At 42.3% G+C, this 121,896-nt stretch overlaps 1 protein-coding gene across 2 annotated transcripts; it reads left to right on the top strand.

Annotated features, from left to right (window-relative positions):
- Positions 1-22,284: 22,284 nt before the first annotated feature.
- Positions 22,285-110,980, top strand: RERG (RAS like estrogen regulated growth inhibitor; the record flags this gene model as incomplete). 2 transcript variants are annotated; one of them, XM_084205668.1, is made up of 4 exons in its annotated part: positions 22,285-22,345; positions 96,278-96,334; positions 109,897-109,970; positions 110,573-110,980. In XM_084205668.1, the coding sequence occupies 4 exons, from the start codon at positions 22,285-22,287 to the stop codon at positions 110,978-110,980; spliced, it is 600 nt and encodes a 199-aa protein (XP_084061794.1). The 2 variants fall into 2 exon arrangements, with proteins under 2 accessions (XP_084061794.1, XP_084061795.1); XM_084205669.1 differs by lacking the exon at positions 96,278-96,334.
- Positions 110,981-121,896: the final 10,916 nt, after the last annotated feature.

Genomic DNA, 121,896 nt, shown 5'->3' with positions numbered 1-121,896 from the left:
CCTTTTGCCCTCTCCAGCTTTCCTGCAGGTCCTTTATAAATATATAAATTTCCTATTTCCAACAGGAAGGTGCTGTAAACTTGTAGCCATGATATTTTCCGAAAAATCCTTTCCTTTGGATTTTTCCTCCTGAGAAGCTGAGAGGCTTCAGGAACAAAATGCAAACAATGATTGTCTGCTGCTGTGGGATGCAACAGGTGGGTCTGGGATTGGTCTCATGTGGTTGTTTCTAATTAATGGCCAATCACAGTCCAGCTGTCCAGACTGTTTCAGTCAGAGACAAACCTTTGTTATTCATTCTTTTTCTATTCTTAGCCAGCCTTCTGATGAAATCCTTTCTTCTATTCTTTTAGTATAGTTTTTAATATAATATATATCATAAAATAATAAATCAGCCTTCTAAAACATGGAGTCAAGATTCTCATCTCTTCCCTCATCCTGGGACCCCTGCAATCAAACAAACTCTCCCCAGAACCTTCTCTTCTCAGGAAAAAACTCCAACTCTCTCAGCCCATCTCCACAGAATGCACAGATCCAGCGAAATCAGCACATTATTAATTTCTCTGCACTCCCTATAGAGGGAAGGGAATCTTCTGGAAAGCAGCAGGGCACACCAGATGGCATCATCTAGTGCCTCTCTCTCTAACCCAGCACCTGCATAAGCAGAACCCTGAACAAGCTGATTCAATTATTCCTTGGAGAATTTAAATGCATCATTACCCTCTGACTTTGGCCTTTTTGTAGGCATGAACAAATACAAAATATGTCTTTGACCTATATATAGGTCATAGCTATATATATAGCTATATGTGCCAGTGGTGCTCCAGCCTATTTCTGTTCCCTCTTTCCCTTGCAGCCTCCCCAAGAACAGCCCCTCCAGCTCCTCTCCACAGCGACCCGCAGGTGGCAATGTTGGATCTGTTTTTAAGGATGCTGTTCCTCGGAGTGACCCGAGGATGCAGCACAGCTCCCTTCTCCTCGCTCCTCTGTTCCATTTCCTGCCCCATCACTTCTCCTTGATTTTCATCCTACCCTGGGCACTCAGCATTCCAGCGCTGAATTCACTTCTGGTTTGTTGGTACTCCTGCTGAATCTCCCACCGTTTACAGGTCTCCTTGGTGGGTTTTGTGGAGTGATGGGATTTGGGAAGAATTAGATTTTGTTGAGTTCTCTACCTGATGCTTTCTGCAGCCAATACTTGGCCGACCTTGACAGGCTCCAAGGAGGTGTAAATTACCACTCCATGGTACATTTAAGACTCCTTTGGGCCAAGGATTTATTCCAGGAGCCTCAACACTTTAAGTACTGCTACAAGGAAGAGAGAGTGTAATTTATCTTCCTTTTCTCTTCTCTCCACAGACACAAAGCTGGCAGATGCAAAGTTCCCCTAGTACCTCATTATCAAGGACTCTGAGGACAGCAGCAAGGGAAGGTGATAACAGTGGGAACTCCAGCATGAATTTTGGCAGCCTATTGTAAGGAGGACTACACAGCCAGGAGGGGGAAAGGAGCTTTTTTGCTCAGCTGTAGCATCTCCTCTGGAAGCCACAAGGATCTCAGACCCCAGCTCTCTTACTCAGCTAGATGAGAGAGAGAAATTCTCACCTTCTTCAGCAGAAGCACTAGAGAGAAACCAGGGCTCACAGATGGTGATTAACCACTGCAGGGAGCAAAAGATTATTTTAAATTCTTAGTCCCTTTTATAATCCCCTTAAACCTAATATTGCATCTGTAGTGAAGGTCATATATTGCTCAATTATCCTGCATGTGTTGTGGGGCTGGTAAAAGGCTGCAACTCCTGTATTTTGGTTAATTTGAATCTATTTTAAACTCTTTGAAACATGCTCTTTGTTGATAGTCTCCCAGTTTACCACAAGAGTAAGGTCCATGTCCTTCAAAACAGGGTGAGAAAGAAAAAGAAACTAATTATATTTGTATCACAGATTTTAAAGCTCTTGGGGAAGAGAAGCAAGCCCCAGAAGGTGCCAGCAGTTGTGAGGGGAATAACTAAACCCATCCAAATTTAAGTATTGAATTTAAGAACCTAGGCACAGGAGTATTCTTCTTTTGTCATTGGATAGAATCAGCATTTCTGGAGGAAATTCAGCTGTTAAACTTTCTACAAAGACTGTATCAGAGCTGAAAAATTACTATGCTTCTAATTCAGGCATCTGAGGAGGTGGGAATTCCTGATTTCTCAATTCTTGATAATCCATTTTTACAGAAAAACAATCACAGAGCTACTATGATTTTTTTTTTTCTTTTGCATTAATTTGCACGAGCATGGGAAAAGGAGTACAGAAGCATTAATAACTAGACTAGAAATCACTGCTTATGCTTCAGCTGGGTGCAGCAGCTGAAATAAAATATGATTGTGTAGCTTATTTCAGATCTGGAAATTATCTACCGTGAGTGTGGCTATCCCACAGGAGAACATGCCAACATTTGAACTTTTGTTTCACACGCTTTACTACCAGCAGGACTGTGATCAAGAAAAAAAAACCAACTTAATCCCACCCTCAGAAACCCTCTGGAGAACTTGCTGCTGAGAAACCCTGTCCTGGAGGCTGCCAGAAGCTCTAATCAGCTCATATATCAAAGCTGGAGTGCAGCCTGTCTGCTCCCCCATCCCAGCAAGAGTTAAAATAATTCTCATGGGTCGAGCTACAAATCTAAGAATAAGCAAGGAAATATGCATTACTGCACCCTGCAAGATTGTGAATGGATGATAGTGATCAAGACAATGCTTTGATGCTGCATCCAGTACATTCCTAGACATATTCCAAATCCTGCATTTCTGTGGATTTAGCGAGCCAGGGGTGAACAGAGGCATGTGCTTTACTTCCACGCTCTCTGCCAGGCAGGCACGCTCACATTTTTTGCCTTTGTTGGCATTCAAACAGGGTGAGCTGTCACTTTACCAGAGCAGTTCATTTATCACAGGCTGGAAGGGTAAAGCAGGCTTTTAGAGTCAGGAGACATTTCTTCCTCTTTCCATGACCAGCCTTGGCAAGGTCACACGGTCCCAGCCAAGGAGCCACTGTCAGCACCAGACTCCAGGAGCACATGTGACTCCACAGCTCCTTCTCCCTGGTTTCACACAGCTTCTCAGACCTGGGCATGGATTAAACCCCTCACTGCACTTTCATCTTCATAAGTCCATCCATTCTGAGTTAATTTCTCAAAACATTAAGTCATTCAGCTAACATCAGAAAGGAACAAAAAAACCCAACCTGCCAGCCAAGCTGATTGCTCCCTGAGAGACCACCTCACTTTTTTGTGACTTGTGCAGAATGAGCAGGACTTTCAAACCCAAGAGCCAACCCCTTTTCCCCTGACTGCAGTGGTTGATTAACCCCAGTTTGCCCAAAGCCACCAGAGCACTGAGAGGCAGGCACCCCTCCAGCACAGCAAGCACTGCACCCCAGGGTGTGCTCGAGGAGCCTCCCCCATCCTGAAAAACAGGGAAATGTTGTAGGATCATCCATGTGCATCCTGCAGTCATCTTAAGCCCTATAAAGCTCTCAGATTTTCAGATAAGTGCAGATTTCTTTTTTTTTAGGAATGCTGTTAATGATACTGGCTCTAATGGGGGAGTTTATTATTTTATTTTATTTTTGACCAGCTGTTGAGCATCTTTATCAAGGAGGCAGCATTATCAGAAATTCAGCTTTGCTACTTTCACACAGCAAAAATTACTTTCCTAAACAAGTAGCCAGCCCTACGAGTTTCACTGGGACTACTTTTAGTAAATATTTTTGCTCAATTGAGCTAAAGCAACCCTGGAATATCCTGTGTGAGCAAAGTGGGACTAGAGGTCAATAACCTTGCATGTATTTTATTCAACAGATCAAATAGCTGTAAATTATCCCTGAGGTGGGCAAGATTAAGTCAGATAAGAGCTAAACTCTCGTGGTCATGCAGAGTTTTAAGACTGTTCCAAGTCCAGGCTTTTTGGAAGACAGTGATTAAATGCTGGGAACAAAAAAAAAAAACAAAAAAAAAAAACCCCCAAAAAATTATTTCATATAATTAGAACCATTTACTCAGTGGGAAAGGACTTGAACTGCATTTTCTTAAGGACAAGAAAATGTAGAAGGATCACTACCAGCTTGGTTGAACTCCAAAAGCATGTCTTCCATGTTAAGATGATTCCCAGGTGGGGTGGCAGGCAAAAGAACTCGTGTTGAATTTTTGCTATCTTTATTTACCACATGCAATGAAGTGTGGCATAAAGGAAAGTGAGGCAGGATATGTAGAAATATTCTTCATAGGCATTTGGGTGGTCAAAGCCTTGGTGGGGGGCTCGCAGTAAAAGTGAATTCTGGGGCAAGCCTTGCTTTGCATAATGAGAATTTAAGCAGCTGGAGGCCTCTGGGAGATCTGGCTGTGGCACTCCAGCAGCTTGGGGACCATCTGCAGTCACTTTCATTCCTGTCTTCCTCTTAACCACCTAAATTATTAGCCAGTAAATCATCCAGTGGAAATGGCAAAATACCATAAGCCAGAGATTCTCAATCAGGAACTCCTGCATCACATCAGTAATTTATAATTGGTTTGTAGCAGCACTTAAAAAAAAAATCTGTCTAGAAAGAGGTCTAGTTTAAATTAAGACAAAGGAGATGGTCTGTTTCAATAATTTGAAAATTATTTCAAATCTCTGTCCAAATACAAGTGAAACTGAACATGAACACTGAGAAATTTAGTGAGTTTCTTTGTGTTTGTAACTACAGACAGCTCAGATTAAATCTACATTTAAACTAAGTCTGGATGCAAATATCCTCTCTCAAATGGTACAAACCACAGTCCCAGATTCAAACATCCAAGAAAATAAAAAGAAAAATAAAACCAACAAACCAGCATTGGCTGCTAATGGAAATCTTGGGAAGAGTGGGGTGTTCTAAACCAGCGTGAGCTCAAAACTGAAGCTGAACTCTGACTCCCCCCCACAGCCAAAATCCTGCTCTTTTGTCTGCCTGAAAAGAGAGGGAACCATGGAGCAAACATTATTTTAAGTGGTTCAATAAAGATTTTGGTTTAAAGAGCAGCAATCTGCAAAGAAATGGGTAATGGTATAGACTGCACCAGTATGCTGATAGCAAATAATAGGAATATATTAAATATGCCATTTATACATGTGTACCACTGAACTGCACCACAAGAGTGGTACCAAAAAACCAGATGAACAGCAGAAGTATATATGGGAGAAGAAATCCAAGCAACAACCTCTACATCCAGAGAACAAAGGCATTCTAACAAGCCTGATTGCTGATTCTCTGTTCTGACCTAACAAATGGACAAAAAAAAAAAAAAAAAAGAAAAAAAAATTGCCACAATAAATCAGTTCTCAAAAACATTGCATTATTTCAAAACCTACTTTGCAATTATTTTATGGAGAAAAGAAAGAAAAGGTTGGAAGTGTTTGAATAACAGTAAAGCTGTTTCTTTCAGTAGGTTCAGCTCCAACTTCTGTACTGATCCTCACTCAACTTTACAACCCAGTGATGTGCCCACAGCCTTCCAACCCTCACAAGTTCAGCTCCTTATCACTTGACCAAGATCATTTCTTTGAGGGCTTAGTCTTGCAAATTACTGAAATTCTGCCCCCAGTCTCCAAAGCACTTGGACAGACATTATTCTTCAGGGAAACTGCTGATGGAGTTAGAGTTAAGACTTGCTTTGGATCAGGGCCAGAGCAGGTTTTTCTTCCCAGGATTAAGTCCTAAATCTCCCTGCAGAAATGGTTCAGTTCCAGTATTTTTACCCATTGTTTTGTTCTACAAAATTCTTCATTTGCTTTCATCTTTTGGAGGAAAATCAAGGCCTAAGGCCTGGCTCACTCAAATTCTGTTGCTCTTTTACATGAGCATAACAACTTCAATGAAGTGTCTTAAATCAAATCTGGGAAAATGATTATCTGGGTGGATGGATGTGTTTATGCTGCTTTCAGACAGCTGGTCACCAGGAAAAAACTCTTCCCCACTGTACACTTGAATAAAACTGTAGCAAAGGATGATTTTTCTCCTCTTTGTGATAAGAATGAAATAAGCACAGGGTCTTTGCCAATGAGATAATCACAAGCTCTTCCTGATAACAAAGAGGGTCTGAACAAGGAAGAGAGCAAGGGAATTAAAATCCATTTTTCCAATGAGGTTTGGAAGCCTGCATGTTTAAGGGTGATGATTAATTTTTAGATGCAGCCAGTTTAAAAAACAAATTAACAGCATTTCCGGCAAAAATCACTGAGGCAGAAATCTGTGGCATGCCAGAGAATAAATTCTCATTTTTGTGGGTGAGGCTTTGGAAAATTTTGGTTTCCTTTGTTCTAATTGATTTCAAAACATATCAGAGAGAGCCCTTTCACATTGCATGGGAGTGGAAGTCTAGAGCAATTTCACTGTGGGTTTTTTTTTTTTTCAGTTTAAAATTACTTGACAGAATTTTCTGAGTAATATCATTGACAGCATTTTATTGCACGTTGATGGGCAAAATCTGCTCTGTCCCTGCCTTGCCAAAAGGAAGCAGAATGAGTGATGACTTCCATGGAGTTTCTCTCCATAGCTCTGATGAAAGCTCAGTCCAAACTCCAAGTGGATTTTCAGCTCACAGCAATTTTTGCAGTTAAACAGAGCAGTAGAAAGTAATCACATCTCGTGGCAGAGCTGGTCAAAGCTCATCTCAGACAGGCTGTGTGACAGAAAAACCACACAAGAAGCCAAGCAAATCTTTTCAAAGTCAATCATGATTTAGGGAAAATGAATCATCTGGCAAAAGCTCCATTCTTCATTTATCAGCTGAAATGCATCTTGTCTAATCTAGTAAACAACAATACCAGCTCAAGTTCACTTTAAGGCAAATCATTCTAAGCAGATTGCTTAAAATCATCTCAATAAAAGTGCTAGAATATTCAATATTTGGTGTTTTTATTAAAGATGCAAACTGCTTTGAATGTAGTAAAAGAAAATTAATGAATCCTGATTTTTCTTCAATATTTTGAGCTCTTTTTCAGAGTTATTATTTGACCATCCCAACAAAAGCTCAGGTAGCTACTGAGCAAGTGTATCTAGGCACACATTTCTGTGAGGAAAGAATGCTTCTGGCTAAATCTAATATAATTAAGGGCTGCTACACATGATCCCTCAAACAAAATCTGCTTTGCTAGAAATCAATGCCAGGATGCATGCTAATTCTTTAATGTCAATATTAATGCAATCTTGTGGGAGCTGTTCCTTCAGGGTGTGCTTTAACTGAGACATGCAGAGAGGCAGCTTTCAGCAAGAACAGCAAGCAGGGCTGCTCAGGGAATAGATGTGTCTTGAGAGCATCTCACTGCAGATCAGTACAATAATAATATATCCTGAATATATAACAATTATCATCCTGAAAAATTGGATCAGTCCCACTGCCAGCACAAGTTCCTGCTAGAGGCAGGGCCCAGATAAGCTACATTTATATTCCTGTGGGGAGATAGGGGGAGATACCCTTGGTGCTGCTGCCAGATGGCTCCCAGGTGACTTTTGGGGGAAAGCAAGGTAGACTTTGACTCCTGGTGCTTTGACACTGGGCTCTCCCCTTGGCTTGTATCAAAATAAATCTAGAGCTAAAGATTATTCCCAGGTTCTGGAGTCTGGGTGTAGCCTAATTTAAGCAGAAAGAATGGAGTTTAAAAAAAAAAAAAAGAGAAATATTAAATACTATTCATGTCTTTTTTAAGTAGTGTAATTAAAAATCTTTGTCTTTATGCCCCTTCCTATAGGTGAATGTTGCAGAAGATTGTTGTGGCACCTTCACTGCATGCAATTCCCACAAGGCAAGCTGCTGCCTTTCACAGCAGCTGCAGCACCCAAACCTACTTGAATTATCTCTCTGTTAATAAGGCATTGCAATATTAGTCTCTTCTGCACAGTTTCAGATCAAATATCCATCTTGTGAGCTGTTTAAGTACATTACATTAAAAAAAAAAAAAGAGACAACTCAAGAAGAGCACACACAATACGAAATTCCAGGTTTAATCTACCCAAAAGCCTCCATAATTCACTTTCAGTGACACATTCCTTAATTATATGATGCAAATGATTATTTTCCCCCTGGAACTCAGCCTTTTCCACCGAGCCTCACCTTGAAGGATAATGTTTCAGGTAATCCAGCTAAGGAGCACCTTCCTCCCAACAGCTGGCTCCTGAAGCCTTGAGGACTAATTAAGGCTATAAGTAACCAGCAGAACTTGCCTATTGGCAAAGAGCACAGCTCCAGGACTGCATCTCATATTCCTTGCCAAAGTGAGCTCTAGCTGAAGCTCTGAGGAGCAGCACAACTGTAAAATACCTGAATCCAGGTCAAAATTCAGTCTGTCTTCAAACCCAACCTCTGTGTGTGCCCACACCCCCTTCCCTTGGCCAAATCCAGGCCAAAATTCATCACATCTGACTTCCAGCCTTGCCCAGCAAGCTGCTTTGCCCAAGACCTGCAGCTTGTGCAGGGAAAATCTCCATGCAGCAAGAACTCCCAGGCCCACCCGAGATAAAATACCGTGTGCTCATGCTCGACAAGATGAGGTAAAGAAAAGCCAGAAATCCCATGGGTTGTGAAGTCATAGAACTAAAAATACTGCAGGCCTTTGACACTTCAGAGCAGCCATTTTCAGCACATTTCTGCAGTCTGACTGAGCCTGGTTATGTGAGGAAAAGTGTTTTGTGCTGTTTCATTGAAGGTGGAAGTGAGCATGAGTTTACAGCAAAGAAGGGAAATCACCCATGGCCTGCCACAAAACTGCTGGCCCTAAGGAACACAGAACTCCTCAGACAGTCCTTCCTTGGTCAACCTTAAACAATTTCCTTTAAAAGTTGAGATTTTTCACAGAGGAAAAAACACAGTTCACTCATTTTTGTCACTGACATTGATTCTACTTAGCGAAAGTCAAAGCAAGAAATATTGGAGAGAGAAATTCCAGCACTGAATAAAACTGCCTTCCATCTTTTCCCTTTGCCATGATTCACCTGTAATCCCAACCAATGCATTAACTCAACCTTCAAATATAAAATCTATTTTTGCAGTAATATTACAAAAACTTAAATATTCACTCATATTCAGTCACTGAAAGTCTCCCTGTTAGTTCTGTTGTTGAAGAATTTCAAAACTGCAACAATCCTGTCTGCAATGTAAAAAAGTATATCTTTCTAATCTTTCAAAAAAACCCCACACTGGACTCTCCACATTTTCAAAGCCTTCAATTCTGCCATTCAGGTCTTCAGAACAGCCACAGGAACAATGAATTAGTTATTTTTCAACAATGGGGAAATGGACAACTTGGAATACATTTGAGTAATTACCTGTTTTGAGGGATCACTGGCCAAAACTGAATATAGCAGGAATTGATATTCCATCTGAAAGAAAAATGAAAATATTGTAACATAAACAAGAAGCTTTAAGCTCAACATGACTTGACAAGTGGGTGAATGTTGGAAAGCAAAACTTTTATGTGATATCTGAATTTTGTAGTTTCTACTCCAGCCCACTCTTCTTCTGTAACAAATACACCCCTGGTTTTAGACATTTCTACTTCTTAAAGAGAAGAATCTTTAAAAAGCCTTTTATTCTAAGTAACTCAGCTGCAATTATTTAAATGATTTTTTATGATTTAATTTTTTACTCCATTTGTAGGCCATTATCTTAGTCTGTCATTAGCAATTGGTGGAAAAATTTTCCTATGCATAAACAAAGTAGCCCTTATGGCAATAAGTGCTGTCTTTGGTGATCTATAAAAAATGGTTTTGCCTATTCCTGCCAGAAAGCATGACAAATAAGCCACTAATGGTCTGTTTTGGGGTGGCTTTTTGTCTTTTTTTCTTCTTTTTTTTTGGGGGGGGAGGGGGTTGTTGTTGTTCTGTTTCTCCTATGCATTAAATAAAAATATTCCTAGACTTTTGGTAAGATCCCTTTCTAGAAGTTTCCTCCCTGTGCCAGAAACTGCCTGGCTATCACATTTCAGAGCCCTACACCACACAGAGCACACAATGAACCTTTCCCCATGAACTCAGAGCTCGTGTGTAACAACAATTTGTGGCTGATGTAGCTATTAATAAACATTTCTACAAGTCAGAATCCCTGCATTCCATCTCCTTACCTGGCACAGGACTGGGAAGACACCTAAGGGAGCTATGAGTCTTAACAGGCAAAGGCATTAATTCCAAATTACATAGAGAGGCTAACCATCTTTGCTCCCTTTATGAGCAGAGATGAGGATTTGCTGCTGTCAAACCAGGACTCAGGCTCTGCAGGTGTCCTGAGTTACCTGCAGGACTCCTCCTCTTTCTGCACTGACAACACAGCAGCACTCAGATGAGTCTCCTTTCCTTAAATAAAAGCCCTCCCAAATTATGCATAACCACATCCCCAGTTTTTGGTTGTTTACAGGGTAGTTAAAATGTGTATTTTCAAGCTGGGATGCACAAAAAGCAGGATTTAATGAACAGTCCTGCTGCTAGCACTAGTTCATCTCTGCAGACTTTTGATTTCTTAACACACCCTTCCAATTAGTCATGTGAAAAATGAACAAAATCAGGAAAATACTTCAAAATATAGGATAAATGTTCAACACTTGGTACAAGTGAAAGATAAATTTGCACTCCATTAGGGAAATTTCAATGCATAAACAGTCTAATCTTAAGAGCTATGTTTCTTCCATAGACATTAATCTAACAGCATTTTAGTGGCTCAAAGCAGCACCTACACCAGGTTTCTCTAATTATCATTCAGAAGAAGCTTGCAAGTAAACAGTAGTTTTAAATTTCTTGGTGCCATCTGTAACCAGTAACTTAATCAGAGTTTTAACACAGTAGAGGGGTCGTAAAGAATAAATGCTTTCCCTCTTGAAGGCAAACATTTTTCCACTGGATTATTTTCAGAGGTTATTTTTAGTTTGGCTGGATAGTTAGCAGAGTTTTGGTGCTTGTAAGATTTCTATAAATCATGGAAGAAGGTGGCTTAATGATGCAGATGGCACAGGGTCACAGAATGCACACGCTGCCTGCCTTAAAAAAAAGACATAAAACACGTTCCTCTCCCCATGGCATGCCTTGAAAACCTAAAAGGGTTTTTTTATCTTTGTTTCACTTGAAAGTCAGCCTAGTCATTCAAATTTCTAAATGCAGCTTGTGCCTTTTAAGAGGTGCCACCCTGAGCCCCACGTTAAATAGCTGTGTGCCTCTGGGGATGGTCATTTCAGGGAAAGGGTTGTGGTTGTCAGGGGGACAAGGGTGGACCAAGCTGTCTGCCCCATTCAGGCTCGAGAGAAAGTGCAATCAAGCCCTTTATTTAGCTGCAGGTGATGATGGTGATTGCCTCAGATCTTATAATAAAGCCAGACAGACCATAGTTCACAATTAAAGTGGCTGTAAAAGGTCTTGGTTGTAAAAGTGGGAGGAAGACAAAGCCAGGAGTTGAGACAAAGTTTGTTGAGTGAAAGGCTCTCAGGAGTGACACGTAGGAAGCTTTTCAGAATGCTTCTGTTGTGGTCTGGAGAGCAAAAAATTATCTGTGCAGCAAAAGTAAATACAAGATTGCACCATAATATATGTAATTTTAATAGATTTCTCATCTTCTGTAAAAACAAGGATGAAAGCACAAACTGTCCTGGTAGTTTGCATCACAGAGAACAGGGATGCCAAATTTTGAACTCCTTGAGGGGAGTCCCCACACCTCCAGCTGCAGGACAGTCACTTCTTGGGAAACAGGGATGGACCTTGAGAATGAAACCTTCAACACTTCAGCTGGAAATAGGACTCATTTGACCAATAGTAAATGGCTCCATCTAAGCTCCTTAACTAATAAAATCACTTCACAGCCAATGGGGAAAAAAAAAGAATAAAAAAAAAGGAGAAGTGTGCTAAACTGAATGCATCTCACCAAAATAGGTGACTTTGGCTCTGAGCAGAGGCAGGATGCCTGTGACCAATCTCCAGCTGGGTGAGAAGGATGGCTGGAAGTAGATTATATCAGCAGGAAACTGTTAGGTTTGACTGAAACACTGGAGCCTCCAAGATGCCTTCAGAGGCAGGAAAGATGGAGCTAGAGGGGGACCAGAACTCCATGGACTGCAGAAAATGAGGCCAGCAGCTTGGAGTGGATGTGCATTAAAAGGCTTTGAAAGGCAAATGAGATAACCCAGCCAGCCCTGGCTGTTTTGAGCAGGACACTGTGAGCAGTCACACCCAGCACGGTGTGTGTAACACCAGTTCCAAACATCCTCCACAGGATGACCTCCTTGTACTCAGGCTGGGCTCTCAGCCTGTTTGCTGACTGAATCAGGAGAGGAACAACAGAAAGCAGCCTGGACACAGAGCCACATCCACCCCCAGGCAGGATGGATGGGATGGGGGCCCCCAGTTTGGCTGCCTGCTGGAAACCTCTAACACAGAACCAGTATTTACAAAATACTGAATCCGAACATCAGCCTCCTAGGAGAGATGTCAGGTTCCACATCCACTCATTAAACCACTCACTAGATGAATACTGATCCAATTAACAGCACTTTTAGGCAAGAGTTGGTGCTCTCAAAAGCAACAGAGGACTCAGAAAATGTGCTTAAGAATTCTTCATTAATATCGTGACCTCTTAAAGACTTCCTAAACATAAATTAAAAAAATTTGAAATGCAAATACTTTTCAACACTTTTTGGCCAAGATTTTTGTGCCAGCAATGGATGAACTTTAATAGTAATACCTGAAACCATTTCTGCTCTATTCACCAGTGTTACATACCCCTTGTGCATCGCCTTGTTTTGGGTCAAGGTCAGCAGTGAGCTGTTTTGGTGTTTCAGTCTGGAAAACAAAAGAAAAGTCTCAAGCTTTCATCCTTTTCTACAAGGGTATTCTTCAGATAAACTCTGTCCTTTACCAGATGGAAATAGAATATATAAACAGAAATCATCTTGACTGTGGGAAAGGTACTGGTCTTTTTTGTTTAAGATTTCACAGTTTGGAATAAATTTCATCCACACCAGCCAAAATATTATAAAATTCTTATAACTGAGCTATTTCATTTGATATATTCTTTCCCAGTGCCCATTTGCTCTGCACCTGTATGCATTAAAAGGCTGAACTGCAATCTTGTGTGACTGGAAAAAAAAATACTATTTCAGTCCTGAGACAGAACATTCAAATAACAAATGAAAAAAACAATGTACCATTGGACAGCATGTTCTTTAACCATACAAGAATATGGCAGCTATATTCATTGTTCTAAATTATAAGTTTTCTGTAGAATTTATATTTCTAACTGAAGCCAAAGCAGAAAATAAATTCAACCCATTTTAAATATTGCCTCTAAGTATTTCAAAATGGAACATTTATTCTTTTAATCTTTTTTTCTGACTACATCTCAAAATATTTAATAAATTTTAAAAATACATTTTATTGTGGATGATACCATACTAATTAAGGGTATAGCACAGGCATTAGAGAATAGTGTTTCTTAAGGAGTGCACTTCATTGTGCTCCTGCAATCTTACCATCAGTGGATACTGAGCTAATGAACAGTTTAAATAAACTAGTGACTGCTTATTTAGTTAATCTCCACAAAAAGCTTGCACTGTTTTCCATGGGTTTTGTGTTTATATAAAGATGGGAACCCTGGGTAAAGAACTAGGGGTGTTCTTTCCTGCAGTTTTAATTACTGCTTTTTATTGAATCCTTCAAGTGCCATCAGCTGAGCATGGAGTCCATAGAAATTTAACTTGTGCTTAAAAGATTCTGAAAATCTGGCATTACTAGTTGCTTTTTAAAGTAGGTCCTTCCAGAGCTATCTACAGGATACCATGCTGGGAAATTCGGGCTTGTAACGTCAATTTTTTAACAATTTCTTCCTTTTCATTGGAGGGAGCTCTGACTGCTCCTCTCATTCTGTCCTAAGAAACTTTTGTGTGCTTTATTAATCCTTCATTTACAAATGGTGCCTAAAGGTCTTTGTTGATGCCTGAAACTTCCAGTGCACACGCAAAGTCTCAGAAACCAGTTCCCAAAAACTTTGACAGGGAATAGGAGAGCAGTAATTAGTACCCAAAAGCTGGGCTAATCAGCAATAATGATTTCCAGGTGAGGATGGGTCACCAGCAGCACCATCCCCTCCTGTCCTACAGTCACAGAGCAGCACAGAAATGCTCAGCATTCATTACCAGCTACAGCCCTTTGCTGATGCTGGAAGAGCTGATTACCTTCACCAGCTGTGCCCTGGACAGAGAGGAGTCTGAGGCTCCTAAATTCCACATAATGAACTCAGGGATAGTTCTAAGAAAGTATCTGGATGGCATTAACATATCAAATATTCCAATAGTTGGTTGGGTTTTTTCTTTTAGAAAATATTGTGGAGGAAAGTGCAATATAAATCCCATTCTCTAAAACAGCACCAAAGAGAAGGAATGTACTTTAAGGCAAAATTACATAGTCCAAGCACACAGGGAAGGAGAGGAGAAATAATTTAGCCCCCAACAGTGAATTAGATTGTTTGCAGGATTCATGGAAAGCAGATCATCCAGTCCTTGACTAAAAAGTGTACTTACTACTCTTCCTTCAGGGTGTTTAGAAGAAGTGTCACCATCCCAGGGACATGAATTGCACAGAGGCCATTCCAGCTTGGCTGCACAAAGGTTGGCTCCCCACCACAACACACCCCCAGCCCTGCAAGACAAGTGGTGGAACTGGATAGATGGAGAAGGGCAAAGATTGTAAAATATTCCTCAGCACAACAGGCAGTGGTCATGATATATTTGCAGACAAGCATTTCTCAATGTTGATGTTAGGTATTATGGCAAGGAGGAATTTTAAAGGCTAGACTCGAAGGAGGATGGTGAATTATCTTTTTGAAGGATATTATGATGTGAGCACCTCCCAAGCACAGCAGACAGGACAGGGAAAGCACATCTCTGGAGAATTTATAAACATCAAAGTGTCTGTTGGGCCAAGGTCACCCTCCCACAAAGCAGTGTGTCATCACACCCTGTAAGGACAAGCAGACACACTCTAAGCCCCACACTCAAGATTTACCTGGCAGTGCATTCCTGATCTCATTTAAACCCTGGCCCTGAGAATGGACTTCTGTCTGAAGGATTTGGGTAGGAAAGAAAGGATCTGCTCAGGCACAGATAAAGATTCCTATTTAAAATCCATGCCCACCTATGTCTCCCCTTGAAACAAGTACAGAGCAGGTTTACAGAACATGAAATGAGCCTGGTGAAGGAAACAGGGGGTATGCTTGCCAAGACACTCTTGTGTGAAAGGGCATCCCCTGTCAAAGCCCCTGCTTGGATTCGGAATGGAAGATGGAAAAGCACTCTCCTGCCTCTCCAGGCCTGCAGTGAGCTGTAAGCAGCTGCTCCTCAGTGTCACCTCCTTGGACAGGGCTGTGTCCCCTCCCTCCCAGGTGTACCCATGCTCCAAACTCCCAGCAATCACTCAGGGTCTTGAAGACATTAACAGCAGCAGCAATTTCCCCTTCCCATTCTCTTGATTAAACAGAAGGAAGGAGGTAGGAAAAAGATGAGAGACATAAAACTCCAGATGTTGTCGACACCAATATCTGGTTCCACCAGAGAATTTGAATGCTGAAGCAATGATGGATTACAGTGAGGTCCCTACAGCAATCCAGATTGCAATCATAATACCACTGAGGAAGAATAAGGGCTAGCATTCATTAATGTGAACAGCAAATGAATTTATGACAATTTCCACTGGTACTTTCAAAGAACATGAATACATCTGTAAGAAATTAAGATGACACACCAGTGTAACTCATTCATTAACAAAGTCTGGGATTGCACATTTGTTGCAAAATCTGTTGCGCTTGTTACCAGTGGGTTTTAATTCTAGAAGTGTACTTTATTAAAACCATAACACAAATCTCTCTAGGAGGAGAGTTCTAGCCCCACTGCAAACTATTCTGTAGGTGATTTAGTTTTTAGTTTAAATTTACTTTGATGCAGGAACTGAACTTGCTCAGTAAGTAGATATTTACAGTAGATACAGTAGATATTTACAGTAAGCACATCTTTAGTTATTACAAGATATGTGGAAGGCAGTTACAGTCACCCTGCTTTCTTTTTGATAATACAGCAATTACATTTACATTAACAAAAACCTATTTAACAATCTCTCTGTGATCTAAGTGTGGAGAGAGAAATAACAATGCCAGAAGAGCAAACCCTAAACAAAGAGCAAACCCAATGACAGCATTCCAAGCTGTGATGGGATTGGGGCTGTGTGGCCACGAGTGTGGACTCTCAGCTTGCCCATTTTTAAGGACAGACTCTCAGCACACAACCTGTTCAATGGTGAGAAGAAACAAAGGTTAGGGGAATTTTAACTCAGTCAATATGTATCTGCTGGCCATGTGTTATAAAACACGAGCTGATACCTCTCTCCTCTACTTGGCAGGAGCTGCTACTGGGCTCTGCCTCTCAGCTTTGCTCATGCATCACTGTTAAACATACCTGATAAAAATCTTGCTACTGCAAGAAACCCGAGCTGTGTATTTCTTTCCCTGCAGAAATGTGCCAAATGCCTGCTGGGACAGAAGGTCTGCATTAGGACAGAGGCATTTGCACGTGTGAGATCCACGCTGTGCTGTCAAGAGCACCCCGTGTTCATCTCCTGTGCCCTGTTTGGGCACCTCACAGAGCCAAAAGGGACAAAATGTTGAAGCCTGGGTTCTGCAGGCAGCCCCACAGAGCACCTTCAAGTGGCACTGATGGAGGAGCTGTACCTCCTCTGGCCACTGCATGAAGTTTGTCCAAATACTCACAGGATTGTGGTTTATTTATTCCAATAGAAATAAACACCCCTAAAGAATGAAGCCTGCGTTGCATACTTGATTTTTCTTCTATATATTGTAAATGGAGAGGAAAAGAAGTGATAAATGCTTAGCTTACACTCAAGAAAACCCATTACTATAAAATCAGCATTTCATAAGCTACCAGGGAAAATATGAGAAAATGCAATATTAATTTAAACCAGCAATATTTCACACTGACTACAAGCCAAACTAACAGCAAAGTTTATCCATAATTTAATGACAAAGTTGCAATATTTTTCACCGTGCTAGATCGCTGTAACTGAGCAGATTTATGTACATTGCCGAGAGCCAACACAAAAACATTTGGAAGATATTCTCTGAAAATTAAGAAAACAATCTGAATCCTTCCCTGTGAACCTTTAGTAGTAGCTGCAAACATAGTGTTAGCATGCCATTTCTTTGGCAGTTTTTCTACCAGTTATCAAGTATCATCTCAGCTCCCAGCAGAAGGAAGGGTGACAAATAAACCACGCCACTGATTTGCTGTTTAATGCAAAAATGACCAGATGTGCTCTGTTCTAGACCAATCCTAATGGCAGATCTGGGCTGCTCTCTGCAACAGCAGCCCTGAGTCCAACAGCCCCTTCCTTACTGCAGGACCTGTCCCAGAGGAGTCTGCTCTCTCATCCATGCCACCTGAGCCATGGTCTGCTCGACAGTCTGGAGACACTTGGGCTCAGTTGCACAGAGGTGCTCAGAAGATGAAATTCCACTCAGTTCCACAGGACTCCTAAATTACCTTCTGAAATCTGGGTCTTGCTTTTAATCTCTCATGAGGCTCAACAAACCCCGTGCCCAAATCTCATTTTGGAAGTTGTTGAAATCTACAAAATTGCCATCTGCAATGGGATTTCCAGCTTCAAAAGGAAAAAAAAAAAGGAAAGAAAAAACAACAACCAAAAAAAAAAAAAAAAAAAACCACCAAAAAAACCAAGTACCCACAATTTCAGCTCCTTTCTTGCTCACATCTTCTTCATGTGTTAGCTGTCAGACCTTCCATGTCCCACCAGTCCTGTCTCCCACCTTTCAGGAATCAAATCCCATTGGCTTTCACAAAAAAAGACACCTTCAGAAAACACACCAGAAGCATCCAGGATGAAAAAATAAACCAGTGGAAATGCTTGACATTAAAAAAGTAGCACCTCCAGACCAGGGAGAGAGAACTCTCTGGGCTTTGGCAGCACCTGGATACATTTTTTTAAGCCTGTAAAGTTTTGTTTAGTGGTACTTGGAACTGTGAGTCTTTCTAAAATGCTTCTGTCAGCTGTAACTGCTTGGATGGACCTGTGTTAATCAATCCTGAAACAGCATTCTGTTTTGACTTAAGGACATGTGGCTTCATTGGCATTTCAAGCTGTTCACACTCCTATTTCATTATCTGCTCCTCAGCCATCACAGTTTCTGGTGAAGAAGGGCAGCCCAAAGCTCAGACTGCAGTCCAAAGCTCTGACTACAGGCTAGACAGTGAATGAACCAAAATTCTTGTTGTGGACCACTGCTGTTATCTTCCTAAGTAAAAAGGGGTGCAGTCAGGTCTGGATAGCAGGGAGCTAAACTAGGTATATCCCTCACAAGAGGAGTGAGCTTCCCTCAGCTTCATTCCAGCCAGTAATTCCCATTAGACAGCTATCTTCTTGTGCTGGGATTACTCCTCCTCCTGGTGGAACAAGAATAATATTTTTAATATACCAAAATTTCAAAAATTAATTAGGCTGTGAAACACCACGTGAAACTCGCCAAGAGGCAGAAGGGGGAAATCTGAGACACTTGGCTGTGATGGATGGGAAAGAGTATTCTCCAGATTTTCTGCTGGATGAGGCTGAATTCAGACTGGCAGCACACAGACCACCAGGGATCAGACCCCAGCACTGCTTCCCTCCTCTCAAATTTTTATAAAATGGAGAGGCAGAGAAGAAACCTCCCCCATCCTTCAGCCACGTGATGGACTTCACTCATTGGTCTCAGTACCAGTGCCAGGGTAACATTTTTTGATCAGCACAGATGGCAAAACCATGGAGAAAATACATTATGTCAGCCACAACAACCAAAAAAACATTGCTTATGACAAAGCAAGGTGGCCCTTGATCTACAGGATGAAAGACTAAAGCTTTCAAAATCCATTTTGGGTAGGAAAAAAAACCCCAAAGCCTCATCAGCATTATGAAACACAGTGAGTACACAGAAAACAAACAGCAACTGGAGCACTCCTGGGCCAGTCTTGGGTCTCAACCCTCTGAAACCTTCTCCTGTGTCCATGATTAGTGTTTACTGAATTCTTCACCAATAAGAGACTTCAGCACAAGCTGACTGCACAGCCACTGGATTTTAATGCCCAATAAATTATCTGCTGTTTTGGAAAAGCCAGTTATGGTATTTAATTTGACAGCCCCATGCAGGGTGAATTCCGTAGACACAAAACAAATGTCAGGCCTCGAGACCAGCACACATTTCCCCAGATGCAAAATACACATCAGTTCCTCTCTTAGGAGGATGGAAAAAACTAATCCCTCTAAATTATGCAAACCAAGCAGTGAGAGCAGGCTTAAAGCCCTTGATTTCAAGAAGTAAAGCATAAACCACACTACTGCTTTATTTCTGCCTTCTAATTTTTTTTGCTTTTCCATGATCTGCAATGCAACTATTTTAAGATCTGCTCCTGAGTGCCTCCAACAGGCATTTCTTAGAGGGAATTAGGTTCTCATTTCTCCTCAGGACTGCCACCCTGCCCCCTAAACATTTATCTTGCTCCTGTAGAAACTCTTGGACCATGGAAGATCTTTTCCAATCCAACTTTCATTTAATTTTGCATGAAGGAAGACAGTGAGGGGAGAGCTTTTTCTTTTACTCATCTGGTATCTCGTTCAGATCTGAGCTGGAACAGAAACAGAGGAGGAACATCCACTGAACTCTAAGCGCTTTCCAGCCCTGGTTCACATCTGTTACTAATGCATCTTTATATTACTGGATAGTTTAATAAACAAGGAAGTAAGAGCTGTCGGCCCTATCATTTCAGAACTTGATCCCTGGCTCTGACACGAGTCTTACAGAGCCTGATGCATTTACAGGATTCGTTCTGCCCGTTTGCAAATTGAAATAACAACACTTTCTTTTGCCATCAGCCAGGCGTGGAAGTCGGGAGGAAAAGCTGAGCAGAAAGTTGGTGCTGCTGGAAAGCAGCCTGACGGGGCAGCAGCCCTGCTGGCACTTTGCCGTCACACTTTGTGAGACAGGGTGGCACAGTGCGAGCAGCACTGAGGGAGCCAGAGAGGAAGGAGAGAGAGCACCAGATGTTAAAATAAACTGCGGGGCAGTCCTGGCCGGACCCGCTGGCAAGCGCTTACCCAGAATCCACGCAAGCGAACAGCAGCTGCCCCACATAATTAAAGGCTGCGGCACCGCCGAATTACAGGGCTGCCTCCCTTCCTCTCGGGCACCGCGCTGGGCACGGGTTACGCTGAGGAGCGATACTGCGAGGGGACGGAGCAGCCCTCTGTGTCCTTTACTCCCGCTCCGCATCCCTCCGGCTCTGCATCCCGCTCCTCTCCGCATCCCTCCCGCTCCTCTCGCATCGCTCCGTGCCCCGCTGGGCTCCGGCTGCTCCCGCCGGCCCGCAGGTGGCGCGGCAGGTCCGCGGGCGCTGCGGAGCCGCGGCCGGGCCGAGGGGCGGAGGGGCGGGCGGACCCTCCGCATTGTGCGGCCGCGCCGCTGCCGGCGGGAGCGCCCGGGGCCGCGCCGGGCCGGGCCGGGCCGGGCCGCCGAGCTGCGCGCAAAGAGGCGAGCGCCGGACGGGGCACACGGGAGGGTGAGGATCGGGGCTGCTCCGCGGTGAGGGCACACGGCAGGATGCGGAGCGGGGATCTTTCCGCGGGTGCGGGCACACGGCAGGATGCGGAGCGGGGATTTTTCCGCGGGTGCGGGCACACGGCAGGATGCGGAGCGGGGATTTTTCCGCGGGTGCGGGCACACGGCGGGATGCGGAGTGCGGGGCCGGGCAGCGCCGGTGGCCGCAGCCGCGGAGCCGCCCCGCGCACCTGCCCGGAGCGGTGGGGAGCGAAGCGCGGCCGGAGGGACGGAGCCGGCGAGGAATGGATAGGTGCCTGCAGGGAAAGGGGAAGCAGAGCTGCGGAGCGGGGCAGCAGCGCTGCTGCGGGAGGCAGAGCCGGTGTTCCAGTCCGAGTACCCCATCCAGACACATCTGAAACAGTTCGTGCTGTCCGTGCGCACTGAGAGTGGTCTGACACTCAAGCAAAAGGAATCATTTAGACGTTAGAGATTAATCGGGGCCGTTCTCCATGTAAGGTGTCTTTACTTTTTCTTTTTACAAGCTTTTTTTGTATAGAAGAAAGTCTTCGGTTTTTTTTTTCTTTTTTCCAAACAACACGTTAGAAATGCATTTTGCTGTAAGTGAGGAGTACTGACAAGGGAAGCATCCTACACCGCTGTTAGAATTCATGGCTACAGTGGTTACTTCAGCTCAGCAGCAAACAGAGCACTGGTTGCATTCAGACATAAAGTTCTACCGTGCTTTAAGGGGATACCGAGTTTTTGACGTTTTAGTCAGGGCTGAGGATCACCGTCATCACGATTGCCATGTTTTCACTGAAGATCTAAAAACATTCTGCAATGACAGGTATGGTTATAGATTTCACTGTCCAGGTTAGCAAAATCAAGGTCATGCAGCAAAACTGTGAGCACAGATAATTCCCGTGCTCCAAGTGCAGTACCAGAAACTCTGGCATCCTCCTGCTGACGCCGTGCTTCGCTGAATGTTTATGTATGAGCTGAGGCAGCTTAAAAAGGAGCGCTAGAGAACTTTCTGGGTATGGATTTGTTTAGGGCAGTGAGCAAGGTACAAGTGCTTGGAAGGTTTAAGGCAACTGCTGCTGAGTAATTGAAAGCCTTTTGGAGCTGCAGGGCTGAAGGAAAGAGTAGCTATCTGCAGGCACTGCTAGTGAGAGCTCACAGCTATGAAACACATCCTACAAAAAATTATTCCCTTCATACGATTCAAATACAGCAAGTAGATGCAATTTCAGCTGAAAGAGAAAGGAAGAAATAAATAATTAGGAGCCTTGCAAGGTGCTTGGGGTTGTTAAGTACCTTTTGCAGTCTTACAGTGCCAGTGTGAAGCGAAGCAATAGCCAGAAAGCTGAAGGTAGGTTCTGCACAAAGAGTGCCAAACGTGTCAGTGGTGTTACTGCAATGCTTAAAGCAGGAACACAGCATCAATTATTGTGATTATTTAAAAAGGAGGAAAAGGAGGGGGTGGGCAGGGGAAGGGGAGAGCCTGGCTCCTTGCAGTTCCATCCCTGTGCTGTTCTTCCCCAGGCTCTGCATTGACGTCACAATGACACGGTGAAGCTGAAGGCAGGAGCTGGGAACAGTTCTTCTGCTTCACTTTTGGCAATTGAGGGAGTTTGCCACCGCTGCCTTCCTTCCAGCATGGCCAAGAGTGCAGAAGTGAAGCTGGCCATCTTCGGTCGGGCTGGCGTCGGCAAGTCAGGTACGTTTCACTTCTGATTTTTCTCCTGCTTGTCTCTGGGTAACTTTTTGCTCCCTCTGTGCTGATAAACTCTTCATATAAAAAAGGGCATCTCTGACCTTCTTGTCAGGGAGGTTGGGATCAGGCCAGGAATTCTCCCTTCTTTGGCTTTTCATGCTGTTTTCTTTAGGTTCTACCAAATAAAAGTATTTTTATCACTTTTTAAGAAAAAAGCCCAACAATAAACAGCACCAAAACAAACTTCATAAATCAAACCCACTTCTCATGGAGTAAGTGGAAGCATTATTCTTCTCCAGAAGAAATGAATTAGTAATCTCCAATATGTCTCTTCTTAGCTTGTGCTCAGTGAAGGCATGGAATATTATTCTCCCCATCCTCTGTTAAATATTAGATGACTTCTGTAACAGTTGTAATTCTGGCTGATTTCCACTGGAGATTTTAGACTCAGCAACTCAAAGAAGTTTTGTTCTCAATGCTCTCCTGGATTTACATGTTTACCAGCCATCTAAGGCAGCACCATGTGTAAAGTTTGCATTTGCAGAGATCCTTTGAGAAGTAAACAGAGTCTGTTGATTTCATATGGTAGAGACACAAGGGGGAGGCATAAATGTTAAAAACCCATTTCTGCAGACAGCCTTTCCTCTGGTGAGATGAGGAGCAGAGCGTGAGGCTTGCAGTCACTCTCAGGTACTTCAGGGGTGTTGCATTAACTTGACAGCTCCACGACCACTCTAACAAGTCCTTGCACCACAGGGATGAGGAAATGAGGAGACTTGAGCCTAATCATGCTCCTGTGGCACTTTGGGAACTGTAAGATTCTGTTTCTTTTAGGAAAAAAAAAGAAAAATCTGCACAAGAGAAGGCAGGAGATAGGATGTCCTGGTAAGAGCATTAAGCCAGACTCAGCTGCCATCAACCAGCTCCAGTTCCCCAAAGTGACTTTTATGTTACACATGCCAAGGTTCTGTCCTATAAAAGCATTACAGTTTCAGTAACTTGGGAATGGGTTGTTTATAAAAGCACATTTACCCTGAAGGTATTTTAGCAGAACGCTATCAGTGGAGTAGTTCTGTCAGCTATCAGGACAAAAGGCACATGTGAGGCAGAAGTTCTTAGAGATTATACTGCTTATTCAAAGGCAATGCAGATTAAATTCCACCTTTTTGAATAGAATGCCCCAGGGAATGCTGATAATATACTGGGATAAGTTTAAACTCTTCCTTCTTCCCTGCTGCCCTTACCCCATCCCCTCTCTTGTATTCATATTTCATTGTCCTACCTAAGTTTTGCAACTTCAGTGGTTCCCCTTTTGGTTTATCTTACATTCACTTGATGGTTTCTGTGGCTTTCCAGTCTTTTGGCTGGATTCAAAATAATGCAAGAGAACATTGAAATATTGCCAGGACAACAGAAACAGTAAAAGAGTCCCCCCTCCCTGATATTCTTAATAGTTTGAGAGCTTATCTTTAAAAAACACAAAACTACCTTTGAAGTGCTCCGTTAAAATGCTACACCAGCACAGGATCAACAAAAGCTTTTTTTATCTATTGTATCCTTTTTGTAGACTTTAATATATGCTAGGATAGTATAAATAAGTGTTACTGTAATCCTGCAATTGGGTGAGAGAAGAAACAGAAAGCAAATAAAAACATCCTAGTTCTTTTAAGTCTTACTCTCTCTTTTTTTTTTCTCTTGGAGATAGAAGGAAATATTACATAAAATATGAATGAGATCCCTTTTGACTGACCATATTTACCAATCAGTGTGGAAGTGAAGGCACAAATAAGCAGGCAGCACAACAGGGTGAATTTAGTGGGGCAGAAGGGCCACAGAGCACCATCAGCTACCTGAACAGAGCCTGAACTGTGCCTTCCAGAATCTCCAGCTTGCTTATGAAAACCCCTCTTGTACATTCCCATAAAAGGATCCAGTTTCAACAGCTTGGCCAACTAGAGAAATAAGTGTGTGTGTGTGTGTGTGTGTGTGTGTGTGTGTGTGTGTGTGTGTGTGTGTGTGTGTGAGAGGGGGGTGGTGTCTGAAAATACCTATTTGCCTGTAGCCAACAGCAACAACAGTGGGAGCTGTGCGAGTGCTGTTTGTTACACCTTCGCTAGAAGCAGAGCTGGGCACAAAGCAGCCTCCAGACAGCTGGGCCAGGGGGGCAGCACCCTGCTGGAATAGTGTTGGTGATGTGTTTTCTGGTGTTTCCCCATCATGCCCTGTCCCTGTGACCAGTCTGTCATGTGCTCTGGGGACAGGATCCCGTGGTCAGAGCTGACTGGGGCAGACTTGGCCAGACAGCGGGAAGATAAGCCAGACTCCAGGAGCAAGAGCACAAGGCAGAATGCTGGAGCACACATGCAATGAAAAGGAGACTTTGGGTGATAAATAGGGCCACTGCAATTGCCAGAAAGTCATGCCAAAATATGGTCACTGGCTTGCTTTCCTGGCTCATCTTCATTGCTGAGGAAGAGCCAGGCATTAGGTTCTTAATCTGTGAGTGGCTGAAGCACCTGACAGGGTCTGTGGAGTTCCAGACACGCTCTGCAGCATCCTGGAGAGGCTCCTCTCCCACTGCCTGACCAGAGCCTGGGTCAGTGAGTCCCAGCAGCTGTGCAGAAAGAAGTGCTGGGCTCCAGGACAGCCAGAGCTGTCCCTCAGAAGTTGATGTTACCATTACTGAGAGCTGAGGAACATCCCAGTCCCACTGTTAATGCCAGGCATCTGTTTTAAGGGTGAAAGACTCCCTGTTGTACAAAGCAGTCCCTCCCAAGACTCTCCAAAATGTGAGGTGGGAAACCAGAATGTTCCTCATAAATCTGAATAGTGATAGCATCTCTATCAAGAGATATCTCAAAATGTACTCACTGAATAGTGATAGCATCTCTATCAAATAAATATCATAAAATATACACTGAATAGTGATAGCATCTCTATCAAGAGATATCTCAAAATATACACTGAATAGGGATAGCATCTCTATCAAGATATATCTCAAAATGTACTCACTGAATAGTGATAGCATCTCTATCAAGAAATATCTCAAAATATACACTGAATAGTGATAGCATCTCTATCAAGAGATCTCAAAATATACACTGAATAGTGATAGCATCTCTATCAAAAGAAATATCACAAAATATACATTTAATAGTGATAGTATCTCTATCAAGGTATACCTCAAAATATACACTGAATAGTGATAGCATCTCTATCAAATAAATATTACAAAATATACACTGAATAGTGATAGCATCTCTATCAAGATATATCTCAAAATATACACTGAATAGTGATAGCATCTCTATCAAAAGAAATATCTCAAAATTTGAGATATCTCAGAGGAGATTTAACAAAAGAGTTAAATCCAGGGAAAACAAAACTTTTCCTTCTTTCTGCTTTCTTGCTGCTTATCAAGTTTCCAGGGTTCAAAGGTTTAAAAAACAAACAGAAGGCAATAGCTAATGTGAGTGTCAGCTTTTCCCTGTTCTCCTTCCTTGCCTTGTCTCCTCCTTCCTGCTGAAGACCAGCAGAATGCCTAATCAACTCACCTGTCCTGTTTTGCCTTTTTACTTAATGCAGACCTAAACCTTTCAAATAGAAAAAGAAGAGCAAACCAGCTCAGGAGGAGGCACAAAGGAGCTCCCCCAGACCAGAGTTACCCTGAGTAATGGCCACACTCACCAGGTACAACCTGCTGTCACACAGTGCACTAGGTGCTCCTCCATTCACCCTGTTCTTGCTGTATAAAAGCTGCATAAACATTGTTTTAAAGCAGCTGAAAAAAGCCAGATGAGGAGCTCTGCCTGAGCCAAGGAGCAGTTTGCAGCTGCTTCACTGGGGAAGAGGAGGAAGCGCTCTGTGGGTGGGAAGGGACATGGCTAAGACCTGCTAAAGATAACAGGGCTGTACCTCCTAATTTGGGCTGGAGTCAAGCAGCACTGAGGAGGGGAGAGAGCTTTTAGAGTCTTTTTCTTTAGGGCCAAGAGGAGCTTGGATGGAGCAGAGAATTAAAGTTGAAGTGAATCACTTAAACACTGCTGTTTAAATTGTTCTTTCACTGAATCCTACAGCTTCATTCCTATGGTAACAAAACTGAGGGATTCCTAAATAGCTCCTTTTAAAACCACAGTGGTAGCAATTAATAAAGACTCAAAGGCCTTGTTCTTCCTTGTCATCACAAGACACAGTATTTGCCCAGAAATCTAAAGAGGAGTGAAAATGTATGAAGCAGGAGGAGAAAACAAGGGCATGCACTGGGTAACACTGCATGGCTGATGCTCTTCCAAATCACAACTCAGTTGACTATGAATGCTCAAAATACCTCTGTTTAGGATCCTTTATATTTTGGCCAAAAAAGAGACAGTGTCCAGCTGCAGCATGTGCCATCCAAGGTGCCTTTTGACCGTGTGTGTGCGCCAGGCTGAGCACTCCAAGTTTCTGGGGCAGCAGGGCTGGTTTGCCCAGCCCTTGGCAGATGCAGCTCTCATCTGTCTGGATGGGCTGTGCAGCTGCAGCTGAGGAATGGGACATGGAAATGTGTGTGGCTTCAGCCAAGGGGAAGAAACTGAAGATTTCCCCCAATAAATGTATCAGCTCCTAAGCAAATCAGTGCCTGTGCAATCAGGTATGTGGGGCAGAGGGCTGTTCCCACCTTTTGATCCAGCAACAGCTTGGGTGCTTCCATTTGGGCAAAAGGGTCACCTCACAAAGAGCCTGTGCCATCCCAGAAACAAAGATCTCAGCACTCCAGTCATTTTAGAGTCACAGTTGGGAAAGTCCTGAGCAGATATATATTGATATCTGTTGGTTTATGGTATTCTCCCATCTAAGCCAGCATGGGGGTACATAGCTGGGAGAAAGATACCTGGTTTTGAAAGTTCCTACAGAAAAATTCAAGTAGCAGCCAAACCAGAGAGTCCTTCAACAAATCTGTGTTTTGTTTTCATTATTTGGGGATATGTCTGAAACACACTGCCAGGGATCACTTCCTAATTGCAAGGTCTGGGCATGTGGGAAACAGAACTGCATTCATGTCACCCCACCCCCCATTCAGAAAACCCTGTGGGTTACTGGGAAAGAAGCCCAAAGTGATTTTTCTACTTCACAAATCCCTGCTCATATATTTCCCCCCACCAGTTGCATTTCAGGGACTTTAGCAGAGGAAGCATGAGTTATTAAGGAGTGATTAGTTATCAAGCTCACAGCTCTGCTAGTAAGGCAGGGAAAGCTGCCACAAGATCTTCAAAGTCCTTGCTGTACCAAGTGATGCATGGATAACTGTAATAAGGTGCCTCTGAAATGCAGAAATGTGGGTGGAAAGAGACTGGATTTTCTGTTGTGGGTTTTGTTTGGTTTGTTTTGATTTTTGTTTTTTAACTTACACTAGTGTAGTAGGTCAGTTGCCTTTTTTCCCCCTTTGTTCTTAGGGGAATGGCAATGACAACCAGATGCTTATTCAGTGATCATGTTTAACACCCATTATATTAATTTTGTAATTTTGCAAAATTAAAAAAACCATATTTGCTATTTTGTACTATTTTGCTGGTAAAGTACTCATAAAACACTCCAGATTTTTACTTTCTCTGGTTTTACACTTTTCAACCAGCTCCACCTTCTCTGAAGGGACTGTGCATGTATGTGTGTAAGTCATAACAGTAATCAGGCCACTAACTTTAAGATTATTTCCCCACCAAGAATACAAATGTGTCCCCTTGGAGCAAGTAATATTGCAAGCAAACAGCTGCATTGAAATAATCCCCAGCTCCTGTTCAGTGGATGATGCTGATGCCCATTCAGAGGGAGAGCCCCAGGTTCATGCATTGGTGAAATAAGTTGCATTGTAGCTTTAGCACACAGATAGGCTGTTGGCTAAAGAGACTCTTTCTCAAAACTGCATTTGTTGATCTTGTCATGCTAGAACTAAAGAGAAGAACACAGGAACCTGGGCTAGACGTGCAAACATTTGCTCTGCCTGTGTCTGTTACCTCCTCCCTTTCCTCTGCTTGTTTGCCTATCCATGGTTCACCATAGCCTCGCCCTTGCTGAAGTGGAAACCATTCATGTTCTGCTCAACATTTGATCCTCCTTCTGGCTAACCATGCAATCATAGCATGCAGAATTTGTCTCTAACCAAATGCCAGTGCTGTTCATTCAAGCATAGCTGCCTCCCCTGTTCCATCCCATTTAACCACATCTGACACCAGCTCTACCTGTATCCCCTCTGAGCAGCTGGTGGCAGCTGTTGGAGCTAAGACTAGTCCTGCTGTTCTTCTTTTTTTTTTTGTTGTTTAGGTTGGGCTAAATATAGCCTGCTGTTTGATTACTGAGGAAGGAATGCTAGGATTCAAGATTTATGCGTGCAGCACAAATTTTTCCCTAGTCCTGTGCCTGGCCACCCCCTGCAGCCTTGATAAGATAGCTGCCCTGCCCCCTTGTCTCCTGCAGCTTTGCCAAAGGCAACTGCAAAGCTTCCTGCTGGAGTTCCAGGAATGGTTTGTCTGGTTTTGGGAAAGGTTTGTGCTGTTTGGGTCAGTCTGCTGCTCCCCAGCAGGGCACAGAACGCAGGTCCTTTCAGAAACAGCAAGATTTTTTAATCTTCCACAAACTTTGTTGCTACCTCCCTGATATCTGTAGTCCTTTTGTATTCTTTTCTTGCCTTGCTTCTTCTCAGCTGTCACCCTCCCCCTTCCAATTCCCTGGAACTGTGTGTATTCCCTACAGACTGCATATGGTGAAATGGCTTTGTTCTTTACAGGAAGACTTGGTATGTACAGCTCCTTTCTCATCCTCCTCACTCTGGGCTTCCTCCCATCTCTGTTTCTCATCCCCAGCTCTGTCTTTGCCCACACTGTCAGTGCACTGTGCATCATCAAATGCTCGGGCATGGGACCCAGCTGAGCTAATCCTGGCAGCAGTGGTGTGATGCAGCAAAGAACAGTCATTCTGAAGTGATTCCCACTGGAGCTGGTCCTGGAAACCACTCCTTGGTGGGGATTTGGAGGATGCTGGCTGCTCCAGGCAGTCATTGCCTGAAGCCAGCTTTGCCCAGGTTAAAAAGGAAAGCAGTCTGTATCTGTACATAGCTAGTCTTGGTCACAGAACTGGGTAAATTTACCTATTTTGGCTTTGTGGCAGAGCAGGAGAAACAAGTTATGTCTGTATTTCTCAAAGAAACTCTCTTTTTGCATTTACTTTTGTGCCACCCTTGAGCCTTTTACCTTTACAGCACCCAAAAATAAATATGTTAGGTGTATGAAAAACTAACACCGCCCTAAAGCAGGAGGATCAGTGAAATGCTTTAGGCTCTAGCTGAGGGCTGTGATTATCTGCTGCTGACTGGAGGTGTTTGTACCCTCTCACCACACTCCTGGCAGGCACTCCCAACACTCTGGTGAGCAGGAGAGACACAGAATTGCTCTAAGGTGGCAAAGGAACTGTGGCATCCTCATCCATTTGCTGCTTCCATTCCAAGTCTGTGTTGGCTCAGTATTTCTGGCAGCCTTTTGTACACCCCAAGCTCTGGGCAGGGACACCCCTCAGCTTCCCTTCCCTCTGCACAGGCAGTTTGAGGGGTGCTGCTGGGGCTCCCCACTCCCAGCTCACAGATCCCCACCTGGCCTGCTGCTGGAGCCCTCATTCCCTTCCCTTCAGCTCAGATCAAACCAGCCCCTCCTGTTTTCATTGACTCCTACCTTTTCCTGGAGACAGGCAAACAGCTGAGGGAGGTGCCTCTGTTTCTATGGCCTTTCCATAATTCTGAATGGGAAAAGTTCCTTTTTCTGGCTGTTTCCCACCAGATAGAGCATTCACACTGCTGGAGTCAGCCTGCAGCTGTTACAGCTCCTGATGGATTTGCCATGTAGGTGTTGGGAAGTGCCATATGTTATGGCAGTGATGCTGTAGATAACTCATATTCTCTGCATCCAGCATGAAAAGATGAATGGCAAGAGAAGCACAAAGCCCTGGGGAAGGAAGTAGTAGATATATTAAACATATGTGCAGCTTTAAAATGTCATAGAAATTGGCTGGGGCCTCCAGCTGCCTTTCCAGAAATGTTAGACAGTAGTCTGCTTGCAGGAAAATGAGGGAATATGTTGAAAACATCCAGCCTGGGTTTGAAAGCACACAGAGCTGCTGACATTCCCAGGTTGTTCTGCTGCCTCTGGGGTCAGAGCAGAGTGCTGGGGCAGTGCTGTGTTACCACAGGGGAACTGTTTGGATAAGTGGCTTGGGAAGTTTTCAGGGTGGAAGGATGCAAGTGGGCAGGATATATTCTCCCAGGGAGGGAATTTCTTCTGTGGCTTTCCCAAAGGCTGTGGGAACCATGGCCACCAGCACATCCTCCTTCCTGCAAGGCAGGTCCCTGGGACTGGCCTCAAGGGCCAGAATGGGAACTGAGGTGAAGGGAAGGGGAGCCTGAGGGTCCCAAGTCACCCAGGGAATTGGGCATTGCCAGAGCTCCTTTCCATGACTTCTCCTCAGGGCCAGGGCTGCTGAGATCCAGCCAACCCCTGTCAGCCCCCTGGGATCCTTCTGGCCCTTTATGGCCCTGCCACTGACACTTCTTATTGACAGCAAAATAAAGCACAGAAGCAGCACTTATTTTCATTAAAAACATATTTGGCAATCCTGTCTTTCACTGCTTTTCCAATAGGGCTTAATTTCATTTTGACCCACAGGACCACAAGCACAAAAGGAGCTTGTCTTTACTTCCTTTCCCCCCTTCATGTGGCTGTATTTTCCATCCAAGTCTCAGCCTGACTATAATATAGACTATCAGAGATTTGCACAACCTTACTCTGGAGAGCTGCTTTTGTCAGCAGCTCATCTCTGTGCCTGCCCTGGAAAACAAAAATCCCACTCCCCAGAGCAGTGGAAGGCAGTTAGAGCTGTCTGCCATGATCTCTGCCTGACCTACCCAGCAACTGACCCAGAGGAGCTTCACAAGTGAGAACTTCAAAAGTGTCATTCAAAGCAGGAAGGTGTAAGAAGATCAGAGTCAGCTATTTTTTTCTTTTCACTGCAGAATAAATTGGAAATTATTGAAGAGTCACCACAGAAGAATGCGGTATTAGACCCATGGGTGGCAGAGAAAACACACAAACAAAAAATCCCCACCAAACCCCAGACTCTCCCAAGTGCTGGACATGGGAGCACGAGTGCCAAAACAAACACCTTGTTAGGCAGCCCCAGTGGCAGAGTCTGTGATGCACTGCTGCTAAACCCTACTGGATTCCTTTGGTTATGTGCACTGCAGTTGGTTCTCCTCCAGGCTGACTTCCAGCATGAAATAATTTAATAGCCATCCACAATATGTCTTGGCAAAAGTTTCAAAAAATTTATCTCCAATTAAAGAAAATTTGACCTTTATCTACGTGGGCCATGATAGGTCTCAAGATATTACAGCAAACTGTGTCCTGGACAATCAAACATTCATACATTAATCTTCAGTCTCCCATGGTAATCTCAAATAATAACATCTCATGCAAGAATACTCTTTTGTTAGTATTCAGTGTAATTAAACCAGTCTTGTTCTCACCACCCACCACTGTGTATCCTCAGCATCACTTTGGTAATTTCTTGGCAAATTTTGTTTGCAGTTTCTGACCCAGCCTGTGAAATAACCAAGCCTCTCTCATGAAAACAAACTACCTCTATTTTAAACATACTCAGTAGGACTGGTTTCTTCATTAATTGCTATTTGGGATCTTGCATGAAAGAGGCCCCTGAGATTTAACTCAGTACCACTGTGCTGGAAATTCACATAGTGTTCAGAGCAGACTGGGAGGAGTTTGGGAGCCTGTACTCTAAGAAATACTTCCATAGTTTGGACAGGCCTTATGCATCATTCTGCAGACTTCTAGGACCCCCCAGAAAAGGCACACTCTATTTCCACTCTTTCCTGCTTGATAAGACAGATATATTGGATTCTCAGTTAAGAAAGGAGCTTTTCCTCTTCTGTTTTCCTAGTCTCCCTCTTCGGAATAAAGCACCAAAATTTTCTTTATTTTATTTTTATGAGGAAGCCTCATTAAATTTGCCTCTTTCCTAAGCAGCTATGATGTATATTTATCTGTAAAGTCACATGCAGCTACTGATGTTCATGGTACAATCACTATCAGCTCTGGAGCAGGATAGTTTGGTATCCTGGCAAAGATGAGGCAAGAGACAGACCATGGAAAATGCAGAAGAACCTTTGAGCAGTTTCTTAAATTCTGACATTTCACAGGTATGAAAAGTCTCATGATCTGCCTGCAGGCCTTCACACCCTGCAGGTGGACAAACTTTCAGTATTATTATGACTCCATGCTCAGTATCATATATCTCACATTAGGTCTGTACCTCAAAGACTTTTTATTCACCTAAAATAATTTAGCACTGCTCATTTTGTAGCATTTCCAAAACAGTGCCCTTCTAGTAAGCTGTGAAAATATGAATATCATCCAGGCTGAAGAACTTTGTTTGCACATCAGAGCCCTGGAAATATTATTTTCTGTTCCCAGTGCCACAGCACAGACTGGGACTGGCTGCAAATAGAAGTAAGGGATTCAACAGAAGGGAATGACATTCACAGCTGAGTTAGAACAGGACATTGCCACCTTGATCCTACCTCTAGTTCTGCACAAGAGGTGGCTGGCAGGCATGTTCAAAAAGGCAAGGAAAATATGATGGACAACAGCAGGAGTTGGAGCAGGGCTTAGGGAAACAAGCTTATGAGTAAAGTGCCTTGGAGCTTGGTTGTGCACTGTTATTTCTGCTCCTTCCCATTAACACCGCTGCTCTTGGTGAAGGTTCAGATGCTTTTGTCATGGATAACGCAGCAGAGGATGGAAAAAGGGCTTTGGTTCTAAGCATGAGCAGCCTGACATCACTTGTTAGAGGTCACTGTGCAATCCCAGGAGTTCTCTGTTCCCTTCAGCAGGGGACTCTTCAGAAGTCAGGACTCTGCAGCCCTGTGACATTCCAAAGGTATATTCAGAACACTTTGCACCTGCTGGTTGTAAAAATGCTCTCAGGTCTCAGACTGGTCTCAGGAAAAGGTTTGCAGGCCAGTCACAAATAGAGAATGCTCAGGGTGACTCCCAGAGTGCTACACCAGGGAGAATGGTTCTGCACCTGGGTCACTGGGTAAGGGCTAATCCAGCTGCACCTCTACAATTTCTGAGAAGTCTTAAGGATGCTTTTAATTGAAGAACAAAATGAATAGGGTGTGCTTGGTTTGGGTTCTTTCCAGTATGAGTATTGAACTGTAGAAAAACCTATGTTCCTGAAGCTTGGAGCACAGAGTGGCTTCCTCTAGCTCCCAGATGGGATGCAGGCTTTCTGAGGAGCAAGGGGTGCCCCAGTGAAACCCACAAAATAGCCCAGAAAAGTGCAGGAATGCCTGGAGGTGCTGGCTCATATGGGAATGGGGACTGTCTGCCTAATGACTGCTCCACCTCCAGTTTATCCCTGTACCTCTCATCACAGCACCACAGCCACTGCTTCCAAAAAAATAAAAATTGTACCATTGAAACAAGTGCTGTGCACCACCGTGCTGTAGGAGGACTTGCTGTGTCTCCAGAAGGTAAATCACAGCAGCTCCCTCAGCCCATGCATCTGAAAGGAAACCTAAATATTGTCACACACAGGTGTGTCACCACTTGGTGCCACACTTCAGTATTAGACAAGCCTGGAGCCTGGACTGCCCATACAGGGTTTTCTGCCCTGCTGCTCTCAGCAGTGCAGAACCTGTCCAGTTCCAGGTGCCTCATGAACACCCAAGGGTTTTACTCCTCATTAAAGAATTTCCCCAGTGACAAGCATTTTGTGTCCTTCATTGCAAGGGGAAGAGAAGAGGACTGCAATAACCATTCCTGGCTGAAAAAATATCTTGTTGACCATGAGTATATTAAATTAAGAATCTTTCCGTGGTGCTTAGTGGATTTTTAACTCCTCTTGAGCTAAATCCCTGTTATACAGTCATGATCCTCTCCTCTGGGCCACTTCCCTTTTTTTTCAGTAGTGTTTGTATTCTATATATCTGTTTATTCCTACATAATAACCACATGAAGCCCTCTCTTCATGTGATGAGGCAGATCCTCATAACACTGCTATGAAATCTTTTTTAAGATTTAATATTAAATATCTAAGGAAAAAAACCTATAACTTTCTGTATTGGTTTTATTTAACTTACAACTTTATGGCACTAGGCTGAAAGCATTCACCAAGTCAATGTTTAGACTGCACTGCAGGGATGTTAATGAGAACATCCAAATTTTATGCTTTTGAACTCATTAAAATGAACAGCACAATTTGTGCAGCAGTGACTTATTTGCAAGAACAGAGATTAACAGGAGCACATAGAAGAGCAGAATACAGATGCAATTTTTTTCTCATGGAGATCAGAACAAAAATGCAGAGCTTTCCATACTAACAGGAATATTTTTACCTCTGAACAAGGTGCAAGGTTTGAAAACACACTGGCAAATAAAGAGCTTGCACAGAGGAGATCTGCAAGTATCAAAAAGGAAATGAAGAAGCAGTCAGATTTAGAAAGACAAACCTCAAGCTAACACTGTTGGAAGATGAAAAAGCAAAGTCACAGAAGGTGAGCTTTAGTTACAACTCCTCAAAACTAGATGGAAATTTCAAGGGATTATTTGCCAAGCTAATACAGAACATTAGTTATGGAAAATTAAAGATTAATTCAAGGCTCCACAAAGTGCTAGACTAAATAACCTTGTGCCATGTCCTGAAAAAACGCTGTGGCCCTCAAAGATAGGAGGAGGTTGATATATGAAAATAAATTAAAAAGAAACAGCCTGTGTTTATTTCTGTGGGCTTGGGGAAGCCACCAGGAGCAGGATCAATCATGCCATGGACCACGCTCACTCTGCCTCCTCCCAGAGGGGAAAGAGGGTGTCTGGGGTGACCCCAACCCAATGCTAGCAGACTGCCAGAAAGCAATATGATGAACTGAAGGACCAAACACAGTTTGAAAGCAAGCACTGTAAGGGCAAAACCACAGAGCCAGGAAAAGCGTGGGGGCTGTTTCCTCAGTCGTAGGTGCCGCATCATTTTCCATTCAAAATTTGGAGAAATTCCTACAAATTCTCCAAAAACACATCATCTGAACAGATCATAGCTCACATATTTTTCCCAGCCCTGCCTTGCAGCAGCACCAGAGTTTCTGTAGCACAGCACTAACACAGCCTTGCAGCAGCACGGATTTCACAAACTGAGGACACACTGAATAAAACCACCAAGGAACTGGCCAAGGTGATCCAACCCAGACCATCCCAGCTCAGTCTAGATGCTGACTCCTTGGACCAAGGACTGTCTGAATGACTCAGACTGCCCCTATCTGCATGCTCTATTTTTCAGTCACATCAACACAGGCTTACCACAACCTTGTGCCTTCATCTCCTAGATACAAGCACTTAGTAGAAGGCTTCTTATCACAGGACAGCAAGAAAATGCCCAAAGTCAGGAGATTTTCTGTTCAATAGCAATGTGGTACTTCTACATGAGCCTGGCTTGCACTGCTCAGAGCAGCAAAGAAACAAAAAAAAAAAGGGTGGCTTGCTAAGAGCTTTGCTAATTAAAATAACGAGGAGACAATAGTGATGACTAGCACAGGACGTGTCAGGATCATGGGTGCAATAAGAGGATCTCTTTAGCTGTGCTGCCTCTAAATGCTGACCTAACTGAAGTCAGTGGGCTCCTGCATTTCTTTCTCTGACAGGGATGAGTGTCATCTGTCAGGATGAGCCTCAGTTTTCACTCGAGGCTTCACTGAAAGGAAAACCTCTTAATGTAGCCTTAAATAATGTTAGGGTAGCACCAGCACCCTCCTGAGTTTCTGAGGACATTGTTTAGGTTTAACCATTCAGACTTGACATTTCCATGCTGGGTGTCTGCTCCAGGCTACCTTTTTTTTTTTTTTTTTTATTTTACTGGAAGGTGTCTGCAGAAGCAATACAGACATTTCTGAGAACAAGGTTAGGAAAACAAAAAATAGCTGTGTGCCTGTGTTAAAAAATATTCTTGTAGCAGCTTTGCCCAGGTGTTCCTATTATCAGTCCCCAAAGCAGGAACACAAAATATGACAAGAGTGGGGTCAGGATGTCAGCAAGGGTATCCTTTTTCTTTGCCTCTGAAAGTGTACCTCTGTTTGATAGCAAACCAGTGCCTCTGGAAGTTCCAAGCTGTCTGTCACATGCTGGAGGAAAAAGTTAAATTTTCCTCATGAAGACATTCCAGCCCTAGACATAGGACACTTTCTTTTCAAGAAGCTGTGTAGGGAGAAAAAAAATGAGCCCAGACTCTCTGAAGAGGTAATGAAGTACATGGAAGACAAAAGCTCCAAGAAATGAAGAGCAAATAGCAATTTAGGATTAAGTTTGCCTTTCCATTAGCTTATCTGAAACAGATTTGTCTTGGCAAGCAGCTCTGGAAGCTAAAAAATGCAGCTCCCAGCATCAGAGATCAGTGGCAAAATCCTAGCTGCTTTACCTCATCTCTGCACATCACTGTGAAATTTTCTCCTCCCAAAGCTTGGGCTTTGATGGAGCTTTTACACTCTGCATCTTTTCTCCACCAGGGTATCATTTTTTTTTTCCTATTATATCTACTGTCCAAACAGAGGCTATTCCAGAAGAATTATTTTTCCATGCACTTCGATTGAAGGTTACTTGCTTGCTGCATCTTGATTTTAATGGTATTTTTTGGGCTTTTTAGTGCCAGGCTGGAATACCACATTCAAGTCAGAACAGTGAGCAGCTTGGGAAGCAATGGCAATACTCAGAGTATATTTTATATATATATATAATATACAGTGTATACCATGCAGCAGTAGCCCCAGAAACCATTGTCAGTGCATCACATTAATTTGGGGTGCTCACCTTACTTCTAGATGTTTGTCTTAGCTAAATCCTTTAAGGATTAAATGCCTTCCCAAAGTTCAGCACTTGCAGAGCAGTGGGGAGGCCTTGGTTTATAAACAAAAATCCCTTTGGGACAGCCTAAAACCCAGTTTAGGCTGCCCCAAACGATGAGCACAGGGCATCCATGCACTGGCATTTACATCAGCCCAGCAGGACTCTGCTGTTCAGCTCTGCTGGAACTTTATAGCCTGTTTTACTGCAGCAAGGCCAGCAGTGGGATGAATCTTTAAATAAATCACCTGTGATGGGTTTGCTGGTGCCTCACTCAGATTAGGGGTGGGAAGTATCTCCCTGTCAAAGCTCAACACATTTACCACCAACACAGGCCCCATTTACCAGCATTAGTGCAGCTTTCACCAGGAAATTTATATTTAAAAATGCATTTACTCTGTGGGGATACAGCACAGAGGGTTATGTGCATGCAGTAATGACACAAAGCTGACATGAGCTTTTAAAAGTCAGAGCCTTATACACAACTTGAAAATTGTCTCTTTTCCCCACAAAGCAACAAGTGAATAAATGTGTTCTGCAGTTTGTCTGCTGCTGAAACAAGCTGTGGGGGAAATAATTCAGTTAAGGGCAGCTTCAATTTCATTTTCTCTCAGAAAGCGAGCTTGATGCAATTTTTCTTTATAAAGTAACTTCCTCTGCCCTTCCCTCCACTTTCTGCTTCAGTGCTGCAATACTGAGGCAAACTGTTTGAATGGCAAATTTTTCATTTAGTCCAGAATTGCCATGATGAAAAATTTGTTATCCCAATGAGAACAAGGCCAATTTCAATTTTGCAGAATCCCAGACCCTGGGAGTATTTCCACATTTGGACTTTGGTTTGTGCATTACTAAGAGAAAGGGAGGGGAAAAAAAAAAGGCAAAAAGGTCTGGGTTGGTAAGTAGTTCTTGGTTTTATATGTTGTGATACTCTCATTAAACTGTACCTTGTTTGCTTTAAGCCCTAAGTCTGTGGAACTCAAAACTTTTAAAGCCTGTTTATAGGGCAGCATCAGCAGCCTGTGCAAGTGTGAAGTTAATCATTCTGACTGTTGCCTGGTGAAACCAAACACCCCTTCAGCATTTGTCCCTGTGCACAGGAAGGAGTTGGGGGCTGAAATTCCCTGGTCCTTCCTGGGCTCTCTGTGTGCTGCTCCAAAGGAGGTTTGTGATGGATTGCCACTGCCTCCCCCTAGCATCCCTTTATTCCCTGGTCCCTTCAAGGTATTCCTTTGCTGAAGGACAGTGGGAAGGGGATCTTGCAGCTCTCTGCCATTCCTGGGGACACATCCTTCCACACTGGATGGCTTTGTGTTGGACTTTTCCTGCTGAAACCTCTGCTTTGCTCCCACCAAAAGCTGCATTGATTCATCATTTCCCCTGTGGCTTGCAGGAGCATGAAATTAGCACTTTTATTAATCTGAGGCACATTAATAATATTAATAAAACTCTGATCTTTAGCAAATATACAGGAGATGTCTACAGATTTAGAATGTCACATTATTTTTCTCTTTCCTTATGGAAGCTTTCCCTCAACATATTTCCATATTTTTGTGTATGAAAAAGATACAGGTGATTTTGGGAAGAGCTTGAGCCTTTTTGAGCAGTGGGCTTAAAATCTGTTTAGAAAGGAAAAAAGTTAACTGCTTTACTAGTTTGATACAGAGTATTTAGTAATTTTCATCCTATGATAAAGGCAGAGAGCACCTCTCTGAATTTTTGAATCTCCCAGGGAATCATACTCAGATTTGTCGTGTCATTCATACCAATTCTCCTGAGTGTTCCAAGCTACTCCCAGTGAATTTTAACTGCTACAGAGAGGAGTTTCAATATGAATACAAGTGCAAGGATCATGTTTATGTGCACAGAGCAAATGAATGACAGTTCTGAAGTCCACGTGTGTCTACACCAACAGCTAATTAGCAGCCAGGAAAAAACCCATACATTTCAATATTTAACCTTGAAGTCAGGCTGGTGTAAAAGCCTGAAGTAACATTACAATGTTCTCCAGTAATTGTTTCTCAAAATGAACCACAGGGAGCTGTTGTTGACAGCCAGAGACTTTGGTCCTGGTTTTTCAGGATCTATTCTTAATTCTGCTGGTATTTATTATATAAACTTGAAAAAGCTTTGATCAGTTTGGAGTTATTTACCATCTTATGCTGAGACTCAAGGAGGAGGTTTTCTTAAGCTCAGAGAAATGCTTGAAGTCATTGTTCTGGGGCAGCTATACAGGTGCAAAGTGTGGCTGACAGAAAATCTCCTGGGAACAGAGTAAAAGAAGGGGAAGGTGGAAAGGAATTCCTGCACTTCTGTTTCAGCTATTGAGTTTCTTCTATTTGTGTGTTAGGTTTCAGAACACACCTGCACAACGTCTTCAAACTTCTGTGCACAGTCACTGTGGCTGAACACATCTCCATGGGCTTTCAAGCAAAGCTGAGATTCTCACAGTGTCTGCTGCCATCAGTCAGGGGTGCAGAAAAGGCAGCAAATGTCAAAAAAGCATTGCAGTTAAGTCATGAGGAATGACAATACTTTTGTGACTGAAGAAGACTGCATCTGGCTCTCAGCCATCTGGATGATTTTATATGCACTCAGCTCCACAAACCAAAAAGCTCCTTGATTTAACCTATTTCAAAGGTCTCCATCAAAGAAAACCAGCACTTTAAGTCTCAGCACAGGTATTAAAACCAAACAAAACTGGCATAAATTGTTTTTCTCATATAGGACTCCTTTCACCACAGCCACAGCCCCATGGGGTAGTTCTTCTCAAGGCTAAACAGATAAATTGTCTCAAATCTAGAAAGCACACAGAGCAATGCCAGTGAAATGGAGAGCAAAATCTGGGCAGTTGCATTTCATTTTACTGTGATTCTTAAGCTACTGGCTCATATTTCATTCTGCTGTCTTTGGCAAGGGCACTTTATCTGAAAGCACAGTTCTGTGCTGGCTGGGCCATCCCTAAGGTGTTCTTTCCTTTTGCAAGCAAGGGTATTCAGCCCTCATAAAAGAGGATGACACACAAACATGCTTATTCAGAAGTCTAATAATATTTCAAGCTAGAGCCATCCAAAGTGTTGCAGGTTTTTGGTTTGGATTTTTTTTTTTTTTTGTTAATTTTGGAGTTTTTTGGGGTTTTATTTCTATTTTTTTTAACAGTCACCCAGATTCCTAGGTAAAAAAAACCTTATCTGTCTGTAGCCAAGAAGCAGAAAGATTTGTCTCACTGTAAATAAACATTTCAGCTACACCACTGCTATAAAACACCCGTATCAAAACCCCTGCAGGACCACAGTGTTCTTCAAAGGAGCTCTGCCAACCTGAGCACTCAGAATTGATAATTTTGAGTCAGTTAAAAGGGAAGTCACTGAAGAAGGTGGTGTGCAGCCACTTGTGCCCAAGCCCAGGGTGGTTTACTCTGAGGACATCCTTTGCCATGGTCCCTGTGTGCCAAAGTGGCACAGGTGGCCAGGAGATGACCCAGACCAAGAGTCCAACAATCCACTTCCCAAATTTCATGATGCTTTTCAGGAGCAAACCTTGTTTCAATGCAGAAGTCCCACATCTCCCAACATGGGCTGCAAACTGGGAAATAATCTGAGGGTTCTCCCACTCCCTGCGTGGTCACAATCGTTCTCTACCTCAATTTATCCCTGAGGAACACAGCACCTTTTAATTTCCTGCTTCCTCTCTAATTATGGCAGGGCCCAGCAAGCCCCAGCAGAGATTAGAGGGAAGGCAGACAAGGGATGTGCAGAAATCAGGGATGTTTGTGTAGCAGCGAGCGCCTTGTTTGCGGTGCGCCATATGGAGGCAAAGTTTTACGTCTGGCATAATCCTACAAGCAGATGCCTGAAGAAGGAACTGCTCATCTGAAAGTTTTCCTGGAGGAATCTCCCATTTCCTTTGTGCCACAACCTCCTCCTCTGACTGTGGCATTCACATTTCTCTCAACATGATTGCTTCACCCAGGGTTTTTCTCCTGGGAAGCCTCAGGGAAAAGGGAAACAATTCTTCTCTCATTTGCTTCTCCTGTGTTGTGCTCACATGGGGAATGTGTTTGGAGATTGTTCACCCACAGGTGATTGTTCCATTGCATTCTGCTGGGAGTTGTTTTCACTCTTTGGCCAATCAGGCCCAAGCTGTGTCAAGGCTCTGGAAAGAGTCACGAATTTTCATTATTATCTTTTGAGCCTTCTGTAAGTATCCTTTCTGTATTCTTTAGTATAGTATTCTTTACTATAATATAGTATAATAAAATAATAAATTAGCCTTCTGAGAACATGGAATCAGATACATCATTCTTCCCTGCCACAGAGCTCACTGTCAATTTACAATTTCCAACATATGGAAGTTAAATGTAGTTATGACTCAGGGGAAGTGTTTCTCCTAAAATGTAAAGAGCTTTCCCTGAATGTCCTTTCTGTGAGGAGTTTTCTTTGTCATGTTTCTTAGAAACCACTTGCAGAGTTTCCATGCTTCTACAGATGTAGCAGAAAGCCATTTGCTTGTACTAATGTTATAATTTTAGGGACAGGTGTGCTGATCATCAGGTTTCAAATGAAATCTTTAATAGCCCAGTAGAACATTTTTGTTCTCCTTCTTTTCTATCTGTGAGAAACACTGTGGAAGATTCAAGGCAGCCCTCATGGGAGGCAAACTTCTTTCTTTATTTGGGAAAGACTACCCAAACAGCAGCTAGGACAAAGCAAATGATGTAGTGCCTACCTGAATTAGTTTGAGGTACCCCTGTCTGCCCTATGAAGTAGTTGTCATTAAGGAGTAGATGTCTTTGAAAACCAACAGCTTGAATTCAAATTTTGTATCTACCAGAGATTTCTTGTACAACCTTAGGTCTTGTACAACCCTAGTGTAATTACTAGACTAGAAGCTTACTTCAAAAAAGCCTGGGGGTAATAAATCCTTATTTTGTATTCAATTTTTAAAAAATTGAATACCACCTCAGTGGGAAGCTCCACACATGTCAGTTTGTGTTGTAATTGTGTAAAAATTGTTGGGAGTAGATCAGATTTCTTTTGTGGCTATCTCCTTGGCCTCCACATTATTTTTATCTTAACCTATTTTAATGTAAAAATAAACTTCTTGTAAAAGAAAAAGGCCATAAAGATCACGTCTGAGAAAAACATTTGGGGGTGTGAATATGTGAAATGCCCATTCCCCAGGAGAGGAAAAGCCATCAATCAGAATATTTTTAGCTAAGGAGCCACCTGTACCTTCCCCATTTTGTCCTAACATCTCCAGCAGTACCCTCAAGGTCCAGTGCCTTGTCCATCCACTGGGCATCCAGCAGAACCTGTTCTCTGGGTGCAATCTCAAGGACATGAGGATCCAAGGAGCCTTCAGCTCTGGGTGCTCCTGCTTGGATCAACCAGAGTCCATGACTTAAGTGCCTCCACTCTGTCCTACAGAACACATCCCAGTGCTCCTGCACTTCCTCTCATCTCACTGGTGAGGCATTTAAACACCACCCCAAACTCCCCAAACCTTTGGTACCTGACCCAGGGACACCCCAGGGCCCTCCTGAAAAGCAAAAGGCACCTTGTCTTCCAACAGAATTAGAAGAAAATTCTGCTCTTTATGGGCTGAGGGGCAGGCTCATACTCTTGCTTTTAAAAGACTGGAGTTTATCAAATGTTTCTCAGTGGAATGTAGGATACTCTGCAAGTTGGTTCAAAGAAAATGTTTTTCCTCTCAGTCCATTTTAAACCCTCTCCCTACGTTTTTCCCATTGGCACTGAAGCACTCATCTGAAATAGCTCTCCCCCATAGAAACTCCCATCCCAGAGAACATCTTCATGCAACATCCCAGTGGAATTTATTTGTCCTTAAATGTGTACCTGATGCCCTTTTCCTGTGGAAACCAGGAGGGCTGAGACACTAAACCTGCCTGAAAGCAGGTGCAGAAAGAATTAAGGATGCAGTAAGAATTAAGGATGCTTCCCCTCAAGAACCAATACCATAGACAGACACCTAGTCAGAAGCCAATCCAAAAAAATAAATAAAAAGCATCCTACTCTTCCTGCAAGTGTGAAAATTTACTGTTAATAAATACAGACACCCCGCTCCCCACAGTTTAGTTAGGACAGCTTAAGCCAAATGAGAAATTTAAATATGCTGCCCATGCCAAAGAGCCTGCCTGTAGTATTTCTGCCTGCATACAAAGGGGCTTTGCAGCTGTAGGTGTGTCTGAGAAGATGTGTAGAATTTGGTCTGTTGAGGGCAAAGACGAGCAAGCAGAGCCTTAGAAGTACATTGAACCTAATTCACCTTCAGCACATTGCAGTGACAGGCAGCTCTGAGGTGAGCACATCCTGCAAGGAGCTGTCCTGCAAAGAACATTCCCAGAGGACAAGGAAGTTGCTCTGAAATAAGAAGAGTGCTAGTTTGAAGCATAGTGACTATCCTAGAATACTCTGCATAGCTGTCCTGACTTGAAGCTTAGAATTTTATAATTTAGTTGAATTCCTTTTCAGGTGTCTGTCCTTGCTCAAAAGTGCATCTCCAAGAGCTCAAACTGTCTATCTTTAATTTCCCACACCAGGGATTCAGAAATAAAGCACAAGCTTACAATGTTGCCTGTGTGGTATCGAATGGCTTTTGGAACTCTCTGTTTGAAGTTTCACATCCTGCTTTATAAGCCACCATGATCACATCCCCTGTCTGCAGGGGCTTCAGTGCCTTGCACAACTTCTCCTACAGGTTCTGCAGTAAGATTTGCAGAGCCAAGACAACGAGGCAAAGTTTTTGGTAGCCAGAGCTCAGGCCTATAGAATTACACCCTAAGTGTCTCATTGGGACAGGCTTTGCGTCCCCAGGGAGTTCATTTGCTGCTGAACCCTAAAGGTTGTCTGTATTTTCTAGGTAGCACCTGGTGTTTATGTGCAAGGGTCAGAACACAGCACCAGCAGCTAGCAGAGAGTCACCAGATCCCATGGTGCACACACAGGCATACAAGGAAAGCAGGATTATCAGATCCTGGAAAAACTTGGGCTTGTTGTGTATCCCATGGAAACAGCATAACATTTTTCTTGGAGAAGGGCCACTCACAAATGAGTCAGGCCAAAAATCTAGGAAAACAGCAAAGAAATCAGTGACTAGTTCAGGCCCAAACACTGAACCTTCAGGGCAGAACATTTTCTGCCTAGGAAGGTTTCTTGGTGCTTTCCACTGACTGCAGCCAAGCACCACCTTTCTTTTCATGGCTTCAGGTCAGTCACATCCCTTGAAAACACAGTTTTTCCTAAGATCTGCATGTTTTTTAGGTCAGACAAGCCAAGACCAGTCTCTGGTAAGGGCTGCATCTCTTCACCTGGGAGCCTTCTTGCCTTCCTTCACTTGCTGAGTTCCTAAACTCAGTTCTGCCATGAGCAGGGTTACCACTGACACTGCAGTGAAAGTCACACCAAGCCAGGCACAGATTGCACAAAGACATGTAGGACATAACTGGTTTTTTTTTTCCCCCTGCATATTTCCCTTTCTGCTCATCATTTTCTGGTCTTGCTTCCCTCTGCACTGCTTGGAATCTCCTTTTCATCCACCCTCACCTCTCACTTTCTAATTTGCCCAGCTCTGTCCCCATTTCTCTGCCTGCCATTTCCCTGGGCCCTGTCCAGCAGGCAGAACAGATGGCACAGCCTGGTTAGCCCCAGAGAGGAAGACAAAAAAGCATTGCCTTGCTAAATCAGTGCTGCAGCTCTGACACCTGGTGAAGTGTAGGCTAAAAATCTCATTGCCTGCACTGTGGCTCCTAGGAGGAAGCTGATAATTTAGGTGTTCCTTTCAACACAGCTCACAATTTCTGGACAAGTCCTTTCTCAAAGCAAGGAGCCCTATAGGGGAAGCATTCTCACAAAGCACTTGGAGCTTGCAGGTGATCCATAGCATGGGAATGCACCCATGATCTCCATATAGGAATAAAGTGACCTCTTCCATCAGCTGAACCAAACTAAGTTAAAAAAAAAAATAATCAAGGTGACAAAAGAGAAGCTGCTGAAGGCCCACATGCTCATGAAAACACACCATAATGAATTAGGAAAATTTAGGTCATCCCAAGGGTTATTTGACTGCCATATACAGGTCAGGTTCTATTTTCTATCTGTGGTTGAAACTGAAGATAAGTTAGATCACATCAGATATTTCCCATCCTTTGCAGAGCCCAGAGTTGGACCAATGGTCCTTGGTGTCCCTCCTGTGAGAGTAAACCTTGTCATAAATTGGATTCTCAGATTATTCTCCAAAGCATGCAGGAAGGGCACTGTGAAACAAATCATAAAAGGCTCTTTGTAGCTTTGGGTACAAATAAAATAAGTTAGGAGCAGAGCTAGATAAATGACAGAAAATGCCTGACTCACATGGTGGGAGGAGCCTTTGAAGTGGGGAAGAACCCCCAAAGATCTGCTCCCAGTCTGTTCAGACAGGCATTCACATCAGCCCGGCCTGCTGCCGTGTGAAAGGAGGGCTGTGAGTGGGGGTCTGACTGCCAGCTTCAACACATGGCCCTGACAGGGGGCTCTGAGCTGCTCTCCCATCTCCAGACAAGAAGCATGTGCTGAATTTAACACTTCTCCCCCCAACATGGGCACAGTTTGCATGTAGGAAGCAGTCAGTGGATAGCTCTGTTACAGAAGTGACACTTTCTGAATAAAAGCCATATTTCAAGAGCAGGTTTCTTATTCAGCTGAGTTCAGATGGGCTCCTTTGCTTCATTTAGACTAAATACAGAAAAAGAAATGCTTCTAGCCCAGAAGCTGACCATGAATCTCTAAATTTTACAAAAGCCCTTTATTCTCTACAAGTCTTTCATGTTCACATGCATTTAGAGCTTCAGGACAAGCACATCTTCTAAAACTTACCACAAGTGTAAAAACCAAAATGCAACCCCTGTCACCCCACTCACTCCTGCTCCACAATAAAAAACAAAAACCCAAAGCCCTCCAAGAAATCAAAAGGATTGTCCTAAAAAAAGGAAAAAGCAAGGAGCAGGCAGAGAACCTGAACTTAGTTGTGTTCTTGAGCAGAGACCACTAATTAAAAACAGAATTGGTGATATTTTATATCTTACCACATCAGAAGGATGAACACAGGACTGCTGACAGAAATGGGCTGGGAGCCTCACTGGCCCCAGGTAAGGATTTATTAGAGCCACACTCCCACAAGATAAAATGGGACACTCAAGGAATCCAGAGTTACTATTTGAAAGAGGATAGGTGTGAATTAAAGCTTGAGAGCCGATTTTCCAGACAAAGCATCTAATCCCAAGGCTTGTATGACACAGCTGAGTGAAAGGCATTAGAATGAGCTGCAGTTCCATGCCTGGGGATACACAGTGACCTCCCTGAAACTCACTATTACCACCAATATCTTGATTCCTCAAGTGGGCACCAAGCAGTGGGTGCTCACAGCTCTACCCTCTCCCATCTCAAGCTCCTTAACCCAGGATAAAACTCCCTAGTGAGACCAACAGCAGTTCATTTTGGAGTTTCACAAAAGGCCTGTTATTTTCTGCACACCCTGTTTCCAGCTCCACAAGTTAACTGTAAGCTAATTTTCTTACTTAAATAAGTCATGGTTCATTTTTGCCTCTGTTTAAAATTTTATGCAGGATGAAATGTTAAAGCTGACAAGCTTGAAATGAAATATCAGAACATTCCTTGACCTTGTCATCACCATTTGCTTTTTGCTCTTCTGAGCAATGAAAATATTTTATTTTAAAAACCAGCATATTCCCATGAAACTTGTTGATTTTCATGAATTGGAATTTTCCAGAAGGGAAAAAAAACATAAAAAGAAAATAGTTAGCTGGAAATTTTTCAAGTAGCTCTCTACACAAGAAATGCAAAGCAGAAAAATTGCCCCAGCCAGCCCAGTCTGAATTCCACAAGAACTTCTGATTTGCTCTTTTGACTGACAGAGCCTTCCCTGAATTCCCTGCTGCAAGATTGTATAATGTGAAAGAGTTCTCACTGCTTTTTGGGTTGGTTTGCACGCTCAAAAATTCACACACGTGTTACATTAATGGGACTGATGTAAGCAGTGGGCAGACAAGAAAATCCCTATTTGGTATCCAGGCACAAAAATCACAAAATTTGCTCCAGGAATATCCACAAACAGCTGCTGGTTTCTGTGCAGGACTCTTACCTTTGTTGTGTGGCTCCTTCCCATCCCTCTGACCGAGCATCCCACTCACCAAAGAGCATCCTGCATCCTTGCCAAGCTCTGGCTGCCCTAAGGGGGTTGCAGTTCAAGGGGAGTGCTGCAATCCACTGATCTCCATCACCTGGCCCCCAGTTAGCCACAGACTGCTGCCAGCTTTGGGCTCCCTTTTCCTACCTCTGTTGGATTGAAGGCACTTGAGAGGATAGCTCACATTCAGGCTCAGGTGTTTATTGTTTCTTATCAATGTCACAGTCTCACAGCACAGAGTTCTGCAGCCTTTCATTAGCAAGGCACAAAATGGCCAACTCTCTCTTGTTACAAGGTCATTAAAGGCCAAGCAGTCCAATTAAGACCTGACACCTAAATTATTTTCACTTTTAACCCAATAACCAATCCCTCAAAGTCTGCACTGTGGATTTTTCTGTCCAACTACACAATACCACCCAAACCTAAGAGAAGAAGAAGGTGAAGAAGAGCAACCTGTCTCCACCCTAAAACCTCCATCTTTCTACATACATTGCTATATTGTAAAACCTTAAACTCTAAGTTTTTTCCCACCCTGTGATATTACACACTCCTATTCAAACTCCATAATAGTCCATAGTGTTATAAATCCCATAGTGTTATAAATCCCATAGTCCCAGTGTTATAAATCAATTTTAGAAGGTTCAGCACAAAAAGTTTAAAATTTTCAGCACCCAGGGTTCCAGCATCTCCCCCTCTTGTCTGGACGACGAGCACTGCATTGGAAACTTCGTCAACCAACTGCTGGACATGCATTTGACTGACCCCATATTTCACTTAAACTATCATCTGAAAAATCATCTACACCACCACTGATCCCCCTCATCCATAAAGAAACCCAAAGCCCACAATCTTCTGTGGGAAAAGCACAAGGGTTGGAGGCTCTGTGCAAATAATTCTGACATGTTTCCAGCTACTGAAACGGAGAATATTATACCTGAGTGGCCAGAGAGTACATTCCTACATCCCAAGAAAATCAGCAAGCCCTGAAGTTACTGTGGTGCCAAAATACCAGTTTTTAAAGCTGTGGCTTAATTATTCAGTCTGGATGAGTAAAATTGTCTGTCTGAGCATAAATATTCAAAATTGCAAGCAATGATCTATAAGTAAAAGCTTTATTTTCATGATTTACAGCTACATCTGATACTGGCCTTGCTAATGATGTGATGTTTATGTCTGAGTAACTTATGAGTTATCCAGCAAAAGCACAATATTTCAGATCTTAATAGCTGAAGGAGAGTTTATTGGGAGAGTTTATCAATCTGTGCACTTCATCAGAGTAAAGAGAATCCTTTCTTTATAACACTACACAAGTCACATCAGGACATGGGCACTACCAGCCTATCACACAGAATCCCCAGGGGGGGATGCAGATTTGAGAAGTATATAGTGAAAACTTGCCAGTATTCAGCTTCAATTTTTCATAAATCTTCATGGTTTCATTCCTGTTTTCCCTTTGTGCAGATGGGAATGGTGGAACATTTCCCAGTTGGAGATGATGTAGTCTTCCTATCACTATGGCTTTTTTTTTTTTAATTAGATTTGTATCTCAGTGTACAGCCTTGTACAAAGGGTCAGCAAATGTTTTTGTTGTGCAATGTTTTTGTCCTGTATCATTACACCAGGAATTGTGCTGAACCAAGGCCACAATGCTGCTCCACTTATACAAGCATATTTCACCTTTTGAAATGCTGAGGAAGAGATCACTTATAAATCTCAGATTTTTTCTTCAAAACCAAAGAAATAAAAAGGAACTGTTTTGCAACCATCTTATTATAAAACTCTCCTCTTGTGTAAGAGGTCTTGCTGTTAGAATGGTATGTCAAACTTTCACATAACTTGGTTAGGAAGGAACACAAAAAAATCTGTTTTGATTGTATTTCTCTAAGGTTTCAGAACCTCTTAAAATAGTTTGGAAGCCTTGCAGGAATACATTTCATAATGAGATTTGTGGAATTGCTTCTGCTTGAACTGGACTGTAGAGGGAAAAAACCCCTCCAACAATGTTTCAGCAGAGTTTGCTAAGACTGAAATACGTCTGATTTGAGATGGGAATATTCACCTGGTATATTTTAGTGAGAAAGTATCTTAAATGTGATTTGTGTTTACTCTTCTAACCTCACATTAACTTCCTGTAGTCCACTATGTTTTACATTATAATTCTATTTCTGAGAAATTGGGAGGTTCAGATTTAATTACACAAGAAGCACAAGTCTAATCAGCAAGGTAAAAGCAATAAGGGGAGGTACTTCTGGAAAAGTGTCAACAAAAAAAAAAAAGGAATGAGAAAATATGTGAATGCAAAAGTTCCATTTCACTGTTGTCTTTGTGGTCCTGGTTTCCTAAGGAAACTTCATTTTTTCCCCCCCATCATTCCATCTTGCTCTATTTAGCCATCTGTCTCTTATTTTTTAATTATTTGCTGACCAAGCTGCATCCAAATGTGACAAATAGATCTAGCTACCTGAAGCACATTGTGTCCAGACAGTGCATGCAAAGCCCTGGCTGTAGAAATTGGTCATTGTGAGTTCTCCTCTTTAGACATCTGAGCTTAATCTTGGGATCCACATCTGGAAAAACACCTGGACTCCCTCGGTGTTTCTCCTCCCAGACTGAGTTCCTTCCATGGTTGTAGCACTTCAGGTTGTGTTAGGTGCTGTGCAAACACAGACCAAGAGCAAAGATGATCATGAATGGCCTCCCAGGGCAGATTAATGCCTAGAAAATCGCTCCAGAGTAAAATACATCCAAACAAACCGGTGTTGCTTGACATTCCCACACTGATTCATATTTGTAATGCAAGAAGCAGCAAAGGATGAGTCTAGGTGCAGTTCTTCACCACTTGTCATATTCCCAAAGTGAACCAAAGAGAGAGTTGGAGGACTTCACTAGAAATGATTCTCAGGTGCTGAATTCAGCTGCAGCCCCAGCCCTGAATTTCTGTGCCAAGGCAGATGCCTCTGTGGCAGAGCTGTAGTTAATTATTCATGGCCTGTGAACTGAAATGAAAACCTGGAGATGCCGGAGTAATTTTGGGCTTGTGAGTCAAATTCACTGAGTGAGCAGGTGCAGCCTCAGCAGTTTGAGAGAAAGTTCTCCAGTGAAACTGGGCCACTCTTTAGGGTGCAGGTGGCAGGAGGTTGTGGAAGAAATGGATGTGGCTGGTTTGCTTTCTGTAGCACTTCCAAGGTAGTGTGCAGCTACATGCTGTGTGTTTACTACAGCTTTTATTTACTACAGCTGCTCTTCTCTCTGGAAATGAGTGCTTGCAGGCCATGGTGACAGATGTGATGCAGACAGTGTGTTCACTGGCTCTCAAAGTGCTGCAAGTGCTAACAGCCTAGGATGCTGAAGTTCTCTGTACCCTCTGAGATGAATGCCATCGCACAATATCAAGCTCCTGAGGAAACACTAGAGTCCTTTCTGCAGGAGAAATTAAAAATTTAGTCCCTAAATCGCTGTGGGGCACAGCAGCAGCACAAAGGGACGTGGAGCTCTGCTCTCAGCACAGCTCTGCACTGGCTCCTGGCATTTCACACTTGCCACTCAGAGCAAGTTGTTTCACTTTCTCCTGAAATGTATCCGGCCTAGGGGGAAAGCATGGGTTCTTTTTCACAGCACAGAGTAGCTGTGACTTTTCTGGACAGAAAATGACAGGCTCCTGTAGCCATCCCAGCTTTTGGAGTGGAGGCTGGCAGGATGGAGGCGCCTGAGTGTGCCAGGAATAACACAGCTCCTCTCTCCTGCAAGGGTGGCCATCTGTCCTGCTCTCCTGGCTCTGCTCTGTGATCTTTGGCAGCCTCCTGCTTCCAGCCTTCTCATTTATGGAACAGGGCCTTGCAGTGTTTCCTCCACCTCCCAGGCCTGCCACAAAGCCCTAAGACACAAGATGCTGGAGAGGTCTAAAAATATCATGGCTGCTAAAATGTGGAGAGCATTTGGATCAGAAAAGCCATGAGAAGCATCTGGAATCTGTCCCAGATCCAGCAAGGTGCATTCATTTCCAGTCAGGCTTTGTCATCTGGGTGGCAATGATTAAACAAGAGGAGAACTTCTGTTCCTCTAGCAAGACACTGCATTATTGTTTGTAATACAAGTAGGTGCTGGAAAATATTCCAAACAGCACTGCTTTGTACTTTTGTGCCTCTGGCAATGGTGTTAAGTGCATAAATATTGCAGTTCTGCATTGAAAGGTGGTTCTGCTTAAGAGAAAATTTAGATGGTTTGAATTTTGGTAATATTCTGACTAGAGACATGTTTTTAAATCCTCTATAAAAAGAAAAGGACATGGGCTCTGAAGCAGACATCTTGGCTCTCTTCCCCACAGCAGTGCAATGCCAAGAGCCCTAAGAAACCCAGCCTTTGTGCTGACTGATCCCAAAACTTCCTGGGTTATGAAGAAAAACTGTCAAAACCAAACCATCTCTTCAAAACCTTTCAACTTTGACAAATAAACAAATGCTGATGGAGAAAAAAAAATAGTAAAAAACCCCAAACCAAACCCTCCTGGATTTTTTTTCTCAACCATGCTAGTAAATATTGAAGTGCAATGGCTCCAGCTAAGCAAACAGGAAAGCATGCCCTGCTGTCTAACTGTGCCATCTGGCAGTGGCAAAATAAAGACCAGATTAAAGGTGTGTTGGACCACAGCAACCAAAAGAGGTCTGGGTCTCTACATAACACTGTGCAATGAAACACATGAAGATAACTATCTCTTCATGAGCTAGTTATCATAAAGACAACTATCCTCTTCATGAGCTAAACCCTGTTGTGCCATGCAGGTAATCCAGGCTGATGTGGTGGTGAAGCCATCCAAGAGAGCAAATGGAACCTGCTGTTGGCCAAAGCACAGAAATAATGACTTCAGGAAAAACACACATCTGTTCCCTCCTTTTGATTGGCAAAAACATCCCTGGTATTCCAGCGCCTCCCTGACTGACAAAGGGATGATTGTGGCTGTGTGAGTGCTGCACAGGTACCACTCATCCATGAGGTGTTGTTCCAGTTGCTGGGATACCATCACATTTTGGGAGGGCTCATGGTACTGATGCTGCCAGGAGGGCGTGTGGGCAAAACTGGAAACACCTTCCCCAGCCACCCTTCCTGTTCTGTGTGATGGCAATCACTGTTCCCTCTTTCTAGGCTGGGTAATTAATAACTGTTCCCTCTTTCTAGGCTGGGTAATTAATTACTGTTCCCTCTTTCTAGGCTGGGTAATTAATTACAGATTGCTCTTTCTAGGCTGGGTAATTAGTTACTGTTCCCTCTTTCTAGGCTGGGTAATTAATTACTGTTCCCTCTTTCTAGGCTGGGTAATTAATCATCGTTCTAGGCTGGGAAATTAATCATCGTTCCCTCTTTCTAAGCTGGGTAATTAATTGCTGTTCCCTCTTTCTAATCTGGGTAATTAATTATTGTTCCCTCTTTCTAAGCTGGGTAATCACTGTTCCCTCTTTCTAAGCTGGGTAATTACTGGTCCCTCTTTCTAGGCTGGGTAATCACTGTTCCCTCTTTCTAGGCTGGGTAATCACTCTTCCTCTTTCTAATCTGGGTAATTAATTAATGTTCCCTCTTTCTAATCTAGGTAATTACTTGCTGTTCCCTCTTTCTAGGCTGGGTAAACATCCCAGCTGGCTGTGGAGACGGCAGCTCCCCCAGGCACTGCACACCCTCCATCCCTCCCTCCCTGCAGGACTGGGGACACAAACTGTGGCCCCTTGGCCATCCTGCAGCCCATCACTACAGCTCCACTCATGTCTGAAGTCACCTGCAAGGATTTACCTTCCCCTGTAGCTAAAACACCCATGTGTGGCACCTCAGGCCATTCCTTGGGCATTTTGCAAGCAAATTGCCACCCAGGTCTGCAGGGATGAACAGCACTGTTTGCTCTGTCTGCCTGATCTATGTTTCTCCTCTTTCTGTTTTATTATTTGCTTTGGGATTCATCTTTGAAGAGCTGTGACTCACTCTACTCATGCTCCTACTGCTTAAAATTAAAATAGGAAAGCTTTTCCCTCTACACCCTCCACCTCCCAGTTTTCTAATATGTTGCCTTCTGAAGCCATACAACCCCTTATAAATGTTTCACCAGAAGGGAGCTGACAGAGAATTCCCATCTGTCACATTAACACAGCCTGGTTGGAAATATTTTTTAAAAATTAAGATATTGTATGGAAGGAGGGAGTGGACAAGGAGCTGCCTACGTGACAGGGAAAAGGAGAGAGAATAGGAACCTGTGAAGTACCTTGGGCTTGAGAATCCAGGCCCACCTTGAAATTTCCTCCAGCTGCTTTCACAGAGGATGAGCAACCACCACTGTCTACCTGCACTGCTGGTGATCAGCACATCTGTGCCTATGGGCTTTGCTCCTGACCCTTAAAAACTGAGTTTTTGTTAGCAAAAGTAAAAAATGTGTGCCTAACAGTCACCAGAGCTTAAATAAGAATATTTGAAAATTAGCTCTGCCTACGTTCTTGAGGTGGGGGAGGATTCTGTACCTTAACAGTAAGTTTTTTGTACAGTGAGTTTTTGTTTTGCTCCTTTGAGCCAAACTCCAGCACCACCAAAACCACTGCTTTGGGCATGGCTGTGGTGGGTTTGCAGCCTTTGGTGTGGCTGCTCCCTGTGAAAGAGTGAGCTCAGATCTCACTGAGTGAGCCCTGAAAATGGCCACGCAGGAAGGAGTGGAGCAGCTGAGAGGTGTGCTGAGATGTAATTAAACTTTTCTGCAGTGGCTCTGCCTCTGCTGCCACACAAAATTGACTTTAAAGACTGGTTCTTAGCCCTGAGTTCTCCTCAGAGCCTAATTGGTCTCAGAAGGAGCTACTTAGCACAGTCCAAAACAAAGATGGGCCCACCTGATGAGTGGACAGTGTCAATGATTGGGGCTGTTTCCCACTCTTGCTCTCTTCCCCTGTGTCATCCAGCAGTGTATGTTTGTGCCTGCCTCTTCAGACTGACCTGTGGGCTTCTCTCTTCCTGAACAGGAGCCTTTGGTGACCTGCAATCGCTTCATGGGCTCACAAAGTTGCACTAGCTGTAAGCCAGACACAATAAAATACAGTAATTTGTGCAGGGGAAAAAAAAGAAGAAAACAAAACAAAAAAAGAAAACAACAACCAAACAAAAAAATAACCTAGAAACCACATTTTTCCTCTGTAGACTGCTTTAATTCTGAGATGTAAGCGCAGATAGTACGTCTGTATTTCTCAGTTCCACCGAGTAGGAGGAGTGCAGAGCGTTATCTTGTGGCTTTCCAGGAACTTGCCTCGCTCTGCCTCCTTGCCTGTGCCTCGTGCAGCAGCTCTGTCATCACCAGGATGCTGCTGAGCTCGTGTTTGAGCCCGTGCCCACGTCACAGCCCGTGACACACGGCTCTCCCTGGAGCTGAACACTTTGTCACAAGGCAGCCCCACTGCAGCCCAGCTCTGGGTGGTTTCACAGCCTGGATCCTGATCTCATTTCCACCCGTTTCACAAATGTTCCATCGCTCCTCGCTGTCACTTTGCCTCCTGCAAAGCAGTGATAACCTGACAATAGAGCTCCAGGCTTTCAAAGGAGCTCAGCCTCCCACTCTGACAGCCAGACTTCACGAGGAAATCACCTCCCCTTCAGGCACCAAAATGTTCATACTGGAGAAGGAGTTTAGCACACCGAGTCCTCAGCTTCTCACACAATCTGGGCAGCAAGCACTGCTGCTAGGCTTGGTGGAAACTTTGAAAAATTTGCACCTTCTTTAAGAAACCAAAAGAGAACTCAGTTTTTCGGAAAATCTGGCTCCAATTTGGGTGTTGAGCGCTCAAAAATTTGAGTCTCGGCTCTCTGAAAAATCTGGCATCTAACAAAGGAGTACTGTGAGGATAAATTAATTAATGTGAGATCCTGGGGTAACGGTGTTGACAGGCCTGCTAAAGTTTGTAAAGAAGTGGGGAAGAGTTGCATGTGTTGAAATTTCAGGGAAAATACCTAGTATGTGAGAAATTATGACCTACTGTGGATCTGCCACAACACGAGGAAAGCCACAGTAAGTTCTCCATAGCTGAATTCTGCCACTGGCAGAGTGAATGCTGTTGCCAGTGACAGATATGATACTATTGGCACACAATTTTAGAAGCTTTAAAATATTGAAGTACAGGCTTTTAGTGAAGTGGAGAAACACAGTGTGTCTTTAATCCTGGCTTCCTCACCATGCAGTGCAAAGAATGTTTGAAAGCTGTTGCTCTGTTGCTATTAGTTTCAACCAGAAAATTTGCTGTCAGGTGGACTTGAATTTTCCAGATGACAATAATGTCCCTGCAGGAAATGAGAAGGAGATGAAGCAATGTCTTTGAAACTGCTGAGGGTTTTGTACAGGAATTATGCAAATGTGATAATTGTGTGTTTTCTTTTCTGACTGTATGAAAGGAAAACAAATGCACCTCGGAGACGCCTGTTGTTCTGCCTGCTCACTGGTGTAACACCTGCTTTGTGAAAAGTGTTTGTGGCAGTCAAGGGACTTCACTGTTCCTCTCAGGGACAGCCAGATGACTCTGGTTTGGAGGAGAAATAGAAAGGGTTCTGCTTCTCCTGGGGTTCTTTCATTTCTGATGGCTTCTCAAGCACAGCTGGAGAGCAAGGCTGCATCTGGCACAGCCCCACTGCTGGGGCAGCCCCACCTCAGCAGGTTGGCAACCCTGGTCCCACAGCCTCCAGTTCCAAGGACCTTCTATCTCAGTTTTGGAGTGGGCTCAGCAGCCACAAAGACAGAATTCTGATGAGTTCAACAGAGCTACTCCATGTCCAATCAGCAGAGAGAGGAGTCCAATAAATAATCTTTGTGCAGATGCACTAATTATTTGTTCACACATGCATACACGGACAGCACAGTATTCCAAGGGCAGTGGAAACAAGCAGGTTTGGCACTTTTGCCTTTTGTTAGCTATTTTGCCTCTCTTCTCAACATTTCTTTCATAAGATTTCTCTTTTGCCCTTGGGATACTTAAATCTCTTGCCCTGCTTCTGCCAGTTTAAAATAAATAAATAATAAAAAAAAAGGTGGGAAAATTAAATGATTTCTGGAATGTGTCAGCAATAAGTAGAATCCCCTGGGAGAACCTTTGACACACAGGAACAATAAGTTTGAGAGAGGAAATTGGTTTCCCCATGGCTGATGGCTTTCCTGGATTGGTTTACCCCACTCCCACAGTGTTGAACTATTGAATGCTCAATTAGTATTCCCCAGAGTGTCAAATGAATTGAGCCAACTCCAGAAATTCTTCACTGCAGTTGATGTATCATTTTTCAGGCTCTGAGAAAAGGACTCACTGTTTCACTCAGTGCAGCAAACAAGTTCTCTCCTTCTCAACCCTGTGCTGTTTTTGCCTTTATTAAACGTGGTTCAAGGACACCTGCAAAAATAAACAGGAGTGGCAAGTTATTGCCTCCAGAATGTGTGCAGTACCTCAGCAAACTGGTTTATAAATAGATGGGCAGGTGGTTATAATGACTGTAGTATCGTGAAGTATTTTGGTTTGGTTTTGTTTTGCTTTGGGCAGTTGCTATAATACCCTGTGTGACTGTGACAGCAGTAATGGATGCCCAAAGTGCAGGTGGCCAGCTCCATTTTGAGCTACAGGCCAAAAATCATGCTGCCAAGCCCAAGGACTCAGAAATCACGACCTGTATTTCATCTCAAATGAAGGGATTTCTTCACAAGCTGATGGAACTTGCCTTGTAATTTAAAAAAAAAAAAAAAAAAAAAAAAATTAGAATTGCTTGCATTTCGTATTTATATTTTTGAGTCTTTGTAATGGGTTTGGTTACATTTTCATCTCATCCTTATATCCAAGAGTCATAAATGTCTTGCTTAATAAAAACAGGATCATAGTGTGACTCCAAGTTTCAAAGCAAAAGCTTTCAGTGGAATAGAAAAAATAACAGAAGTTAGAAATTAACTTTTCAGGCTCAAGGGGGGTCCAAGGATAACTGGTTCTGGCTTAGCCCAGTGCACATTCCCAGAAAGTTTCATCTCAGCTTGGATCATTCATTAAGGTACTCAGTGTAACACACTCTGCAAATCTTATTTGCATTAACTTTGTTAGGTTTGCTTATTATAGTCAACTTGACCCAGCCTTTGCTGGGGATGTTGGCCTGGCTTGTTTTTGTGGTCAGAAGAAGCAGATAAATAAAAATAAGATATAGCTATGCTGGGTGCTGGACACAAATGAGTGCATTGTGCACCAAGATGCCCAGAAGAATGAAAAAGCAGAAGTTGTCTAAACTTTAAACCTCAAATCACAGCTGGATTTTAACCTGAAGTACCAAAGAAATTTGCAACAATTTCTCCATTTATTCTGAAGCAGTTTCAGTATGTTGGTGCTTTGCAGTGAGATCAAGGATTGTTTTTTTGAGACTTGAAGCACTCAGCCTTGAGTGAATAATAAAGAGCCAGTCTCCCCAGTTCAGTCAGGAATTATTTATGGGAAAACTGCTTGCTCAGGAAAGTATCAAAGAGGATTTACTTGGAAAATGATTCAGGAGAAGAACAGGGCAGAGAAGAGAGACAGGGGCAGAGAGACAACGGCTCAAGATGTCTTTTGTTAATCCCTGAGCTCTGACAGACACAGGGCAGCATAATAATTGATAATTTTCATGATGAGTTGGAAAATACAGTTATAGTATTATGCTGAGATGGACAAGAAGCATTCAGAGAGCAATGTAAGAACTCAAAGTGATCCTGGTGATTTGGAGATGTGGTGTAAGATGTCTGTTCTTTGAAGAAAAAGATTCTTTCACTTCTATTTAGAAGTATTCTTTGACTTCTCTTTAGAGAAAGGTTGTGACACAACATTGACTGGTGGAAATTGTGGCAATCAGACAGAAGATATTAATGGCACGAGCACCGCCTGGGGGTTGTCTGGCTGACAATCACTGTGTCCAGCAAGGACTTGAGGGCTGTAATGAACCAGAAGCAGTGACCATGAGTCAAATCAGCCTGTGGCAAACAAGGAAATTGTCATACTGGGGTGTTTAAACCAAGTATCATCTGTAGTAATCACTCTGCTCTGCTTGGAGCTCCTTAAGACTGAGGCAGCAATAAGAAGCGTTCTCCAATGGTTAAAATGTAGTTGTAATTACAACAGAAGCAAAGCAAGGGGCTTAAAATTGCAGTGAGGAGCATTCAGTTGGACCTTAAGGCAAAACACCCAACAGGAAGGATGACAGAGCCCTGGGACAGGCTGCTGTGGGAAGGAGGGGGAACCACAGGAGCCTCAGCCCCACGAAATGAACATCTGTCAAGAGCAGCTATAGCTGAACTGTCACAGGGTGACCACAGGGTCCTTATTGCCAACGATTCACTGCTAAAACCTATAGAAAAAATACTGCCAGCATTCCTTTCAGGCTGTGGGCAAAGTGCCTCCCTGTGAGTGATCCTGAGGGCCATGGCAGCTGCTCAGGGCAGGGGCAGCTCTCACCAGCAGTGCCAGGGTGAGTGCTGGGGCTGCTGACCCAGCCTGCTCCAGGGGCTGTGCTCCAGAGCCTCCTGCTGTCACAGGATGCTCAGGAGAGAGGGGCAGGGGTGGTGTTGCCATCTCATTGCAGGGTTCCATACTGTTGCAAAAGTTTCATCACCTTCCTGGTGTTGCTCGTGGGCAGCTCCTCAGAGCACTGCCTCTTTCTTCTTCCAGCCACCCCACTCTAATTTTATAGCACTCTTCTTCTCAGGCCAGTTCCTAAACTTTGATAATTGGCCCAGCTTAGGGATGAGATTACTTCCTACTCTATTTTCTTATATTCTATCCCCCTACAGGGTGGCATCCCTGCCCAGCACTTGCTTCCAGCAGGGATGGGGGTGCAGCCTGGGCTGTGTGAGCAGAAGGATTCAGAGCTCAGCTCCTCTGGGTTTTGCAGCTCCCTGGCCCAGAGAAAAGCCCCAAGTGCCTCCCCTCTATTTACCCCAGGATGGTGTAAAGGGCTGCTGCAGGACACCTTGCCCATGTTTGGCCTTCCAGCAGGGTTCCTGTTCGACATCTGGAGAGAAATCCAATGTCCCAGCTGCCTCACCTCCTCCTGGAGCACCTGGCAGAAGCCAGCATGGTTACCTGGAGCTTCAGCCCTTACAGACCTTATTCTAACTTGGCTCCTTATAGAATGTTTTGTGTGGAAGAAAACACTAAAAATACTCTTGAACAAGCCAAAAAAAAAAAAAAAGAGAGATAATGGGAGTCAAAAATAGAGCATTTTCAGGCACATAGTGTGTACAACCCCTACCTTTATTTTAGTTTTCAGCTTTCTAAGAGTGCAAGAAAGTTCTGGGGGAGTGCTTTGACAAGCACACAAAGATTTGTTCCTTGGCAGAAAAAGTGTTGCTGGATTTGCTACTATACCCAGGGCTTTACTACCCTGACCTCAGCTCATACACAGTGTTTCCTAAAGTTTTAGCTCTCTTCTGATTTCCCTCCTTTCTTATTTTCATTTGGAAACTATGTAGTCAATAAATAAAACATTAGATAGGCTCCTAAACAGAAATAGGCATCAAATCAAAGAAGAGGAGTGGGTGAACAAAGAGGTGGCAAAAAAAAAGGGAAAAGTCAGCTTAAGGCTGCACAGAAATTTCTTCTATTTGAAATAATGTTCATGGCATTTTCTCAGCCTATGTTGAGTTTAGCTATGCAGCTAGAAGAAAGGTCATGTAAACCAGAGCATCTGAAACAATCAGGCATACAATAGATCATTTGTAGTCTCACAGCAATGAGAGGAAGTTTCCATAAATAAGTCCCTAACGAGCCTGAATTGCCATTAGGGCACGACAACAATCTAACTAAATATGGAGTGTAAATCCAGGGACTTTAATTGAAGGGATCACCCAAAATATTTATGAATTATGCTGCATTAATGAAAGAATCAATTACCATCTCTGTTTTCTCATGCTGCACCATCATTCTTGCAGAGTTTAAACAATGTTGAGGGTGCTGTTTAAGCTGAATTTGTCCTGAGCAGCCTAGGCTATCGCTACCCATAAGGGGAAAAAACTTGAAATGAAGATTTCAGCCTGTTTCTAATGTGTCCATGGAACTTGCCCTGCAGAAGCCACCAAGAAGCAGCCAGACAGTGGAGACTCATGTTTTCCACACACTGTGGAGCTGCAGGGATTAAAGCCCTCTGCTGAAAAGCTTTGTGTCCCATTAGTAGCACCTCAGCTTTTGTGTGCTGGTGACTGAAGGACTGCCTGATGTGAGGAATTGCATTCCCACACCAAATTTTAAACCTGGAATCTTAATTTTATTTTATTTTGCCTTTAGGACTTCTTTATTGTTTCAGGACCTTTGGTGTAATTTATGCCCTGTTATTTGACTTTATTACACAAGATGCCAAGATTTATGTTAATAGAGGAAAATGCATTTAAAATGTCTCCTAATATATTTCCCTTGAAACACAGGAAGATTACAGCTGCTGCAATAAACTCATAATCTCTGAATGCTAGAATGGAAATGTTTGACATTAACAGGCTGCTTTTAGAAATGAAATATCTGCAGCAAGGACATGGAGAACTTACAACTGACGTCTGGTTGCGACTGCATTTGAACTCTGTGCTCTGTTTGAGATTCAGAGGGGGGAAATGTTCACTTTTTACACACACCTCAACACTTCTTCATGCCAACCAGAGCCAGGGGCAGCAGAATTCCTCAGCAGAGATTGCTCCCATGTCATTTTGGGGTTGGCAGGAGCCAAGGAGAATGTGAAGCCTGGTGAGAAAGTCTGATTCTTCCTATTTCCCAGTCTCAATGACTTCCATGGAAAATGAATGCTAGGGAATGCATGCAAAGATTTATATCTCAACTGCAGCACAATGTTTAAAAATCTGGAATGGTCTGGGACAACTTTGGGAATATCTGGGTTTGAGTCAGCCCTGAGTTTGGTACGTACCCTGGTTAAAAACGTGGCTGGGAGACCTTGGAGGTGGTAAAGCACTCTGCCAGCCCTTATTGCACTAAATTTCATCAATTTCAGAGGCTGGCTGCTCGTGCTACTGTGGAGTAGCTAAGGACAGTGAGATGGGAAGAGGTGGCCTCTGACCAGGTTCTCTACTCTGCCACAGCTCTTTTGTGCCAACTAAGATTTTACCAGCTTAGTAAAGCTTATCCCACTGTAAATCTGATGCAGCAGAGACTAAATCTAGGTTTAGAAAATCTGGGCAGACTTGAAATTAAATTATCAGAGTGGAACTGTAGTTCTTACTACTGCTAGCAATCCTTTGGGCTTAAATAAGATGAAGCCCATTTTTGTACCCATGAAACTCCTGCTGAACTCTGCTGGCATTGACAGGGCAGTGACTAATGGCTCAAAATAAATGACCATTGCCTGCTTTGAATTCCTTTTGCTAAGGATCTAGATCCTTTTGATACACATAGGGTTATTTAAATCATCTTTTGAAATATGAACGTCAGAGGGTGGGTCTGAGCATGACCTCCACTTTTGGACTTGTCATAACAGATATTTAATTTACATCCCAGGCATTAACTGCACAATAAAAATGGTACCTTTCCCTTGTCCTGGAGTACTCCACCAGGAGGAAATCGACCTCAGAGTGGTTGTATAGCCTGAAGGAACACAATGGATTTTGGGCAGGAAAATCACAGATACAGTCCTGCCTATGTCAAGAGAAACAAACAAAATCAAAACCCAAAACAACCCCCAAGCTGCTTTAACAACATCAATAATTTGCTATTTTTTAACAAAGGAATCATTTTAGTGCAGATCTTATGAATATGCTCCATGGCAGAAACACAAATATCAAAACTGGAACACACAACAAACCAGCCCAATTAAAAGAAAAATCTTGCATTCTTATTATCTCTTCACATTTCCATCCAGTTAGAACAACAATATTAGGCCAGCCTCTAGTGGAAACAAGGTCAAAGTGGTTTCAAAGAAATCAATAAAATTCATGTGCAGGCTTCTGTGTAACTGAAAGCAGAATTTCATCCATTAGGTATTAAATGAGCACACTTAAAATATGAAATATCAGACTCCAAGCACATGCATCATCATTCATATCATATTTTACCTCTTGGAGCCTCCCAGCACAGTGAAGAAACAAACAGGTGTGGAAAGAAATTTCACAGTCAGTGAGGAGAACAGCATCTCTTCTACTCTTTATTATTTGTTATTATTGCCTTTCCTGTATAGAAGCACAGAATGCCTTCTTGTGTTCATCAGGAATCATTTCTTCATGGTTTTAATGTAAATTCTTTTTTGTGTTCGTTTTGGGCATTTTGTGTGTCTTACTCTATAAAATCTACAGTGATTCTTTCTCCCTTTCTAATCATTATGCATTGTCACCTTTATTTTGTTTATGTTATAAAGGGCTCAGAACTGGTTCTTTGCTATATACAAATAGGAAAGAAATCCCAGTCCCATCCCTCAAAAGTTCAGGAGGAAAATATTAACATCTTTGGGTTCATCCCTTTTATGGAAACTAAATTTAGCCTTTAATATCTTTTAAAGAGAAATCACAAATGTTTGGTAAATTATTTATTGAAGCCAGTAGAATCTTAGTTGGGGGTTTTATCTGACTTGCTAAGACTTCTGAAAATGTCTTGTTTTCCACTTTGAAGGGATAAACTGAAAAACATTTTGCTATTCTAGTGCTGGGAATTATAATTCTTTGGTCTTGAGTTTAAAAAAATGCCCAGAGTAAAGCATCTTTTAGTACAGTTTATCCAGTACTGCTTGAAGGCAAATCCCAATGTTAATCAGGTCTGCAAAATTGCAACATTATTAACTCACCAAAGGCCTTCATAATAATAGTAAAACCAAACAAGGAGTATGCACATAACATGATATTCGGATGAGTTTTGTAATTACACTCTCTTTTTTGGGGCACTGTGTTTAATTTGGGGTTTTTTTAAAGAAGTGGGAATATTCAATTTGCGAATTGATTAAGGGAGTTTTTTTTTTTGATCTCTGCTGGGTTCTCAAAATGACCACAGCAATACAACCCTCACTAGCATCCCTCAGCTAGAGGCTGCAGCACAGGATGCTCCCAGTGCACTGCATCTGCATCTGCATCTGCATCTGCATCTGCATCTGCACTGCCCAGGGGACACACACACAGATGATTTCTGTGCCCTGAGCTGCTCACCAGTGCCTGCACATCTGCAATGTCCAGAAAACACACAGAGCTGATTTCTGTGCCCTGATTTCTATACCCTGGGCTGAAGAGGGTTCCACTGCCAGCCTGCACAGAGCATGAGGATGCACAGTGAGCTCTCATCTTCCTCTGAGGCAGGCCAGCAGCTGGCCATGGGGAATGCTAGGGTGGATCTCCAGACACTCCTGGCCCTGCTGAGGGCACATCCAGCATGGTCTCTCACGGCTTGGAATGAGAAGAACTCAGGGAGGGAATGCCCAAGGCAAAGCAAGCCCTGCAGCTCCAGGGCAGCAGCCATGTCCCAGGACGTTCCTCACTCCAGGCTGCTCCTGGAGGCAAAATGTGAGCAAGATCTGTGGGTCCCAACGAAACTGATGAGGGGAGTAAAGATAAAAAGGGAAACAAAATATTTGCAGCTGTTTGAATAGGAAATTTCTGTGTTGCTCAGACCTCGAAATCAGATTTTGTTCAGGCATCAGCAGATGTAGCTGCACTGGTTTTTACAAGACACCAGATGCTGATCTGATTTGCCTCACAGAAGCCATTAACAATCCAGGAGATTTAGGAGGCTGCTGATAAGAGAAGGAACAGCAGCTCTGTAAAATTGTCTCATTAAACGTCAATAAGGTTGAAGTGGGAGCTTTCATCTGCATTTGATCTCTGCCTAAATATGTGGAGTGGTTGAACCTGCCCATTTTCGTTAATAACAAAACTATTACATTAAACCTTTCAGAAAGTACTAGATTAATTCACCATCCTTCACTGAAGAGGCAGTTGTAGAGATTTTTTTTAAACTGCATTTTTTTTTTTTAATGTTAAAGCTTTGGAGGCTACTGCTGACATTTACTTAGGTGGTTTTAATTAAGTAATATTTTCAATGCACCTGAAGCTGTTGTCAAAGGATTTTTTTTATGTATGCTGCATCAGCAGACCTAAGCAATAATTCCACCTGAAGCTGATAAGGTATAAAAGTAAGTTTAGAGAGCACTTATAGGCAAGTGTAAATATTTTCCACTTGATCTTTAAATTTTTTAGTTCTAACAGATCCTAAGTTTAGTTCTAACAGATCCTAAGTTGTGTTCTAACAGATCCTAAGTTTAGTTCTAACAGATCCTAAGTTTAGTTCTAACAGATCCTTCTCCCTTCTCTCCTTGGATGGAACTGCTCCAGGCTCCCTTTAAATGGAAACCCTGGAGTACTCCACAGCAAGCTTGCTGTCATTCAGTGGGAACAGCAGAATTCAGATTAGAAATACTCTTAAAATGAGATATTCCAATTAAGAATTACTTTTTCCAAGGAAAGGATCTCACATTTCCTGCCCCTGTGGTCAAAATCTGTAGTTGGCTGAAATTTTGGATGTTACTAAAGTTCTGGTGGGTTCAGGTATTTGCCACAAGGCTTTTAAGTGACATTGTCAGCACGATGGCAAAGTAACACCCACAGCTTGCAAAAGCTGAAATGTTTCAGTATCTTCAACTGATTTAAGTGCTTTGGGGGTTTCTACCCTAATTCTTTGAGAGCAGAATTTAAAATGTCACTTACAGCAGAAGAAAGTGCAGCAAGTACACATAAGAATAACATCATTTACAATTAAAGGATAACTAAACATTCCTAGGGATGGATATAAACCAGAACAATTGGATCCAAACAGAAGCAGCTTTTCAGACAGACTCAGATCTGGTTCCAGTCTCTGTAGCTGAGGCATCTCTCTAAATATCCCTGAAAGGAATGTACAACAGCTTGCACTGTAATATCTGAGGAGGTAGAGGTGCTGGAGACAGCACTGAATATTTGAATGTTAAGGGCACCTTAGGAGCTGTAGAATAAATAACCAGTTTTGGGATAAGTAAGGGAAAAAGTCAATAAAAAGCTCAAAATTCATCTTGGTTCTGAAGATACAAAGCTGTTGAATTGTGAACAAGTAAAATGAAGCATTTACCTAGCACAACTGGAAGAAGAGATGAGAATTCACATCATATTTGTATATACATAAGGTCCAAAAAAAACCCCAAAACTGTTCAGAGTATATCCACCCTGTCAAATAACTTCATCTGCATGCTTTGCTCCCAGATCTGGTCCTTTAGCTGTCTGCATGGGATGGAATTAAACTGAATTCTTGCCCTCCCCTCCAAGTTGGATTCAGGGAGCAGCTTCCTCTGGACAGTCCTGGTAGCATGGGACTGACTGCTGGTAAAAATAAACAACTCTTTTTTTGGGGCTGATTGATACCATGAGGGGTCCAGAAAGTATCAGTCCAAGTGTTCAAGCAAGGAAATTGCAGCAGAATTTTAAGGAATCAGTTTTTCTACTGATAAACTGGAAGATGCAGACATTTTATACACACTGAGAGGCTTGCTGGGCAGATTGGATAAAGCTTATGATTACAGATACCAAAGATGATCTGACATGCTGGCTTTTGTACAAGGACAGGCAGACCTGTCTAGGGCAGAGATGAGATAATTACATTTAGCTATTTTAATGAGCTATTTCTCATCATGCATAAATATAGCCTGATCAGTAATTAAACTGAATTACACTATCTGAATTATACTAACTGAATTAAACTAAATTATACTGTGAATTTGTGCAGTTTTTCTTTAAACAGGCTCAACTCTATTTTGCTGCCTGTTCATTTCGGTATCTTTTCATGTCACTGTGCCAAGGATAATAAAATTACCTTTTTGGGAGACCAAGTGTGGACACACACACTGATCACATACAGCAATAAAGCATTGGTTCAGTGGTTTCAGGTCACCAGGGGTCACTTCAGAAACCTTTTGTCTCCATCAGTGGTGCACACATTGAAGAGACAAGCTGCACCTTGTGGCTGTGCACAGAACAAAGACCACACAGGGCTCTCAAAAATAAAACTGTTAGTTTGTAATGACAATTTATGTAATCATCAGTGTTTATTAACAACAATAAAATGCACAAATGATCACACACATCAGGGGAAGACAAGGATCTTAATTGCAATTTGATCCTAATTTGGCTGAGCATGAAAGGATGAATCAGTGAGATTTTAGGACAGGATGATGTGCATTATATGAGTGCTCGTGTGAAAGACATAGGAAATAATATTGCCAAAAGCAGTAGCTTATGCTGTTGAAACTGGAGGGTTTCAAGAGATCTTAGAGGGTATTATTAATAGAGGGTGTTGAAGAAAATAATAATTTAGTCTTGGGAAAAATGTCAGAAAATAAAAAAAAAAGAAAATAATATTTTTGCTGGTTTTTAAAATTAATTTTTGGTGGTTAGTAATGGAAAATGAAAATATTTCACTTTCTAATGGAAAAGGAATATGCTCCTGTTAGGAAAAAGTTTAGACTATTCTGCCAGCTAGTTAACACTGTCAGTGAAAGAGCAGCAACAGAAACCCAACAGGCCTGCAGCTTTGCTCTGTGCTGGTACAGAAACAGACAGAAACCATCAGATCATTTCAGCTGGAAAGACCTCTAAGCTCATTACAACCATTAACCCAGCCCAGCCCCAAACCAGGTCCCCAAGTGCCACAGCTCCACATCCCCAAACACCTCCAGGGCTGGTGGCTCTGCCACCACCCTGGGCTGTCCCTTGCAGTCATCAGCCACCCTTTCTGGGACAGCATTTTTTTATTTTATCCAACTTTTTGTGGTGCAACTCGAAGCCATTTCCTCTTTTTGTCTCTCAGCTTGAACAGAGCATTGGACTGGCTCAGAAACTCACCTTTTTCCCACTGTATTGGTAGTAAAAGCAGCATTTCTCATTTCTTTCTGAACTCGCTTTCATTCTTGTGGAGGTTCTGCGCAGCTTCCAAGTCCATTCTTTTTCTTACATGAAAAGCTTGTAATAATATATGGCATTAAAAGATAGGGGGAAAATCAATTCTATGGACCAGAGTCTGTCATGACCTAAAAAAAAAAAAAAATTTAAAAAATGGGCACAGAGTCCATCTTCTCTGAGTTTGGAAGGTTTTTTCCTAAAAAAATGGAGCCATGGAAGACAAATGACCCACTGACTGTAAGGAAGAGTAATTATATTATAATAAATATTGCAGAAGACAGAGTCAGCTCTTCCCTGAACATTTCAGAAGTTTCAAGATATATCACCCCTGCCATGACATTGAGCTGGGGCAGGAGAACCCACTCCCACTTGATGGTCTGGGAAACCTCATTAAAGCAAATTCTGCTCCTTGACACATTCCCAGGAGCTGTTCAAGGACCATATGGAGCCCTGCATGCAGCTCTCGAGGTCTAAAGTTTTGCAAATGCTTCACCACAGTAGAATAAAGATCTTGGAACATTTTGTATTTTGCAAGTAAGGAAATGGAGACACAGACAGAGACACCATGGTTCTCTCCCACACTGTTTTGAGGGATAAAAGATAAAATGTGCTTCATGCCAGAGGCCACTCGTTCCATCTTTAGATTGTGCTGTTGTTATTTGTAAATATTTATCTATTTCCTACTCCAAATTGATCCATTTCCTGTTCCTGATAGTGAAGGCTGTAGTAACACAAAACACATATGGTTTTAGTTTTATTTTACTACACATCAGTGATGGCAAAACCTTTGCACTGAAGAGGAAACTTCAAGAGTAATGATCACCCTGGCATGGAGAAACCATTTAAAATATGTAAGAATGGAGTGTGTTTAAACCTGCACACGCTGTCTGAGTGCTCACTTCCACGCTGTGAGGAATTCCTCTATATGGAAAACATTCCTCCCTTGCCATGAAACAAATGGTTTCATAATCTGACACAAAATAGAGCAGAACAATGAATTGACTGGGCTGAAATGAATTGAGTTTGTGAGGGAAGTTTGGTGAATGCTAGCAAACACCATAAGCCTGATTCCATCCTCATTTTGTATAATAAATGTTTGGTAAAAAAGCAGAATAAAAGTGAAGCATATCTTCATGCTTGTAGGATTGGAGGTAAGAAAGAGGTCCACTAGAAAAAAAAAGGAAAAAAAAGTACATTTAGGGGAGAACAAGTATGGAAGGAAAAAATAAATTATCAAAGTAGGGACACACAATTGTAAAACTAAGGGAGCCTAAAGATAAAGCAGCTTCATGAAACCTGAAAAATACAGAAAATAATTTTTCATAAAATCCATCTCTACTATTTCATTATGCCCTTGGGAGTTGCTTATGTATTTTGTCTGCATAGAACAGCGTGAAATTCATCTTTGGAGTATTTTGCTGCTGGCTGGGAAATCAAGAAGATGCTCATAAAGAGAAGCTACTAAGTGCATTTGTAACTCCCTGGGCTCAGCATTCTGAGTGGGAATGACTAGCTTTTAGCTAAAAGTGAACTGGAAATGTCATGCTAGGAGCTAAGAAATGGTGTGTGGGAAAGCAGCAACGGGATTATTCTAGTTTTCATCCTTGGTTCAGACCTATCCCACATGGCTGTTGGTCAAAAGCATTTTCCCATCCAAATGCTCCTGGAGATAAGCCAGGACACTGGGGAGTCATTGCAGCTTGTGGCTGCCTGCAGCACATCCTAACTGGGTCTAGCTGGGGTTTGTGCTGTTCCTTTGAGCAGTCTCACATTCTCTCCAGTGTGCTCAGTGCAGGCAAATTCAGGCAAGCACATCTCCAGTGGGAGCAGCCAGACTGAGCAGTGGGACTGTCACTGACACCACACCAGCAGAGCTGCCTCTGTGTCCTAGCCCCAGCCCCAGCCCTGTCACCAACATGTTTTATGAAAAATCCTTTCCTTAGGATTTTTCCTCCTGAGAAGCTGAGAGGCCTCAGGAACAAAATGCAATCAATGATTGTCTGCTGCTGTGGGATGCAACAGGTGGGACTGGGATTGGTCTCATGGGGTTGTTTCTAATTAATGGCCAATCCCAGTCCAGCTGTCCAGACTGTCTGGGTCAGAGACAAACCTTTGTTATCCATTCCTTTTCTATTCTTAGCCAGCCTTCTGATGAAATCCTTCCTTCTATTCTTTTAGTATAGTTTTTAATATAATATATATCATAAAATAATAAATCAAGCCTTCTGAAACATGGAGTCAACATTCTCATCTCTTCCCTCGTCCTGGGACCCCTGTGATCACTGTCACACAGCCCCAGCCCAGCAGAAAGCCATTATTTTCCAGCCTGAAGCCTCAGTTTTCTTGAAAAGCTTCTGGTGGTGTGTGGTGGTGATCACAGGGTCCCCAGGACGAGGGGAGAGATGAGAATCTTGACTCCATGTTTCAGAAGGCTGATTTATTATTTTAAGGTATATATTATATTAGAACTAAAACTACACTAAAAGAATTATTATAACTATAACTATGTAATACTAAAACTACACTAAAAGAATTATTATAACTATAACTATATTATACTAAAACTACAATAAAAGAATAGAAAAGATTTCATCAGAAGGCTAGAAAGGAATGATAAAAAAATCTTGTGACTGACCAGAGTCCCAACAGAGCTGGACCTGTGATTGGTCATCAAGTAGAAACAATCACATGGACCAATCAAAGATGCACCTGCCACATTCCCCAGCAGCAGATAACCATTGTTTGCATTTTGTTCCTGAGGCCTCTCAGCTTCTCAGGAGAAAAAATCCTGGCAAAAGGATTTTTAAGAAATTATTTCTGTGACAGTGGTGGTGATCAGGTTGTGAATCTGGGACAGTGGCCCTGGCTCTGCTGTCCCTGCCACCCCAGCTCCTTGGGAACACGTCTGTGCCAGCACCTTCAGGCAGGGAAAGGTCCCTTGCTGGTTTGTGAGAGAGAAGATGCTGCACACAGTGATTTTAACTGTTTGTGTTCACTGTGTTATAACAAACTCTGAGGCAATAATTACTTCCCTGAGGTAATATAACTGCACTAACAGCATGAGAAATTTGATCTGCCCATGTCCTGGTTTTGGCTACAGCTCATGAAATCACAACTATCAAATGCAGGGCCTGGATAAAAGGGCCATTCTCCTCTACCTACACAGCTATTTTTGGTTCTTCACGGCTTATAAATAAAATAATCTCTCACGGCTTACAAATAAAATAATCTCTGAGAGTGAAATTGATCAGGAGTTCTTTTCCAACCACATGGCAAGCTCTTGGGGTGACAAGTCAAAATAATTTTTGAATCCTAATTCTGGGTTTGAAGTATTCAAAAATGAAAGCATGTTCCTACAAAAACAGATACACAAACACTCTGAGTTTGATCCTGTCCCTGGAGAAGCATTCATAGCCTCAGTGATTTCCACGGAGTTATGCCAAATCACACAAGCTGGATGTTTGCTCTGGGCCATTTTGCTATCACAACCAGCAGCTCCATGATAAGGATCACAACATATTTCTGAAAGGAGGGCAAGTGTCACTGATGGACTGGTTGCAAAAACGTCATTCATTAATAAAAAGGACACGAGTGACCGCAAGGGATACAAACAAAATACTTCACTTTTTTGGAGCATCTTTTTGGAATCCTGGTCCTTGTACCTACCAAACATTTTCCTAACCTTGCCCAAGGTCTATCTTCCTGCAGTTTAAGGTGTGTGTTTGGGAACCCAGGTTAAAAAGAGCCTCCCCTTTCAGCCTGAGTACATGCTGGGAAGGTGAGGACTGAAGCTGCAAGGTGAGAGGGAATTGGAAGGTGCTTCAGACCAAAGAGTGTGTGCAAAACACAGGTCTGAGTACAGCAGCAGCAGTGATGCTCTACAAGGTAGGGAATTACCTGCTCAGGGAATTACAGACTGCATTTTGAAGCAGCACACACTTCGCAGTGTGAGCCTGTAGAGACTAAAAACACAAAGTGTTTCCCAATCCAGGGCACAGTAGCATCCTTAGAAAAAAGAGCTCCAAAGAAAATTAAGTCAAAAGAGATGCAATCTCACAGCATCAAGCATGAAATGACTGAATACTTGACTTCCTCAGTCACTCCTACCTTAGGCAATGAAAGCAAGCTGACACTACAGGGTGAGAAGGAAAATTTATGAGAATTGTGGAAATAAATCACAGTGTTTTACTTGTCCATGGTGTGCAGGTTTTCCTCAGAATCCAGAAGATTTTATTTGTTCTTGTTCCAAACACAAATCGGGAATGTGTCCTGAATAAGTGCAAAGTTGTAAGTCTGTTTTTCCAAGATAAAGAGCTGTAACACAATTAAGAACACTCTAAAGTCCTACTTTAGGGGTCACCAAAACTGTCTAACTCCTTGATTTGGACAGCACCAGAAGCGAAGGTCTCCAATTCTTACACAACACACAATCCAAAATGAACTCATATTATAAATCTATTCCAAAACACTGAAGATTTTATAGCATGTAACAACTCTGCCCCCTCTCCCACCCCACTGATCCTAATGAGCAAATATGAATGGGCAGTACCAGAACCCACTCATGGCAGGGATAACCCCAAAGCATTTGCACAGTTTTTCCTGTTCCCTGCCTGACCTGCTCTGCTTTATGTCAGTGTCTAGCTGGAGGGGGAGGATTTGTCTTTCTGTGCCGTGGTTTATGTCGTGTCACAAATGCTGATATTGATCCCTTGCAGCCAAGGTTTCTGTTTGATCTCTCCAGTGTAAGAGCATGTGTGTTATTTTCATCAGGGCCTTTCCAGTCACTTGATTCATTTGTTTTGCACAAAGCAGGATTGTAACTGGGCAGTGGAAAGGGGGAAGTTGTATGTGCAGGGCAAGATTTAGCAATTCCTATATTTCCTGTAACACAGAGGCTATTTTGAGTTTGGCTTTTTATGATTTCTTTGGGGGGAAAAAAGGTATCTTGCCAAAGCAGAGGGCAACGGCATCTAATTTTCCTACTTTTAAAATATTTATTAAATAAAATTTTACCTTCTCCCTTCTTCATTCTCAGATAATTCTGGGACAGAGTAATCTTGTTCTGAGCGTAAATGTCACTCCTCTCCCAATCAGAGAAAACAACTGCCTTTAAAAAACAGCACATCTCCATTTTTCACCACAGCATTGCTTTCCCACTGGTTGTTTAAAAGACAAAACAAATGTTTGGCCTGTGGGAGCAATTTAAGATGAGATAAACTGTGTGTTTTGGCCTCTCAAAGGTCATCCCAAGCTGATGTTATGTCCCTGTCCTGGTGGTGTGTGAACTTTCCTGTAGCAATATCCATAGAAATGGTTTAGCTATGGATCATCCAGCAGGATTAGGAACCTGTACCACTCTCACAGGTGGGTATTCTCCTAAGTGGGCTCTGACTCACTTGCCATTTGCATTCTTGGATGGAGGAAAATCCTTAGAGATGCAAATCAAAGGTACTAGTAGGAAACAACTCATACTCATCTGCAAGAAGCAGGGAAAAAAGTAGAAATCCCAATATTTTGAGATTACACCATCATCCTCATAGGCTCAGCTGAGCATTATCACAGGGCCACAGTTACTCCAAGGCTGTGGGATGCAAATTTAGGTGCCAAGTCCCATTAAAAGTCTCTTTGGAGGAGATATTGAGGGAGGCTAAGAGTGGGGATCTGTTCAAGACCCAACTCCAACATGCCTGCATGTTCACATTTACATGGGAATGAGGGGTGCACAGGGGTGAAGCTGCTTGAACAGAATCACCTGGGACGGCTGCAGGAGGCTGCTGGTGTGGGACAGGACCTGCCAGGACCTGCCAGTGCTTTTCTAGGTGGCTGCTGGAGCCACCTAAGGCACTACAGGGAATTTCTCTGAACCAAACCTCTCCAGTGCCCCTCGTGCAGTTCAGCCCAGCAGCAAGCACAGCCCAGGAGGCAAAAGGCTCTGGATTCCAAAGAACTGAGCCAACAGCCCAGTTCTCTCAATCAAAACCTTCTCCAAAGCAGAAATTTGCCTGGCAGAAAAGAATTTCCTCCCTGCAATTGACCTAAAGTAGAGTGGGAACAGGGCATCTCTGTGCCCTTCTCTTTTCCAGTCTTCTTAAACTTTTCAGCCTTCTCTGACACCAGGAAAATTTTGAAGGTCTCTGTGGGGAGAGTGAGTCCCCCTCAAGGTCTAGAAAACAGCTTGATAACCTGAAATGTTGGGCTGTGACAACCAGCCCAACTTGCCTGTCAATTCCTGTCCCTGGCTCCCTTTATCTTCCTCAGATATTCTCCTAGATACCATTGGAGGCCGTATTTGAATAGCAAAGACATTTCTGACATTGCTCAGGAAGAACAGCATCATTATCCTGGTGCTTTACAGCCCCCAAAGGCTTCAGAACCCCCAGGCGTGGTGGTTTGCTGTGCTGCAGGTCCCTGGTGCCTAATCCTGCAAGTAAATATGTGACTCATTCATCCTACAGCCCTGTGGCACCATAAATATCAGGCATTTCTGACAGGCCACGTTCATGGGGAGCTGACAAACACAGGTCTCTGGGTGGTAAACACTCAAACCTGAAACAAGCCCAGCCTGAAAGCAGAATTAAAAGCTTTGCTGTTCTGTAGAACCCACAGTTCCAAGGTGGATTTTGTAGTCAGTGCATCAAGAGCAGTCCCTGATGAGAATTATGCTGTCTTGATTTCGTAACAAGAGTATATTGCTCAGCTGAGCCTATGAGGATGATGGTGTAATCTCAAAATATTGGGATTTCTACTTTTTTCCCTGCTTCTTGCAGATGAGTATGAGTTGTTTCCTACTACTACCTTTGATTTGCATCTCTAAGGATTTTCCTCCATCCAAGAATGCAAACCTGAAACAACCCCAGCCTGAAAGCAGAATTAAAAGCTTTGCTGTTCTGTAGAACCCACAGTTCCAAGGTGGATTTTGTAGTCAGTGCATCAAGAGTGGTCCCTGATGAGAATTATGCTGTCTGGTTTCGTAACAAGAGTATATTGCAAGTATTCAATGGGCTTTGTTGTTCTTCATGTCTTTGTATCCTTTTAAGGCCAAAAATCATGTTCACTGTGTCATGAACTGCTTCCAGCCAAAATAGGCTTGACAGATCCTAATTAGTACTTTCAAAGGGGCAGTTTTAGCACAGTTTCCCACACACACACTTCTACAACAACTGTGTTCCAAGGGGGCCATAAAACCAAAGGAGATTTTGCACTGAAAGAACATTTGGCTGTTTATCTGTGCTCAAGGTTACCTGGGTGTTACGTGTTCTCTCCTGGCAGAGAAGAATTAATTTAAATAGGAAAAATACCAGGAATTTTTCAGGTAGAGGGCTGCATCATCCTAGAGATTTTTTTTCCTTAGCAAATCAAATTCAGTGATATTAGCCCTAGCAGAGCAAGAAAGAGCTCAAGAACCCATGAATGCTTCTTTGCACTCCTTTAATCTCCACCTAAACTCTTCACTATTGTGATGGAAGTCTAATACAGCCTTGAGATAGCACTACAGAAGCACCACCAGAGACTCCAGCATTACAGGTACATTGACAACTGCAGCACAGAAATCCTGCTAGCTCACAAATTAATGGTAGCTTTGGAAACCAAATTCTAACAGAATAGCTCTTCAGGGGACAGTCTGGAGGAGGAAAAGCATTTTAATTTGGTTTTGACAAGCTCATTTGTTTCCTCAGCCCCCTTTTTGCTAGCATCCACTTCGAGCCTTGCACTTTGAGAGTGCTCTCACTCTAGTGCAGATCTGAGGATGCATGGCACATTTCAAACCTTTAATCACAGCATTCTTCATTACCAAATTTAGTTCTTGCAATTAAAATGTCAAGCTTCATGGGTTGCACTGATTTTCTAGAACAGCCTCACAGCTCTGACAGGTCTGTCTCCTTACAGTGTTAGCTCTTTCCTTGCCACATCCTAGGATCAATAATCAATGTTCAGAAGCAAAAGCTCTTAGCCTGAAAGACTTGATCAGTTGTGTGCAAGCCCTGGTGACATCCAGAGGCTGCAATAGGTGCGACTTTCCAGCAAAGCCTCAAGCTCTGCTGCTCAGGAAAGCACAACTCTCTATTATGGGAGCTGCCAGTCTCCCACTCCCCCAGGTCAGCAGCACAGCAGCTTCTCCCTGTGATGAGTTTCCTGCAGTGCAGCAACTCTTCAAGCTTCAGTTTCTAACTAGAGTATAGAATTGAATGAGAGCTGAAGCCCAAAGGAGGAGAAGCAACATCGAGCAGGATGGACAAAGAGTTCATCCTCCTCAAACCTTCCTGTACTGGCAGAGAAATAGGCACTTATGCCACAGAGTTTTGGTTCCAGGGTAAATGTTGTCCAATGGGTACATTAGACAGGTTTAGGGTCTAACATCAAAACTACCATAATAAAATTGTACTGCACAATAATTCACTCTCATCATAATTCCTACTGAACTCAGATTTAAAAAAATCCGAGCGGGGCACTACAGAAAATTATTCACACCAGACTCTAGAGTGCAGGATAAATATTCATTATGAAAGGGAAGTAAGAGAACATGTAATTGTGAAGGGAAAGGTGAAATCTAGTCACTTCTTCATGTTTCTCTAAAGTTACAGTCTGAGAACTTCACTCTCTGAAAAGATGAATAACTAGTAGTATGTAGTTCATGCCAGCCAGGGTTCACTGACCATTCTCCCCTCTGCTCAGAGATCTTGACCCGCTCCTCCCAGGGCTTTCAAAACCCAGGCATGAAGCAGCCAGAGTGGCCAGTCCCTCCTTGAAACCTCTTTGTAGACAACTGGAGAGCACAGAGAGGCACCCAGAGTGCTCTCAAGTTCTGTCACTGCTCTTCTGGGACTCATCTCTGAGAGCAATCCCACGAAATGTGGATTTTCTCTGGCATCCAAGAGATGTTTCGTGCAACTCATAGCTTAAAGAGGCAGGAGTCAGTGTGGGACTCTGTGACCATTTAATTGTGTGTGGTCCCTTTTTCTGTGTCACCCATGTGCACAGATATCAACCATGCACACGACTCCAATTTTGCTACAAATACATAAATCCAGCCAAACTTATATCAGAAATACATAAGCAGATTTTAAGGAAAGGAACAACTACAGAAAAAGATTCTTGCAACACCTGGACACATCACTGCAGGCAAACCATTTTGAGCCAATATTTTCACCCCATCTGCCCCCTGAGTTTTTGGCATGCCCTCGCTGTCCTGCACCTTGTACTGTTGCTGAAAGAGAATGATCTGATGGCAAATTGAAGGAGCATTTAATCTAATCAATTCTTGCTTTGAATTCCTGCCTGTCAGATTGCAGTGCTTACACAGTGCAGCTGCTCCTCCTGAGCCTGCACCTTGAGCTTTACCCTGGGCTGCTCCAAGGTGCCAGGAGAGCTCAGGCTGGGGCTGCCAGATGTGCAGAAACATCTGGGGGCTTTGCTGCAGCTCATCTCTGCTCATCTCTACCAGAATCTTAAAAGAACCTGTCAGGAAAGTTCAGTGTTTTTCTCCTGGTCTCACTCAAAGCCAGCCAGAGCAGAAGAAAGTGGAAGAATTAAGGGAAAAGTAAGCAAGCAGAACTTTCCAACTCCAAAAGGAGTGCTAAGCAATTTCAGCCCACAGAGAAGCTTCAGGTAACAGAAACAAATAGATTGGTTAGTTTGAATGAAACCAGAATGGCATTCAAAGTAGTTCTAGGTGCTCTTTTTCCTCATAGAACTACAATTAGTGAATGCAATATACTTCATATTTTATGAAACAAAAAATGCAGGCAATAAAATCTTAACTTAACTAAAAAAAATTTAGCCCATGCAGTAAAATGTCACAAAGCAGCATTACCTGATGGAGTCCAGAACTGGGGATTTCTTTTTATGTCACCTCTGCAGGATGGCTTTCAGCAAATTATGTCACATCCATATAACCTCTGTTTATCATAAAATGGTAAAATATAGTCTTCTAGTTAATAAATCATCTTGCAGAACTGTGGGTGCAAACAAAATTATCTAAGAGCTCATACCAAATACTTATATCAGCCTGCTTGTATAGCTGAAAACATCACATGGGTAAAAGGTACATGCAATTAACTGGAAAGCAGGAAAGATCAATTGCTTATCAGCAATAAACTGGCAAAATATTTTGGGAGGTCTTGCAGGGTTTAGGAACCCAAAATTTAGCTTATATAAAAACAAGGTCACAGCAGAAGGAAGGCAACGCAGACCCTAGGTAAGAAACTCAGAAAATCAAATCAAAAAGCTGTAACATCATGTGATTGTACAACACAGCAGCATGCAATTGGCTTTTTTGTGAATGGAAGTTTACATTGATATAGAAGGAATGTAACAAAAATCTGAAGCATAAATGTTGTGTCAGTACTTAAAATATAAGTGCATTTATGCAGGGCTGTCTTTCATTAATCTCGTGGCTTGCTGTAGGCAAAATGGGTGTAGTGGAAGAAGGAGGAAAATCAACAAGATATTCACTCAGTGAGTGAATATGTAACAAAAAATATTAAGGATGAGAATACTCATAAAAACAGCAATACTAAGAAAAACTAAAGCTACTCTCTCTTACTCAACCCTCTTTTTATAAAGGGAACACACCAAGAATTTTATTTATTTATTTACTTACTTTAGACTATTCTAAATGCTATTAACTATAGAACAAACATCCCTGTGTTGTTTGTGGAAACCAAGTGAAAGAATGCAAAGCAAATATGCAAGTAAACTAATAAACAGTGTTTATTCAATTACTGTTTTGTGCAAACAAGCAGAGTGATTTAATATCAGTTTGTAAACATCTTACCCAAACTGCATTTCCAGTTGATCATCTGCATGCAAATCACTTAAAATAAGAACATGTAAAACCAGGCCAAAATTTGAAGGAAAAAGCCTTCAAAAATTCAATAAGAAGGGATGAGAAAGGATGAAGAAAATCAAGTAAAAGATAAAAGCAGTTGTTCAAACTTCTCTTGCTAAACAATGTTAGAAAACTGTCAAGCAGAGAAAGACACACACGCAAAAAAAAAATAATCTACTCATCTTGTATAAACTCACTTGTGAATTGATAATGAAAGATTTTAAACAAGACTGTCTGCCAAGAAGAGAAGTAGAAGTCCCAGCTGCAATTCAATATATTGACTACTCTTCCTCTGGAAGCAGCAGAGCCAAAGCTCCTCTTTGATGTCTCCCAAAACTTCCCCTTTTCTGTGGCTCTTCCAGTGGAGCCCACCTGGCTCAAGGCAGGTTGAATTGGGAGCACTGAGGGGGCTGCAGGTTTTTAGGGCTTGCAGCTGTTTCCTTCAGGGGCTTGCAGTGAGGGAGAAAGGATCTGTTTGAGGAAAAAAGGAATGTCCCAGGTGAGGATCTCCTTTCCTGCTGCCAGGACAACCAGGGAGGGAAAAAGGGCTACAATTGCCTTCAGTTATTATTATTATTATTATTATTATTATTATTATTATTATTATTATTATTATTATTATTATTATTATTATTATTATTATTATTATTATTATTATTATTATCATCATCATCATCACCATCATCATTAACATTAACATTATTAACATTGTTATTAACATTATTAACATTAACAATTACCAAGAGAGAAGAGAGGGTCTTACAGTGCCCATTGCTGGCCTCACTCCTGTGAAGGAGGGTAAAACAGAAGAGGGTAAAACATTGCTTTTCAAATGTAGAGGTTATTCTCTTTGATCAATAAACCATGTAAACTGGAGATTGTATTCAGGTATCCCCTGCAGCAGATCTGCTTTCCTGGGACAGTTACATGCATGAAACTGAGCACACCCATCCTTTACTGAAATATTTGTATTGTTCCCCAGCCAGCTTTCATTTTTCTATCCCCCAGAAATTGCTCCAGCAGCCATTCAGCTTTCTCCAAGCATGGAGAATTTCTAGCACATGATGAGGGACCTCATAAAAGGACAAAGCAGCTGAATAATTTGTTTTTACCACTTCCTCTCAGACACATATCTCCCTTATTCTGTGCTCTCTCCTCAGGTGCTGCCCCTGCAGCTGCCCTTCAGCACGTGGCCATGGCCCTGGTGGCTCTGCTGCAGGGTTCTTGCCTTGTCCCACACCTCCTGAGAGGAATCCAGGCTCTTCTTTGCAATCCACCTCATGCTGGAAATCTCCTGAGAGTTATTAGATTCTGTAAGAGCTGACCTTTAAAAGTCAGCAGTGCAATTAAGCAATCTGGGCAGCTCTGGGCCAGCAGCTCAGCTGGCCCAGGAGAGGCAGGAACCAGACAGCTCACTGCTGACTAATGTCATTACAGGAGGACAGGAGGGGCACCCAGGCTCTCTAATTAAACAGCAGCAGGTCTGCTCAGCAGGCTCCTATGACTGAGTGCAGAGGCATGACTGAATCCCTGGGCTTGGTCCAGTCAAGTGTCACAGCCTTTGGTCCAGTTCTGTCACAGCCCTTGGTCCAGTCAAGTGTCACAGCCCTTGGTCAGTTCTGTGTCACAGCCTTTGGTCCAGTCCTGTGTCACAGCCTTTGGTCCAGTCCTGTGTCACAGCCCCTTCTGGGGGTTTGTTGGTTGTAGTTTCTCACAGCTGGCAAAAGGAAGGGAAGGTGTTGAAATGGGGATCCATCAGTGGGGATCCATCAGTGGGGATCCATCATTGAAATGGGGATCCATCAGTGCCAATGCTCTGGTTTGAAGGGCTCTGTCCCTACTCTCCTTATCAAAATCAATGCATTAAAGCACTTGCAGAATGGAAGAAAAGGTGGTGTGGTGTGGTGAGGGGGTTGCCTTCACTGTCTGTGTGGGATCCCTGCTCTGCTCTAAGGAATTTCTGCGTGCCCTCCATGCCATGGAGCCCCTGCTCAAGGCTGACCCTTTGCCATGGGTCAGGAGCCTCTGGCCAGTGCTAAGTGGTCACTTCTCTCTCCCCCTGTCCCCTCTACTTTAGATATGGACTCAAACTGCAAAACAGGATCCCTGCAGAAAGGTGTACCTTGTAATTCTGTGGGTGTTTTGCTTTCCCTGGTGTGTCAGATGGCTGCAGTTGGACACTGGCTGCATTTGTCTGTGTCGGTGTTTGCTGTCCTTCCACTGGGCTCTGCTGACATTTCCTGCTTCTTTCTCTCTCCTGCTCACAATAAATTACCTCTGGTTCCACACAGGCCTTTTCTGTCAACAAATGAAAACGATGACTTTAACCAAACTACTTTTTACTTGTGTCAAATAGGGCAGGCCTGAATTTGGCTTTTATTTAGGCTGGTAAACTATTTACTCTGCAGTACAAATGCAAGTCAAAGCTGGTGGGTGCTGATTCTTTTGGCCCCTAATTTCTCTCATCTCTTAACTCAGAGAAGCAAAGTTTTCTGAACAGTTGCCTGTGAAAGAACTACAGGCTCCACATTTACTCACAGAGAGCCTTGGGCTGTCCCTTACCTTCCTACAGTGTGCCAAAAGGACCCTTTTGCATTCTCAAGGAACCCAAATATCCTTCACATTATTGAAAACTGAATATATTCTTAAATATATTGGCATGAGCTTAAATATATGTGGGCATGAGCTCCTTGCAACCCTTTACCCCAGGGACATAGGTTGGGGTAGATTATAATTAATCCAGATTATAATCCGATGCAAAAACCTAATCTATCAACTAGGCAAAAATTTATTGGAGAAATTACCCTTGTGAGGCCAAAATATCAAATAGATCCCCAGCACATCTTAGATATCAACCTGAGATTCACAGTTTTCTTGAATTTAGCTGATTGTGCAGGTGGCCAAACATAAATTTCATGTCTGTTAAATTAGATGGGTGTAAATCTTGGGAGCCAATTTATTCACGTTGAAGAACCTTATTCAAAACCATTTGAAACTTCATCATGATTTCCCAGCTATGGAGTGCCTCTCTTACTTGTCTTTTTTTTTTTTTTTTTTTGGGTACTGCCAGTAGAATTTGCAGCTGAAAATTATACTTCTTTCACATGCAGAAAAACATTGTTAGCATGATTACCTCTGAGGAAACAAAATCCTCTAAACTCTTTGGTACTTACTCCTGATTTATTTCTGTGGTTTGCACATCTGCTCTTCTGTCCCACATAACATACTCTTGTTCATCCAGTTCCATATTTATGCACAAAACTTCTAATTAATTTAAGTGGAAGCTAAAGGAACAATTACATATTTATTGATATAAAATCTACAATGGAAGTCTAAACTGGCATAGATGCAGTAAAACTTGCAACGTTAGTAAGGGGTGTACCTCTTCTTGGAAATAATAAAAATGGCAGAGAATTAAAGCTATAAACAGAGATTGAGGGCCAAAATTGTTACTATGTGTATGTTTCTAGAGCTGGAAAAAAGTGCCAGGAAAATCTGATTAGGTCCCTATTTGCATCTGAAAATCTTCAGTACATTTATTTTTATGATAAATGAGAATTTTCAACTGAGACTAACGTTGGAATTGGGCCTTTGAAAAAAACCTAACCTCACTGAAGCAATTGGGAAATCTTTCAAATACCTTTTAATGATTTCCTAATCTTTTAGGTTGGTGTCATCCAAAATTTTGACAACCACAGACCAAAAGATGTTGTAGGAATTTGCTCAGATTGGGCTTTTGGTGACAAATATACTTCCAGAGCAGTGGAAAGATCATTTTGCCAGGGATAGGTGGAAAAGGGCCATGGTCTGTGCAGCCCTGCACCAAGCCTGTGTAGTGACCAGTTACTTATCAACCCTCTTTTTATGATATTTTACTGACCAAAGGAGGGGGGAAAAAACCCCATAATTGCATCAATTCAAGTCCTATTGGAAAGAAAGAAAAGAAGGTTTATCTACTGCCTAATCTTTTCAAATGGAATGAAAGTAATTTTAATTTGACATTATTCTTAGCCTATGTGGGTGGATCACAGCTGACTTGGCTATGCTGGAGAATCAAGACTCAGATACAGAAATCTAAAGACCTGTGGGAAATATGGCCAACACTGCTTGGATGAGTAAGAGGAAAGAAAGGATATGAGAACATCATTACTAAGAACTAGCTCAAACCTTAGCAGAGAGGTTTTCATATTTTTTTTTCTGCCTAGTGTAAAAAGAAGGTCCTTCCAAAAAGGGCAGAAGAAATATAGATCAGGAAGAATAAAAGGGAAGGTTGCCATGAAATTTTAGCTAAATTTGAAGTATTTCAGGTTTTCTTTAACAAAATGGGAGGGGTCACTGAGAGGGAAACAGCCTAAAATGGCAACACTTGAATGAAAACAGCTCCAATCAAACCCCTACTGGCGAGGGCAACATAATGGTAACAAACTCATTTTTCTTTACATACTTTTTCTACTTCCCTTATGGGACTTGAACCACCCTGCCTTGTCCCCTTCTCCCCAGGCTGTGATTTCACTAAACCAGTGTTTTTACCACGGTGAAAACATTTGGCACAGATTGCTGAGTGCCACCAGGCCGCCACTGTGGATTAATTCATTAATTGCCTGTTGTCATTTACAGCACAGCCATCTGCCATCCATAAAACACTCTGCTCATGGATGACCTGAGGAAGAGAACTTCAGTCTGGTGGGGCAAAAACCAGCTGAATCTGCTCCTAGCCAGCATTTATTGTCCATGCTTCCTCAGCTATGTGGTTGTGGATGTCTGGGGGATGTTGTTGTACTCCTCTGTTAGATTCTTTAGTAATTAGCTTGAAGATCTTCAGGAGTGAATAAATGAGGGTTTGGCTTAGTGAGAATGGCACTGAGAGGCTGGTGAGCTCTTGGAGTGATGCCTTGGACCAAAAGTGGACACTTGTGAAGTATCTGCATCCAAGGGATGTGCCAGCAGGATCCACAGCAAGTGCCTGAACCCTGCAGCAGCTACTGGGGAGGGGCTGGGATGCTCCCCAGCAGCACCATCCAGACACACAGGACAGCAATTAAATATTAGGGAGAAAGAATGTCTGATGAGTTCTCCACCCAAAAAGTCAAAACTTGGCCTGGCAGTCTTTTTCCCAATGATTTTTGAAGTGTTGTAGTTTAGCCAGGTTTCACAAGAGAAAGACCAGGAGGCAGCCTATCCACACAAGAGCTGCTGACATACAGCAGTTGTACTTTAATTTACATGCAGGATGATATTCCAGGCTTTTCCAAGCCATGAACAGCATAGGAAGAACTTGAAAAATCAGTGAAATATTTGCAAGAACCCTCACACAGAAGAGAGAGATGAGAAGCTCTCTTTAGGAGGCTCCACTCTACAATTCAGGAACTTAAGCTAATCCTCCTTGGTTTTAAGCCTAGCAGTCTTTTTCCCAATAATTTTTGAAGTGTTGTAGTTCAGCCAGGTTTCACAAGAGAAGGACCAGGAGGCAGCCTATCCACACAAGAGCTGCTGACATACCGCAGTTGCATTTTAATTTACATGCAGGATGATATTCCAGGCACAGGCAAGCTTTTCCAAGCCATGAACAGCATAGGAAGGACTTGAAAAATCAGTGAAATATTTGCAAGAACCCTCACACAAAAGAGAGAGATGAGAAGCTCTCTCTTTAGGAGACTCCACTCTACAATTCAGAGACAACTTAAGCTAAGCCTCCTTGTTTTTAGTTATTGAAGTCTCAACTTTTTTCCTGTGTGGTTTGGTCTGCTGCCCATATCAATTTGAGAAGATCAATTCTCTCCCTGCATCTAAACAACTCCCTGGGGCAGGAGCTTCAACCAGTAGGTTGTGCCCCAGGCTGCATTAAAGGAAAGAAGAATTCAGCACAAAAGCCATCCCAGAAATATACCCAGCTGCACTGAGCAATGGCAGGGCACTTCCCAGCTGCTGAAAAATTTAACAGCCCAATCCAAAATAGCCTCCTGGTGGTGTTTCACTAGGAATAATTTCAGTGGCACATGAGTTTTCTTGTCAGCTTGATTTCCAGGAATGTTTTTCTTTTTTTCCAGCACACAGCTCTCCGTCTCAGGGGTTTATCTGATAGCTTGCATTGGGCCTGCTGCTTCTCTGCTTTCCCAAATTCACAGTCCTGGTCTTATCTGCCCTAGCAATGCCTGACATATCTTTATATGCTGAACTTTATCTGGTTAAAATGAGAGTGCATTGTTTGCCCCCTTTCTGGCCAGACCATGCTCATTGCTTTAGAGCAGTGAATTATTCAGCTCTTCTTGCCACTGCTCTTGGGCTAAACCCTGAAGAATGGGAGGGAAGGGAATGCAGAGAATGGGGTGGAATAACAAAATTCCTGCTTGAGCTCTGATCTGGATGGCATTGGTGAGAGCAGGAGTTGCTGCTTTGATTGCTGGTGCTCCAAGAGAGCAGATGGGGCAGGCAGAGAGGAGCAGAAAAATGCTGCTGGGGGGCAGAGGAACAGGATTGCTGGGTTTTATATCCCCCCTAGGGCTCCATCACATCTGGGTGGATGAGCAGGAGGTGCCTCAGCCCTCCCAGGTGCTCTTCCATCTCAAGATCAAGCCTCCAGGGCAGGACACTGCTTGTGAGTAGAGTTTCAAGACCGTATCTCTTCCTCTATATGAAACCAAAAGAGTAAAGTAGGGATTTAAGACTGGTTTAAAAGATAACCCTTGCTCCTGTAAAAAAGGTCAGCCAAGCTTTCAGCTTTAGCTGAGCTCAGCTGGAGCTGAAGAGCTCACCCCAACCTCAGCAGAGTCATTTGTGAGACCACAAGGCTCATGTTTATCTCCTGGGGAGGCTGTGCCAGGATGCATCAGGAAAGTTAAAAATGCCATCTAAATTTGCTTCTTCTTTTAAAAGCAGTAGAGAACCAAGAGTTATAGACTATTCTTGCAGCCTGTAAACAGCCTCTAAAGGTACATTTGTGAAAGCATTGTTTCAGCATCCAAGTGCTATTTATATTTCTGAAACACTTCTGCTTGGTCAGCATCAGTCTATCTGCAGTGATAATCCATTTATACCAGCAGCAGTAGCATTGCACACAAGTTCCAGATAAAACCAGGGAATGGCCAGGGAAACCAATGCCCAAAATTTTCAACAGCTGCTTGGAGACTGAAAAAGGAAGACAAGCTGCAAAAAAAATTCCTAGAAATGCCCCAGTGTAAGAGAAATCTCCAGGTGTAGCAACAACAAACCAAATAACAACAAAACCCAAGAAAACAAACAAACAAACATGAAGAAGTAAACAAAAACCCACAACAAACTGGTTTTGGGGAAAGAGCATCTATCTTTTAAATGAGGAGAATTTAATTAATTCCAGATAGAGTCCATCCCCACACACAAGTGAATCAGTGTGGCTGGGTGGGTGCACTTGGAGAGCTACAGAACTGGGGGGTGACAAGAGGCTTGGAGGGCAGGAATGGATGGGATCACACTGGGAAAGGGCCTCCTTTTAGCCCAACACCATTTAAATACTACAGGGCATCATGCTGGCTCCCTCCCTGTTCTGCCAGGCACACTAATAGTGCTGAAAAGGTAATCACCCATTGCTCTGGGCAGAGCAAAATGTAAAGTACAGTGAAGCAAGGAATGTAAACCACCTCTTGGACTGGTTCCCTAGTCACTGCACCAGCTTTCATTATGAGCAATTGGAGATTTTTTAACTTGTTAAATTTGGAGTCCCAGGGCTGTGTTTCTTCACTTCTCCTAGGATGTCATTGTGAGCAGCTAAACAAACTCAGATCACTGCAGCCACTCCAGGGCACTCTGCAGGGCAGTAACAGGAGAAAGAAATGTATACTGTGCTGTTCAGCTGCTGTCAGGGAGAGTGGAGTTGTTTATGTGCTCTGTGCTCACTCTGGAAAGAGCTCAGGGTGAAACTGAGGAAGTGTTTTTAAAATAAAGCATTAGAAGGAAAACTTAGCCCTGAGAGGTTTGTCACGCTGGCCTGAGAAAATAATAGAAGCTAATTATTGTATTTGCAGAGAATGCCCCAACAAAGGCAGGAATGGTGCATCTGACTCCATGTTCTCAGAAAGCTAATTTATGATACTATATCATATTAAAGAATACTATACTATACTAAAGAATGCAGAAAGGATACTTACTGAAGGCTAAAAATATAATAATGAAAACTCCTGACTCTTTCCAGAGTCCTGACACAGCTTGGCCCTGATTGGCCAGAGTGAAAACAACTCCCAGCAGAATGCAATGGAACAATCACCTGTGGGTGAACAATCTCCACATTCCATATGAGCACAACACAGGAGAAGCAAATGAGATAAGAATTGTTTTCCTTTTCTCTGAGGCTTCTCGACTTCCCAGGACAAAATCCTGGGCAAAGGAATTTTTTCAGAGAATGTGAATGCCACAGCTAATATCATCATAATTGCAAACTTCCTTGGAGCTGCATGATCCCTGAGCCCCTGGCACTGCCATCCACTGTGGTGGTGTGCATCTACCAGGCTTGAGGGTGGAGGGGAGGATCCTTGAAGGGAAAGATGCCCTTGCATAACTGCTGTGGGATCTTTAAATTCCCCCTGGAACAAACAGGATCTTGGTGTTTTCAGCCTCATGTAAAAGGAATGAAGAAAATCCCATCACTAAGGTCACTTCAGAGTGGATAAACCACTGCATGAGATAATGACTGAAAGAGCCCCGAATATATGACTTGCTACATTTCTTATCTGTGTAATTCCTATGGACAAGAGAATCTCACACAGATAGCACCTCAGACTTTTGGGGTATAACTCATTATTCAGCACGGAGAAATGTAGAAAAGCTCCCTCTTAATGCAGACTTTTAACTAAGTACAGCTAATTACTCAGCTGAGACCAGAAGAGCACTCCCTTTAGCTCCTGCACTCTGGGGAGGCAGGGCCAGGTCTCCTGGCAGCTGCGATGAACATCATAAACTAAGTGATGTTAATCCTCCAAGTTTCAGACTTGAGATAAGTCAGAGGTTTTACAGCACCCATTATCTACTACTGTGGCTTTTATTTTGTTTGAAGCCATGAGATGTTTATTAGCTGAGTGCCCTTAAGCATTGAGAATGAAAGCAGAAATTTACCATTTAAATTTAGATCCTGCTTCCCCCCTGTCACACGCACACATAATTTTAAAGTTTACTCTGAACAGTTCCCAGGATTGTGTGTCCAGATTCCAAGCAGAGGGCTAATAATAACCCCTACATTATTACAGGCACCAAATGGGTGCTCATAAAACCATAGCTGCAGCCAGAGATAGGAGATGATAGTTGTTTATCAAAACAATGAATTAGTTTGAATTCATTTCGTGCTGTCACTAGCACTGGGAACCAAGCACAGTGCACTGACTGGAGCACTTAGCACTATTTATCTTTGGCCATTATGACATGGCCTGGTAGGAAATCACTGCTTCCAGATTCTGGATGAATTATGCTCCCCCTGACAGGGGTTGTATGGGATGAGCAGTGATGGGAGCCCAGGCAGGTCAGCAGTCAGGCTGCAGGTACAAACAGGCTTTGCTCACTGGTGGTTTATGAAGAGCTGCTCTCCACCCACACCCATTCCTCCAAGCTGCCCCACCAAGAAAAGTGATGATGATGCTGGGGGGATACTCTGAGATACCATCAGGTACCTGCCAATTCCATCTCCCCTAGGGTCACTTTTCTGCCTCCAAAAACACAACAGCATGTTGGGAAACCTTTGCTCAGACTGAGGTTTTGTCTTCAGCTAACCATTTCTACACTTTGCCACACATTTATTTTCACTGTGAGAAAGATGTGGTCCATAGTGTTTGCCTTCCATTTCACTTCAGCTGCTGATCATGGTGTTCCTATCAGTCCATTTTATCATCCGGCAGCATTGCAAACCCTTCTGTGGAAATGCCTCTTAAAGAGCTTCTCTGCTCCTCCTGCTGTGTCTCTTAATTCTCCAGGTGTTAAGGCAAAGCTGTTTTCTCTTTAAAAAAAAAATTAAATTCCTGGTGCAAACAAAAGTTCAAGATTCCAGGCAGCTAGCAAATAACAGGAGCAGGTGTCTTTACAGCACAGAGAAAAGGAGGAAGAATAAAAATAAAAAGGCACAGCTAAAATATGAGAATAGCTGATTTTGAAAAAGATGGGTTCCCCTGTGTTAAAAAGATGTAACATTTATCCAGGCTTAAGTCATCATAAAAAAAAAAGAGGACCATTTAAAATCCATGAGTCAGTTTTCAGTGTATTTTGTTGCCTTAATTCCTCATCTTCCTGGGACATTCCAGGCCTGCATCCATCAGCTGATTCAATCATCAGTCATCAATCAATAGGGCTGGTGCAAACTTCTGGTGTTCACCTCAGCTCCATTGTCCAAGAAAGATGGAAATGGCACAGGACAAATGACCTTTCAAGATCTTCCTGAACATCCTGCTCTAGCTGGACTGGAATCACAATACAAAGCTTTTCCAGGTTGTCTGAGATTTCCATGGAGCCAAATCCAGAGAGCCAAGGTGTGAGGTGTGCAAGGGAAAAAAAAAAAAAAGAAGTTTATCACAGAAAAAGCCAGGGAACAGATTGTTTTTCATTTGATGCAAGCTGTAGTCTCATTTGATATAGTATACTGATATAACTGAAAATAAGACAAGAAAATTATAGTCAGGCTGAGGAGGAGAGAGTGACAGCTACTCTGTTCAGACTCTGACCACACAGAAACACCCAGTGCTGTTCACCAACACGAAGTAGAGAGCCCTGCATCTCTTTGTGACATTTCTAGTGACCATTTGTGCTGCCCCTTACTCAGTGGCAGAGCAAGGCGCTCTGACAAAAGTCCTTTTTGTCTTGTGAAGATTACAAGCACAGGCAGTGATCCAGCATTAATGCCAGAGGCTTTATTCACTCAGGGTGCCAACTGCCCTCCCATTCAAACTGACTCACCAGAGCCTGATAAAACTGTATTTTTTAAGCATTTTGACTTACTCTAAGCTGCAAATAGTAAGCTGTGCCTTTCCAGAATGACTTTGTCATTACCAGAACATACCACGTCAAACAAAATGCCTTTTGCTCCCGGCCAGAGCAGCAGAAGGGAAGGTGTTGGAACACCATCCCTCAGAACTGTCAAATCCTAACCCCAAGAGGAGGCAGATGGGTTCCTCCAGTTCCTGAGGAGCAGGGCTGGGATTTCTGGCCAGGTTGGTGCTGGCAGCCAGGATGCTCTCACTGAGCAGCTGGGCTCTGCTCACCACTCCCTAACCTGGCCAAGGTGGCACAGAAAACTCTCTTTAAACTTTCTTGGGAAAATTTCTTCATCTCCTTGGTGCATGAGACTGTGCCCCCCTCTCCTAGTCCCTGCAGCCCTCCCCAGATGTGTGCAACAGCTTCACCTCTCTCCCCTTTCCTCCAGTTATTCCTACTCCTCTCTTGGCTTCTGAGCATGGGAGAGGGGAGAGAGCAGGGATCAGACCAAAAGCTGGAAGAGACCCTAAAAAAACTAAAAAAAATCAAAAAACCCACTCTCCCATCAAAAAAAACCCAACCCCCAAAACAAAAAAATAACCAAAACAAAAAAAAATTTAAAAAAGCAACCAAAAACAAAACCAAAAAACCACAAAAAACAAACCCAAAAAAACCCCAAACAAAACTGAACAAAAACCAAATGCCCCTCCCCCCCAAAAAAACCAACAAAAAAACCAAAGCAAACCAACCAAACAAAAAAAACCCAAAAAAAGCAATATCACCACCAATACCCCAAAAAATCACAACAAAACAAAAACCCCCACCTCAGCACTGGCCATGTGTTTATGGCCACTCTCTATTAGAGCTTTTTTTAAGTGTGAGTTTTACAGTACTTTAACAAATTAAAAAATGGAGTTGTATTTTGCTCTTTATAAGTATTTATAAGGATAAATTGTCTAATTAAGAAATTACACTTAAATTGTTTTTACTTTTAACTTAATGACTAACTACTTGTGATTCGTAATGTGGATATTTATGTAATTACACAATACTAAAATTTATGAAAAGGAAGATAGAGAAGAAGGATTAGCTTCTGTTTTAAAATTTTTATCTTGTTTTATACATATTACTATTTTTAAAACTTTAAGTTTTCTACTATGTGATATTACACACTTCTATGCAAACTACACATTTATAATCTTAGTTTTATCATTCAATTTTGCAAGCTTTCTCCATAGCCTCAGGTTAAATGTAATGTTCTCTTGGGGGTCAGTGCTTTTCAGCACAGAAAGTCTGAAATTCTCAGTGACCAGGGTTCCAACACAAATGTGTCAGAAATAGCACACCAGAAAGTTTAGGTTTCACAAATGGGGTGACAGAACAAGTTACACAATGAAGTCAGGAGAGGGAAATGATGCAAGTGTGGATATTACCCTAAAATGATCAAAACCACTGGACACACCAGTCTGATAACTTATCTTTCACATGGGTGCAATTTATATTCAGGTAAAATAAACAACCTTATACTGAAGTTATTTGTTATGGAACAGAGTAACATAATGTAAATTAAGCCTCCTGCTTGAGTTCCATGTGCAGCAACCTTTGTAAAAAAATATCTTGAGCACTGAAAGCAGTGGGGAAAGCATTGCAGCAAAAATCCTCCTGTTTTGTGAGGATGGGATGAATGACTGCTAATCAATAAAAAAATCTAGAGGAGCATACAAAGCTGTCCAGTCTCCTATGAAGACAGTTGAGATGAATATTAAATACACTGTGCCATGGACTGCCAGAATTTCAGATGAACTCCTTGAAACAGGTTATTTTTCCCCAGGCTCTTTCCACTCAGAACTTCCTAAAACTGCATATTTCCCACAGAAGCAAAATGCAATTACATCTGAGGTAGATGGAAATTGCCACTAACAAAAGAAATACTGCCCAAAACCTTGTAGCAGAAATTGAAAAGTGACAGTGGCATGAAATACACTGACATTTAGCTAGGCTGGAGTATGAATGACCTGCTGGAGACTGCAAAAAAGCAGAGCTGAGCAGGAGTGTGGGCTTTGTCTCTTCCACAGTAGTTTGGAAAGAGCATCCAAACAACTTGTGAAGGTCAGTTATTGACATCTAATTGGACAACCTGCTGAATTATTGTCTGAAACAGCCTTTGGAGTCCTGCTGCATTCACATTCTGCATGCGAAATATTATTCACTGTAAAGATAAATCCAATCTGCAGCACTTAATATTGTACATTTGAGAGCTTATTAGTGGTTTTGAAATGCTTGAGCGTGGATTGGTGGTTTCAACCATGATCCTACAGGATATTTGAGACAGGTATTCCAGGCCTTTTATATTCCACCAGAACAAAAAGACATTTGAACCACTCTTGCTGCTCAGATTTGAATCCACAGAACTGAAGCCCTTTCCATCACCACTGAGGAAAAAGGTTTGCATTAAGCAGTGAAACCTCCTGAAAGGCAAAAGCAGCACATTTCCTCCCCCAGCTGTTCAGTCCTGGGCTGTATTTGCTATAGCACTGTATATATACACCTGTATATACACACACACTGCTGCATATAAATTGCTATGTGGTATATATAAGAATATATACATTTGGTATTTATGTTTAATTGATCTTTATATATTAAAGTATACATACTTTTGAACTTACATTGGCAGTCAGTGGAGGACCTCCCTGTGCTGTTAAAGAAAAATTATCATAAACAGGAATTTTTCTGAACAGCTCACTCCTTGAGACAGTGACTTGAAAATGCCTAAAACATGCAGAGTTTGAAACAGCAAGGCAGTGTAAAACAAAACATTTTTATGCTTCATTGAGTTCTCCCTTATTTTTCTCTCTGATCTTGCTTTGCTCCATTAGATTGACTGCAGGACAAGTCTAGTTTACTGCAGCATGTCCCAGCATCAGAAGTGACCATGGTGAGCAAAGCAAGGGAGGAGGCAGAGAGGTCCTGCTGTTGATGCCTCACCCAGCTCTCCCTTCCCCACATCCCAGAACTGCAGAGATCCCATCAGAGCTGAGTCAGGCTCAGGCCCACGGATGCAGAGCGAGGCAGTCAGCAATGCTGACACCCCTGATGGATCAGAAAAGGACTCTGCATTCTAAGCTCACACTTTCCCCCACACACAGACACCCCCAGACGACCTGCACTTCCAGAAGCAAATTAAATTCTCTTGGTTTTGTCTTTAAAACGAGCCATGATTTCCTGAAGGTGGACATAGAGCTGTTCAAGGAGGCAGAACATCACCTGCCAGAATCCAGCAGGCTGGAACTCACCCCATCTTCCAGGGGGGCTGAAATTCCAGTACCTAAAGGGCCTCTGAGAAGGTGAATGGGGGATGAACTCTCTTAAAAAAAAAATAAAATTTAAGAAATAGTGAAATATTTCATTTCTGAAAGTGCCTTTTGATCATACTAACCTTTGGTTTTAACCACTCTGGTGTCTCCTGCCAAGTGTGGTTTACTGCTGACACATCATCATGGCACCAGGAATGGACTTGTTGATAAGTTAAATAATGGGACTACTTTCAGGCCATTTATATAGCTGAAAATTCTCATGGCATAAAGAGTCATCATACAGTTATTTCACTGTGGAAAACTCTCATTTTTCTTAGAATAACTTTGAATTCTGTAACTTTTTGGGAAGGGGGTTGTTTTTCAAATAAAACCCTGCTTCCTTTCTTCCCCAAAAAACTCAGCTTGTATTAGCTGGAACGATACCAAACCCACAAAGATATGTATTCAGACAGATTGTAAATTTAGCTAGAGCATTTCTATGTTACTAAATCCAAACAAAGATCTAAAGCAAGATGCAAAATATCACACACACACACAAAAAAGTCCCAAAATATATGGGATGGGATTTTTAAAGCTGAGCAAGGGACTCAGCCACATAAGCTTGAAAGAAATTGATTAATTATGTGGTTGATAACCTTGGTTTATATGCCATGTTAAATCCTGGTATAACTTCATTGTCTTCAGTGGAGCTGCACTGCAAAATGTATTTGACAGATAGTCATGATTCTTCTCCAAGAATAACTTCTAAGGCAGAAGTTTTAAACATGAGTGAATGAAGGTCCTGTGCCAAGTTCTACCCTAATTTATGCCCTGTATAAAACAGCTGAGTTGGAAGTGAGGGTGTCAGGAAAGGCAGAAGGAGACATGAGTCTGTTCTTCCTTTGCTGGGACGTTACATCAGCTCCTCTTGGTGATGGTCATGTCTCCAAACAACACAGCAGGAACCCACAAAGCAGCTTGTGGGAGAGTCTTTCCTTCCAAGCCTGCAAGTTCTTGTATTTCACAAGCTGTAAGTGCTCAGGGAAGAGCCTGGAGTAGTCTCAGTGGAGAGCCATGAAATTCACTCCTGCTAACTACTGCATCAATCTGAACCTGGGCTGCTTCAAAATGAATTTGAGGATGAGCACTGGAAATGGCCATTTTAATATGATTATTGGGATTAGTCACTTAATTTAATCAGAAAATAATGTGTTTCAGACAGTCTCAGTCTCGGTGTTATTTTGAATCAAAACCCAGCATTTGGATTGGTTCTCTTTAGTCTGTTGGGTTATTTTGGGCTCGTTATTAGCATTAGAGTTCAACATGTCTAAGGAAAACTGCCTGGTCAAACAGCACCCACAGGTGAGAGGGAAGTAACGCCCATCTCAACTCATCTTTCATGCAACATTACTGAGGACATGGGGGACTCTTAATTCTTTTGCCCAAAGCATCATTTAAGCCAGCAGCAGCAATCTGACTGCTCCAGCTCCAAGTCCAGCGCATTGCTGATGTCCTCACCCTGATTCCTCTGCTGGCAGAGCTGTTTTACAGCAGAGTGATGTAATCTGGCAGTGAGTGAGCTCAACACAAACAGCCTGGCTCCACAGCAATACCCCTGCTCCAGGGGATCATTGCTGGGGCAGGAGGCACCAGCCAGCAAGTTGGTCTCCAGACCCACAGCCCAAGCACTTCCCAGCTCTTCCCTCATTGTCTATTTGCAGCCAAATCAGGCAGCAACATCCCATAAGTTGCTTTAATACCCCACTGGGTGTCAGAGGCCTGTCTGCTGAGCACCCCTAATGAGACAAAAGTGAAGACATTTCCCATCCAACATGGTCTGCAATAATTATAAACAGAACAGGCTCTGGACCAAGAGCTTCTCACGCTCCCCATCTGGGAAACGCAGCTAGCTGCTAATCTTCAGCCTCATAAAAATGTGTGGAAGGGAAAAGCTTTATAGGATGTGCTGTGACCACTGCCATGACAGACAGCAGCAGCATTTTGAAGGAATTTCACTGGGTCAGAAGCAGGGAGGCTGAGCAGAGCCAGCTTGGAGGAGCAGCAGTCCTGCACAGCCCCAGGGTGCCCCTAAACACAGAGCACATGGTTCTGGAGCTGGGAGTTCCCTGCTCACTGGGGTTGTGATAAGGGGGTGTTTTCTTCCCTTCACTAGCCCCAAAAAAAAGGAAAGTACTTATAAAAATACTTTGTGGCAGCAGTGCCTAGCAAGTGGCTCACTGTGCTTCCTGTCCTCACCTCTGGGGTCTGCCAGGTGGCTGATTGCCACCTGACTGTGCCACACAGGTAGCCCATCACTGCTTCTCCCTCAGGGTATGGCTGTGAAAACATTTTTTAAATTTTTAAATAAGTTTCTAAAATCTATTTGATTTTTTAAATCTGTTTTAAGTAATTTTAAATCTCTTTATTTTTTTTTTCAATCTGCCTTTGACAAAGCCAGAAGAAGAGACAATCTATTACTAGCAATTAAAGAATCATGACCAAACTTTCAAAACAATAAGATGCTTGAACTACTCCAGCTATGATAAAAGGTGCAGAAAAAAAGTCCTGGTGCAACATCACCATGGATGGGAACTCAGCTACAATGAAGTCATCTTGTTTTGTTATGGAATTCAGGTTAAGGACCATGACTTGACAAGTTACTTTGTCTAAGAATTCCCACATCTACTCTGAGGAACAAGGACAGCATTTTAGCAAAGCCTAAGCAAAAAAAATCAGAGTAGAATTCCCTAAGGGAAATAGAAACTTAAAATAACACCAACTTCAAATCACTTCTTGTGTGGTGATCTCATTTCCTTAGGATCAGCTTCTTATTCCCCCTCCAAGTATGAGGAGGTATATTAATCTTCTTAAAACTAATATTCTGATTAAGGAAATCTTAAGTCATTTGATTTATTCTTCAGACTCTTATCCTACTGTTGGGCATAGAAGTATGAGATGGAGGGCATTCTCCTGGCTTCAGTTTTGAAAAGGATCAGAACTGGGTTTTACTGTCCACCTGCAACCAAAGGATGGAACAATCATATGGGTCTGATGACAAGGAAAAGTTTTCCTGTAGCTATAATTGCTGCACTAATAGCTTGTGCAGTGATATCTCTGGCTTCATTTGCAGAAAGGATTTTGGATGGTTTGCAGGGGCAAATGATTCATTTGCATCGCTAGAAATTCAAAGCACTGCTTGGTTTTAAATTCAAGAATAATCAAAGTCTATATAAGTTGTTTTTAAAGGGTTTGGAGGGATAGAAAAACGTAAATACAAGAATATAAGTAACAAGACCTTATCCTATAAGCTGAAACTAAGAACTACCTGTCGAGTGCTCCAAAATTTAAACTTTTTTTCTATTTCTGCAAATTGATTAATAGCATGTGCTGACCATTGGTTTGAAATATTTAATCTGCTTTCTTCAAGTAGACAAAATGTGGAAATTAAACTGTTACAAGGAAGGCATGCCAAAACAGAGAAGGAAGCTATTTAGCCAGTTATTTCTGCCTTACAAGGTTTACAATCCAAAGGAAAGTTTCCAAGAATAAAGTTATTTTGATCAAACCTTCATTTTGAAGTGTCAAAGCTGCTTCCAAAGCCACCAGCACTTTCCCCACTGTTTATAGGATACCTAAAGCATCCAAAGCAGTGGCTTTAATGCTGCAAAAAGGTTTTTGTTTGTTTGTTTTGATTTGTTCTGTTGCCCCCATCCAAAAGCGTGAAGTGAGCCCCAAACAGTGACAAGTTCTCAAGTGTCACAGCTGAGGGGAGCTGCTACCTGTCCACTCACACAGGAAACTTTGCTGGGAGAGCTTTAAAGCAATCTGCTGAGTTGGTTCTTGTCCTTCTGACCCGGAATGTCTCTGTCCCCGCAGCTCTCGTGGTGCGCTTCCTGACCAAGCGGTTCATCTGGGAGTACGACCCAACGCTGGGTAGGTGGCTGTGTCCTGCACTTGTGGGGTTCCCAGAGGAAGGGAGGGATGAGGAATCTGCCTCCATGTTCTCAGAAGGCTAACTTACTATTTTATGATATATATTATATAAAAGAGTGCTATACTAAACGATGCTAAAGAATACAGAATGCTAAAAAGATAATAATGAAAGCTCGTGACTCCTTCCAGAGTCCTGACACAGCTTGGCACTGATTGGTCATCAAATCAAAACAATTCACATGAAAAAACCAATTAAACAACCACCTGTTGGACAAACAATCTCCAACCACGTTCCAATGCAGCAAAACGCAGGAGAAGCAGTGAGATAATTATTGTTTTCCTTTTTCTCTGAGGCTTCTCAGCTTCCCAGGAGAGAAATACTGGGCAAAGGGGTTTTTCAGAAAATGTGAAGTTGTGTCCTGGAAGCAGGCTGTGGAATGGCATGGCTGAAGCCATGGAATCACAGAGATAAAATTCCAAGCCTCAGTCAGCCTCTAAATCTGCTGCAAAAAAGCTTCTCTGTGGTCCTTTCAGGCTGGAACAAATTGCTGCCTAAGATGGCAGAATAGAGAAGCAGCAGCACCAGATAAAGGCTGAGTTACTGTGTGAGGCACATTTCTGACCACTCAGAAATCCAGGGGAATTCTGCCATTGAAATTATCTGCTTCAGCATTAAACTCTTCAAATCATTTAGTGTGAGATCACTTTTCTCCTTTTGAGTAACCCAAATGTCTTCTGCTTGACAATAAGATACTGGGATACAGATCTGTATTCTGGGATAGAGATCTTAAAAATTCATGGCCAACAAAAGGGTTTTTACAGTCAGCCTACCTAGACTCAGGTAATTTTTTTGTCCTCATTTTCAAACATATATTGTGTCTTATTTTTGGGTGACCAGAGAGGGGCACCAATGATCTAAAGGGCATCCACATGTCCCTTCCACTGCTCCCACTTAGCTCTGTTGGGTCTGGCATTTTCATGAAGCTGGCTCAGATATCTCAAAAAAACCTGTAGAACAGTTGCTCTGAATTAGAGGCTTCACTTAAAATTTGTGCCAAGATCAATTTTCTCAGTATTTCTTAACTTAGCATATATTTAAATGCTCTGCAAATCCAGGCCAAGAAGTCCCAGACAAGGCATTCACTTCTTAGAAGGTGCCTTCAATACCTCAGGACTAAGTAATTCACACAAAAAGTAAAGGGCTGGAAAATTCTCTTTTTTCCAACGTGTTTCTCTCTCCTTCCTAACATCTCCAACACAGATCATAGAGTTAAGTATCAATTCCTTAATTAATGTTCTTTCCTTAAGAGGTTTCATTAAGGAAATAGAAAATGCCATAAAATTGCACAGCAGAAATGAAGTTTAATACACTCCATTACAGAACCCAGGCAGCCCTTTGTAAAAAGCAAGTATCCGGGATTTTTGTTTGGCAAAATGGAGAGATAACATATCAAAACTCCCATCTTGGGAAAATAAATATCAGCACAACCTGAACTCAAATACATTCTTTTATCTGCTACTATCAACGCAGTCCTCAGTGAATTATGTGTCACCTGCCTTGAGCTGCACAGAGGAATGTTCAATAGGATGTTCCTTTGGCATTATCAGTGCTAGTACTTAACATTTCTACCACGAGTACATCATTCTAAGAACTTGACAAGAGGTGTGTAAAGCCTTCCCTATCTGTGCAGTCCAAGTTCATCAATTTCTCACAGGCCCTATGCATGCAGAATCATCCTTTTTGCCTTGTTTAAGCACACAAATGAAGTTATTAGCAAGCTACAAGGTTTATTATTATTTTTTGCCCCATTATGAGGGCCCCATGCCCTTTTTGCTGTACAAGGCTTGACATTTGTTTCTGTTTTACAAATGAATACAATTGTAAATCACTGTGCCCCTCAGGAATCTAATTGTCTCCTCTTTGCAACAAGGAAAGCTTTCGTGCAGGCAGCAATAAACTAAAAAATTAAATCTCTCCTGACTTACTGAAGTCTACATCACCATTCAGTCTAGAGAATAATAGCTTAAATTATGTATTACAGTCGTTGTGATGCTCAGCTCTCTAGGTTGCTCCGAGGAAAAGGTTTGAGAAATTCAGAAACTAATAAACTATTGTCAAGGAGTTATTTCCTAATCACAGCAATCTCTGGTGGAAGCTCCCTACCGAGAGATTGTTTTGTAAAGTATTATTTTTCCAAACAACAGATCACAATGGGATTCAAAAAAGGTTCTGAAGCGTTAAAGATGAGAAATAATCTTGAAATTGTAACCACTATTTAGGCCTTCAGAGATCAATGAGGAAGAAACTGTACCTTGAAAAGCTTTGAAAACCAGTGCCTGAGAAGATGCATTTCTGTCTTTTAGCAGTGTCATCCTGCAGTGATTTGGTGTCCACTTAAACATCTGAATTCACTGAGAAGTTTCAGCAGAATAGATCCATTCCTTCCCAGCAGCCATGGGCTGGCAGTTCTGTGGAAAGAGGGATATCATGCTCAATCAGTATAAAAAATTAAAGTTGTGTAAGGGAAGGCAATTTCCTCTACAGGGAGAAATAAGCAGCTTTGTCAAGTTATTCTAACAGGACAGGAGTGAAACAGATGCAAACCATCCAGCTACTAAGCAATGGGAGGTTTTGCCAAAAATCACTGGGGCTGAGACAAGAACATCAAATTTCTAGTTTATTTCTTATGTCAAGTTTTCAACCAGCCATTAGCCCTCTGATGCAAGCAGCCCCCAGTTAATTCCTATTTTTAGGAAAGCTTTCACCAAGCTGCTCAAGGCCTGATGGAAATTCAACATTAACCTAAAGTAAGCATCATATTAAAAAAAAAACAACTATTCCTCTTTTTATTCAAGGGTGGCACATTCTAACAGGAAGGGAAAAAACACACCTTATAAATATTCCTTGCTATTCTAACCTGGCAGAAGAAAATGAAGGGCCATATTTTTAGCAGCACCTGGATAGAATGCTGTACACCACCAGGAGCCAAATTACCAACCACAAAATAACATTTTCTGGCAGGAGGAGCATCCCTGAGCCCTGCAAGCTTTGGCAAACAGAGCTGCTGCTGAAGTCAGGGCTCTGCAGCTGTGCCCCTCGTGTGCAGATGTTGGATCTGTGCAAACACTGGCAGGACAGCTGCACCTTCACCAAAAGTACATCTCACTCTGCTTTTTATTTAACTGTTCTCAGCCAAAGGGCAGCAACCTCAGCAAAGGTCATTTTCTGGGGAGTGTTAACCGCCAGCCTTGACTTGTCCAATATTTCTGTTTAACTGGCGACTCGTTGTCACCATCTTGGCATGGGGACTTTGTTTGCTTTTCCAAAAGGTGCTAAATTCCTCAAGGTAAATTCCTACCTGGCATTATTAAGGTGAATGGGTTTCCACATCCATCTTCATTTACAGAAAATTGCAGCTTTCTCACATTTTCAACAGAATTAGATGAAAGAGCTCTACGTAGAAATGGGCTGGAATAGCACATTTTAAAAAATAAATGCAGTTGTTTTCTATAATATTAAATGCATGAATAATTCAGCACTAAACTAGTCTTCTTTAGCTAGTTAAATATGCACTGAGAAAGGGGATTGGGTTCCCACATGGATTTCACCAGAATTCATTCATGTTTACGTGTTTTTAAATAGAACAAAACTTGAAAAACATTTAAGCAAGCTCAGTGAGATGTTAGGCAACCTCAAAATGCTTGCCCTGGGTAGGGCACCAGTGAAGTCACACTCTGGCCATCAGTGTGGGACTCTCATGGACCTCAGTGACCCCAGGGCTTCACCCCATCATTTTCAGGGATTTCAGCAGGGAATTGCTGCTCTCCCCAGCCCCAGTAAACTGCAATAACAATTTTTGAGTCTGCATCTCAGCAATTCATCCCAGGAGCTACTGGCAGTGCCCAGAATTTATGGTGCCTTCTCCTGAGCTCAAAGATGGAGAGATATTGTGGTTCACTTTGATATTTAATTGATTTTAAAATTGGAGGTGCTGAATCAGAGTAATCAAGGAAACTGATAAATTTAATTTTTTTCCTGGGAGGCAAAAAAAGGAGGAGAAAGCCCAAAGAGCCAGCACAGCAGCAGATAGATGGAGGGCCTGCAGAGAACTTCATGGGTAGCAGCAAATTTCCTGCTTCCAAAAGCCATTGCAGCAAGGGAGAATCCCCTGGATCAAATGATGAAAGAAAAAAATTCATCATTGCTATGTCTGAGCACTTTTTAAAATAATTTTGCAGCATTTCTCTGAGAACACATTTGTTGCTCCACCAACACTTGAACAGTTTGCTTTACTAGAAACAGAGCTGGGGTATCCAAGAATTGGGAGGAAAAAAAATCAAAACAAAACAAGAAACCTCTCCCCCCAAAAAAGGAGGAGTATTATGAGTTATGTTTTTTTGTTTGTTTTGGATTAGCATTTTTATGTACAACTGGAAGAAGGCTCCTGTAGCTCAAGGACTGAAATATCAGTTTTTGCTATATAGAAAAAGCCCCAAACAAATAAAAGCCCAGGTAAATGCAGGAGAAAGGCTCCTCAGGTCTTTTCTTGTTTCAGTAACTGATTTGTTGTCTGCAGTCTCTCTGCCTCTGTGTCCCACCTACAAAATCCTTCATCTTACAGAAGGATTGCAAATCCTTAGAGTAACTGACACTCACATTTAGGACACCCATCAAAGGCACACAGAAACACCAAGCAAAGCCTAGATTTGAAACAAAAATCTACTTCTATCAGCAAACAAGGAGATGATATTTTTGCTGACCTTTCTAAAAGTGTCTTGGCTTTCTCACACTGCCCCTAGATGTCTTCAGCTATTCACACATCTCATAAGACTTTGGCAATCCTCTGAAAAGAAAACTCTCTCTTAGCAGATGATCAGTGGAACAGGACTGTGTATGAAGGCAAAGAAAGACAAAAAAGCAAAGGAGTTTATTTAATTTGAAAGGAATAGGGAGAAGACTCTTCATTACTTTAAAGGAGTAGAGGTAACTGTAAGAAATGGTGGTTTTAAGAAAAATAATTTTGCCAGGACTAGTAAATTAATAGTAACATTTTTGAAGAGTATTTCCTGTGACTATATCAGAATTTCTTTACAGGTTTTTGTTCACTCTTTTTTCTCCCCTGGCAGAATAAAACACTTGAACAGTGTTTCTATAAAGTCCTATCTAATGCAGCATACAGACAGCCCATGAGAGACCCTCAAGATGTGTAGGCATCAGCAAAGCAAGGAAAATAGGAGACAAAATTGCAAAAATTGCTTGAAGGAAGGAGACAGAAACCTCTCTTAGAGCCCTGAATTCTCCCACAGCACAAAACTAAATCTCCTACGGGCGAGCTCAAGACTTGCAAATTACACCACTGTGGCAAGAACAGCAGAAATGACTTTGTGAAGGTGTTTACACTGGCAAGGAGGCTTTTCCCACTGGAAAACTTCTTGCAAGGATGATTATTTTTACATTAGAAGGGCAGTTTTGCTTACATCTATGGCTGGGGGGTTCTGTTAGCAGAACAGCATCATTCAGGAATCACAAGGAAAGGGTGGAGGTCCCATGCAGGATATAAATAATATGGTAAAACTAGCAAATGATGCTGGCCTGAGTTTGTTTTCTGCACTGGATAAATGCAGGTCTGTATGAACAACATAAACAGCAGAGAAAAGTAGGAATATATCAGGAATATATCAGGAATATATCAGGAATATATCCAAACTGGCTTTCATCAAAATGGAACCAGAAACAGCTTAGCTGTGGGAATCAAGAACTCACTAAAGAGTAGAAGTATAGTTATTTAGTATATAGTTATTATTTTCAATAAATATCGATATAATATAAACATAAATAAACTTATTATAATTTATTATATATTTCTAAGATATAGTCTTATAAGCTTCTAAGATACAATATTATATTTTAACTATATTATAATATATAAATGATTATATAATATTATATAATTATAGTATCATATTATAGAAATAATTATATATTATTTGGTACAATTTATAACATATTATATATTATAATATATATTATTTATATATTATATATTATAATAAGACAAGATAAAATAACTATCTTTTTGGGGCAGCTTTGTGCCCCTGAAGCCATGATAAAGGGCTCAGGTCCAAACAGAGCTCTCCAGGATTGTCTTTGCTGTCTGGTTTATTCAGCTAACACATTGTCTGGACAGCTGGAATACCATGTGAATACAAACTCCTGATCCCTGGGATTGCCATCCCTGCTGCAGACCTCAAGTTAAAGAAACATTATCTTTGTGCATTGTGGGTTTTTCAGTTTTCTTGACCGGGGGCTTACTCAGCAAGTTTGCCTTGACACTCCTGAAGGTTGAACTGCCTGTCCCAGCACAAACACCCTGCAGCAGCACAGCTGGGGGAGAAACTGCCCAGACAGCAAACAGAGCAGCCCTGAGTAGAGGAGGTGTTTATAAATCATTAGCTGTGCCCCTCCAGCCCCTGGCTGGAAAGGCTGACAGCCCTGGAAGGAAGGCAGCCTCCCCTGCCAGTCCCTCCTCTCCCAGCTGCCCCGCAGGACAGTGCAGCCTGCAAGCAGCTCGGGATGGAAAATAACAATTTTCTACAGGCAGCAGAAGGGCAGAGAGCTCTGCCAGCATCCTGCAGAACTTTGCCTTCTGCACATTTCACCTGAACACCCCTGCTGACAGCTCCAGCCTGTCCGAGCGCGGCTGGCAGCGACGCGCGCGGTCCTGCGTGGGGTGTGATGGTAACCAACATTTGGGGCTGGCAGGAAGGGCTGCCAGGCTGTGCCTCTGGGACTGCCATGACAAATGGGCAGGCACTCCATAAATCGCTGGGAAGCAGCCTTATTCTCGAGCCAGACTCCAGCTATTCGGATCCCGGATTTTTATTGACAGAATTACTCATTCCTTCTGCCTCGGCGCTTAAGGGATTCGGCCCTCAGCAGTCCAGGTTTTGCCTTCCTAGACATCTTCCTGTGATCATATTTTTCCTACATCAAAACAGCAGAAACATTGTTTAACTTGATGTACATTTAATATGCTGTATCATTTTTACTGCGCTCTTCAGCAGGAGGAATTGATCCTGAATGTATTATAGCAATGAGCCATGAAAGTATTCCCAGTTTCTCTGAGGTGTTTCTAAGGAAATGGACTCATATGGCCTAAAGCGCCTTAAAACACCAACTCTGGCTTCTAAAATTCTCAACAAAGCCTTGAAATGATGAAATTGTAATTGAGAGCAGCAACAGAGGATGCTTACAAGGACATGGGAAGCAGTTATCTGAAAATGTGGTTTGTTTTCTTTCATATGAGTCTCGAGATGAAGATATTCCTGATGCCAGCAATAAAAATACTGCTTTTTTTTACAGTAGCTCAACAGACAGCAACACTCAGGAATGGCAGTGGCTGTCCTTGCTATAGCTACAGCTGCAAAATATTTCTCCCCTCCTTTTGTTGCTCATCATATTCTGAAATGTTTCCCAGATGGGCAGAATTTTCCAGAGCTTGCCTCTACTCTCTCAGGAGAGTAGACTTTTTGTTTTACTTGTTTTGGGTGTGAGAAAAGTCTCACTGGTTAGTTTTCACTTATATTGTCAGAAGCAGGGTGAAACTTAGCTTCACCCACAAAAATTGCTGCAAGCAGACAAAAAGGCACAGCAAAATATGATTTATTTAGGCTTAAATTTATCAGGGACGTATTTCCTACCAAGAACCAACTTCCCTTCCAAGCACTGGCAAGAAAATTAAATGAAAAGCAAAAAACCAACAGACCAAAACAACCAACAACAGTTTAAACCTCTGAGCTTACTCCCTGTCTGTTAGCACTGCTCTGGCTTTATTGGTTTGGTTTTAGCATGCCTTGAGGAATTCAGTCCCAGGTACCTGCCCACATTTTCTTTGCCTCTCCCAGTAAAAGCTGAATGAGGACAGCACCTATAGGAAAGGAAAAGCATCACCACTTCACTTCCCAAAAGAAACCCATTCTTCCCATGCAGCAGAAAAATCATACCTGCATGCAGCAGGAGGTAACAAACAAAGACACCTTTCATTGTTCTTAGAGTCCTCTTCAGGAAAACTATTGTACAATTTCTGTCTGAAGGCCAAAATATTATTTATTGGAAATATCAACACATCAAGAAAACACAGTTTTCTCTAGACTAGGTTTATATTACCCATGTGTTCTACCTAAAAAGAGGAAATTCTAGGGATGCAACAGAAACTCTCATACCAAAGTGAGAATTTCATAGTCTGTAAGGGCTTTATATTAGGAAACACTAGCCATCTAATCCCTTCCCACTTAATCACAAATAGGAAAATGAGATAAAAACCAAATATTCTCTGCCCATCTCCATGGACCAGAGACACCCCCAGCCTTGTGCAGAGGCTCTTGCCTGCTGACTACCCTGTGCCCCCTTAGGTAATGGATTTTTGGGGGGTTTTTTGCTAATATTGGGATTAAATGTGTGAGATGGTATTTCTTGTTCTGACTTAGATGTTTATGAGTTCTTATCTAGATTATAATTTCACAAGCTGTGAGTTCTACAGCACTTCACTTGACAATCTCCAACCACATTCCAATGCAGCAAAGCACAGGAGAAGAAATCAGATAATTATTGTTTTCATTTTTCTCTGAGGCTTCTCAGCTTCCCAGGAGAAGAAATCCTGGCAAAGGGATTTTTCAGAAAATATGACAGTGGCAGAGCGTGCAACTTCCTGGAACTTTTCCATCCCTATTTCCTGACTCTTGGGGCTGCACATGCACAGTAAAACATTGGAGAGTCCAAACCCAATTATTAGTCACAAAGCTTCCTTTCAAAAACATTATTTTTACTGGTTTTTTCTGCTTTTACACATGATAAAAATGATGCAATGGCCATTCATGGCATCTTGTTTGATGGGATTATTAATAAAAAACCCAACTTTTCTCGTTTGTTGGCCTGTGGTATTAATGAATAGAGAGACACATGAGGTTGTGCTGCATCAGCATTAGAAACACGTGCTAAATACACAAGGTGCTGTGTTATACTGTGCTTACTGTAAAACCACTGGTGGTGGCAAAATAAAAACCCTCCTGCAAGGTAAACAGCAGAGGGAACATGTCACAGCCAGAGGCAAGCAAGAAAAATGAATTGCACTGTGCTTTGAGAAAAGCTGGGGTTGAGGAAGGAAGAAGGCAGGAGGGACTTCCAGGAGGATGCACTCAGCTTACAGGGGCTTTCTAGAAGGTGAAAAGCTCCTGCAGCAGCAGAGAGATGCAGAGGGGGACAGACCTCACCAAGGCTGGGTCAAGGAAGGGTTGGGAGAACAACACCAGGGTTAGTAATAATTTTTGGGGGTGTTTTTTCCCCAGCAGTCAAAGCCACTGTTCTCAAATGTGACACCTGGTGGGTGTCAAAGATTGCAGGAGTCTGAATGAGTAGTGAGGTACCAACAAAACCACCCCAAACAATAAACAAGAACATTTATTCTGTTAACAGATCTAATTATGGGGAGCTTCAGTCTTTTAGACATTGCCATCCAACAGGACTTTAACCATGATTTTAAAGTTCATGTTTATTAGCTGAGGTGTTTGGTCTGAAAACTCTTCTGCAATCACTCCACAAAAAGCCTTTCCCCAGATCTCCTGCATTTCTCAGCTCCACCTGGCTGAAAACCACCATTAGAACAAAGTTTCATAAAGCATTTTTATATGGCCTTGTTTTAGTAACCTCCTTGACCAAAAAAAAAAAAAAAAAAAAAAAAAAAAAAAAAAAAAAAAAAAAAAAAATCAATTAGAATTCTGTATGGAAAGAGAGGTTTTGTCCCTCTGTAGTTAAAAGCAAACAGACCAGGCTGGCTTAAGTTTGCCTGTAAAATATAATTGCTCCATCTCAGCTGATTTACCTACTCCTAAAACCAAGAAACACCTCCATGCAAATCTTATCTTCTAGAGCTGTGACATATCCCAATATATATTGCTGGTTCAACATAAACAAGTGTTGAAAGCAGCTTTTTACACCACTAAAACATTTTATATCACTGCAAATATAACTCAAAATCTAGAAATTAATTTCCAGATAATAGTTTTTCTCTACAAACTACAATATCCTGGAACAAATATACTCAGAAAACCAGGATAGTCCTGGACAAAACAAGGTTTGAGAGATGACCAGCCAAGTCTCATAGGCCAAAACTCTGTTTCAAATGTCACAGCAGTGTCAGGATGTGATGTGAACAAGCTGTGACTGAATATATCATCCATAGACAGTTTGTGGATCATGGGCTTCAAAGTTTTCCCTACAAAAGTCATTTTTTAAAATGTATTTTTTTAATCATACTGCTTAGAAGAATAAAAGTATTTATAATGTGCTTATCAGCACCAAGAGCCCCCAAGGAAGTTGGTTTTTTTTCCCTGCAAAATAATTTTTCCACAATTATTCAGCAGCCGTGGTCATTTGATTCATTCATTAATTAATGAATTATTGTGGCTCAAAACCAAACCAACTGCTGCCACTTTCCAACGTGTTTCTCAGGCCTTTTGACAGCTCTAAATAGATTTGAAACAAACCTGAGTATTTCAAACAATGCAGCCACGAGCACCAAGAGTGCTTTGCACTGCAGGAGTGCAGGGGGATTTCAGCTTTATGACCAGGAGCCTTCTAAGCCACACTCACCACACCTCTGAGCCTCTCACTGGGAATGTTGGAAGCACAGCAAGAACAGGTCAGATTTACCTATTTATTTTGAAACAGAGCAAATAAATCAATCCTTTTCCCCAGCACCACCAGACTGAGGCAGGCTCAGTCTGCACGGCAGCTCCCTGACTCTGCTCTGACACTGAGTTTGGTGTGAGCAAAGCACAGCTCTGGGGTGCCTGTTCCATCCCTGGGGGCTTGGCCACACAGCTGGAGGTGGAACAGACAGAAAACACCTGGTGCAAAGCAAAGCCTGAAGTGCAGAAAGTTGCCTGAAATCATCCTGGGAGCTGCTGGTGGAGTGCTGCACCTTGATTTTTCTGCTTAACCATGGTGATGCAAGCATAAAACTTTTACAGCCTGGATTCCAAAACTTCCAAAACTGAGGTGCAGTTTATTCCAGGAGAGAGCTCAGACCTATTTTATTTCACCAACTCTAGCAGGAGTCAAAGGTGCTCAGCTGAGTCACAGACACCTGTGTTGCCAGAGGTTTGTTTCACTCAGGGGTCCAGCAGTTATCTCAAGCCCTGCAGTTACTCTCTGGCTGCATGTCTCAAAAGAAAAGGAAAAAAAGGTAAAGAAAAAAAGGCAGTGCCACAAGGAAAATGATACAAATAAATCCCAAAGCAAGGCAATGTTTTTGTGATGTACCATGGGATCAGTGTGAGCAGACTGGAACTCACATCTTCAGGGCTCATAATTTACAAGACAACCAGATTCTTCAGATATTTCTGTTCCCTTGAAGGAGAAGCCCTGTCTGTGATTACACCAAAAATGCTTTCAACATCCAGCTGTTTTACACTCCTCATTAAAATTCACCCAGCTACCACACATTCCAGAGCACAGGAGCAGACACACATTTAGGAAGATTTATTTACATGAATCTGACCTACATCGGTGCTACTCATCCAAGATCAAATTCCTTTCCAACATGAGCAGCCAAAGCAAGTTAAACTCGCAACATAAAGTGCTGCCAGAGTCCTATTTTGAGAAGTATCATTTAAGATTCATGCTGCTTTTGCATGGTGAGCAAAGGTCTATTCCTTGAGATTTATTATCCATTTCATCATGAGAATAAATCTCAAGGATTTATTATATATTATATTTTAATTATATTATTATAAATTATATTATATTTTTATTGTAGATTCTATTTTTAAAAAATTATATTATTATAAATGTCATAGGATGGCCTATCCCCCCTCCTGCCTCCTGAGGACATTTCACAGATATCCTGCACTCATGGCTGGGTGAGCACTTTCTCAGGTTCTGTGGAAAAATTCTCAGCAGCCACTTGTCAAGCAGAGCCAGATGGTTGAAGGCAAATGAGCATTGCAAAGCCTTAGCAAGTAAGGAGCTAAAAATCACACTGCTTACTCAGAGAGCCATCTCTCCTGCACAGCAGAGCAGAAGCTCCTAAATGACCTGGAGCTTGGAGTACTACACAGGGAATCCCAGCCCAGCACTGAAATAACTCATTGAAGGTGCAGCTCTAACACCCAACCAGAGTTTCCTGCTTTTTGGGAATTGCTGAGCCAGGAGGGTGTGTGGAAGGCACAGATAAGACATTCCACCAAGAGACCTTGACATACCTCACTCTGCTGTGCAGGCACAGCCTCAGGATCACAAAGGGAGACTCCAACTCCTTCAAGAGCCTGGAAATCCCATCCAGGAGGGGTATTTACAGCCTCTAAGAAAGCCAGTCTTCATGGCCTGAAACCCTGCTTGCCATCTGCCCAAGTAAATTGGCCATTTGTCCCTGTTGGAGACAGCTGGGCTGTTAAAGCAATTAAGGTGGCACAGGGAGGGGGTGACATTTTGGGAAGAGACTGTTTGCAGCTCTGAAACATTCCTGATTTTTGTGAAGAGGTGACATTCTTAAGTGAATAATGAAAACAGGCACTCACAAAACACAAGCCCTTGCAGAAGTTCAAGTTAAAGAAATGAGTTTCCTTCCTTTGTTCCTATTGAAGAGATTTACACCAAATGAAAGAATTCTGTCTCTGACAATGCAAAGCATTCGTAGTCACTGGCCAGACTTTTACAGCATGCATATTTGTCTTCTGATACAGGACATCTGTGAGCTAGCAACAGTAATAAATCTGAATGTTAGCACAGATAGTTTTCCACATTTTAGGTCAAATGCTATCAAATTTAGCTTATCAGCTTATTAAGATAAAACAGGCTGCTTTATCATTAGTTTTCTGATTAGTTGCTTGGTTCCAAAACCTGGGACAGTAAATAGGGTTGTTGGTTTCTATTTTTCCATAGTGTAAATGCTTAATGCCCACTGGTTATCCTTATAAATCATAAACAGGGAAATCACTGCTTGATCCCTTGCTGGAAGAAGGGAATGTGATGATTTCAGCATGTTTAAAACACACATTCCTAACATGCCTAACTGGTCTGTAATTTTTTCACAGTATAAGGCCTGAGCTTAGTGGTTGGGTTCCTTGATCTGCAACCATACTGGTTTTGATCAACAAGCCATGCAGTGACTGTTGTGCTGGATACTTTGAGAGCTGTGGCATTGTCTTCCAAAGGTAGCAGCCTTTCCTGGGAGCAAAGAGGAAAAATGAGATAGAGCTTTGCAGGGCTCTCTGGCACAGCAAACTGTCCTTTGCTGGGTGCAGACTGCAGCATCCTCCAGGCTTTTGCAGGTCTAACCCATGGGAAAGTAAAGGTTGTGCCCTTTGGAGAGAGGTAAGTGCTGCTGTTTTAGAAAAGAGGACTTGAGTGTGCTCCAGGGTGGCTGGAAGAGCTCCAGCAAGGAAAATTTGGCCAAACTGCACGTCACACATCTGCTCTTGTGCTGGGAGATCTGCGAGGAAGATATAAAAAAAAGAGAATTACGTTCTTCTAATGCGTTTCACAACATGTGTTCTTATTTTAGAGTCGACATACCGTCACCAAGCTACCATTGATGATGAAGTGGTTTCCATGGAGATACTAGACACAGCTGGCCAGGTGCGTGGGTGCCTGTGCTGCTGCTACCCAGTGCCTCGGCTGGGGTGTGCAGCAGGGCAGGAAATGCTGCTGGTGGCAGCAGTGCAGGGGCTGGCAGGTGTGCCCTACTCTGGGGACACAGGTTTGCTTCTGGGCAGAACCCCCTCTGTGCTCCCCCAAGCTGGATCCACACCCTCCTGAGCAGGGATCCTGCTTGGAAGAACAAACAAGTCAAGGGGTTTACTCTGGGGGTTAAATTATTTTGTTGTCACTCCTTTTTACTCAGGGCCAGCCCAGCAAGCAGGCACAAAGTCATGGTCTGTTTCTACAGTGAAGTGATGGAGCTTGGCAACTTCAGCCACTGATTCCCACCATAGTGAAGAGCAGATTTGTCATAGTCAGGTCTCCCTTTTAAAATATGGCAGGTGAACATGCTGCACAGGCCAGATAGGTCATGGCCCTGGGTAGAATAGATCTCCTATGCCACGTGATAAAAAGATGATGTGAGCAAAGTATAAGGTGAAGCAGATGCACACAGCCTTGTAGGACCAGCACCTCTCTGAAGCCCTGCTGTCTTCCTCATAAATCAAATTCCTGAGGCGTTCTTCTGTCTTTCCCAACAGGAGGATGCCATTCAGAAAGAGGGACACGTGCGATGGGGCGAGGGCTTCGTGCTGGTTTACGACATCACGGACAGAGGCAGCTTCGAGGAAATGCTGCCGCTTAAGAACTTGCTGGACGAGGTGAAAAAGCCCAAGAACGTCACCCTGATCCTGGTGGGGAACAAAGCAGACTTGGATCACTCCAGGCAAGTCAGCACAGAGGAAGGCGAAAAGCTGGCCACGGAACTTGCGTGCGCTTTTTACGAGTGCTCCGCCTGCACGGGAGAGGGGAACATCATGGAGGCCTTCTACGAGCTCTGCCGCGAGGTGCGGCGCCGCAAGATGGTCCAGGGCAAGACTCGGAGGCGAAGCTCCACCACCCACGTCAAGCAGGCCATTAACAAGATGCTCACCAAAATCAGCAGCTAAAAAGAGCTGTCCTAAGCCAGAGAAGCTGGGGTGGGGCAAGCAGAGCAGGTTTCATGAGAAATGGCCAAATCTTTGCGATGAAGAAAAAGAAAAAACACAAAAAGACAAACGCCGCCACTTTTTGGAGTGACACGGAATCGTACTGTTTTCCTGTTTTGAAATGTATTTAGCCACACTGCTTCTGACTAATGTGGGAAGAAAAACCCACAACAAACACCAAATGAACTCCAAATGACTAGACAATTGTGGGGATTGGCAACCAAGAGAGAATCTTCTGCTTCTACGTGGCCAGCTCCAATCCCCTGCAAGTCAGTAGTGCCTAAACATCACTTCCAGCCAGACAGCTGCTCAGTAGCCATTGGAGAGTAAGATTCAGCCCTCAGTCCATCAACAACCATCACAACTGGTGTTCTGCAGGACTGAATATGTGTAGAGGCTGCTGTGCTGAAAGAGAAAGTTCACCTGACACCTTCACCAGCTCTGAGTTGGCTCATTGTATGCTTTCACTCCTTCCTTGTTATTTTTGTCAAATCCATGAGTGTTGATGTTCTTAGCAAGGTATGCAAAAAATAGAGGAAAGGTCTATTTCCTGGAGTGTTTAGCCAGCTAGACACACATTTCAAGAGAGCTAAAGTTCAGCTGCTCTTCCAGCTCCTCTGAAACTGCAGAGTTCTCCAAAATAATCGTCTAGTCCAGCAGCATTTCTCCATTCCCCCCTCAAAGCATTGTACTGTGCTTGGGGGAATGGCAGTATGTGTGTTGGGAATTCAAACTGAAAAAAAAAAATAGAACCATATTACTATTAATGTAGCTATGGGTAGTTTTTAGATTTTATTTTTTTTGGTCTTTTTTTTTTCAATCCAAGTAGTTCCTCTTAGTCTATTTTGTACTGAAGAAGAACAGAATCCTTGGGAAGGCAAGCATTTAAAGCCTAAGCCCAACTGTAAATCAGATCTGAATGGCCTCTACCATATCAAAAGACCATAATTTTCAGCTGTTTAAACTCCCAGATGCTGCTTGGAGCACTCTGGGGCTCAAAGCAGTGCAGGTTTTTTGTGACTTTTATCTGGCACATCGAAGCGGAAACGCATTTTATCAGATTTTGGTGCCTGGGATAAAAGGTGCCCAGTGCTTTCCTTCTCCCTCATCATCTCATTTAAGCCAGCTGCCAAGTTTTGCCTCCTGCCTAGTTGGTTTGTTAACTTCTAAAAGATGCAAGAACCAAGACTGGAAGCTTTTAATTCAGATTGTGTTGGTCTCCCACCAGCAATGTGGCATCCCTTTGGGCAGCTCAGACTGTCAACATGTAGAACCACAGCCAAGGGCTGGGATGACAAATTAGCAGTGTTCTCCTTTGAGGAACAGCCCCCTTGGAGCATTTGCTTACAACTTTATTCTCCACTGCTTTGTACTTCATATGGTTATTTGTGAGCAAGTAACTCCAAAAGCCCATCAAATTCAAATTGCCACAGATGCAGGCAAGTGAGTAACTCTACCTGGCTAGCACTTGTAAAGCTATAGGTAGCCACATAGGTGGTGGAACAGGCTGAAGAGGCAGATCTGTATATCCATGTGAACTGAGAAAAGTTCCAAATTATGACTTCTATTAAAAGTATTCACTCTAAAGATATTTTACCAAAGTACTTTTTTTTTTTTTTTAATTTTACTTTTACCCAACCAGCAAAGAACATCACATTCAGATGTATATTTTATTTGGGCTGTTGTTTGTTTTCTCTGCTTCTGTATTCTAGGTGGTAAGAACTCATTTCACTGCCCTGGAATGTCTATGTTTTGGTCCTCATGTTCACACGTGTTGCTGTGCATCAGTTGGACACACTGCAATGGAAAATTCACTGTGTGCTTCTGGGCAGGGGGTTCTTGCAACAGGCCTCTGTGACACACTTGTGCCCAAACTACTCATCATATTGTTAGCTTTTTTAAAAAAGAAAAAAAATGGCAAAAAAAAAAATAATAGAGGTTTAGCCATTTTTAGTATTGTAGAATCAACACAAGTGTAAAAGAGCGAGCTAGTGCCGGTTCACAAACCAGAATCCTTTAGCTGAGGGACTGAACTTGCCAGCAATTTAGTTACATTAGGAGCCAGAGTGAGCATTTGCAAGTTGGAGCACTGAGGTTCTGTTATCTTTCAAATCAGTGCTGGTGCACGAAGTAAACAAAATCCTTACCTGCAATCCCATGGCAACGTAGTCATGTCTTTACTTTGGTATGCTAAGCAATTGGTTCATCCCTCTCAGAAAACCTCAACAGTTCTTTGATCTGAAAATCCTTTCTTGGGGTTCAGGCTGGAGCTGCATTTAAAATACAAAAATGTTCTAAATGAATGACAAGAGAAAATAATTAATCATATTCATACGAGAAGGGTTGAAAGGAAGGAGAGGCTACGTTACGGCCCTCATACTTTCCAAAAGATTTCCAGCAAATTCTATCTTCTTTGATAACATCTGTGTGGATAAATTATAAAAACCTGGTGAAAATAAAATGTTCCTCTGTACAAACATCCCTTGTTACATAAAGAACCTACAATAAAAATAGTAACATTCCTTTAAAAAACTGAATTTGAAAACTACCAAACCAGATAAACACTTGGTCAAAAAGGAGGCTGCCATTTTTAGAACTTTCCTCCGAAACTAACACAAACTTCTTTACTTAATTGCTCATTAATTTGTTTCCCTCTAAGCCATTTCTGTTGATATGCATTACATAGCATTAAATGCCATTTGATTTACTCTTGCTCACAATGTTGCAACCTATCACTGGATATGTTATAAATCTGTCATATTCCCACAATGTGCAAATTGAGCCCAAAATTGCCCAAGCATTGAAAGGGCTGAGTGCAGCATGACCCCACATTCAGTAGCCTTTCTGCAGCAGACATCAACAGATTCAATTCTGTTGGATTTTCTGTTCAATTTTCTCCTGCTGCTGTTTAAGTGTGTGCATGTGACACCAACATTGAATTTCTCCCTTCCACCCACTGCCATTTCTGCAGAGAGAGGATGGGAAAGAAGATGAAAATGGGGAGGGAAAGGTGAAAGGGATACTTGTTACCTTCAACAAGTTGACTGTCATTTATGAAGTTTTTTAAATATTTATCTTCAATTGATGAAGAGTTAGTCATGCCCGTGCTGCAAGACCTGGATCAGGACCCAAAACTTCCCTGGAACTTTGAGAATCTTTGTATCTGGGGGTTTGGTGCAACTACAGGTGGAAGTGAGGATCAGCCACTGGGTTTGCACCTGGATCCAGACAGGTTGTCCCCAACCTGGGGATAGTTGGATCTGGCAGTTTGCTACAAGGCTAGTTGATTTTTATATATATAATGATCTGTATGCATTTTTACATTAAAAATATGAAAGCTTGTGCTTGTAGATAATATATAAGAAAAAAAAATAAAAAAGTAAAAGCAAATATAGTGTTTTCTGTACTGAACTCTCACATATTGATCTTCCATTAGATGTCTCCAGTGTTCCTTCCAGCTGTTAAGGGGCCAATTCCAAAAGCTCTGATTTGGTTCTTATTTAATCTTTACCTAGGGAAAACAAACAGTGAATTTTACCAGAATAAGCACTGTAAAATTTGGATCATTTTGTTTGAACTCATTTGGCTGTCAGTCCTGGAATAGAGAAGTCAAACAGCATCTACAGTGAGGCACAGCTCCAAATGTCCTTGCTAAATATTTCAAGGCTGATGAAAAAAGTTACAGGGTCATTAAGTAACCTCAGTGAAACCCACCAAAATCTGTCCTGCCAACTAAATAACACAGACCTTGATCCCAAGCTTCTGAGGTGAAATCCTGGGATGAGAAGTCTGGGAGATTTATGCTGGTAATTTGGACAGAGGCAAACTTTTTCTGCCCGTGTTCCAAGGATAATTCACTGTAAATCTGAGGAGGAGGCACATAATTTGTACCTTATGAAAGGTACATTACATGAATGGTAAATAATAAAAGAAGAGTGTGGGTATTAAGCTGTAACAGAGCAAGCTCCAGCACTGCAGAGGGGAGCTGTAATCCATTCCTTTCCCCCCAAACCTGGGCCAACCAAATGGTGAACAGGAGTGGAGGGATAAGGATGGTAGAAGAATGGTACAGGAATGTCACAACAGGCAGAGCACTGCATAAAATCCGGGTGCAGGATCTATGCTGGGAGGTTTCACCTCCCAACACCAGTCACTGCCTGCCTCTGGAGCACTACAAAGCAGCCTTGAGTTCTGTCAAGCCACAGAACATTATTTTGCTCCAGTCAAAATAATGTCTCCTGCAAAGTAAGTAGCTGCAGTCATAAAGGCTATGCATAAACAGTCTTGGGGTTCCTTTTATCTTTTTCTTTAATGGCTCAATACATATGCAAATCTTTAGAAGAAAAAGAAAAAAAGAGGCTTTAATTAACAGAGGCTTCTTGGCATTTTGATGTATCTGCCTTTATGCTCTTTGCAAAATTAAACCTATAATGAAAACAGTGTCACCTTAGAGACTCCAGTGCTGTGCATTTTATTTCCTTTACAGATGCCAGGCACTAATTACCTCAGGCTATGAAAATACAAAGCAGCAGCTTGTCCAGGGCTGTGCAAGGTTCCTAGGAGGTGCTAATGGTGTGAGGCCAGCTCAGCCTGGGTTCTGCAGGCACCACTGCCCTGGGCAGGGCTGTTCATGCAGCAGGAAGAGAGGGGGCAGACCCCTGGAGCAGTGGGGTTTGGGTCAAGCCCTCCAGCCCTGGCAGCCAAAGTGTGGAGAACACTCCAGTGGCCAATTCCTCTCAGCCACCTGAAGGATTTCATCCATTTTCAGTTCAACTAGACTGGCAGGAAACCTTAAATCCACACAAGCCCAATATTTTGAGGGGAGTTTGGCCTTTTTGGATTAATCTGTTTCATCTCCAGTTTGATTCCCCAAAGCAGCATTTGTCTTTTGCTGTTTCTATCATATTAAACAAAGTAATTTTGAGTTTTGTTTGGTTGTTTGGGGTTTTGTTAAAGGGCAGTTGTCAATAGACTCTGACATGGGCAAAGAGGCTGTATCACTTCTCAGAGGTCACTCTCACAAGGATGAATATTTGCAAATGCCTCTGGATATCAATTATTAACACTGAACACTCTGAAGAGTTGGAAATAATTTTTTCTTTTCAATAAGGGAACCTCTCATCAGTGTAGTACAGATGGCTGTTTAGGACCAGTCCTAAACCAGACTGAAATATTCTGCATCACTAGGAGCAGCCATGGCCTGGCATGAAATATTAACATGCAGAATAAGAAAAGAAAAGAAAAGAAAAGAAAAGAAAAGAAAAGAAAAGAAAAGAAAAGAAAAGAAAAGAAAAGAAAAGAAAAGAAAAGAAAAGAAAAGAAAAGAAAAGAAAAGAAAAGAAAAGAAAAGAAAAGAAAAGAAAAGAAAAGAAAAGAAAAGAAAAGAAAAGAAAAGAAAAGAAAAGAAAAGAAAAGAAAAGAAAAGAAAAGAAAAGAAAAGAAAAGAAAAGAAAAGAAAAGAAAAGAAAAGAAAAGAAAAGAAAAGAAAAGAAAAGAAAAGAAAAGAAAAGAAAAGAAAAGAAAAGAAAATTGGAAACAATTTACAGGCAGACTTCAAATTATACCTCACAGAAGAAACCTGCACATTCTTTCCTTTTAAACTTTATGTGGTATCAGGAATTTACAGAACCTCATTTCAAAATCCAGCAAGTTCTGGAGGCTAAGAATGCATCAGTAATGTAAAAAAGAAGGGTTTTTATCAAACTCCTTTGTCAGCACACATGATCTAACTCTCCACTCTGTTTCCTCTTGCCTGGTCAAAGCTGTCATTACTGCAAAGAATATCAAGGAGACCCAGACGGAACTTTTGATATGAAAAAAAAACAAATTAAAAACGCCCAATAAATAATCCCAGAGAGGCATAATCCAAATAAAGGTTGAATTCCCATTTTCCTGAAAAGCAATTGTAAGGTTTCATACACCAGTGCTGGTACACAGGTGATCTGACCAAAGTAATCAGAAACAGTGGAATACTTTGAGGTTTTAACTTGGATTTCTTTTTGCAAATCTAACTGTAAAGAAATAAAATTATTATTGTTCAACAGACATCAGGTCTGGAATTTGTAATTGATGCCAGGTTTTTTTTTATATCCAAGTTCCAAAAAATCAAGAGGAGAGAAGAGGAGAGGGGAAAGAAAAAGAAAACTGAAATAGGGAAGAGAAGGAAGAAAAACTGAATGAAAAAAAAAAAAGAGAAAGAGAGAAAAAGAAAAGGAGAAAAACCTAATTTTAAAAAGTCCAAATAATTTTCCCTTTGTTCTTAGGGTTTCCGTGTGCAGAGCTTTCTGCAGTTCTGCAGTTCCTCACCAAAGCCAATGCTAGAACACTGAACACTGACACTTGCTATCCACAAACCTTGTCTCTCCTAAGGGCAGATACAACCCAAACCTCACTCATGTGCACATTCAGCTCAATTCCAACCTGGGAGAGAAGATTACATCCACTTCAATCCAAAGTATTTCACTTTTGCATTCAGGGTGCATTTCCCCTCTTTGGAATGGAATTCAATTCTAAAGCAGTGAGTGTTATTAACAACATAAAATACACATAGTTTTACTGTGCATCTAACAGAACTCCATAAACAAAAGAATGCTTTGTCTGTGAGAACTGAAGAAGGCAAAAGAACCTTAGATCTGTAAATATTAAACCTCCTGTAACAGACCAATAAATTGCCTGTGCCTTCTTTTCTCTGTTTTTTCAATATTTAAAATTACCATAATAAACACAAAAAGCCTTCAACTTCCTTTAGGGCATTTCTGTGAAGGACAGTGTTTCTTTGCAATAGAGTTAAAACATTCAAGTTTATAACTCAATAGAAAATAGAAAATGTAGCAGGAATGACAAAGAGTTATTTTAGAGAGGCAGAAAGGGAGGGGAGAGTCACGTCCTCAGACTTCCTAGACAAGAACCTAAGTGAAGTTCTGTGAAGGACCCTGACATTTTCATATAGTGATGAGCTGTTACCTGAATTTTAAACTCAGATTTTTAAAAAATAATTATTACTGCAGGGAGCAAAGAAGAGATCTTTAGGTTAGAGTTGTTATCATTCTGAAGCAGAGTTACTATCCTGGTTTCAGATCATTTTCTCCAATAGAACCACTCCAACTATCACCACTCCAATTTTCACAGATGTCAGCAGAAATAAAAAAAAAAAAAGAAAGAAAAAGGTGGAGACTGAAAGATAACAGTGTTCAATTTACCTGTGTAGCCCATGAACATTTCCTGGGGTTTTGGAATGGCTGCAGACAGAAATCCATAATCTACATCCATAAAATGGCAGACACAATGCTCTGCCATGCCTCTCCCAGCTGCTGGCCCTAAGTTTTCTCCACCAGATTCTGATCTGTTTTAGTGCCTTTGTCTTCTTCAAGGAAAGACCTAAAAGTTTTTGGTCCAAAATTTAGGCATTTGAAGTCAGTTTGGTGTTGGTTTTACATTGAAACATTTAGAAAACATTTCCAAAAGAACAATCCCCACCACACTTAATTTAGATTACTGTGATGATCTCAGTGAAAATATCTCAATAACTGCTTAAGAGAGTTATTTCTCACTACTATTTTAAAAAGAGAACTAATCCAACCAGGTTTTTGTGAGCTCACACACAATTTAGTGTACTCTGTTGTTTTCTAGTGTGAACTTCTGGTCAGTAGGGCTCTTAAACATTCTTGTAGAATCCCACAAGACCTTTATGAAAACAAGTTCATTTATTAATTTAGTTGCAGAGAGCATGCCATGATCTCACAGCTGATGTCTGTAGGTGAGAGCTTACTAACCACTAATCAATTTCCTGTATTCAGTGATGAGCAAAAGGGATTAGCACAATAATTATCACATCAATGTCCTTGGCCACACCACTTGGCTGACCAGCAGCTCCAGATGATGTCCCTTGATCTGTCAGCTGGGTTTGATTTACAGCCACAGCAGGCATTTCAGCTCAGTCAGAAAGGCCTTGCACTTTTCCCACATGGTTCTTCATGGATTTGATCCAGTGGCTTCTGGGACCCAGCCTGAACTCTGAACACAAAAAAGCACAAAAAGTGCTTTTTTGGAAAAGTTGGTTTTTCCAACATGCAATTATTGTGCTTATCAAGTTTCAGGAAGGGAAGAAGCTGCTTCTAATTACATGAAGTGCATGTGTACCAATGGCAAACCCTAGCAGAAGTCAGAAAAAGTTTTCAGAGACTCCCAAAGTCTGGTGATTGTTTCAATAAGAGTGCTGAGAGGCCCTTTGCTGAATTGCAAAATATTAAAAAATACATAGCAGGGCAGGACTAGAATGCAAAATAATTCACTGCTTAAACACCTTCATCAAGACTAAATTCAGTTTTCAGACTGCCTCAGACACACCCCTTTCGATCCTGAATTAGAGCTGTTTCATAGTTTAATGAAGTTAATAAAAATAATTCCCAGTATGCTTTCAGGAGTTTGGGGATCTGAATCTTTACACTTCTAAGTTCTGTCTCCCTTAACTGGATACAGGGTAATAATAATTTAATAATTTACTAATAATTTATTAACCCTCAGCCCCTTCAAAATGCCTCAGGGAAGCCACCCCAAAGTGGACATGACCAAGCCTAATTGCCCAACTGTCTTAAAAGGATTACTGACTTTATTCTGTCAGTGGACAGGGAGTAATTTGTAAAAGCTGAAACTACTTATTGTATTAATGTGAATCCATCCTCCTATCAGCCTCAAGATTTTCAGCCAGTTCCTCTCTTTTACATGAATATTGGATTATTTAGAGAAGCATGGGTTTTTGCAGCACAAGGGAGAACTTGATGTCAGCTCACCCTCCTCTGAGAGGGCCACCAAGGGATTCTCCCATGGAAAAGAGGGATGGCCTTCTGATAGCACCTGTAATTAAACAAAGTCATTAAAAATCAAGAAAAAGTTCCTATCAAGACCCAATGTTCCTTTCTTCTGGAATAAATGGAGAGAAACGAGGATAGTGTTCCTACCAGAATGATTAAACTGCATCAAGATGTTTATTCAAACCAACTACTGTTTTCTCTTTTGATGATCAAAAACATGTCATGAACATTGAAAATACTACAGTTAGATAGTGGGGAGGGGTTTTAATCATAAAAACATCTTTGTTGTAAATGTTCTAGCTGCTCCTCCTTGTCCAAATATCTTAAGACAGATTTACCCTTCAGTCATCTCTATTTTTCACTCCATAATTCCCACAGTGCAGTTCTCTTCCTGCCTCCTTCCACACACAGTTAAACATGAACTCAAAAATTACACACTCAGTCATTCCTTCAGATCAATGGCATCCCTGAAAAAATAAGAGATTTATAATTTTTCCAATAGAAATAACAACAAAAATTGCCAATTCTGGCTCCAAAGGCTTTGGCAGCTCATACTGAGCTGCTTTTCCCTAAGGTCTCACCCACCTTGGGTCCATTGACCTGTCTTACACTCTTGTAAGTGAACCAATAACATCTTTTAAGGCCTGTGTATTTTCTTTTTCTACACTTATTTGTAGGTGTATTCTCCCTCTAATTCAGTCCAAAAATCACTTGCTTGCTAATTAAAAAATCGTACTTTTCAAGAACTTACCAGAAGAGTTCTTAAATCAAGTTCTTTGCAATGAGAGATTATTTTTTTCCTGTATATTCCACCCAGGGTTGAGCAAATAACTATCACCACAGCAGTAGCACTTGGCACACCTCAAATGTTGACAGAAAAAAAAAGTCCAATAGAAAATCTCACTGTTGCTTGTTACTTCTCTTTTTATTTGAAGAATTTTCCTGTGATGGCAGCGTGCACACATTTACACCACTGCATTTGAAAGGGTGACTCTTTATTCCACTCACAATAATGAGAAGTTATATTAAAAAGGGCTGCAGAAAAGGGTAACTGCATAATTAGCATTTCTTAGCACTGTATATTGAAAGGTAAGGTGATGAAGACAGACAAAAATAATTATATTCTTACTTTTAATGACAGCTATATCTGGTGAACAGGAAATCCCAAAGCACATCAACCCTTTCACCTCCAACCCCTAGCTTGGGTTATTCCCCTCTTACAATTCCTTATCCATAGGAAATCAGCTCACCACCCTGAAAAGATCACCTTGTCCAAGGCCTACACAATTCCATATTCAAGAAGGGCAAGAGAAATGAATTTTTGAACCCAGGCTATTGAATCTAAGCTTTGTAGCTTTTTCACTGTGATCACAGTTGCTCCAATGTTCTCCTCCTGTCCTCAGTGGATGTTTGCCCCAAGAAAAATCTTCTCCCAGATGCAATGCTGCAAATAGAGAATAGAAAATACAACCAAGAACTGCTGTCATTTCTCTGTCCTAGCTGGCAGTGCTGGAAATCATACAAAATTAGGGGCACAGGTTCATTATAATAACAAGAATAGTGGTTGCTTCCCTGTGCCCTAAAGAATGGCTGATTTTTAATTTTTTTCTAAATTTACATGAATAAAATTATTAAGTACTGCACTGATGGTTTACAGAGACAGTTCCTCAGCTGCAGGAATTGTTCTCTTTTCAAGCCTCACTAAGAAACATTAGGAAAGGGAAGATAAGCAGTCTGGTTTGGGCTCTGCTACAAAACTTGTGTCTCTGTTGGCACAAGCTCTGACTGCTCATTTGGAAGCCCTTATCCACCCCGTGGGCATTCCTGAGCCTGAGTTTATTAATGAGGCTGCCTTGCTTGCTTCAGGTGCACCTCAGCCACATCCTCTGCCATCTTCTGCTATTCATTGCAAACTCACTCTCTGCACTGTGACAAAAGCCAGGGAACTTCACCCTGGAAGGCTGAGGCTGCAGGGAGAGCAGGGGCTGAGCAGAGACTGCCCGTGGGGCCAGGATATCTCAGCGAGGAGACCAAAATGGGAGAGTTTGTGGTGTGCTGCCACCCTGC

This window comes from Fringilla coelebs (genome assembly GCF_963513975.1).
Source record: "Fringilla coelebs genome assembly, chromosome: 5".
NCBI lineage: Eukaryota > Metazoa > Chordata > Aves > Passeriformes > Fringillidae > Fringilla > Fringilla coelebs.
This window is presented reverse-complemented; position numbering and strand designations above follow the sequence as displayed.